We start from the raw sequence: 144,179 nt of genomic DNA on the forward strand, positions 1-144,179 counted from the left end.
TGAAGTGCAGAAAGTCTCACCTGCCGACTCAAGGCATCAGCAGTCAGATTAACAAAACCTGGATAATATTTGATTTCACAATCATAATCCTTCAGAAGATCCATCCAGCGTCTCTGTTGTATATTCAACTCTGCCTGAGTGAATAAATACTTCAAACTCTTGTGATCCGTAAATATCTCAAATTTCTCGCCATAAAGATAATGTCTCCAAATCTTGAGCGCAAATACAATAGCGGCTAACTCGAGATCATGCACTGGATAGTTAGTTTCATGCGTCTTCAACTGTCGAGAAGCATAGGCAATAACATGTCCATGCTGTGTCAGAACACATCCTAACCCCTGACCAGAGGCATCAGTATAGACAACATAACCTCCTGATCCAGAAGGTAGAGATAGCAAAGGTGCAGTAGTAAGACGTCTACGCAGCTGGTGAAACGACTCCTCACATTCCGAGGACCAAATGAAGGCAACATCTTTCCGTGTAAGCTGAGTTAAAGGCCTTGTCAACTGTGCAAAATTCTCGATGAACCGACGGTAATATCCCGCTAGACCCAAGAAACTACGAATCTCAGCAACCGTCGTCGGTCGAGACCAGTTCAGCACTGCCTCTATCTTACTAGGATCAACAGATATCCCTTCATTAGAAATCACATGACCGAGAAACACTACTCGATCAAGCCAGAATTCACACTTTCTCAATTTCGCATATAGCTGCTTATCTCGTAACGTCTGTAGAACAATCCTCAAATGTTGTGCATGTTCATCCTTGTCATGAGAATAAATAAGAATATCATCTATGAAGACGATGACAAATCTATCCAGATAATATCGAAATACCTGATTCATCAGATTCATAAAGACTGCAGGTGCATTCGTCAAACCGAATGGCATCACCAGAAATTCATAATGCCCGTATCTGGTCCTGAAAGCAGTCGTAGATATATCTGAGTCTCGTACCCGCATCTGGTGGTATCCAGATCTCAGATCTATCTTCGAGTAAACAGAAGTACCATGTAGTTGATCGAACAGATCATCAATCCACGGCAAAGGATACTTATTCTTGATGGTGACACGATTCAATTGCCTGTAATCAATACACAATCGCATCGATCCATCCTTCTTCTTGACAAATAAAACAGGTGCTCCCCACGGAGAAACACTCGGACGAATATATCCCTTATCAAGAAGATCCTGCAACTGCTGTTTCAATTCCCTCATCTCTGAAGGTGCCAGGCGATAAGGTGCTCGGGATATAGGCGTAGTTCCTGGTACTAGATCAATACCAAATTCAACCTCTCGAACCGGAAGAAAACCAGGAATCTCATCAGGGAATACGTCAGGAAACTCGCTGACAACCGGTAGCTGATCAATACCCGTATTACTCATGGACATATCAACTGCATAGATGAGGTAGCCCTCCCCACCTGACTCCAAGACATGACATGCCTTCAGAGCCAAAACAAGTGGAATTGGAGGTCGCACACCCTCACCATAAAAATACCAGCTATCACCCTCAATGGGATGAAACTGTACCAGACGCTGATAACAATCCACAGTAGCGTGATACAAAGTCAGCATATCTATTCCCAAAATACAATCAAAATCCGTCATCGCTAATATCATCAAATTAGCCGATAACACATTACCCTCAAATTCCAGAAGGCAACCCATCACTAGACGCTTAGTTACTACTTCCTGCTCTAACGGAGTAGATACAACTAAATCCATATCTAATGATACGTAAGGTAATCTATGTCTATTAACAAAGCGACTAGAAATAAAGGAATGCGATGCTCCAGTATCAATTAATATAAGTGCAGGAATACCACATAACAAGAATTTACCTGCCAACATGCGATCTCTTCCCTCAGTAGCCTGCTCCTGAGACAGAGCAAACACCTGCCCTTGAGTCTGGGGACGAAAACCAGAAAAACTCTGTGGTGCTGGCTGCTAACGTGGAAAAGTAGAAGCCTGAGATCCAACCTGGGATCCCGATCCACCAGCAGAACCCATGCGCTGAGGACAATCTCTCCGCAGATGTCCCTGCTGACCACAAATATAACAAGCCCCAGTAGCTCTCCGACATGAAGCTGCAGGATGCTTCCCACCACAGTGGCTACAAAACTCCTCCTTCTTCTTCTTCTTCTTCCCAAAGCGGAAAGTACCTCGTGAACCACGAGAACCAGACGAAGTAGTAGGAGTAGAAGAAGACGTAGGTACAGTGTAGTGACCCTTACCCGGATCACTTACTAAACAGAACTTATGCATGTAATTAACTTAATTAAACAGCTATCAGAATAAAACTGCGGAAACCATAAACAATATACAATCCCAAGTAAAGGAATCTGTAATTTATCCAATAATATACAACCAAATCGAATAGCTGTATAAACCCAAACAACGGTAATAAAACCTAGACGAAGCTCCAGCTGGCCAACCACTGACTAACCCCTCCTGGATCCACCCTCCTCGTCCAATCGCAAACCTGTCCCATGGAATAGGGTGTCCAGAAAATACAGAGTACAAGACGTGAGCATAAAACGCTCAGTACGAGAGTATGAGTATACATGCATGCAAAGTGAACTCCCTATAGACTCGAGGTCAAGGATCAGATAACAGAGGTAGACCGGGCCCTGGTATGTAGCACGCTATGCCGTCGCTTCAGGAGGTGGCTCCCATACCGAGATAACCGTGGATACGCCGGACCCAAATCGATGGAAGTCCATCCACTAACAAGATAGGGTACAACCCTACTAACAGACATCTCGAAAGAGATACAGCAAGATGCAAATGAATGCAGCATAATATCATGGCATATAAATCATGCAGTCACATAATACATGAATACTCAGTCAGGATATCTCGAACAGTACTTTCGTACCTCAAAACAAAGCAAGCTCTACCAACTCTAGGTCCACGCCTATAGTCTGCTCTACACTGCCAAATGATACTACTATCATTAAAGTGTTCTAAAAGCCTTAACTAAGCTATTGCATACTCCTAAATATTTATAGGAAGCAAAAGCTATACCTTCATCTGTCGTTAGCCCTTTGATGTCGATGCCTCCAGAACTTGGGCACAACTCCGCTACGACTACCGAACGCCTCGCCGACCTCCGGACCAAGCCTAAGAAGACTAGAACAGCTCCAAAAGGACTAGAATGGAAAGGAGAACTCGGAATTTGCAAATGAAAGTGAAGCCTCGGCCTTTTATTTATAGACAACGATCGGAACTTCCGATCCTTGATCGAAACGTCCGAACCTCGATCGGAACGTCCGATCCTGCAATCGGAGCTTCCGAAGATCCTGATCTGCCACGTGTCAAAATATCACTTGTTGATTTCGGATAGGGGTGATCGGAGCTTCCGGTCCTGTTCGAAGCTTCCGATCCTGATCGGAGCTTCTGAACTCACCTTCGGAGTTTCCGAACTTTACCCAAGTAATTATGATTAATTCCTTAATTACTGATTTTGGTTACGGGCTACTACATTCTCCCCCACTTAAGATATTTCGTCCTCGAAATCAGATCTTAAGTACCGAATGCAAATACAGAAATCAGAAACATTCTTTATTCAAATCAAATGTTTACAGAGTTTGCAACTGAATACAACTTAAAGAATGAAATCAAAATAACTCAGGATGGTCTTTACGCATCCTGTCCTCGAGCTCCCAAGTAGCTTCCTCAGTTCCTCGGCGCTGCCACTGAACTAAAACCAAAGGAATGACTTTGTTCCGTAAAACCTTATCCTTATAATCTAGGATACGAAGAGGTTTCTCAACATAAGTCAAATCCTTGTCTACCTGAACCTCAGACTGCTGCAGAATATGAGATTCATCCGCCACATACCATCGCAATAGAGATACGTGGAACACGTCGTGAATACTGGATAGATGCGGTGGCAAAGCTAGTCGATAAGCCAAATCGCCAATGCTCTCCAAGATCTCAAACGGGCCGATAAATCTTGGAGACAACTTGCCCTTAAGGCCAAATCTGAGAATCTTGCGAAAAGGTGACACTCTCAGAAACACTTTCTCCCCGACATCGAACTGCAATGGCCTACGCTTGATATTAGCATAGCTGGCCTGACGATCCTGTGCAGTCTTAATCCGTTTCTTGATTTGATCAACAATGTCTAACGCCTGCTGTATAAACTCCGGTCCCTCAGCCTGTCTCTCCCCCACTTCTTCCCAGAAGAGTGGAGTACGACAATGTCGCCCGTACAACGCCTCAAAAGGTGCCATCTCAATACTAGTATGATAGCTATTGTTGTAAGCGAACTCGATCAACGGCAAATGATCCTGCCAGGCTGAACCAAAATCCATGACGCACGCTCTAAGCATATCCTCTAAAGTAAGGATAGTGCGCTCTGACTGACCATCAGTCTCCGGATGATAGGCTGTACTCAAACTAAGAGTAGTACCCATCGCACGCTGAACACTCCCCTAGAATCTAGAAGTAAACCTGGGGTCCCGATCGCTGACAATGCTCACAGGCACTCCATGATGTCGGACGATCTCCTGAATGTACATCCGTTCCATGTGATCCACAGAGTACTCTCGGCTATAGGAAATGAAATGCGCTGACTTGGTGAGTCGGTCCACCACAACCCAGATAGCATCACAGTTCCTCGGGGATACCGGCAAATGGGTCACAAAGTCCATAGTGATAAACTCCCATTTCCATTCAGGAATAGGCAGACTGTGAAGCAATCCTCCAGGTCGTCGGTGCTCTGCCTTGACCTGTTGACACACCAAACATCTCGAAACAAACTGATAAACACTGTGTTTCATTCCCTTCCACCAGAAACGAGTACGTAGATCCTTGTACATCTTGTTGCTCCCAGGATGAATACTCAACTTAGTGCGATGCGCCTGAGACAAAATCTCCTCTCGCAGCTCTTCATCCTGCGGAATCACAAGCCTACCAGACAAACACAGAAAGCCATCTGACTGATAATGAAATCCAGACGAGCTACCCTTGTTAGCTAGACGAGCTAAACGCTGGGTCTTCGAATCAGACATCTGAGCATCTCGGATCCGCTAATACAAGGCTGGCTCAGATAATATCGCAAACATCTGGATACTCTGCATACCTTTCTTATGCTTGAAGGTATAACCTGAAGTACAACAGTCACTGATCGCACTAGACATCGAACAAGTCTGAAGTGCGGATAGTCGCACCTTGCGACTCAAAGCATCAGCGGTGAGATTAGCATCTCCCGGATGGTACTTAATCTCGCAATCATAGTCCTTAAGCAATTCCATCCAACGTCTCTGCCTCATGTTCAACTCCGCCTGAGTGAACAAATACTTGAGACTCTTATGGTCGGTGAAGATCTCAAATTTCTCGCCATACAGATAATGACGCCAGATCTTCAAAGCGAACATAATGGCTGCTAACTCCAAATCATGGACTGGGTAGTTGTCCTCGTGAAGCTTCAGCTGTCTAGAAGCGTATGCGATCACATGCCCATTCTGAGTCAGGACACAACCTAACCCCTGAAGAGAAGCATCCGTGTAAACTACATACCCTCCAGATCCTAACGGTAATGACAACACCGGCGCAGAAGTCAACCGCCATCGAATCTCACAGAAATTCTCCTCGCACTCGGAGGACCACTCAAAATCCACACCCTTGCAGGTAAGCTGCGTCAACGGTCGAGCTAACTGAGAGAAGTTCAGAATGAAGCGACGATAATACCCTGCTAGACCTAGAAAACTACGGATCTCAGCAACTGTCGTCGGACGCGACCAATTAAGTAGCGCTTCAATCTTGCTTGGATCAACAGAAATCCCATCCCTGGATATGATATGGCCAAGAAAGACCACTCTATCCATCCAGAACTCACACTTTCTCAGCTTGGCGTACATGTAGTGACCCTTACCCAGATCACCTACTAAACAGAACTTAGACATGCAATTAACTTAATTAAACAGATATCAGAATAAAACTGCGGAATCCAATAACATTATACAATCCCAAGTAAAGGAATCTGTAATTATCCAATAATATACAACCAAATCGAATAGCTGTATAAACCCAAACAACAGTAATAAAACCTAGACGAAGCTCCAGCTGGCCAACCACTGACTAGTCCCTCCTGGATCCACCCTCCTCGTCCAATCGCAAACCTGCCCCATGGAATAGGGTGTCCAGAAAATACAGAGTACGAGACGTGAGCATAAAACGCTCAGTGCGAGAGTATGAGTATACATGCATGCAAAGTGAACTCCCTATAGACTCGAGGTCAAGGATCAGATAACAGAGACAGACCGGGCCTGGTATGTAGCACGCTGTGCCGTCGCTTCAGGAGGTGGCTCCCATACCGAGATAACCGTGGAAACGCCGGACCCAAATCGATGGAAGTCCATCCACTAACAGGATAGGGTACAACCCTACTAACAGACATCTCGAAGGAGATACAGCAAGATGCAAATGAATGCAGCATAATATCATGGCATATAAATCATGCAGTCATATAATACATGCATACTCAGTCAGGATATCTCGAACAGTACTTTCGTACCTCAATACAGTGCAAGCTCTACCAACTCTAGGTCCACGCCTATAGTCTGCTCTACACTGCCAAATGATACTACTATCATTAAAGTGCTCTAAAAGCCTTAACTAAGCTATTGCATACGCCTAAATATTTATAGGGAGCAAAAGTTATACCTTCGTCCGTCGTTAGCCCTTTGATGTCGATGCCTCCAGAACTTGGGCACGACTCCGCTACGACTACCGAACGCCTCTCCGACCTCCGAACCAAGCCTAAGAAGACTAGAACAGCTCCAAAAGGACTAGAAAGGAAAGGAGAACTCGGAATTGGCAAATGAAAGTGAAGTCTCGGCCTTCTATTTATAGACAACGATCGGAACTTCCGATCCTTGATCGGAACGTCCGAACCTCGATCGGAACGTCCGATCCTGTCATCGGAGCTTCCGAAGATCTTGATCTTCCACGTGTCAAAATATCACTTGATGACTCCGGATAGGGGTGATCGGAGCTTTCGGTCCTGATCGGAGCTTCCGATCCAACCACACGTCATGCCTGACGTAATAACATCGGTGCCTCCGATCGTTCATCGGAGCTTCCGATCCTGTTCGAAGCTTCCGATCGTGCCTTCGGAGCTTCCGATCCGTCCGATGCCTAATTCAATTAATTAGCATTAATCCTTTAATTACTCAATTAGGGCACGGGCTACTACATTCTCCCCCACTTAAGATATTTCGTCCTCGAAATCAGATCTTAAGTACCGAATGCAAATACAGAAATCAGAAACATTCTTTATTCAAATCAAACGTTTACAGAGTTTGCAACTGAATACAACTTAAAGAATGAAATCAAAACAACTCAGGATGGTCTTTACGCATCCTGTCCTCAAGCTCCCAAGTGGCTTCCTCAGTGCCTCGGCGCTGCCACTGGACTAAAACCAAAGGAATGACTTTGTTCCGTAAAACCTTATCCTTATAATCTAGGATACGAAGAGGTTTCTCAACTTAAGTCAAATCCTTGTCTACCTGAACCTCAGACCGCTGCAGAATATGAGATTCATCCGCCACATACCGTCGCAACCGAGATACATGGAACACGTCGTGAATGCTGGATAGATGCGGTGGCAAAGCTAGTCGATAAGCCAAATCGCCAATGCTCTCTAAGATCTCAAACGGACCGATAAATCTGGGAGACAACTTGCCCTTAAGGCCAAATCTGAGAATCTTGCGGAAAGGTGACACTCTCAGAAACACTTTCTCCCCGACCTCGAACTGCAAAGGCCTAAGCTTAATATTAGAATAGCTGGCCTGACGATCCTGTGCAGTCTTAATCCGTTTCTTGATCTGATCAACAATGTCTATCGCCTGCTGGATAAACTCCGGTCCTTCAGCCTGTCTCTCCCCCACTTCTTCCAAGAAGAGTGGAGTACGACAACGTCGCCCATACAACGCCTCAAAAGGTGCCATCCCAATACTAGTATGATAGCTGTTGTTGTAAGCGAACTCGATCAACGGCAAATGATCCTGCCAGGCTGAACCAAAATCCATGACGCACGCTCTTAGCATATCCTCTAACGTACGGATAGTGCGCTCTGACTGACCATCAGTCTCTGGATGATAGGCTGTACTCAAACTGAGAGTAGTACCCATCGCACGCTGAACACTCCCCTAGAATCTAGAAGTAAACCTGGGGTCCCGATCGCTGACAATGCTCACAGGCACTCCATGAAGTCGGACGATCTCCTGAATGTACATCCGAGCCATGCGATCCACAGAGTACTCTCGGCTATAGGCAATGAAATGCGCTGACTTGGTGAGTCGGTCCACCACCACCCAGATAGCATCACAGTTCCTCGGGGATACCGGCAAATGGGTCACAAAATCCATAGTGATAAACTCCCATTTCCATTCAGGAATAGGCAGACTGTGAAGCAATCCTCCAGGTCGTCGGTGCTCTGCCTTGACCTGTTGACACACCAAACATCTCGAAACAAACTGATAAACACTGCGTTTCATTCCTTTCCACCAGAAACGAGTACGTAGATCCTTGTACATCTTGTTGCTCCCAGGATGAATACTCAACTTAGTGCGATGTGCCTGAGATAAAATCTCCTCTCGCAACTCTTCATCCTGTGGAATCACAAGCCTACCAGACAAACAGAGAAAGCCATCTGACTGATAATGAAATCCAGAAGAGCTACCCTCGTTAGCTAGACGAGCTAAACGCTGGGTCTTTGAATCAGACATCTGAGCATCTCGGATCCGCGAATACAAGGCTGGCTCAGATAATATCGCAAACATGTGGATACTCTGCTTACCTTTCTTATGCTTGAAGGTATAACCTGAAGTACAATAGTCACTGATCGCACTAGACATCGAACAAGTCTGAAGTGCGGATAATCGCACCTTGCGACTCAAAGCATCAGCGGTGAGATTAGCAGCTCCCGGATGGTACATAATCTCGCAATCATAGTCCTTAAGCAAGTCCATCCAACGTCTCTGTCTCATGTTCAATTCTGCCTGAGTGAACAAATACTTGAGACTCTTATGGTCGGTGAAGATCTCAAATTTCTCGCCATAAAGATAATGACGCCAGATCTTCAAAGCGAACACAATGGCTGCCAATTCCAAATCATGGACTGGGTAGTTGTCCTCGTGAAGCTTCAGCTGTCTAGAAGCGTATGCGATCACATGCCCATTCTGAGTCAGGACACAACCTAACCCCTGAAGAGAAGCATCCGTGTAAACTAAATACCCTCCAGATCCTGACGGTAATGCTAACACCGGCGCAGAAGTCAACCGCCATCGAAGCTCACGGAAATTCTCCTCACACTCGGAGGACCACTCAAAATCCACACCCTTGCGGGTAAGCTGCGTCAACGGTCGAGCTAACTGAGAGAAGTTCAGAATGAAGCGACGATAATACCCTGCTAGACCCAGAAAACTACGGATCTCAGCAACCGTCGTCGGACGCGACCAATTAAGTACCGCTTCAATCTTGCTTGGATCAACAGAAATCCCCTCCCTGGATATGATATGGCCAAGAAAGACCACTCTATCCATCCAGAACTCACACTTGCTCAGCTTGGCGTACAACTGCTCATCTCGAAGAGTCTGTAGTACCAACCGCAAGTGAGAAACATGCTCTTCCGTATTACGCGAATAAACCAGGATGTCGTCAATGAAGACCACGACAAACTTGTCCAAATACTCCCTGAAGACACGGTTCATCAGATCCATGAATATAGCCGGCGCATTAGTCAAACCAAATGGCATCACTAGGAACTCGTAATGCCCATAGCGAGTACGGAAAGCAGTCTTGGCTACGTCCTGATCACGGACTCTCAACTGATGATACCCAGATCTCAAGTCAATCTTGGAGTAAATTGATGTGCCCTGCAGCTGGTCAAAGAAGTCATCAACACGAGGCAACGGATACTTGTTCTTCACAGTCACTCGATTCAGCTGCCGATAGTCAATGCACAGCCGCATCGACCCATCCTTCTTCTTTACGAAGAGAACAGGATCTCCCCAAGGAGATATACTAGGACGAATGTACCCCTTGTCTAAAAGATCCTGTAGCTGTTTCTTTAACTCACGCATCTCTGACAAAGCCAGACGATACGGTGCTCTAGAAATAGGCGAAGTACCCGGCATCAACTCTATGCCAAACTCGACTTCCCTAGCAGGAGGAAAACCCGGAATCTCATCAGGAAATACATCTGGAAATTCATCCACAACCGGAATGCTCTCTATCCCAATACTCTCAGCGGACAAATCAACTGCATAGATAAGGTAACCTTCCCCGCCAGACTCTAGAGCTCGACAGGCTCTCAAAGCTGATACCAAAGGCATCGGGGGTCGCGCTCCCTCACCATAGAAAAACCAACTCTCACTCCCTTTCGGATGAAAGCGTACTAATCTCTGATAGCAGTCCACTGAAGCTCGATAGGTAGTCAGCACATCTATTCCCAGAATGCAATCAAAGTCGTCCATCGCCAGGACCATGAGATTCGCCAACAGAACGTTCCCTTCGAACTCTAAAGGGCAACCCATCACTAGACGCTTAGCCAAAGCAGATTGGCCCGTCGGAGTAGAAATAGACATCACTGCGTCTAGTGCAATGCATGGTAACTTATGCCTCTTAACAAAACGTGCAGAAATGAAGGAATGAGATGCACCAGTGTCAATAAGTACAAGAGCAGGTATACCATAAAGCATAAATGTACCTGCAATGACTTTCTCATTCTCCTCCACAGCCTGATCATGTCTTAGGGCAAACACCTGGCCAGAAGCTCGTGGCCTCAAATGAGAACTCCCAGCAGACTGTCCCTGTGACCTCTGCTGTACGGTAGCCTGAGAACCCGATCCTGTACCAGAACCAGAACCGCCTCCCCCAGACTGTGGACAATCCCTCCGGATATGACCAGTCTCTCCACAACGGAAACAAGCTCCAGAAGCTCTACGAAACTTGTCGGATGGATGGTTCTTCCCACAGTGATCACACTTCTCCTTCTTACTGTAACGGACAACACCTCCAGAACCAGAGGAAGAAGAAGATCCAGACTTCTTGAAAGTTTGGGCACGGGGACCCAAAGAACTAGCAGGCCTCGACTGAGGGAAAGACCTGTTCCGCCGAATGCTATCCTCTGCCTGGTGACAATGGCTCACCAAACCCTCGTAGGACATGTCGTCGCCAACCGCCACACGATCATGGATCTCAGGGTTAAGGCCCTGAAGGAACAGATTATACTTCATCTCTGAGCTATCAGCAATCTCGGGGCAATAGGATAGCAGATCAAAGAACCTCTGCTGATACTCATCGATAGACATGGTTCCCTGTCGCAGACTCAGTAGCTCGCCTGCCTTCGACTGTCGGAGTGCAGGAGGAAAATACCGCTTTTGGAAAGCTGTGCGAAACTCGGCCCAGGTGGCCACTCCTCTCGCCGCAACAAAAGGTGTAGAAGTAAACCTCCACCACCTGCGCGCACGCCCATCCAGAAGATAGCCAAGGGTCTCCACCTTCTGCTCATCGGTGCATTGGAAAGTCTGAAAAGTCGTCTCCATGCGGTCTAACCAGTTCTCCGCATCCTCCGGAGACTCACCTCCAACTAAGGGCTTAGGACCCATAGCTAAGAATCGACGCACAGTGAAACGCTCGTCGTCATGATGACGATGACGCCGTTCTCGACGAGGCTCCCGGTCGGCATCACCCCAACGCCCACCAACACTGCCATGAGAACTCTGGTCGTCACGATTTGACATCTACAAAAATACCTCAAGATGAGACTAAATCCCAAGAATTCTTTTGCATGCTCTGATACCATAAATGTAGTGACCCTTACCCAGATCACCTACTAAACAGAACTTAGGCATGCAATTAACTTAATTAAACAGATATCAGAATAAAACTGCGGAATCCAATAACATTATACAATCCCAAGTAAAGGAATCTGTAATTATCCAATAATATACAACCAAATCGAATAGCTGTATAAACCCAAACAACAGTAATAAAACCTAGACGAAGCTCCAGCTGGCCAACCACTGACTAGCCCCTCCTGGATCCACCCTCCTCGTCCAATCACAAACCTGCCCCATGGAATAGGGTGTCCAGAAAATACAGAGTACGAGACGTGAGCATAAAACGCTCAGTGCGAGAGTATGAGTATACATGCATGCAAAGTGAACTCCCTATAGACTCGAGGTCAAGGATCAGATAACAGAGACAGACCGGGCCCTGGTATGTAGCACGCTGTGCCATCGCTTCAGGAGGTGGCTCCCATACCGAGATAACCGTGGAAACGCCGGACCCAAATCGATGGAAGTCCATCCACTAACAGGATAGGGTACAACCCTACTAACAGACATCTCGAAGGAGATACAGCAAGATGCAAATGAATGCAGCATAATATCATGGCATATAAATCATGCAGTCATATAATACATGCATACTCAGTCAGGATATCTCGAACAGTACTTTCGTAACTCAATACAGTGCAAGCTCTACCAACTCTAGGTCCACGCCTATAGTCTGCTCTACACTGCCAAATGATACTACTATCATTAAAGTGCTCTAAAAGCCTTAACTAAGCTATTTCATACGCCTAAATATTTATAGGGAGCAAAAGCTATACCTTCGTCCGTCGTTAGCCCTTTGATGTCGATGCCTCCAGAACTTGGGCACGACTCTGCTACGACTACCGAACGCCTCTCCGACCTCCGGACCAAGCCTAAGAAGACTAGAACAGCTTCAAAAGGACTAGAAAGGAAAGGAGAACTCGGAATTGGCAAATGAAAGTGAAGTCTCGGCCTTCTATTTATAGACAACGATCGGAACTTCCGATCCTTGATCGGAACGTCCGAACCTCGATCGGAACGTCCGATCCTGTCATCGGAGCTTCCGAAGATCCTGATCTGCCACGTGTCAAAATATCACTTGATGACTCCGGATAGGGGTGATCGGAGCTTCCGGTCCTGATCGGAGCTTCCGATCCAACCACACGTCATGCCTGACATAATAACATCGGTGCCTCCGATCGTTCATCGGAGCTTCCGATCCTGTTCGGAGCTTCCGATCGTGCCTTCGGAGCTTCCGATCCGTCTGATGCCTAATTCAATTAATTAGCATTAATCCTTTAATTACTCAATTAGGGCACGGGCTACTACAGTACAACTGCTCATCTCGAAGAGTCTGTAGTACCAACCGCAAGTGAGAAACATGTTCTTCCGTATTACGTGAATACACCAAGATGTAGTCAATGAAGACCACGACAAACTTGTCTAAGTACTCCCTGAAGACACGGTTCATCAAATCCATGAATATAGCCGGCGCATTAGTCAAACCAAATGGCATCACTAGGAACTCGTAATGCCCATAGCGAGTACGGAATGCAGTCTTGGCTACGTCCTGATCACGGACTCTTAACTGATGATACCCAGATCTCAATTCAATCTTGGAGTAAACTTATGTGCCCTGCTGCTGGTCAAACAAGTCATCAATACGAGGCAACGGATACTTGTTCTTCACAGTGACTCGATTCAGCTGCCGATAGTCAATGCACAGCCGCATCGACCCATTCTTCTTCTTCACAAAGAGAACAGGAGCTCCCCAAGGAGATACACTAGGACGAATGTACCCCTTGTCCAAAAGATCATGTAGCTGATTCTTCAACTCACGCATCTCTGACGGAGCCAGACGATACGGTACTATAGAAATAGGCGAAGTACCCGGCATCAACTCTATGCCAAACTCGACTTCCCTAGTAGGAGGAAAACCCGGAATCTCATCAGGAAATACATCTGGAAATTCATCCACAACAGGAATGCTCTCTATCCCAATACTCTCAACGGACAAATCAACTTCGTAGATAAGGTAGCCTTCCCCGCCAGACTCTAGAGCTCGACAGGCTCTCAAAGCTGATACCAAAGGCATCGGGGGTCGCGCTCCCTCACCATAGAAAAACCAGCTCTCACTCCCCTCCGGATGAAAGCGTATTAATCTCTGATAGCAGTCCACTGAAGCTCGATAGGTAGTCAACATATCTATTCCCAGAATGCAATCAAATTCGTCCATCGCCAGGACCATGAGGTTTGCTAACAAAATGTTCCCTTCGAACTCTAAAGGGCAACCCATTACTAGACGCTTAGCCAAAGCAGATTGGCCCGTCGGAGTAGAAACAGTCATCACTACGTCTAGTACAATGCATGGTAACTTATGCCTCTTAACAAAACGTGCAGAAATGAAGGAATGAGATGCACCATGAAGGAATGAGATGTACCTGCGATGACTTTCTCATTCTCCTCCACAGCCTGATCATGTCTCAGGGCAAACACCTGGCCAGAAGCTCGTGGCCTCAAATGAGAACTCCCAGCAGACTGGCCCTGCGACCTCTGCTGTACGGTGGCCTGAGAACCCGATCCTGAACCAGATCCAGAATCGCCTCCCCCAGACAGTGGACAGTCCCTCCGGATATGACCAGTGTCTCCACAACGGAAAAAAGCTCCAGAAGCTCAATGGCACTTGTCGGATGGATGGTTCTTCCCACAGTGATCACACTTGTCCTTCTTACCATAACGGACAACACCTCCAGAACTAGAGGAAGAAGAAGATCCAGACTTCTTGAAAGTTTGGGCACGGGGACCCAAAGAACTAGCAGGCCTCCACTGAGGAAAAGACCTATTCCGCCGAATGTTGTCCTCCGCCTGGTGGCAACGGCTCACCAAACCCTCGTAGGACATGTCGTCGCCAACCGCCACACGGTCATGGATCTCAGGGTTAAGGCCCTGAAGGAACAGATTATACTTCATCTCTGAGCTATCAGCAATCTCGGGGAAATAGGATAGCAGATCAAAGAAACTCTGCTGATACTCATCGATTGACATGGCTCCTTGTCGCAGACTCAGTAGCTCGCCTGCCTTCGACTAACGGAGTGCAGGAGGAAAATACCATTTTTGGAAAGCTGTGCGGAACTCGGCCCAGGTGGCCACCCCTCTCGCCGCAACAAAAGGTGCAGAAGTAAACCTCCACCACCTGCGCGCACGCCCATCCAGAAGATAGCCAAGGGTCTCCACCTTCTGTTCCTCGGTGCATTGGAAAGTCTGAAAAGTCATCTCCATGCGGTCTAACTAGTTCTCTGCATCCTCTGGAGACTCACCTCCAATTAAGGGCTTAGGACCCATAGCTAAGAATCGACGCACAGTGAAACGCTCGTCGTCATGATGACGATGACGCCGTTCTCGACGAGGCTCCCGATCGGCATCACCCCAACGCCCACCAACACTGCCATGAGAACTCCGGTCGTCACGATTTGCCATCTACAAAAATACCTCATGATGAGACTAAATCCCAAGAATTCTTTTGCATGCTCTGATACCTTAAATGTAGTGACCCTTACCCGGATCACTTACTAAACAGAACTTATGCATGCAATTAACTTAATTAAACAAATATCAGAATAAAATTGCGGAAATCATAAACAATATACAATCCCAAGTAAAGGAATCTGTAATTTATCCAATAATATACAACCAAATCGAATAGCTGTATAAACCCAAACAACGGTAATACAACCTAGACGAAGCTCCAGCTGGCCAACCACTGACTAACCCCTCCTGGATCCACCCTCCTCGTCCAATCGCAAACTTGTCCCATGGAATAGGGTGTCCAGAAAATACAGAGTATGAGACGTGAGCATAAAACGCTCAGTACGAGAGTATGAGTATACATGCATGCAAAGTGAACTCCCTATAGACTCGAGGTCAAGGATCAGATAACAGAGACAGACCGGGCCCTGGTATGTAGCACGCTGTGCCGTCGCTTCAGGAGGTGGCTCCCATACCGAGATAACCGTGGATACGCCAGACCCAAATCGATGGAAGTCCATCCACTAACAGGATAGGGTACAACCCTACTAATAGACATCTTGAAAGAGATACAGCAAGATGCAAATGAATGCAGCATAATATCATGGCATATAAATCATGCAGTCACATAATACATGCATACTCAGTCAGGATATCTCGAACAGTACTTTCGTACCTCAAAACAGAGCAAGCTCTACCAACTCTAGGTCCACGCCTATAGTATTCTCTACACTGCCAAATGATACTACTATCATTAAAGTGCTCTAAAAGCCTTAACTAAGCTATTGCATACTCCTAAATATTTATAGGAAGCAAAAGCTATACCTTCGTCCGTCGTTAGCCCTTTGATGTCGATGCCTCCAAAACTTGGGCACAACTTCGCTACGACTACCGAACGCCTCGCCAACCTCCGGACCAAGCCTAAGAAGACTAGAACAGCTCCAAAAGGACTAGAATGGAAAGGAGAACTCGGAATTGTCAAATGAAAGTGAAGCCTCGGCCTTCTATTTATAGACAACGATCCGAACTTCCGATCCTTGATCGGAACGTCCGAACCTCGATCGGAACGTCCGATCCTGCCATCGGAGCTTCCGAAGATCCTGATCTGCCACGTGTCAAAATATCACTTGTTGATTTCGGATAGGGGTGATCGGAGCTTCCGGTCCTGTTCGGAGCTTCCGATCCTGATCGGAGCTTCCGAACTCACCTTCGGAACTTCCGAACTCTACCCAAGTAATTATGATTAATTCCTTAATTAATGATTTTGGTTACGGGCTACTACATACAGATGGCACAATAGATTGAGCTCGAGGCTCAACAAATCCACTAGGATGTGCTGGCATCATCAACTGTCCACGCCTGTTGCTGGTCTCCACAAGACGACAACGGTTCACTAAAGTCTCATAAGACACCGGGTCATCACAGACGACAACCTGCGCGTAGATATCTTTATTCAGGCCTTGCAGAAAGATATCATACTTCGACGCATCACTCGCATTAATATGAGGACTGAAAGGTAGCAGATCAAGAAATCGCTGCTGATACTGATCAATAGTCATTGATCCTTGCCTCAAAGTAAGCAACTCCATAGATCGTGCTTGGCGAACAGCCGGAGGAAAATACAATTTCTGAAACTCCCGACAGAAATCCCCCCCAGTCACCTGTCCTCTCTCAGTACGTGCCTGAGCAGCCTTGGCATCCCACCAAAAACGTGCTCGATCTTCTAGAACAAATTCTAGAACTTCCAATTTATGATCCTCAGTACAATCGAAAGCACGAAAAGTACTCTCGAGTTTAGACATCCAACTTCTAGCTTGTTCAGGATTCTCGCCTCCCACCAAGGGTTTCGGTCCTACTTGCATGAACTTATTGATAGAGTAGCGACGTCTACCCTCATGATGACGATGTTGATCATCATGATGGCGGTGATGACGATGATGATGACCACCTCCCTGACCAACACTACCGTGACTCTCGTCAGCCATATCCTGAAAATAATTGCACATTAAAATCCCAAATGCGCAAAAATTACTCAAGACTAAACTAAATCCCTAGTACTAACCCCAAAATCTATGCATGCTCTGATACCAAAAATGTAGTGACCCTGCATGGAATCACCTACTAACTGGCAACCAATAGCATGCATTAAACTTAATACAACAATATACTTAACAGAGTAAAAACGTGCGGAAACTTAACCATAAATTACATATCAACTTAGTAATATAATTCAGGCTTAAATCTGTAGTGATACAACCATATCGAAATTCTTAAAAGTAAACATTATACAGCTAATAAATCATGCTGTATAAAAACTTTCAAAGCTCCTGCTCCCTAGTCCTGCCTTGAACTACCAGTTCCGTCCATCCTGCGACCTGCCCCATGGAATAGGATGTCCAAGATAACAACTAGGACGTGAGCGCTACGCCCAGTACATAGACATGAGTAAACATATGTATATAATGCATGCAACATGATGACTGGTACAGGGTCATCTGAAAAGTCATGCTCAGAACCGGCGCCATATGAGTGCTGCCACCGCACGGATCAACCTCTGGGTACAACCACACTCGTCTAGTACACCAGAGTAGACAGACATAAATGCCCCCGCCGTCGCGGTACTCTCAGTGACAGACTATCGAGTATAGAGCTGAGCGGCTCTATAATCAGGTATAACAAGGAATAGGCTCAACGTGTATATGCACATGACATATGAGTATAGAAAACGGTAAATCATACATCATGCCATATAATAATGCCAAATAAATGCAACATATAAACATGTATACTCGCTGGCAATCTCAGTCAATGTGTACGTACCTCTAGGCTAGTTCAAGTAAAGTAGATCCTAGGTTCCAAGCCTATATTCAAAAGTTCACCGTATCACTACACAAGTTCTATAAGCCTTAACTAAGCTAATAAGTACTCCCAAAACTTAAATCGATTCCCGGACCATACCTTCGTCCGAAGTAAGCCCTTTGAAGATGCTAGTCCCGGATGACTATAACCACAACTTGGTTATTCCAGAACTTCGATTATAACCAATAGGGCCCTCAAGTGTATATCTCACACTATATAACTGAAGAAGGAAAATCGGGAATTCGTAATTGAAAATGAACTCTGAACGGCCCTATTTATATCCAAATTTCTCGGCCAGGATCGGAACTTCCGATTTCGGGATCGGAGCTTCCGATCCAGCTCATTGCGTGCATGTCTGCCACGCCAGGATTGGAACTTCCGATCTACGATCGGAGCTTCCGATCTGCTCTATGATCAACACTTGTCAAAACTCGCGACTGAGTCATCGATCATTTCTGGCAGCTGGGGATCGGAACTTCCGTTCCAGGATCGGATCTTCCGTTCCGATCGGAGCTTACTATCCAGGATCGGAGCTTACTATCTGGGATCGGAGCTTACTATCTGGGATCGGAGCTTACTATCCAGCCCAAAATTAAAAAGCCCAAATTTTACTTCTGAAGTCCAATAACACTCCGAAATTGGTTAAATACCAACCCTTAATCATGTTTAACATATTATTATCTTAAAATGGTATCTGGGTTACTACAATACTACTAAATATTTTTAAGAAGACAAACTTATACCTGCGTCCGTCGTCAGTCCGCTGATGACAACTGCCTCAAAACTAGGCCACAGCTCCGCTATGACGCCTGGATCGCTATGCCACTTCCAGATTCCCAATAGGACACCTAGAATTCCCTAGATCTAAGTTAGAAGACTAGTGAATTGAGAGAAGAGAGGAGTTTGGTGCGCTTGGAAATGAATCCCGGCTCCTCTATTTATAAACAACGTTCGGAGCCTCCGAACATGATCGGAGCATCCGATCCCGACATCGGAGCATCCGATCCCGACATCGGGGCGTCCGAAGTCCCATCAACACGTAAGCAATGACGTCACCTTGCTAAAATAAATGATGACGTAAGCCCTATCCATGATCGGACTATCTGCCGACGGATCGTCCGATCAATATCGGAGCCTCCGAACTCCACTGCGGAGCGTCCGATCGGCGCTGGCCCAATTTTCTTACTTTTTGATAATTAATCCCTTAATCACTTTAATTGGGTTGCGGGTCACTACACCGACTCAAACTCACTACAAGAATTCACAATAATAATCTTTTTATTAGGACATTGACTAGAAATATGACCCATACCTTGACATCTAAAGCATTTAATATCTCTAGAACGATTATTAGGAGTTTCAGATTTACCTTGCACTCCTTGCTTTGGTGTCTCTTGTTTGGTATCAATTTTTGGCTTGGACAATGATTTGACATCCTCTCGTTTTACAACGTTTGGACGCCAAGAAGTGGAAGAACTTTCAGCCGTAGGATTTTGACCCATGCCCCTCCTTTTGAGTTGTTGCTCCACTTTCATGGCAATTTACACCATTTTCTCAAAATCCATGCAATGTCGAAGCTCCACTTGATCTTGAATCTCCCTATTCAAGCCGCATAAGAAAAAGCCATAGTCGCTTCACAATCCTCCTCAATGTTAGCTCGAATCATGGTAACCTCCAACTATTTGAAATAATCTTCTACACTCTTCTAACCTTGCTTCAAATTCTGTAGCCACCTAAACATGTCACGATAGTAGTAATTTGGGACAAATCTCCTCCTCATAATTTTCTTCATCTCATCCCATGTCTCAATAGGTCTCTCTCGATTCCTCCTCCTAGAGATAACAAGTTGATCCCACCAAATAAGAGCATAATCCACAAACTCTACCACCGCCAACTTTACTTTTTTTGAATCATTGTAGTTGTGGCAATCAAACACAGAATCTACTCTCATCTCCCACTCTAAGTACGCTTCCGGATCAGATTTTCCATGAAACGAAGAAATCTTTATCTTAATCCCACTAATATTCCCATCTTTTGTACCCCATCAACGTATCTCCCTCTCATCGCTCCCCTTCTATTTCTTTCTCTTGACCTCGCCTATTCCTACCTCAATTTTTACCCAAACTCTCATCCTCCTCACCACCATCATCCTCTTCCTCAAAATTTTTATTTTATTCCTACTCCAACTTCCACTAACTTAGAGCCTATCTAACTTCTCATGTATTGGCCCCAATGCCACCATCATCATCCTAGTCAACTCATCCATTTGACCTTGAGAAAAGTTTTGGCTAGTATAACTCATTGTGCCTGCAAGAAAAGGTTAGTACTAAAATTTACTCACCCAAAATCTCACAAGTCACTCCAAGGAAAACACTCAAACACTCCTTTTTTAACTCAAATTTATGTAGGCTTTTGATTTGTGTAGAAGTGTATCAAAATCACAAGTTCAAAACTTGTAGACACTTGAAGATTGACCCTTAAAGATTGAACAAAAACAAGAAGAAGAAATTTATGGACACTTGAATTTTTGACTTGCACCCAAGGATGAACAAGAGCAAAAGAATTGGCCACAAGTTATCTTGCTTCTTCTATTTTTTTATGCTTTTTTTTTGTCCTTTCTATTTTTTGACCGATTTTTTTGTCTTTTTTTTTTTTTACTTTTTCAAATTTTTTTTGAGATAACTTGTAGCACAAGACACGAAAACTTGAACAAAAAGACTGACGCTGAAACGACTTGGAAATTTGAAAAAGAATAGATTCAGACGAAGAACGAATGATGAAAAACGAAGAACGCGAAGAACACGAAAAACAAATAGAGACAAAGATGTGAAAACGTACTTGTTTCAAACCTTTGCTCTTGATACCAACTGATATTAATTCTTATTGTATGAAAAGTAAACACGATTATATCGAATCGTACCCTCAATTCAATAACAATAGAAATCAATGAATTTTCCCGATCTTGAAACAAGTAATAGATTTTGGAAAATCCACCTCTAGTTTACAACAAAACTAGCAAAAGAAATTCATGAAATAAACAATTGATCTCAACGGAACCTTCAAAAAACATGTTCCTGACAATCCACAAAGAATAACAATCAACAAACGTCGCAAAGTTATGAACTATAATAAGTTTGATTTGAAATAAAGCTAGAAAGCCTTAAGCAAAATTCTAGAGAGAATTTTAGTTTAAATAATCAAAAATCTAAATTCTATTAAATAATGAATGTCTTTGTTGGATTTATAATACAACTACAAAATAATAAAAGATAACACAAAATAATGCAAAATATATCTAAAGATATCATTCAAAAGTTTCCTAGTATACTTAAAAGACTCAAAATAGGAAAAATAATGCCAAAACATCAAGAATATTGCACACACACAGACAGACCAAACTGTGTGTAAAAGTTGAAGGTGCGGGCGCGAGGACAGGTTGCGCGGGCGTGCGACTGGAAGGCTCGGGCGCGCTTGAAGTTCGCATAATATTCGTGATATGTCGACATTTTCCTATGTTTACTTGGATTAAATTGTCAGGATTAGGTGCGTTTTGATTGATTAAATTCATTTTATAGTTCCTAATCATTTTATGTGATTTGATGAAGGTAAAGAGAATAAATGGACCAAAGGATGCAAGAAAATCGCAAAAAAAGGAAGAATTTGGAGTAGGATATGAGCCGCAAGCATGAATTATGGAGCAGCAATGGTCAAAAATTACTTTTTAATGCTAGAAATATCCAAATCCGATCTCAACTGTTCAAAATGAAGATCAAAATGTTTTGATGTTTTTGTCCAAATTTGGGCTCGATCAGACGGATAGAACTTGAGATATGAATTTTTCAAGAAAATTGCGCGCTGGAAGGGAGGTATGCACGGACCCAGGCACGGGGTCCGTTCATGTCGCGAATTTTTAAAATTTGGGACATAACATTTCTCGCTAGATCGGTAAGTTTCAACCAATCGAGCGAGATGCGGATTTTGGGAAATATTATCTGAGAAGGAAACTTTCTTGGGAAGGGCTCTATACTTTAAATAACTCTTAGAACCCAATTTTTAATCAGTTTTGGGATGGCTGAAGAGAAAAGAATACATCTGGCGTCTAGGTTTTATCTTCCTTGTTCTTAGATTTAATTTTTTCTTCAATTCTTCTAAGTTTTAATTCTTGGTAGAGGAAGACAAACCCTTTGAAGTTTATTTTTCTCGTGAGATTTTGATTTTCATTGTTTGATTTTTATTTGAGTATCAAAAGTTGTTTGGAATCGATTGATATGCTTGTATGTTTAATTATTGTCTTGATCGCCCTTTGATTTTATCATACAATCTACTGCTAAATTAGAAATTAAATCCGTAATTGTTTGATCCATCTAATTTGTGAATCAACTATGATTAATATTTTTCGCTTGTGAATTTGTTAATTCGTAGGAACAACAATTGACTAGATTAAACACAAACGCTTGTGCTTGTGTTGTCTAGATTCATCATTCTCACTAGTTTGAATGCTACCATAGGTTTAAATCTTGATCGCTTGTATCTTGGTTGATTTATTGGTAAGGTTAATTTAGAACTCTTGTGTCTAATTAACTAAAATTAAGGTGAGATAGGAATTAAATTTCCAATGGGGAACATTCAATGAGAATTAATTATTTTTAGGGAATCGATGATCGAGTGAAAATATTCAAGGGTATAATCGACCGATACCAAGGCTTTTTTTAATTGATTAATTTGTTATAATTTTAATTCTTGCGTGCTAGTTGGTAAAATTTATTTAATTTGATTTTAATTATTAGTAGTTAATTCCAAAATCTGAAAATCCCCTTTTTATTTATTTTCAGTATTTTTAAGAACCCAATAAATTGCACCTTTCTCATGGGAATGATCCTTACTCTCGCTACTACATATTTATTTGTTTGAGTTGAGTTGGGTTAATTTGAGCGCGATACGACTAAGCGTTACCAAAATTTGGCGCCGTTGTCAGGGAAGGAGTTTAATTTATTTGTGTTTTTTGTTTTTATTTTATTCACCGTTTTTTAATCTTTTTTTGCAAAAATTCTTATGGTGTAATACTTCGAGATGTCAAAACAACAAGTATTCACAAGTTTTATCCAGCAACACGGAGAGCCATTCTACGCAGCATGGAAGAGATTCAAAGATTTAGAAACCATCTTCCGGTATCATGATTTTTCTATCTATTCTATCCTTACATTTTTTCTTGATGGTTTGGATGCACTGAAAAGAAGATGGGTAATTGATAGAGCTTTCACAACCGGTAGTCCACTATTTTGCCGAGATGATGATAGTATGAAACACCTGTTGGATGATATGACAGAATTTGACTATTATCGGTATTGGGGTCTTACACCACATGTATGGAGCCATCAATACCAACAAGATACTCAGTACCCGGATTTTACAGACAAACCATTCGAGCTTCAAAAGGAGGAGGGAAGTAGTTCTCGATTGATTTTACATCCGCTAGAGGAGATAATGAGCAAGTTTGTGGCATCGACTGAATCAGATATAGAAGATCTAATCAATTCTAGATGCCACCTTGTGGAGCAAATAGAGAATACAATAGATAATCCTCCATGTACACCAAGAACAGGAAGTGAAGCAAGATACTCAAGCAGTGACCAACCCAATTTGGTTCAATGATGATGACTCAGAGAACCAGGATTGGGAGTGCGAATCAAATCATGATGAAAATTTAGAGGTGTTTGAGTCTTTTCTTCTTATTGAACCTGAGTCGGAAGATATTTTGGAAGAAATAGGGTATGATGTAAATATGTTGCCACTCAAGTGTGAGGATGAAGGAACTAAAGATTCTATCGATTTGAGCTCATCGATAGTATTATCATACACAAATCCCCATGATCCTTCTTTTCCATTAGTACCAGTTTCAAAAGATTCTGGCTTTCGAGAGCCCACAGAGATGTTCTCTTCCCATGTTTACCAGCTGCTATGGAGTTTTGTTGAGGTGACGAGCTTAAAATGTATACATCTAGCCAAGTTTGAGGGCACATGGAACAAAGACCCATTTGTAGTGTCATATGACACTTTTTTTGGGCGTCAGCCGCTCTTTGAGGAGTGCTTCTGAGGGTCAAGCTGAAGACTGAAAATCAGGCGCTGCTTGGGAGGCAACCCAAGGGGAGTATTTTCTTCCATATCTTTTATTTTATTTTTTTCTTTTTTATTTTTCTTTAGTGTTATTTTTACTTACATTGGCGATAATGTAAGATTTTAAGTATGGGGGAGAGGACTTAGCCAGTCATTTGGAGATTGATAGCCGATGATGTTATGAAGTTGAAAAAATGAAATTTTTGTGAAATTTTTTTACTCTTGATTGGATATGAGAAATCGTAGGTTGAGTAGTGAATAATTTTTAAGCACACATGCTAGAACAGTGAAATGTAGCGATGCATTAGATGATGTTGGTGTCTGTTGGACCATTGCACGACAATAGGTGTTTGTGGAACTTGATAGTTTCTTGAATCTTGATGATTTTTTTGATATGGCATGTACAATCTTGGACTCACCTGTTTATTTTTATGAAATATTTTGTGAATATGAAATTAACTCCATCCGGGTTATGAGCAAGGAATTGAAATCCTAATCACCTTGTTCTTGACTAAGTATGCAGATTAAATGGGGTAAAAATTTTGAAAATAAAAATTCCATCTGGGCTTGGAAAGTGATTGAAATTCTATTCACTGCTCCATAGCTAAGTTTGCGGATTCAATGGGGTTGTATCTCCATCCGGGCTATAGACGAGGGGATTGAAATTCGAATCCTATCTTAGTTATAACTAAGTTTGCGGGTAATTATTGGGGCTTAAGAAAACTGGGTGAAAAATCCAAAGGTGCGTAATAATATCTCAAGAGAGTTGTATTGTGTTTAAGGATTGTTGCGAGGAGGGCCTTTGATGGTGATACTTACACTGAAGTGTCATAGGTCGATGAACAGTCATAAAACTATGTCTTTTGAAGTTGCATATAGCTGGAATAACATGAAACACACACACGTTCACACTTGACTGGAGGTGTATTGTGGAAAATCAAGAGTATTCGTAAGTTTGTTTTTGTATGTTGGAGCTATTCGGAGGCGATGATGTCATGATTCATCCTTGCTTATGTTTTTGTTATGTTTGCATATTGTTTTCGCATGACTTGCTCGAGGGCGAGCAAAGGTTTAAGTATTGGGGAGTTTGATATGTCGACATTTTCCTATGTTTACTTGGATTAAATTGTCAGGATTAGGTGCATTTTGTTGATTAAATTCATTTTATAGTTCCTAATATTTTTATGTGATTTGATGAAGGTAAAGAGAATAAATGGAGCAAAGGATGGAAGAAAATCACAGAAAAATGAAGAATTTGGAGTAGAAGAAGAGCCGCAAGAATGAATTATGAAGCAGCAATGATCGAAAATTACTTTTTAATGTTAGATATATCTAAATCCGATCTTTACCGTTCAAAATAAAGATCAAGATGTTTTGAAGCTTCTGTCCAAATTTCGGCTCGATCGGACGGCTATAACTCCAGAAATGAATTTTTCAAGAAAACTGCGCGCTGGAAAAGAGGTAAGCACGGACCCAGGCACGAGGTCCATGCATGTCGCGAATTTTTAAAATTTGGGACAGAACTTTTCTCGCTAGATAAGTTTCAACCAATCGAGCGAGACGCGGATTTCGGGAAATATTATTTGAGAAGGAAACTTTCTTGGGAATGACTCTACACTTTAAATAACTCTTAGAACCCGATTTTTAATCAGTTTTGGGACGACTGAAGAGAAAAGAATACATCTGGCGGCTAGGTTTTATCTTCCTTTTTCTTAGATTTAATTTCTTCTTCAATTCTTGTAAGTTTTAATTCTTGGTAGAGGAAGACAAACCCTTTGAAGTTTATATATCTCGTGAGATTTTGATTTTCATTGTTTGATTTTTATTTGAGTATCAAGAGTTGTATGGAATCGATTGATATGCTTGTATGTTTAATTATTGTCTTGATCGCCCTTTGATTTTATCATACAATCTACTGCTAAATTAGAAATCAAATACTTAATTGTTTGATCCATCTAATTCGTAAAGCAAATGTAGTAGCCCGTGCCCTAATTGAGTAATTAAAGGATTAATGCTAATTAATTGAATTAGGTATCGGACGGATCGGAAGCTCCAAAGGCACGATCGGAAGCTCCGAACAGGATCGGAAGGTCCGATGAGCGATCGGAGGCACCGATGTTATTACGTCAGGCATGACGTGTGGTTGGATCGGAAGCTCCGATCAGGACCATAAGCTCCGATCACCCCTATCCGGAGTCAACAAGTGATATTTTGACACGTGGCAGATCAGGATCTTCGGAAGCTCCGATGGCAGGATCGGACGTTCCGATCGAGGTTCGGACGTTCCGATCGTTGTCTATAAATAGAAGGCCGAGACTTCACTTTCATTTGCCAATTCCGAGCTCTCCTTTCCTTTCTAGTCCTTTTGGAGCTATTCTAGTCTTCTTAGGCTTGGTCCGGAGGTCGGAGAGGCATTCGGTAGTCGTAGCGGAGTCGTGCCCAAGTTCTGGAGGCATCGACATCAAAGGGCTAACGACGGACGAAGGTATAGCTTTGCTCCCTATAAATATTTAGGAGTATGCAATAGCTTAGTTAAGGCTTTTAGAGCACTTTAATGATAGTAGTATCATTTGGCAGTGTAGAGCAGACTATATGCGTGGACCTAGAGTTGGTAGAGCTTTCACTGTTTTGAGGTACGAAAGTACTGTTCGAGATATCCTAACTGAGTATGCATGTATTATGTGACTGCATGATTTATATGCCATGATATTATGCTGCATTCATTTGCATCTTGCTGTATCTCTTTCGAGATGTCTGTTAGTAGGGTTGTACCCTATTCTGTTAGTGGATGGACTTCCATCGATTTGGGTCCGGCGTATCCACGGTTATCTCGGTATGGGAGCCACCTCCTGAAGCGACGGCACATCGTGCTACATACCAGGGCCCGGTCTGTCTCTCTTATCTGATCCTTGACCTCGAGTCTATAGGAGTTCACTTTGCATGCATGTATACTCATACTCTCGCACTGAGCGTTTTATGCTCACGTCTTGTACTCTGTAATTTCTGGACACCCTATTCCATGGGGCAGGTTTGCGATTGGACGAGGAGGGTGGATCCAGGAGGGGCTAGTCAGTGGTTGGCCAGCTGGAGCTTCGCTTAGGTTTTATTACTGTTGTTTTGGGTTTATACAGCTATTCGATTTGGTTGTATTTTGGATAAATTTCAGATTCCTTTACTTGGGATTGTATAATGTTAATGGTTTCCGCAGTTTTATTCTGATATCTGTTTAATTAAGTTAATTGCATGCATAAGTTCTGTTTAGTAGGTGATCCGGGTAAGAGTCACTACATTTATGGTATCAGAGCATGCAAAAGAATTCTTGGGATTTAGTCTCATCTTGAGGTATTTTTGTAGATGTCAAATCGTGACGACCAGAGTTCTCATGGCAGTGTTGGTGGGCGTTGGGGTGATGCCGACCGGGAGCCTCGTCGGGAACGGCGTCATCGTCACCATGACGACGAGCGTTTCACTGTGCGTCGATTCTTAGCTATGGGTCCTAAGCCCTTAGTTGGAGGATAGTCTCCGGAGGATGCGGAGAACTGGTTAGACCGCATGGAGACGACTTTTCAGACTTTCCAATGGACCGAGGAGCAGAAGGTGGAGACCCTTGGCTATCTTATGGATGGGCATGCGCGCAGGTGGTGGAGGTTTACTTCTGCACCTTTTGTTGCGGCGAGAGGAGTGGCCACCTGGGCCGAGTTCCGCACAGCTTTCCAAAAGCGGTATTTTCCTCCTGCACTCCGACAGTCGAAGGCAGGCGAGCTACTGAGTCTGCGACAGGGAGCCATGTCTATTGATGAGTATCAGCAGAGGTTCTTTGATCTGCTATCCTATTGCCCCGAGATTGCTGATAGCTCAGAGATGAAGTATAATCTGTTCCTTCAGGGCCTTAACCCTGAGATCCATGACCGTGTGGCGGTTGGTGACGACATGTCCTACGAGGGTTTGGTGAGCCGTTGTCATCAGGCAGAGGACAGCATTCGGCGGAACAGGTCTTTCCCTCAGTCGAGGCCTGCTAGTTCTTTGGGTCCCCGTGCCCAAACTTTCAAGAAGTCTGGATCTTCTTCTTTCTCTGGTTCGGGAGGTGTTGTCCGTTACGGTAAGAAGGAGAAGTGTGATCACTGTGGGAAGAACCATCCATCCGACAAGTGCCGTAGAGCTTCTGGAGCTTGTTTCCGTTGTGGAGAGACTGGTCATATCCGGAGAGATTGTCCAATGTCTGGGGGAGGTGGTTCTGGTTCTGGTTCAGGATCGGGTTCTCAGGCCACCGTACAGCAGAGGTCGCAGGGACAGTCTGCTGGGAGTTCTCATTTGAGGCCACGAGCTTCTGGCCAGGTGTTTGCCCTGAGACATGATCAGGCTGTGGAGGAGAATGAGAAAGTCATCGCAGGTACATTTATGCTTTATGGTATACCTGCTCTTGTACTTATTGACACTGGTGCATCTCATTCCTTCGTTTCTGCACGTTTTGTTAAGAGGCATAAGTTACCATGCATTGCACTAGACGTAGTGATGTCTGTTTCTACTCCGACGGGCCATTCTGCTTTGGCTAAGCGTCTAGTGATGGGTTGCCCTTTAGAGTTCGAAGGGAACGTTCTGTTGGCGAATCTCATGGTCCTGGCGATGGACGACTTTGATTGCATTCTGGGAATAGATGTGTTGACTACCTATCGAGCTTCAGTGGACTGCTATCAGAGATTAGTACGCTTTCATCCGGAGGGGAGTGAGAGATGGTTTTTCTATGGTGAGGGAGCGCGACCCCCGATGCCTTTGGTATCAGCTTTGAGAGCCTGTCGAGCTCTAGAGTCTGGCGGGGAAGGCTACCTTATCTATGCAGTTGATTTGTCCGCTGAGAGTATTGGGATAGAGAGCATTCCTGTTGTGGATGAATTTCCAGATGTGTTTCCTGATGAGATTCCGGGTTTTCCTCCTGCTAGGGAAGTCGAGTTTGGCATAGAGTTGATGCCGAGTACTTCGCCTATTTCTAGAGCACCGTATCGTCTGGCTCCGTCAGAGATGCGTGAGTTGAAGAATCAGCTACAGGATCTTTTGGACAAGGGGTACATTCGTCCTAGTGTATCTCCTTGGGGAGCTCCTGTTCTCTTCGTGAAGAAGAAGGATGGGTCATTGCGGCTGTGCATTGACTATCGGCAGCTGAATCGAGTCACTGTGAAGAACAAGTATCCGTTGCCTCGTATTGATGACTTGTTTGACCAGCTGCAGGGCACATCAGTTTACTCCAAGATTGACTTGAGATCTGGGTATCATCAGTTGAGAGTCCGTGATCAGTACGTAGCCAAGACTGCATTCCGTACTCGCTATGGGAATTACGAGTTCCTAGTGATGCCATTTGGTTTGACTAATGCACCGGCTATATTCATGGATTTGATGAACCGTGTCTTCAGGGAGTACTTGGACAAGTTTGTCTTGGTCTTCATTGACGACATCTTGGTGTATTCACGTAATACGGAAGAGCATGTTTCTCACTTGCGGTTAGTACTGCAGACTCTTCGAGATGAGCAGTTGTACGCCAAGATGAACAAGTGTGAGTTCTGGATAGATAGAGTGGTCTTTCTTGGCCATATCATATCCAGGGAGGGGATTTCTGTTGATCCAAGCAAGATTGAAGCGGTACTTAATTGGTCGCGTCCGACGACAGTTGCTGAGATCCGTAGTTTTCTGGGTCTAGCAGGGTATTATCGTCGCTTCATTCTGAACTTTTCTCAGTTAGCTCGACCGTTGACGCAGCTTACCCGCAAGGGTGTGGATTTCGAGTGGTCCTCCGAGTGTGAGGAGAATTTCCGTGAGCTTCGACGGCGGTTGACTTCTGCGCCGATGTTGGCATTACCGTCAGGATCTGGAGGGTATGTAGTTTACACGGATGCTTCTCTTCAGGGGTTAGGTTGTGTCCTGACTCAGAATGGGCATGTGATCGCATACGCTTCTAGACAGCTGAAGCTTCACGAGGACAACTACCCAGTCCATGATTTGGAGTTAGCAGCCATTGTGTTTGCTTTGAAGATCTGGCGTCATTATCTGTATGGCGAGAAATTTGAGATCTTCACCGACCATAAGAGTCTCAAGTATTTGTTCACTCAGGCGGAGTTGAACATGAGGCAGAGACGTTGGATGGACTTGCTTAAGGACTATGATTGCGAGATTAAGTACCATCCGGGAGCTGCTAATCTCACCGCTGATGCTTTGAGTCGCAAGGTGCGATTATCCGCACTTCAGACTTGTTCGATGTCTAGTGCGATCAGTGACTGTTGTACTTCAGGTTATACCTTCAAGCATAAGAAAGGTATGCAGAGTATCCAGATGTTTGCGATATTATCTGAGCCAGCCTTGTACTCGCGGATCCGAGATACTCAATGTCTGATTCGAAGACCCAGCGTTTAGCTCGTCTAGCTAACGAGGGTAGCTCGTCTGGATTTCATTATCAGTCAGATGGCTTTCTGTGTTTGTCTGGTAGGCTTGTGATTCCTCAGGATGAAGAGTTGCGAGAGGAGATTTTGTCTCAGGCGCATCGCACTAAGTTGAGTATTCATCCTGGGAGCAACAAGATGTACAAGGACCTACGTACTCATTTCTGGTGGAAGGGAATGAAACGCAGTGTTTATCAGTTTGTTTCGAGATGTTTGGTGTGTCAACAGGTCAAGGCAGAGCACCGACGACCTGGAGGATTGCTTCACAGTCTGCCTATTCCTGAATGGAAATGGGAGTTTATCACAATGGACTTTGTGACCCATTTGCCGGTATCCCCGAGGAACTGTGATGCTATCTGGGTTGTGGTGGACCGACTCACCAAGTCAGCGCATTTCATTGCCTATAGCCGAGAGTACTCTGTGGATCGCATGGCACAGATGTACATTCAGGAGATCGTCCGACTTCATGGAGTGCCTGTGAGCATTGTCAGCGATCGGGACCCCAGGTTTACTTCTAGGTTCTGGGGGAGTGTTCAGCGTGCGATGGGTATGACTCTCAGTTTGAGTACATCCTATCATCCGGAGACTGATGGTCAGTCAGAGCGCACTATCCGTACGTTAGAGGATATGCTTAGAGCGTGCGTCATGGATTTTGGTTCAGCCTGGCAGGATCATTTGCCGTTGATCGAGTTCGCTTACAACAACAGCTATCATACTAGTATTGGGATGGCACCTTTTGAGGCGTTGTATGGGCGACGTTGTCGTACTCCACTCTTCTGGGAAGAAGTGGGGGAGAGACAGGCTGAAGGACCGGAGTTTATCCAGCAGGCAATAGACATTGTTGATCAGATCAAGAAACGGATTAAAACTGCACAGGATCGTCAGGCCAGTTATGCTAATATCAAGCGTAGGCCTTTGCAGTTCGAGGTCGGGGAGAAAGTGTTTCTGAGAGTGTCACCTTTCCGCAAGATTCTCAGATTTGGCCTTAAGGGCAAGTTGTCTCCCAGATTTATCGGTCCGTTTGAGATCTTGGAGAGTATTGGCGATTTGGCTTATCGACTAGCATTGCCACCGCATCTATCCAGCATTCACGACGTGTTCCACGTATCTCTGTTGCGACGGTATGTGGCGGATGAATCTCATATTCTGCAGCGGTCTGAGGTTCAGGTAGACAAGGATTTGACTTATGTTGAGAAACCTCTTCGTATCCTGGATTATAAGGATAAGGTTTTACGGAACAAAGTCATTCCTTTGGTTTTAGTTCAGTGGCAGCGCCGAGGCACTGAAGAAGCTACTTGGGAGCTTGAGGACAGGATGCGTAAAGACCATCCTGAGTTGTTTTGATTTCATTCTTTAAGTTGTATTCAGTTGCAAACTCTGTAAACGTTTGATTTGAATAAATAATGTTTCTGATTTTTGTATTTGCATTCGGTACTTAAGATCTGATTTCGAGGATGAAATATCTTAAGTGGGGGAGAATGTAGTAGCCCGTGCCCTAATTGAGTAATTAAAGGATTAATGCTAATTAATTGAATTAGGTATCGGACGGATCGGAAGCTCCGAAGGCACGATCGGAAGCTCCGAACAGGATCGGAAGCTCCGATGAGCGATCGGAGGCACCGATGTTATTACGTCAGGCATGACGTGTGGTTGGATCGGAAGCTCCGATCAGGACCGGAAGCTCCGATCACCCCTATCCGGAGTCAACAAGTGATATTTTGACACGTGGCAGATCAGGATCTTCGGAAGCTCCGATGGCAGGATCGGACGTTCCGATCGAGGTTCGGACGTTCCGATCAAGGATCGGAAGTTCCGATCGTTGTCTATAAATAGAAGGCCAAGACTTCACTTTCATTTTCCAATTCCGAGTTCTCCTTTCCTTTCTAGTCCTTTTGGAGCTGTTCTAGTCTTCTTAGGCTTGGTCCGGAGGTCGGAGAGGCGTTCGGTAGTCGTAGCGGAGTCGTGCCCAAGTTCTGGAGGCATCGACATCAAAGGGCTAACGACGGACGAAGGTATAGCTTTGCTCCCTATAAATATTTAGGAGTATGCAATAGCTTAGTTAAGGCTTTTAGAGCACTTTAATGATAGTAGTATCATTTGGCAGTGTAGAGAAGACTATAGGCGTGGACCTAGAGTTGGTAGAGCTTTCACTGTTTTGAGGTACGAAAGTACTATTCGAGATATCCTGACTGAGTATGCATGTATTATGTGACTGCATGATTTATATGCCATGATATTATGCTGCATTCATTTGCATCTTGCTGTATCTCTTTCGAGATGTCTGTTAGTAGGGTTGTACCCTATTCTGTTAGTGAATGGACTTCCATCGATTTGGGTCCGGCGTATCCACGGTTATCTCGGTATGGGAGCCACCTCCTGAAGCGACGGCACAGCGTGCTACATACCAGGGCCCGTTCTGTCTCTGTTATCTGATCCTTGACCTCGAGTCTATAGGAGTTCACTTTGCATGCATGTATACTCATACTCTCGCACTGAGCGTTTTATGCTCACGTCTCGTACTCTGTATTTTCTGGACACCCTATTCCATGGGGCAGGTTTGCGATTGGACGAGGAGGGTGGATCCAGGAGGGGCTAGTCAGTGGTTGGCCAGCTGGAGCTTCGCTTAGGTTTTATTACTGTTGTTTTGGGTTTATACAGCTATTCGATTTGGTTGTATATTTTTGGATAAATTACAGATTCCTTTACTTGGGATTGTATAATGTTAATGGTTTCTGCAGTTTTATTCTGTTATCTGTTTTATTAAGTTAATTGCATGCATAAGTTCTGTTTAGTAGGTGATCCGGGTAAGGGTCACTACAGCAAATATGATTAATATTTTCCGCTTGTGACTTTGTTAATTCGTAGGAACAACAATTGACTAGATTAAATACAACCGCGTGTGCTTGTGTTGTCTAGATTCATCAGTCTCACTAGTTTGAATGCTACCATAGGTTTAAATCTTGATCGCTTGTATCTTGGTTGATTTATTGGTAAGAGTTAATTTTGAACTCTTGTGTCTAATTATTTAAAATTAAGGTGAGATAGGAATTAAATTTTCAATGGTGAATATTCAATGAGAATTAATTATTTTTAGGAAATCGATGATCGAGTGAAAAACTTCAAGGATGTACTCGACCGATACCAAGACTTTTTTTAATTGATTAATTCGTTATAATTTTAATTCTTGCATGCTAGTTGGTAAAATTTATTTAATTTGCTTTTAATTATTAGTAGTTAATTCCAAAATCTCAAAATCCCCTTTTTATTTATTTTCAGTATTTTTAAGAACACAATAAATTGCACCTTCCTCGTGGGAATGATCCCTACTCTTGCTACTACATATTTATTTGTTTGAGTTGAATTGGGTTAATTTGGGTACAATATGACTAAGCGTTATCACTTCGTCAAAAATTCACTCGTCAACGCGAGTGCGGGTCTTGAAGGGCGCAGGCGCGCATGACTCTCTCAACACAAAGCGCGGGAGCGCGGATGTATAGGCGCGGGCGTGCCTGCGCTTTGAAACCAGCTTTGTGTTATTGAATTTTATTCAATATTTTCTTCACTTTCTTGATCTCTTTTGACCTCAATAAGATTATAACATCCCCCAAATTGATCTTCTAGCATTCAAATGCCTTTTTGATAATTCATCATCAATGAATGAAGTGCTTCCTTAAATTTCTTGCTCCGGCCCCTCGTAATTGGTTTCGTGGTATTTCCAACGGATCCTTAGCTTCCTTAGCAATGTGATAAACACGCGAGACATCCATGATCGCATCAATTCTCATCATAAAACATTCTTATCTTAAATCTTTTTATCGTTCATTAAACATACTTAAAAACATCTTAAAATCATCATGTCATCATGAAACTTGAAAATAACTTGAAAGATATCATGTCATGATCTCAAATCTCAAAAATCTTAAGACGAAACATTCACTCGTTGGAACCTTGATTTCCTACATGAAAAATCTTCAAAAGTTAAAAGGATTCGATCAAAAACACCACAAATTCAAAATCTTTAAACTATAAATACATACATAAAAAATACTTATATTCAAACAACTTTTCTAAAAAATCTTTACCATATTTCTCAAAAATCTTTAACCAAACATCAAGAACGATTCACGTTTCATAGTTCTATATCATACTCTTCAAAATATCTAAAAATCATTCAATATACATTACATCAACATCAACATACATATTTTTCATATCAAAATAAATATATTCTCGATTGGTGATTTTAAAAGCATTTAAAACTTGCTTTTGTTCTTAGTATGGAGTAATTGGTACCTTATGAACTCGATCTAGCCTTGCCACGAATGGATCTTTGAACAATTTCTTCTTTGAAAAATTTCTTCTTTGGCAGCTAGGGATGGTATTTCTCTTCTCTAGATGCCGCCAACTCCTAATTTAACAAGCTAATGGGTCGGACCAGCCCATTAGATAAAAATAATGAATTTTAAATCATTCTCCCTCAAATACTATAAAGCTTGGCTACCAAGCCCAACTTTAAATAATTTGCCCTAAAAACATATTTAACTTAAAACTTTAAATAACATACATCTTTTAAATCGAAAGCCGCATAATGGCTAATTATCTCTTTAAAATTCATAAACCTCGTTTGTAGCATAGTCTCGATTCCTTCGTCACTTGGTTTAAACCCATACCTGAAACACATTAAAAGCTAACTTGCGACCATTAAACATCATGAAAATTACATAACATCAAATTATTTAACACAATATTTAAACATATATTTTAACACCTAAAATCTCAACTTTGGAACATAAAATCTCACACAAAATAAATAACATGAAAAACCTATTAAACACAATCTTTTAAATCATGTATAAATAAAAAAAAATTATTTAATTTAAAAATAATATTTAAATCACGATTAAATTAAATAAATTAATTTAAATGTATTTAAAGTCTCTTTAATATTCGTTAGTGGATTTATGGATTTTCCTGGAGTTACAGAAAAATCTTAAATCCAAATGGAATAAACCAAACACAGAACTGCAAATTGATTTTTAGTTCTGATGTAAATGTTGAAAAAAACGAAAGTTTATATGGTTTGATTTCAGATTATATATGTCAAATTGAATCCACGAAAAATCCAAAACTTAATTAAATTAATAATTTTTATATTTTTATTTAGATTATATATTTTATGAGATAATATTTTTAGTTCATTCTTTTGGTTGGATCCCTACACTGGCTTGAGAACTCAGTGAAAGGCAAGTAATGGATCCAATAGTACAAAAAATCTTGTGAGACGGTCTTACAAATCAATTTTGTGAGACGGGTATCTTATTTGGGTCAAGAAAGAATTATTTTATGAGTAGGTATTATGTGAGACGGTCTCACGGATCTATATCCGTGAGACGGTCGACCCAACTCACATTTAAATATTCAAAAGTAATACTTTTGACATAAAAAATAATATTTTTCATGTGTCGGGTCAAATAGGATATTATTCTCAAAAAATTGACCCGTGAGATCATTTCATAAGAGTTTTTGTGTTACATTTTATGTCAATGTACTAATTTCTATTGTAAATATGAGAATGATTGATTCGTCTTCTGAATAAAGATTTGTGAGACCGTATCACAAGACAAATACTCATTCAATAGACTTAATTAAACTTCGTAAAGGTGACCATGTGTCGTTGAAGACTATAAAATTTCCTACCTCCCCTAAGCTCATTACGCTTAAAGGTTTTACAAAATCTAAATATTCGAACTGTTTTTCTAGAAAACCGAATCGAAGAAAAATATTTATATCATATTATACACTTTATAAACCGACAAAACAAAAATAAATTAGATAAATCTGAATCGACCGATAAACAAACCTAGTATTTAGCAAAAAAATTAGTAAGTTAGATATAAGCTAATTAAAATTTTTTTAATATATATATATGTAATAGGTTGCCATTGCAGCTGTTGCAAATATACAGCAAACTGCTGCTGGCAAAAGCAGACCCTGCAGAATTGTAGGGTCTGCAGTTTTGCAGCGGCGTGGAAGAGCTGCAGACTCTGCAGCTCTGCAGCACCGATGATGTAGTACCCGTCCCGAAATCACCTACTAACAGAGACTTAAGCATGCAATTAAAACATAAACAGTCAATAATCAGAGAGAACTGCGGAAAATTAAAACAAATACTAACCCCAAAGAATACAACAGGTAAATAACTACATCCCGAAATAATATGCAAACCAATCGAAAACCCAATACAAGAGAGTTAATCTTAACTCCACTGGCACCAACTGAGTCCACAGCTCCCTGATCAACAATTACAAACTGGTCCCCTAACCTGAGAAACCTGCAACTGTCCCGTCGAATGGGGTGTCCAATAAAATACACGGACGTGAGCTAACAACACTCAGTACAAATGTATAATTATACACATGCTATGAATGCATAATACAAGTGAAGTGTAGTAGCCCGTAACCAAAATCAGTAATTAAGGATTAATGCTAATTAATTGAATTGGGTATCGGACGGATCGGAAGCTCCGATCAGGACCGGAAGCTCCGATCACCCCTATCCGGAGTCTACAAGTGATATTTTGACACGTGGCATATCAGGATCTTCGAAAGCTCCGATGGCAGGATCGGACGTTCCGATCGAGGTTCGGACGTTCCGATCAAGGATCGGAAGTTCCGATCGTTGTCTATAAATAGAAGGCCGAGGCTTCACTTTCAATTGCCAATTCCGAGTTCTCCTTTCCATTCAAGTCCTTTTGGAGCTGTTCTAGTCTTCCTAGGCTTGACCCAGCGGTCGGCGAGGCGTTCGGTAGTCGTAGCGGAGTAGTGCCCAAGTTCTGGAGGCATCGACATCAAAGGGCTAACGACGGACGAAGGTATAGCTTTTGCTTCCTATAAATATTTAGGAGTATTCAATAGCTTAGTTAAGGCTTTTAGAGCACTTTAATGATAGTAGTATCATTTGGCAGTGTAGAGCAGACTATAGGCGTGGACCTAGAGTTGGTAGAGCTTGCACTGTATTGAGGTACGAAAGTACTGTTCGAGATATCCTGACTGAGTATGCATGTATTATGTGACTGCATGATTTATATGCCATGATATTATGCTTCATTCATTTGCATCTTGCTGTATCTCTTTCGAGATGTCTGTTAGTAGGGTTGTACCCTATCCTGTTAGTGGATGGACTTCCATCGATTTGGGTTCGGCGTATCCACGGTTATCTCGGTATGTGAGCCACCTCCTGAAGCGACGGCACAGCGTGCTACATACCAGGGCCCGGTCTGTCTCTGTTATCTGATCCTTGACCTCAAGTCTTTAGGGAGTTCACTTTGCATGCATGTATACTCATACTCTCGCACTGAGCGTTTTATGCTCACGTCTCGTACTCTGTATTTTCTGGACACCCTATTCCATGGGGCAGGTTTGCGATTGGACGAGGAGGGTGGATCCAGGAGGGGCTAGTCAGCGGTTGGCCAGCTGGAGCTTCGCTTAGGTTTTATTACTGTTGTTTTGGGTTTATACAGCTATTCGATTTGGTTGTATATTATTGGATAAATTACAGATTCCTTATTTGGGATTGTATAATGTTTATGGTTTCCGCAGTTTTATTCTGATATCTGTTTAATTAAGTTAATTGCATGCATAAGTTCTGTTTAGTAGGTGATCCGGGTAAGGGTCACTACATTTATGGTATCAGAGCATGCAAAAGAATTCTTGGGATTTAGTCTCATCTTGAGGTATTTTTGTAGATGTCAAATCGTGACGACCGGAGTTCTCATGGCAGTGTTGGTGGGCGTTGGGGTGATGCCGACCGGGAGCCTCGTCGAGAACGGCGTCATCGTCATCATGAAGACGAGCGTTTCACTGTGCGTCGATTCTTAGCTATGGGTCCTAAGCCCTTAGTTGGAGGTGAGTCTCCGGAGGATGCGGAGAACTGGTTAGACCGCATGGAGACGACTTTTCAGACTTTCCAATGCACCGTGGAGCAGAAGGTAGAGACCCTTGGCTATCTTCTAGATGGGCATGCGCGCAGGTGGTGGAGGTTTACTTCTGCACCTTTTGTTACGGCGAGAGGAGTGGCCACTTGGGCCGAGTTCCGCACAGCTTTCCAAAAGCGGTATTTTCCTCCTGCACTCCGTCAGTCGAAGGCAGGCGAGCTACTGAGTCTGCGACAGGGAGCCATGTCTATCGATGAGTATCAGCAGAGGTTCTTTGATCTTCTATCCTATTGCCCCGAGATTGCTGATAGCTCAGAGATGAAGTATAATCTGTTCCTTCAGGGCTTTAACCCTGAGATCCATGACCGTGTGGCGGTTGCCGACGACATGTCCTACGAGGGTTTGGTGAGCCGTTGTCACCAGGTGGAGGACAGTATTCGGTGGAACAGGTCTTTCCCTCAGTCGAGGCCTGCTAGTTCTTTGGGTCCCCGTGCCCAAACTTTCAAGAAGTCTGGATCTTCTTCTTCCTCTGGTTCTGGAGGTGTTGTTCGTTACGGTAAGAAGGACAAGTCTGATCACTGTGGGAAGAACCATCCATCCGACAAGTGCCGTAGAGATTCTGGAGCTTGTTTCCGTTGTGGAGAGACTGGTCATATCCGGAGGGATTGTCCACTGTCTGGGGGAGGCGGTTCTGGATCTGGTTCAGGATCGGGTTCTCAGGCCACCGTACAGCAGAGGTCGCAGGGACAGTCTGCTGGGAGTTCTCATTTGAGGCCACGAGCTTCTGGCCAAGTGTTTGCCCTGAGACATGATCAGGCTGTGGAGGAGAATGAGAAAGTCATCGCAGGTACATTTCTGCTTTTTGGTTTACCTACTCTTGTACTTATTGACACTGGTGCATCTCATTCCTTCATTTCTGCACGTTTTGTTAAGAGGCATAAGCTACCATGCATTGCACTAGACGTAGTGATGTCTATTTCTACTCCGACGGGCCAATCTGCTTTGGCTAAGCGTCTAGTGATGGGTTGCCCTTTAGAGTTCGAAGGGAACATTCTGTTAGCAAATCTCATGGTCCTGGCGATGGACGACTTTGATTGCATTCTGGGAATAGATGTGTTGACTACCTATCGAGCTTCAGTGGACTGCTATCAGAGATTAGTACGCTTTCATCCGGAGGGGAGTGAGAGCTGGTTTTTCTATGGTGAGGGAGCGCGACCCCCGATGCCTTTGGTATCAGCTTTGAGAGCCTGTCGAGCCCTAGAGTCTGGCGGGGAAGGTTACCTTATCTATGCAGTTGATTTGTCCGCTGAGAGTATTGGGATAGAAAGCATTCTGGTTGTGGATGAATTTCCAGATGTATTTCCTGATGAGATTCCGGGTTTTCCTCCTGCTAGGGAAGTCGAGTTTGGCATAGAGTTGATGCCAGGTACTTTGCCTATTTCTAGAGCACCGTATCGTCTGGCTCCGTCAGAGATGCGTGAGTTGAAGAATCAGCTACAGGATCTTTTGGACAAGGGGTACATTCATCCTAGTGTATCTCCTTGGGGAGCTCCTGTTCTCTTCGTGAAGAAGAAGGATGGGTCGATGCGGCTGTGCATTGAATATCGGCAGCTGAATCGAGTCACTGTGAAGAACAAGTATCCGTTGCCTCGTATTGATTACTTGTTCGATCAGCTGCAGGGCACGTCAGTTTACTCCAAGATTGACTTGAGATCTGGGTATCATCAGTTGAGAGTCCGTGATCAGGATGTAGCCAAGACTGCATTCCGTACTCGTTATGGGCATTACGAGTTCCTAGTGATGCCATTTGGTTTGACTAATGCGCCGGCTATATTCATGGATTTGATGAACCGTGTCTTCAGGGAGTACTTGGACAAGTTTGGCGTGATCTTCATTGACGAAATCTTGGTGTATTCACGTAATACAAAAGAGCATGTTTCTCACTTGCGGTTGGTACTACAGACTCTTCGAGATGAGCAGTTGTACGCCAAGCTGAGCAAGTGTGAGTTCTGGATGGATAGAGTGGTCTTTCTTGGCCATATCATATCCAGGGAGGGGATTTCTGTTGATCCAAGCAAGATTGAAGCGGTACTTAATTGGTCGCATCCGACGACAGTTGCTGAGATCCGTAGTTTTCTGGGTCTAGCAGGGTATTATCGTCGCTTCATTCTGAACTTCTCTCAATTAGCTTGACCGTTGACGCAGCTTACCTGCAAGGGTGTGGATTTCGAGTGGTCCTCCGAGTGCGAGGAGAATTTCCGTGAGCTTCGACGGCAGTTGACTTCTGCGCCGGTGTTGGCATTACCGTCAGGATCTGGAGGGTATGTAGTTTACACGGATGCTTCTCTTCAGGGGTTAGGCTATGTCCTGACTCAGAATGGGCATGTGATCGCATACGCTTCTAGACAGCTGAAGCTTCACGAGGACAACTATCCAGTCCATGATTTAGAGTTAGCAGCCATTGTGTTTGCTTTGAAGATCTGGCGTCATTATCTGTATGGCAAGAAATTTGAGATCTTCACCGACCATAAGAGTCTCAAGTATTTGTTCACTCAGGCGGAGTTGAACATGAGGCAGAGACGTTGGATGGACTTGCTTAAGGAGTATGATTGCGAGATTAAGTACCATCCGGGAGCTGCTAATCTCACCGCTGATGCTTTGAGTCGCAAGGTGCGATTATCCGCCCTTCAGACTTGTTCGATGTCTAGTGTGATCAGTGACTGTTGTACTTCAGGTTATACCTTCAAGCGTAAGAAAGGTATGCAGAGTATCCAGATGTTTGCGATATTATCTGAGCCAGCCTTGTATTCGCGGATCCGAGATGCTCTGATGTCTGATTTGAAGACCCAGCGTTTAGCTCATCTAGCTAACGAGGGTAGCTCGTCTGGATTTCATTATCAGTCAGATGGCTTTCTGTGTTTGCCTGGTAGGCTTGTGATTCCGCAGGATGAAGAGTTGCGAGAGGATATTTTGTCTCAGGCGCATCGCACTAAGTTGAGTATTCATCCTGGGAGCAACAAGATGTACAAGGATCTACGTACTCGTTTCTGGTGGAAGGGAATGAAACGCAGTGTTTATCAGTTTGTTTCGAGATGTTTGGTGTGTCAATAGGTCAAGGCGGAGCACCGACGACCTGGAGGATTGCTTCACAGTCTGCCTATTCCTGAATGGAAATGGGAGTTTATCACAATGGACTTTGTGACTCATTTGCCGGTATCCCCGAGGAACTGTGATGCTATCTAGGTTGTGGTGGACCGACTCACCAAGTCAGCGCATTTCATTGCCTATAGCCGAGAGTACTCTGTGGATCGCATGGCACGGATGTACATTCAGGAGATCGTCCGACTTCATGGAGTGCCTGTGAGAATTGTCAGTGATCGAGACCCCAGGTTTACTTCTAGATTCTGGGGGAGTGTTTAGCGTGCGATGGGCACTACTCTCAGTTTGAGTACAGCCTATCATCCGGAGACTGATGGTCAGTCAGAGCGAACTATCCGTACGTTAGAGGATATGCTTAGAGCGTGTGTCATGGATTTTTGTTCAGCCTGGCAGGATCATTTGCCGTTGATCGAGTTCGCTTACAATAATAGCTATCACACTAGTATTGGGATGGCACCTTTTGAGGCGTTGTATGGTCGACGTTGTCGTACTCCACTTTTCTGGGAAGAAGTGGGGGAGAGACAGGCTGAGGGACCGGAGTTTATCCAGCAGGCGATAGATATTGTTGATCAAATCAAGAAACGGATTAAGACTGCACAGGATCGTCAGGCCAGCTATGCTAATATCAAGCGTAGGCCCTTGCAGTTCGAGGTCGGGGAGAAAGTGTTTCTGAGAGTGTCATCTTTCCGCAAGATTCTCAGATTTGGCCTTAAGGGCAAGTTGTCTCCCAGATTTATCGGTCCGTTTGAGATCTTGGAGAGCATTGGCGATTTGGCTTATCGACTAGCTTTTCCACCGCATCTGTCCAGTATTCACGACGTGTTACACGTATCTCTGTTGCGACGGTATGTGGCGGATGAATCTCATATTCTGCAGCGGTCTGAGGTTCAGGTAGACAAGGATTTGACTTATGTTGAGAAACCTCTTCGTATCTTGGATTATAAGGATAAGGTTTTACGGAACAAAGTCATTCCTTTGGTTTTAGTTCAGTGGCAGCGCCGAGGCACTGAGGAAGCTACTTGGGAGCTCGAGGACAGGATGCGTAAAGACCATCCTGAGTTGTTTTGATTTCATTCTTTAAAGTTGTATTCAGTTGCAAACTCTGTAAACGTTTGATTTGAATAAATAATGTTTTTGATTTTTGTATTTGCATTCGGTACTTAAGATCTGATTTCGAGGACGAAATATCTTAAGTGGGGGAGAATGTAGTAGCCCGTAACCAAAATCAGTAATTAAGGATTAATGCTAAATAATTGAATTGGGTATCGGACGGATCGGAAGCTCCGAAGGCACGATCGGAAGCTCCGAATAGGATCGGAAGCTCCGAACAGGATCGGAAGCTCCGATGAGCGATCGGAGGCACCGATGTTATTACTTCAGGCATGATGTGTGGTTGGATCGGAAGCTCCGATCAGGACCGAAAGCTCCGATCACCCCTATCCGGAGTCTACAAGTGATATTTTGACACGTGGCAGATCAGGATCTTCGGAAGCTCCGATGGCAGGATCGGACGTTCCGATCGAGGTTCGGACGTTCCGATCAAGGATCGGAAGTTCCGATCGTTGTCTATAAATAGAAGGCCGAGGCTTCACTTTCAATTGCCAATTCCAAGTTCTCCTTTCCATTCTAGTCCTTTTGGAGCTGTTCTAGTCTTCCTAGGCTTGACCCGGCAGTCGACGAGGCGTTCGGTAGTCGTAGCGGAGTAGTGCCCAAGTTCTGGAGGCATCGACATCAAAGGGCTAACGACGGACGAAGGTATAGCTTTTGCTTCCTATAAATATTTAGGAGTATGCAATAGCTTAGTTAAGGCTTTTAGAGCACTTTAATGATAGTAGTATCATTTGGCAGTGTAGAGCAGACTATAGGCGTGGACCTAGAGTTGGTAGAGCTTGCACTGTATTGAGGTACTAAAGTACTGTTCGAGATATCCTGACTGAGTATGCATGTATTATGTGACTGCATGATTTATATGCCATGATATTATGCTGCATTCATTTGCATCTTGCTGTATCTCTTTCGAGATGTATATTAGTAGGGTTGTACCCTATCCTGTTAGTGGATGGACTTCCATCGATTTGGGTCCGGCGTATCCACGGTTATCTCGGTATGGGAGCCACCTCCTGAAGCGACGGCACAGCGTGCTACATACCAGGGCCCGGTCTGTCTCTGTTATCTGATCCTTGACCTCGAGTCTTTAGGGAGTTCACTTTGCATGCATGTATACTCATACTCTCGCACTGAGCGTTTTATGCTCACGTCTCGTACTCTGTATTTTCTGGACACCCTATTCCATGGGGCAAGTTTGCGATTGGACGAGGAGGGTGGATCCAGGAGGGGCTAGTCAGCGGTTGGCCAGCTGGAGCATCGCTTAGGTTTTATTACTGTTGTTTTGGGTTTATACATCTATTCGATTTGGTTGTATATTATTGGATAAATTACAGATTCCTTTACTTGGGATTGTATAATGTTTATGGTTTCCGCAGTTTTATTCTGATATCTGTTTAATTAAGTTAATTGCATGCATAAGTTCTGTTTAGTAGGTGATCCGGGTAAGGGTCACTACATGAAGGGTAATGGTAACCTATCATCGATAGAATACCGCTCAGTCAAAGATGCCATGGTATGTAGGATGTTGGGCCGTCGCATCAGGAGGCACTCCCATACCATAAACAAGGGACATAACCAAATTCAAAACAATGACATCCATCCACAAAATATAATGGGGCTGAGCGACCCCTCTACAGGTTATAACAATGGCAAAATGATCAACATGATTATGCATGCAACATAATATTCTTGACATAATCAATGCACATATCAGTAATGCCACATAAAACATGCAAACATAGAATATGCATACTCAACCAGGGTATCTCGGATAGTACGTCCGAACCTCAAATAATGCAACTCAAGCAACCTAGCCACCTGAGTACTCGAGTCCAAGCCTATAAGAATATAATCACTATATCACTTATCGCTTACTAAAAGCCTTAACTAGACTAATAGCTACTTGTAGAAGCTAATTAGAATTTATTTATATACCTTCATCCATCGTTAGACCTTTGATGGTGATGGCCTCAAAGCCTAGGCGCACTCTGCTACGATCTCGGTAGCGCCTCTCTATCGTCCGACCTCCGAAACGATGCCTAAAATGGCCGAAAAGCCCATTAGAAACACCTAGGGACGAGAGAGAGAGAAGAGAAAATAAGCAAGTGAAATGAGGTCTCGACATCTGATAATTTCATTTTATGCATTTAATTTATTTATGATTTTAATTGAGTTCTGATGTGTTTTGAGCATATTTATGTGTTTTGGATGTTGTTTGTGTGAGTGTATATTATTCGTAAATTGTTGAAGAAAATAATAAAATGAAAAAGAATTTGACAAAAGAAGCAGAGCATGAAATAACTGAGGAAAGATTGATGGAGCAACTGCGCTTGGAATGGAGGAAGTTTGCGCATAATTATAGAGTTTTGAGAAGGGACAGAGCATATGCGCTTAGGAAGATGAGCAGTTGTGCCAAAAGATAGAGACTGAAGAACAAGAAGCGTAGCTGCGGGTTGAAGTAGGTGCATCAGCGCTACAAGCTAAGCAAATCTACGCTACAAGGAAAGCAACTCTGTGCATGAAGAAGAAACAAAAGCGCAACTGCGGAGAAAGACAAGCGCGCATGTGTTGTTGCTGGGATTGAGAAGTGAAGACTTGCACATCTACGCATGATTCCTCGCAAATCTGCGCATCTGTGCAGATTAGGAAAAAAAATCAGAGTTTGAAAATCTGAAAACTCTAGATTCTGGGCTTGATCGTGGGCTTTTGTATACATATAAAACGGAATTTTCTGAAGATCAGCCGCATATCACACACACAAAAATTGAGAGAATTTGAACGGGAATTTTGGGAAGAAGAAATCTGCCAAATGTAAAGAAAAACTAGAACAGAGTTGAAGATTGCGTCGTCCGAACACGGCATCGCATAATCGGCTTTGTTATCTTCCTTTGAACTTTTTATTTATTAAATTGATGTCTAGATTTTTGAACATGGCTTGGTTTTATTTAAATTTGATCATGAACTAAATTTTTATTAGTCTAGAGGGACGATGGAACCTGGTGTAGACTCTTTTACAACTTTTTAATGTTATTTGATTGAATTCTCCTAGATTAATTGTTTTTTCTAGCTTTGATTGTCTATTCAATTAATTGATCACTAATTGAATTGTTATATTTATTTGAAATCATTGCTCGGGAGAGGGGATTTTGAATAAGACCATTAGAAATTACATCTTTAAGTGTTTATATAGCTCGAGAGAGTATATAACATTAACGGATCCTTAGGAAGAACATCGTTTTACACATATCACTAAGACTAGATTTTTAATAGGGATATTGGAATTGAATCTTAGTTGATACACATTATTTGTTGCTCGGAAGAGGAAAATAATATAATTAAGTGTTCTTGGATATTAATTGAATAGAATTCATGAAAATACGTTAATTAGAAGTTTTTGTTGTCGAAACTAGGTGAAATCAAAACCTCTACACCATTTTCTCTTATTGGTACTTTTCCAAGTGTGTGCGAGTTTTGCTAAAATTATTTGGATTTATTTTAAGTTGAAAACAAAAAAATTTCTTATTTAATTTTCAAGATAAAGTTTAGACTATTCTAATTACAAGTACTTAATAATTATCAATACTACTTCTCATGGGAACGATACTCTACTCACACTTTATTAAAACTTGACACCGTGCACTTGCGTGCACAAAAATACGCAACAAGTTGTTGGCACCGTTGCCAGGGAGTAATTGTTAATTTTATTTTATTTATGTTACCATTTAGTCTACATTTTAATTTAGTGTTTTTCTTATTCTTATTTTTAGTTACTAATTGAATTTTAATTCTTTTTTACTTGCAGTGTATGCGACGATCTCAAAGCGCTAATTCTTTACTGTTTGATCCGGAGATCGAACGCACTACAAGAGCTTTGAGAAGGTTGAGGCGAGAAGAATTAAATATGATGGCTGAAGAAAATGAACAACAGGCTCCCTTGGTGCCAATTAGAGATAACTTCCGGCCAACTTTCCAGGCTCACTACTCTGGAATCTCTCGAGAAACTATCAATGCAAACAACTTTGAGCTTAAGCCGACATTGATCAATATTGTTCAACAGAATCAATTTAATGGGAGCGCTACTTCTGATCCCCACCTACATCTTAGAACTTTCTTAGAAATTACTGACACGGTAAAAATGAATGGTGTTCCTGAAGATATTATTCGCTTACGTTTGTTTCTATTCTCTCTCAAGTACCAGGCGAGGAGTTGGCTACAATCACTGACGATGGGAAGCATTACTACATGGGAGGACATGGCAGTCAATTTTCTTGCGAAATATTTTCCATCTGCTAAGTCTACCCAGTTGAAGATCGAGATCAGCACTTTCTGGCAGATGGATTATGAGCAATTATATGAAGCATGGGAAAGGTATAAATATTTGTTGAGACTTTGTACTAACCAAAATTTTGCTGATTGGGATCAAATCGAGATTTTCTACATTGGATTGAGCACTCCTACGAGGATGTCAGTGGATTCTGTAGCCAAAGGAACCATTTTTTCTAAAGATTCAATTCAAGCCTATGATATGCTAGAAAATATGACCATCAATAGTTTTCAATGGCCGTCTAAATGTATGAGAGTCAAGAAAGCTGTATATGCAGTGGATCCTCTCACCTCTATATCTTCTCAGTTATCTTCTTTGACTACACAAGTGGCTGCATTGAACAAGGTGAGTGTCGCAGATTCAGCAGGTATGTCAGTAGCCATCGAGGAGTCTCATCTTCCTGAAGAAGCTCAATACATCAATCCAAGAGGTTATGGATGCTATTGAGGTAATCCTGTCTCTAATACTTATCACCCTGGCTTGCGTAATCATGAGAACTTTTTTTATGCCAACAATAAAAATGTGTTGAATCCTCCCTCGGGGTTCAATACAAACAAGGGTGAGGGGAAACCTTCTTTGGAAGATGAGGTGAGCACTTTTGTCACTGAATCTGGTAAGCGGATGGATAGAACTTAGAATAGGCTTGATAGTATGGAAACACACATGTGTAATATGGGTGCCACGATGAAATCAATGGAGACTCAAATTGGCCAGCTAGAAAATGCGTTTAAGGACCAGAATAGAGGCCAGTTTCCCAGCAATACATAGGTTAACCCGAAAGAGCAGTGCAAGGATATCACTTTAAGGAGTGGAAAAGAATTAGGGTCCAAAGGAGGATAAGAAGAGAGTAAAAAGCCAACGGAAGCTGAAAATTCTAAGGTTGAAGAGATAATTGTTGAGGAAAACAAGAGTAATATTGAGGAAAAGACAATGTTTAAACCTACTCTCCCATACCTGCAGAAGTTTAAGAAGAAGGTTTTGTATGAGTAATTCTTCAAGTTTCTAGAGCTTTTCAAGAAAATACACATCAATATTCCTTTTGTTGATGCCTTGGAGAAGATGCCAAATTATGCCAAGTTTTTCAAAGATGTGATGTCCGAGAAGAGAAGGTTACAAGAGAATAAGGTGTGAATTTGACTGAAGAGTGCAGCGTTATTCTACAGAATAATTTGCCACAAAATCTTAAGGATCCAGGGAGTTTTACTATTCCTTGTTTTATTGGTGGTGCTAAGGTAAATAGGGTTTTATGTGATCTAGGAGCAAGTATTAATCTAATGCCTTTTTTTGTTTACAGGAGCTTGGAGCTTAGAGATGTAAGGCCGACCACACCGCCTTCAAGAACCGTATTGGGATGTCTCCCTATCGGTTGGTATTTGGAAAAGCGTGTCATTTGCCATTGGAGATTGAGCATAAATCACATTGGGCTGTGAAAAATTAAATGTGGACCCTGAAGTGTTCGGAGAGTTGCGGAAATTGCAGTTGAATGAGTTAGAAGATTTCCGCAATGAAGCGTATGAAAATTCCAAAATATAAAAAACCAAAAAAAGAAGTGGCATGATAAACAAATATTGCAAAGGGAATTTGAATCAGGCCAGCAAGTTTTGTTGCTTAACTCTCATTTGAAACTGTTTCCAGGTAAGCTGAAGTCGCGATGGTCCGGGCCATTTATAGTAGAGACTGTGTATCCGCATGGTGCCATTGAGCTGCAATGTACAGATGGACGAAAATTCAAGGTGAATGGGCAGAGGGTCAATCATTATTTTGGAAACAAAGTACGACATGCTGAGGGCACTCTGCTCGATGACCCCAAATAAAAACCGGTGAAAGTCGAGCTGGTGACTATAAACCAAGCGCTTCTTGGGAGACAACCCATGTTTATTGCCTTAATTTAGTTTATTTGTGTTTTTTTTTTATTTTTTTAATATTATTTTGCAATTCTAGTCGTAAATTAAATTTTTTTGATTTTTTTTCCGATTTTTGGTACGAGTTCAAACGCATTAAGATGGACTAAGCGCAGTTGATCGTTTCCTCGTGCGCAACCGCGCAAAAAGGCAGAGCTTTAGAGATTAAATCGCGCATCTGCGCCTCCTCCAACGCACGTCTGCGCAAAATTCCAGAGAACTGAAGAAAGTATCATCTGCGCACATCATCTTGCGCGGTTGCTCGGTTCCATTAGCGCATCTGCGCTTGACACAATGCGCCTCTGCGCAACAACATTAGCACATCTGCGCCTCTCAAAAGCGCATCTGCGCTAAGTTCAAATCTATGAACTAAAAGACACGGTCATCTCTCAAATTCTCATTCTTTATCTTGGGTATATCTCACTCTCTCTCGCGGCGATTTCACTCTAAAAATCTCTCAACCAAAGTCGGTCGATTGTGCAAAATTTTAAGACCCTCTCATCATCTCCAGTCCGTGACTACCCCAATATCTCCCCATTCGAAAATTTCAACAAAGGGGATTTAGGGTTCCTGCGGGCTCTCTTTCTTTTTGGACGACAAAAGCTGGAAAATTTTTCTTAAAAATTTGAGGCATGTACAAACTCCAGAACGAGGTACATAGCTTGTTCACTTTGTCGTGTTGAGATTATTGCTGAAGGTGTAAGTAGAAAACTATCAAAATAGTGTCTACCAAGTGTTTGTTGAATTGTCTGGGGTTTAATTTGACTTGAATTGTTGTGTTGGGCGTTTGGGGATTTTAATAATTTGATTGAGGTGATTGAGTGGAGTTGATTATTTATTCAAAATGCCTCCAATGACCAAAGGCAAGGGTTCGGCTTCTTTGTCGTCCTCGGTGCATTACGTTAAAAGGCGTTTTTGTGACGCCACGACAGTCGAGAACTACTCTAAATTGATTGAAAAAAGCATACATAAGGAGCGGGACATGAACATCAACCAGTATAACGCTCCCACACTAGTTGAAGCTTGAAGGAATGGATGAGAGGACTTTGTGAAACGACCGCAAGATGTAGTCATGTCCATCGTTCGTGAGTTCTTTTATTTATTTTTGTTAAGCAATCTTAAATAAACCAACAATGAACCTTTGAAGCCTTGACAATTTTATAATTTGTGTATTTGAAGTTTTATAATAATATTTTCATCTATAATATATCATTGCTAAAATTAAACTTACAGCATCCTCTCCGTGGATCGATCTCGTACTCACGAGTATATTACTTGCAGACAACCTAAACATGCATGAATTACAATTTAATGTGTAGCAAGTTTTTGGCGCCGTTGACGGGGAGGTATAAATTAAGTTTAATTTTTGTTATTTTTTATTTATGTAAATAGTATGTTGCTTTTAATTGTATGATTGTTTGGAGTCGTAAACAAAGTGGTTGACTTGTTCGAGTATCTGAAAATATTTTAAACATGGAGGATAATTCTAATAATCAAGATGATAATAATAATAATAATAATAATAATAATCAAGAACATGAAGAACTAAGAACACTTAGGCACCATATGAATCCAATAAGAACTAGTACACCATCTTGTTTAGTTTTTTCTCCTGATGCATCTAATTTCAATTTTAAACCTCAAATCATTCAACTTTTACCAATTTTTCATGGCCTAGATTATGAAAATCCATATTTGCATTTAAGGGAATTTGAGGAGGTTTTCAACACTTATAATGATCAAAATTTTAGCATGGATATTGTTTGATTAAAGCTTTTCCCTTTTTCCTTAAAAGATAAAGCTAAAACATGGTTGCAAAATTTGAGATCAAGTTCAATAAGATAATGTGAAGAAATTCAACAACAATTTCTTAAAAAGTTTTTTTCTTCCCATAGAACAAACTCTTTTAAAGGACAAATTACAACTTTTTCTCAAAAACAAGGGGAAATATTTTATCAATGTTGGGATAGATATAAAGAGTTACTTAATACATACCCACATCATTGTTTTGAAATATGGAGGATAATTTCTCACTTTTATGAAGTTTTAATACATAAAGATAGGCAAATGATAGAATTCATGTGTAATAGAACTTTTGAAGATAAAAACCCAAATGAAGCTATGTAATATTTGGAGTCATTAGCAGAAAATGATCAAAATTGGGATAATATAGGCTTAATTGAACCACCAAGTAAATCTATAATTCGACAAATGAGGTGGGTATTTATCATCTTAAAGATGATACAGATATTCGAGGTAAACTTGCATCTTTAGCAAAAAAAATCGAGTCATTAGAAATGAAAAAGAGTGATCAGTTAAAAAGTGTTCAAGAAATTGTTTGTCATATATGTCATACACATTATCATCTCACAAAAAAATTGTCCAACTTTGCCTTCATTTAAAGAATGTCTCCATGAACAAGCCAATTATGTTAACAATTTTAAAAACCCAACATTAGATCCTTTTTCACAAACATATAATCCTGGTTGGAGAAATCATCCTAATTTTAGTTGGAGGAACGATAATAATGCACAACCTTCACAACAACATTTTCAAAATAACCAAAATCATCAAGGTTATGCTCCTTATATCCCACCTCCAAGAAAACATTTTGAAGATGAAATTCATGCATACATTGAAAAGTAAGAGTCTATCAATATTCAAAACACTCAATCTATGAATGATTTGAAAGAAACTCTTGCAAAATTTGCATCTGCACTTAATATTCATGAAAAAGGAAAATTTTCATCTCAACCACAAACTAATCCTAAAAATCAAAATCAAGATAAGTTTGATCAAGTAAAATCTGTTATTACTCTTAGAAGTGGAAAAATAGTTAATGATCCATATAGTGATGAAAACAAAGATCATTTAAACTCAAAGATTAAGGATGGAAATCTTGATACTTTTGAGAAAAATGATACTTTGAGTCCTAAGATTAAAAAATTTGATGATAAATTATCTGAAATAATATGTGAGTCAAATAAACATGTTCCTTTTCCTCATGCATTAGTTAATAATAAAAAAAAAAAAAATTTATTATGATATTTATGAAGTTTTTAAACAAGTAAAAATAAATATTCCATTATTAGATGATATTAAACAAGTACCTTCTTATGCAAAGTTTTTAAAAGATTTATGTACTGTGAAAAGACAATTGCATGTAAAGAAAAAAGCATTCTTAACTGAACAAGTAAGTTCTATTATTCAAAATAATTCTACTTTGAAATATAAAGATCCTGGTTGTCCATGTATTATTGGAAAAAATAAAATTAAAAAAGCGTTGTCAGATTTGGGAGAAAGTGTGAATTTACTTGCTTATTCAGTTTATGAAAAACTTAAGTTGGGAGATTTAAAACCTACATCTGTCACTCTTTTACTAGCCAATAAGTCAATCAAAATACCTAGAGGTATCGTATAAGATGTGTTAGTTCAAGTCGATAAATTCATATATCCTGTGGATTTTATTGTCTTAGATACACAACCAATAGAAGTGCATAATGAAATTCCAGTAATATTGGGACGTCCATTTCTAGCAACTTCAAATGCTTTAATTAATTGTCGAAATGGAATAATGAAATTGTCTTTTGGAAATATGACTTTAGAACTTAATGTGTTCAATTTATGTAAACAACCAAGTTTTAATGAAGATGGAGATGATAATGCAATAGAAACAATTGTGGAAGAAAATATACACCAAGAAAACTTAAATCAACAATCTGAAGTTTGTTTAGTGGAAAGTTTTAATTCAAAAAATGTTTTTAAATCAAAGTTATTTGAAGAAATTAATGAACTTGAAGAAGTAAAAAAAGATGATAATCCAAAACTTGAATTAAAACCTTTGCCAAAAGAACTAAAATATGCTTTTCTTGGTGAAAATCAAACATATCCTATTGTAATATCTTCTATCCTCTTACCAAAACAAGAAGAAGATTTAATAGCATTACTTAAAAAACACAAAAATACAATTGGATGGACTTTGCAAAATATAAAAGGTATAAATCCTTTAATCCGCACACATAGAATTCACTTGGAAGAAAATGCTAAAACATATCAACAACCTCAAAGAAGATTAAATCCGCACATGAAAGAAGTTGTTAAAAGTGAAGTGTTAAAACTATTAGATGCAGAAATTATTTATCCAATCTCGAATAGTAAATGGGTAAGTCCAACACAAGTAGTACCAAAAAAATCAGGCATCACTGTTATAAAAAATGAAAAGGGAAAATTATTACAAGCTAGGATTCCATCTAGTTGGCGTATGTGCATTGATTATAAAAAATTAAATGATGTAACTAGAAAAGATCACTTTATGTTACCATTTTTAGATCAAATTTTAGAGAAAGTGGCAGGTAATTCTTATTATTGTCTTCTTGATGGGTATTCGAGGTATTATCAAATACCAATATCATTAGAAGATCAAGAAAAAACTACTCGCACTTGTCCTTTTAGAACTTTTTCATTTAAAAGAATGCCATTTGGTTTATGTAATGCTCCGGCTACTTTTCAAAGATGCATGCTAAGTATTTTTAGTGACATGATTGATGAATTTGTGGAAGTTTTTATGGATGATATAACTGTTTTTGGAAACTTATTTGAAAACTATCTTAAAAATTTGGAAGAATTTTTAAAAAGATGTGAAGAAAAAAATCTTGTTTTAAATTGGGAAAAATGTGACTACATGGTTAAATCCAGAATTGTGTTATGGCATGTCATATCTGAAAAAGGAATTGAAGTTGATAAAGCTAAGGTTGATGTTATTGCTAATTTACCATCACCAAACACGATCAAAGAAATTCGATCATTGTTGGGTCATGCGGGATTTTATAGAAAATTCATAAAAAATTTTAGCATAATATTGAAACCAATTTCAAATCTTTTAACAAAAGATGCACAATTTGAATGTATTCAACAATGTGAAACTGCTTTTAAAAAGATAATTAATCTTTTAACTACATCACCTATTTTACAACCTCCTGATTGGTCTTTATCATTTGAATTATTGTGTGATGCAAGTGATTATGCTGTAGGAGACGTGTTAGGACAAAGAAAAGAAGGTAAACCTTATGTGATCTACAATGAAAGTAGAACCTTAAATAGTGCCCAAATCAATTATTCAACAACTGAAAAAGAATTACTTTCACTAGTGTTTGCATTAGATAAATTTCGATCCTATTTAATTGGTTCTACTACTATTGTTTATACTGATCATTCCGCCATAAAATATTTATCAAATAAACAAGATGTTAAGCCGAGATTAATACGATGAATTTTGTTGTTACAAGAATTTGATCTTGTAATAAAAGATAAAAAAAGGAAAAAAATGTTGTAGTTGATCATTTATCAAGAATAATTTCTGAATTATCTCAAAATGAAATACCAATAAATGAAAATTTTCCGAATGATCAACTATTTTATGCTACTACTATGCCTTGGTTTGCTAATATTGTAAATTTTCTTGTGACAAATAAAATGCCTTCTCATTGGAGTTCACAAGATAAAAATAAATTCTTGGAAGAGGTCAAAAAAATTTATTGGGATGATCCTTATTTGTTTAAGTATTGTTGAAACGCCTACTACTAATAAATGCGGAAATATTTTTTTTTTTAATAATACTACTATACATACATGCCCATACATATACGTATATAAAAATAACATAATTTTTCTTAAATAACCTGAAAAAATTATTAAATAAATAAATCCTTAAAAATGTTTCATGCATCAATTTAAAATAATAAACAATGCTGTTGAAAAATCTCATATGCGAAAACAATAATAAAATAAAACATGTTTCAAAACTCAACATAATAAACTAAATAGCTGCGACGGTCACGGGGTCCACTGCTCTGTGAGCTCATAAGTCCTCACCACCGGTAGGAGCTACATAAACGTCATCATGCTCACCTGCACCATATAAGCGTAGTGAGCCTAGGGGCTCAACATGTCTAATCCTTTATAACAAGGTTAAAAATAATGCATCACATAATTACTAATACATATACATGTACATGAGCATGCATGGAAATATTTTCATCACATAATAAAACTGCTAAATCATAAACTGAATCATAACCATAATCATAAACATATTATTTCTTCATCATATATAACATAATTGAGCAATGCTTTTGAAACCTGAAGATGGTCCTATCCATAAGTGTGACGCTCATGTGTCGACTGATCAGTCTCCTGAACCAACGTACGATGGCGGTGATAAATCACCTCCTATGATAGTAAACTACCGAATCATATGGTGGATAACCACCCCTATGGTTGTAAAACTACCGAATCATATGGTGCAAAACCACCCCTATGTCACACATACTTCAATTTCCACCAAAATATTTTATTGCTCATCATTTACATAATTATATACATAAGAAATTTCATGAATGCATGCACTGAAAATATGTCCGTAATATATATTTAATTAATTTTTCATAATATACTTAAAATAAACTTCATGCATAAAAATAATTAAATATATATTCCGGACTTATTTATTTTTCATGGGTTGGTCCAGACTGCTGGTCACTCATCTAGGCCCATTAAACTTAAATAAAACCCAATAATCATATTTTTAGCCCAAATAACTTAATTAAACTTAACTGGGCCCAAATAAAATATTTAAGTCCATTAACTTAATTAAACACAATAAAATTCTAGACTGGCCCAAAATTCACTGACTGGCCCAAAAATATTCATGGGCTTCCAAGCCCATAAAAATTATTAGGCTAACTTAAATAAATTATTTAAGGCCCAAATAAATAACTAATTATTAAAGCCCAAAATACACTTAAACTATTAAATACTTAAAAATTAAAATACTCGAGCTCGGCCCACCTAACCCGGACCCGGACCACCTGACCCGACCCTGCTACTACCCAGACCCGACCCGGACCACCCAGCCCAAGCCCAGCCCAAAATAAAACCCAAAAGTTCAAAACTTAACCCAAACATATTTTTGCTCACAACCAACTTTGTGCAGCTGTACTAATTCCTTTCGTTCTCTCTGATCAGACAATATTTGACCATGAAACCACTTCTAGAACTTAGCCAACATCAAGACGTTTTCATCAAGCTAAAAATCTGCCCAAACGCTGGTTCGAGGAAGGAGAAAAAATCCTTGCAACATGCTGTTCTCCAAGCTCGCGTCCAGCACTGAGCGGCTGCCGTAAATCCAATCGTTCTCCCTACTCCGGCCATATTTTTCCGTGAAACCACTTCTCAATAATAGCCAACATCTAGGGGGTTCAAACCCTTCAGACCTCACCCCAAACCATGGCCTGAGGAGGTAGACCGAAGCCTTCTCCCTCAGAACCCAAATATGAATGATCTGGTGCACCAGAGAAGAAGTGCTTCATTTCAGACCCTTCCAGCCCCAAACCGACCACACCACTCAACCATAAGGACCCTCACACATGCACCCAGACGTTGGACATCAGCTTGGACCATCCCATGCATAAAAAAATGTGAGCATGAATCATGAAAGCAACCAAATTTGTGGACTGTTCATGCCATGAACGAAAATTCAGTACATAATCCATATATAACCTTAAAAAAATGATGATTACAAACATAAAAACGAAATACATAGCTTATATGGTGTTGAAAGGAGAGAATTCAACATGCCTTGCTAATTATTATCGAATAATATCGCGTATACGGCTCCGGGACGACGAGACGGCGAAGATCTCCACAAAAATCCTGAAGGGCACGGCTAAGGGGCTGAAGAATATGATGATAAATCTGATGAATGATGTGGGGGAGGCGGCTAGGGGATTAACATGAGTTTGGAGTTTTAGGTTTAGTGAAAAAAATAGATTTTTAGATTGATAATATGTTAATTAGGAGATAATTGAATAATATATATAAATAATACTTAATAAAACTCAATATAGAATTACCATGTTGATAAAATACTTAAATCCCGAAATTAATAAATATGCTAATTTTAAAAATTAATAAAAGTCAATAAAGGGACTAATTTTGGCTAAAAATCAACCCTTAAATAAATATATAATTAAATACTAAAATTTTCTTGACCAAAATATCATAAAATATTATTTTTAAGGCTCATAAAATCTCATAAAATATTTTTGGCTCAAAAGTTGATACCTCGTCCGTCCTCGGTCCCGTCTACGCGATCAAATAACTTATTTAATCAAAAATCTAAAAATACAATAATTGCGGGTTAAATGCTAAAATAAATTTAAATCACGCATATAATTCACATAATAACACATAAATGTCATTTAACACAAATATAAATTTTAAATAATTATTTTCCCTAATTATGCATGCGAATTTACGTATAAAAATTTCCGGGTGTTACAATTCTCCCCCCTTAAATTGAATTTCGTCCTCGAAATTCGACTGATCAAAATCTAATAACGGAGTCTCTCAAAAATCCATTTTACTAAATCCACGATTACCTATCTAGTTCCCAAGTTTCAGTATCCTAAACGTCATGCTTCTGCTGCGCACTCTGATAAACAAAATATTTTATCCTTCCTAGGTGTCCTCTTTATCTCCATCAAACCTACATTTATAAACTTCCGCTGCTGAAACACCTCGTAAAGAGAATCATTAAAATTTACTTACATTCCACTGTAAACAAAATCTGACATTTTATACAAATCTTAGTACTATAATGAAAGTACACTCACATACTTACCTCAACTTATACGTAAAACTCAAATATTAACTCTACTATTCATCTTCCTAAACACCACAATCGCACTATGCCAAAACTTGACTGATTTCATATGCTTATACACTCTACTCATCAATCCCCCAACATTCGTGAGCCGCACTTTTGTTCCCAAATTTATTTATTAAAACATAGGATTACAATATCAACTCCAATAAATTCAACTTGTAAAGCTTATCCACACACTAGCCTTCTATAACAAGTTAAACATCTTTGAGTTGAACATCTGCCATCCTCGCAATTTTCTTCAACTTATCCATTTATCACTACGCTTCCAACTATTGAACACTTGAAAGTCTTAAATCTCGAGTGCTATAAATCCATGAAACCCAAAAAGTGAATTTAGTGTCAAACGTCATGTACAACATAAATTCTCCTAACGTCAGGAATATGCTTAAAATATATGAATTCTAATTTTGTGGTTAGTTTAGGCTTAAGGCACTCAGATTCTCCTATTGGAGGATTGAAATTCCCCTAACAGTATGTACATGTCATCGTCTCTAAATAGCGTAATCATATAACATTTAGTAGTTAATTCCATATCATTTCCTAGTTGCCTCTACTTACAGTCCATGGAATCTAAACTCCTCAAAATCAAAATACTAAGTCAATTACCTAATAAACTGAATAATTCTAACGTAAAACGAAAATATCGAGATAACAGTTATAATATCAAGTCATTAAGCTGACTCGTGATTATTCCAAGTGCTTCAAATACCCATACGTGTGTCGGACCAACAACCCAAATTCTCAAACGACTCAACTCTTAACAAAATAACTCACTCCAAATATATATATATATCGTCAACTCTTAGGCCATATCTAAAACTTATATTATACTTGACATCTAAACCAAAATTTATAACAAGTGTTATGCCACACCTGACCAATTTCACGAGCCTATAAAAATTTAGGCCTTCATCATTCAGTCATCACAATATTTATAAGTCAGGCTGACAAGTTCCCAAATCTATTTATTTAAACGTAGTGACTTGAACGTCAAACCCAATAAAGCTTACATGGTAACACCAACCATGCGAACCCTTAAGTATTATCAAATATTATCAAATTCTTTATCAAACTAACTCCACAATTATTCTTATTCTCAAAGATTCAAGAACCTAATACAAAACATACTTATCATCAATTTATACCTCATATAATTAATAGTACAAACATAAAACCACAAACCACCAACTATAATCTTATGGTACAAGTGTTATCTCCAAGAAAATCATGACTTCTTCGTTAAATGAAAAACCTTAATAGTTAAATGAATGACAATATGATATCTGTGAACCCGACTAACCTAATTTGATACAAGCGGACTTAATTCCCAAAAATATATACTAGCCTATATAAAGTAACATTTTAAATTAACCAAAGAAGAAAATGATACAACTCTCGATTAATCGATCTTGCGAGGAATCCTACTCTTGCCTCAAGCAATAATTCTATTGCAATCACATTAACTTAATACCTCTTATCGGAATTTACCTTTATTGTTCTGTCTTTCGCTCTTCATAAAAATTTCCTAGATAGGGTCCGCTACCTCTTACCATCACAAACCCAATAATTTACCAATGAAATCATTCTAACTTAAAATCAATAAGTTACAACAAAAATTCAAATGACAACCCATATATCATAAATATCAAAATTAGTTTCAACAAAATAAAATCGAATTCCCAAATTCAAAATTCCTTGTGGTCAATCAGTCGTATAACATGTCTTGGGGCGTACTGCATCACCACATATTCTTCATTTAAATCGCAATGCATAACTAAGTATTTTAAAACTTTGCTAACATAAAGTCTTAAGTCATAACATATGCTCCTGATAAATCATAATAAAACATTTAAAACTTACAGACCGGTAGTAGGATTTTTGAGCTTCACGTGGCAGATGGACACCCTCCAAGGACCGTGCTTTGATACCAATTGAAATGCCTACTACTAATAAATGCGGAAATTTTTTTTTTATTTTTTATAATACTACTATACATACATGCCCATACATATATGTATATAAAAATAACATACTTTTTCTTAAATAACCTGAAAAAAATATTAAATAAATAAATCCTTAAAAATGTTTCATGCATCAATTTAAAATAATAAACAATGCTGTTGAAAAATCTGATATGCGAAAACAATAATAAAATAAAACATTTTTCAAAACTCAATATAATAAACTAAATAGCTGCGACGGTCACGGGGTCCACTGCTCCGTGAGCTCATAAGTCCTCACCACCGGTAGGAGCTACATAAACGTCATCATGCTCACCTGCACCATATAAGCGTAGTGAGCCTAGGGGCTCAACATGTCTAATCCTTTATAACAAGGATAAAAATAATGCATTACATAATTACTAATACATATACATGTACATGAGCATGCATGAAAATATTTTCATCACATAATAAAAATGCCTAATCATAACCATAATCATAAACATATTATTTCTTCATCATATATAACATAATTGAGCAATGCTTTTGAAACCTGAAGATGGTCCTATCCATAAGTGTTACGCTCATGTGTCGATTGATCAGTCTCCTGAACCAACGTACGATGGCGGTGATAAATCACCTCCTATGGTAGTAAACTACTGAATCATATGGTGAATAACCACCCCTATGGTAGTAAAACTAGCGAATCATATGGTGGAAAACCACCCCTATGTCACACATACTTCAATTTCCACCAAAATATTTTATTGCTCATCATTTACATAATTATATATATAAGAAATTTCATGAATGCATGCACTGAAAATATGTCTGTAATATATATTTAATTAATTTTTCATAATATACTTAAAATAGACTTCATGCATAAAAATAATTAAATATATATTCCGGACTTATTTATTTTTCATGGGTTGGTCCAGACTGCTGGTCACTCATCTAGGCCCATTAAACTTAAATAAAACCCAATAATCATATTTTTAGCCCAAATAACTTAATTAAACTTAACTGGGCCCAAATAAAATATTTAAGCCCATTAACTTAATTAAACACAATAAAATTCTAGACTGGCCCAAAATCCATTGACTGACCCAAAAATATTCATGGGCTCCCAAGCCCATAAAAATTATTAGGCTAACTTAAATAAATTATTTAAGGTCAAAATAATTTTCTAACTAATTATTAAAGCCCAAAATACACTTAAACTATTAAATACTTAAAAATTAAAATACTCGAGGCCGGCCAACCTAACCCGGACCCGGACCACCTGACCCGACCCTGATATTACCCAGACCCGACCCGGACCACCCAGCCCAAGCCCAGCCCAAAATAAAACCCAAAAGTTCAAAACTTAACCCAAACATATTTTTGCTCACAACCAACTCTGTGCAGCTGTACTAATTCCTTTCGTTCTCTCTGATCAGACAATATTTGACAATGAAACCACTTCTAGAACTTAGCCAACATCAAGACATTTCCATCAAGCTAAAAATCTGCCCAAACGGTGGTTCGAGGAAGGAGAACAAAGCCTTGCAACATGCTGTTCTCCAAGCTCGCGTAAAGCCCTGAGCGGCTGCCGTAAATCCGATCGTTCTCCCTACGCCGGCCATATTGTTTCGTGAAACCACTTCTCAATCCTAGTTAACATCTAGGGGGTTCAAACCCTTCAGACCTCTCCCCAAACCATGGACTGAGGAGGTAGACCGAAGCCTTCTCCCTAAGAACCCAAATATGCGCGATCTGGTGCACCAGAGAAGAAGTGCTTCGTTTCAGACCCTTCCAGCCCCAAACCGACCACACCACTCGACCATAAGGACCATCACACATGCACCCAAACGTTGGACATCAGCTTGGACCATCCCATGCATAAAAAAACGTGAGCATTAATCATGAAAGAAACCAAATTTGTGGACTGTTCATGCCATGAACGAATATTCTGTAAATAATCCATATATAACCTTAAAAAAATGATGATTACAAACATAAAAACGAAATATATAGCTTATATGGTGTTGAAAGGAGAGAATTCAACATGCCTTGCTAATTATTATCGAATAATATCGCGTATACGGCTCCGGGACGACGAGACGGCGAAGAACTCCACAAAAATCCTGAAGGGCACGGCTAAGGGGCTGAAGAAGATGATGATAAATCTGATGAATGATGTGGGGGAGGCGGCTAGGGGATTAACATGAGTTTGGAGTTTTAGGTTTAGTGAAAAAAATAGATTTTTAGATTGATAATATGTTAGTTAGGAGATAATTTCATAATATATATAAATAATACTTAATAAAACTCAATAAAAAATTACCATGTTGTTAAAATACTTAAATCCCGAAATTAATAAATATGCTAATTTTAAAAATTAATAAAAGTCAATAAAGGGACTAATTTTGGCTAAAAATCAACCCTTAAATAAATATATAATTAAATACTAAAATTTTATTGACCAAAATATCATAAAATATTATTTTTAAGGCTCATAAAATCTCATAAAATATTTTTGGCTCAAAAGTTGATACCTCGTTCGTCCTCGGTCCCGTCTACGCGATCAAATAACTTATTTATCAAAAATCTAAAAATACAATAATTGCGGGTTAAATGCTAAAATAAATTTAAATCATGCATATAATTCACATAATAACACATAAATGTCATTTAACCCAAATATAAATTTTAAATAATTATTTTCCCTAATTATGCATGCGAATTTACGTATAAAAATTTTCGGGTGTTACAATTGTCCTGATCAAATTTTTCGACGATGCATACCCGACAATGAGGTAAGTAGTGTCATTAAATTTTATCATTCTGAGGCATGTGGAGGTCATTTTTCGTCAAATAAAACAGATGCGAAAATCTTTCAATGTGGATTTTATTGGCCTTCTTTATTCAAAGATACACATTCATTTTGCAAATCTTGTGAAAATTGTCAGAAAATGGGTTCAGTTTCAAAACGAAACATGATGCCTTTAAATCCAATCATGATTATTGAAATATTTGACAGTTAGGGAATAGATTTTATGGGTTCATTTTCATTATCTTTTGGATTTACTTATATTTTAGTGGATGTCGATTATGTTTCAAAATGGATTGAAGCAATTGCATGTAGAACTAATGATCATAAAGTTGTGATAACATTTTTGAAAGAAAATATTTTTAGTCGATTTGGAATACCAAGAGCTATAATCAGTCATGGGGGAAGTCATTTTATAAATAAATCATTTTCTTCATTGTTAAGAAAATATGGTATTACACATAAAGTTTTTACTCCATGTCACCCTCAAACGAATGGTCTGGTTGAACTTGCAAATAAAGAAATAAAACAAATTTTGGAAAAAAATGGTCAATCCAAATCGAAAAGATTGGTCTTTAAGATTAAGTGATGCATTATGGGCATCTAAAACTTCATTTAAAACATCATTGGGGATGTCAACATATAGATTAGTTTTTGGTAAGCATTTTCATCTACCTATTGAAATTGAACATAAAGTTTTTTGGGCAATTAAAATGCTAATTTAGATGATGCATCTAAATTAAGAAAATTGCAATTAAATGAACTAGAAGAATTAAGAAATGATGCATATGAAAATGCAAAGATTTATAAAGTTAAAACAAAATCCTTTTATGATAAAAATATTATGAGGAAATCTTTTTAAATCGGACAAAAAGTTTTACTTTATAATTTTCGCTTGCATTTGTTTCCAGGAAAACTTAGATCACGATGGTCTGGACCATTTATTGTTAAATTTGTCTATCCTCATGGTGCTGTTGATGTTGAAAATTCTAAAAATAATAATGTGTTTAAAGTTAATGGGCAAAGGCTTAAACCATTTTTAGAAAATTAAATTCTTAATGATGAGTTTATGCCTTTATATGATCCAAATTAATTATTACTTATATTTTCATTTTATTTTTGCAGAATTGAGTTTACTTCCCGGTTAAGTGGCGGATAACGGTACTCTGTGACTTCTTTTAGTCGGTTTTACTTCAATTTCTCAAAATAGTTGAAAAAAAAAATTTCTTTATTTTCATAATGGATGAAGCAATCAAAGAACATGGTAAATATTTTCCATTTGTTTCTAAAAAAGTTCTGAGAATGATTTATGAAGGCAGATGTAAAAGATTGAGAATGCTTATGCAAAAAAGAATTCCGGAGGATATTTGTCTTATAATTGAAGCCAAAGTTCTATTGGGTGGTGAAGTTCCAAAATTCTTACTTGTTCGAAATATGTCTTGACTAGGAAAAAACACCTATGCAAATAAAATAAGGGCCAAGAGGTTAGATGTTTGTCATAAATGTGCCAGATGGACTTGTGATAGACGATGCAGATATTTGGGATATGTTTCCACAAATAGAGAAGATAAAATTGATTTCATTAAGAATGAGCTGAGTAAAGAGTCGTTAGATGATATCTCATTGACTCTTGAGACACATTCTAGTGGAGATGTGCAAGGTCAACTTCTCCATTTATGGAAACTATTCCAAGCACAGCGTCATGGTAATGGTCTTGAAAATCTGACTAAAAAAGACCCTATTTGCCCATTTATGAGAAAATTGGATGGTAAGCCAACCCTCAACTCATAATAAGATGTTGAAGTCATCACTGATTCAACATGTCGCGAAATGGGTTGTGTTTGTTCCTCATCTTCAATAAATTCCAAGTGATATCTCTTTCATCATTTACTCTTATTTTAAAAAAGTAATGTCTTATTCAGGTTTGGGGGAGGGTTTATCTTTTAAAAATAAAAAAGAAATATTAATAATATTAATTTTCTTTTTCAATGGCAGAGTAAGAAGTCAAAAACTCCTGAGACGCATTAGTTTTTATTTATCGTATTATCACAATATATTAGATTTTAATATTTCGTATATATTTAAATTACAAACTACTAAGAAAATGAAGTTCTTTTGTATATATATGTTTGTTTACACTTCTTTTTATCAATTTAATAGAAAATATATAATCGATAAGATATAAGTTATAAATAACTATATATTTGTGTGTTTTCAAATAACATATTTTTTAAAACTTTTATGAGTATATAGTTAAAGTGATATTGATTGAATGAATAATAACATGTATAATTGAAGGAATTAATTTATAAAAGTGCAATATATACTCACATAAATTTTGTGAGTGAGAGGTGAGAATTGAGAAAACAACTTATAAGCTTTTATTGGTTATTAATGGTTGATTACTAGATTAAACCCATTTAAAAAAAATTGTACAAATAAAAATTGGCTGCAAAGTTGTTTGAAGTTTGATTGTAATGATGTAGAATATTAATATCTCTACTATAATTATCAATTTAATAGATTTACCTCATAAAAAAATAAACAAATAAATGAACTTTGAAAAAAATGAAATGTTACATTTTCAAAGTTTATTGGAGGTATTTGGTTATGTAAAAACAATTTTGCAGCCAAGTAAAAAAAAAATAGAAAGAAAGAAAAAAAATTCAAAAACAAAAACAAAATGGGTTTATTCTTTGTAAATTATCCTATCTTATTTTCAATATTAGATTATTTGATTGTCTGCTTTACATATTAGCCATTTTCAATGAGTGTATAATTTTCTTCCAACTCCATGAGTGAAAAACAGCTATATATGAAATATCATAACCCGAGAGAATATGGAGTTAAGACTTTTCTCGCAACTAACATTTACTATTTCCGCAACTAACATTTAATTTCCACAACTAACATAAAAAATCATATATTTTATTTAGACAATAGCGTGGCTCTGCCGGTTGTTCTAAATAATATATTGTGATTTGATCTAACATTTAATTTTATGTCAATTTATATTTATGCATTTATATATATATTATGGGTACCATGTATTAAATATTTGTTAATCTGATATTAATATAGTGGAAACTATATTATAAGATATACTTGTTTAAATATTTAATTTTTTTTTATGTTTATATTTATGCATCTATATATATATTATGGGTACCATGTATTAAATATCGGTTAATATGATATTAATATAGTGGAAACTATATTATATGATATACTTGTTTAAATATTTAATTGTTCTTTTATGTTTATTCTTATTTTAGTTTCTTTTATTTATTTTTGTTAAGAAATCTTAAATAATCCAACAATGAACCTTTGAAGCCTTGACAATTTTATAATTTGTGTATTTGAAGTTTTATAATAATATTTACATCTATAATATATCATTGCTAAAATTAAACTTACAACATCCTCTCCGTGGATCGATCTCGTACTCACGAGTATATTACTTGCAAACAACCTACACATGGGTGAATTACAATTTAAGTTGTAGCAGGTGACACTTTCAGAAACACGTGGTCACCAACAACGAACACAAGATCTCGTCGTCGTGTGTCAGCATAACTCGCGAATCTGAGTCACAATATCTGCAATCTGCTGCACTTGAAAGAGTGGGTGCCCGGTGAGCCAACTTGTGGCTAAGGGCTTTGATGACTCTTTGTATAAACAATCTTTTGTTTAATATAATTTACACTTTTATTAATGGCAATGACTTTATCTTTCTTCATATTGTTATATTGTGATATACTATTGTTGTTTTGATAAAGACCTTGAATATACTATAGTGTATGTAAGATGTGGTAGTACATGGGGATGTCTATCATGAAACACATCTTATAGTCACTGTATATTCTAAATGGTTCCTAGTCGATTGAGCCGTCCGTTAATAAGGATAAGGATCGCTCGAGATTGAGACTAGCATTTGCGATGCCGAGTACCACGTTTCATTGGTATGGAACATAGAGATGTTCAAAGCATGCAAATGGATATTCATACGATGAATGATCGAACTACCCTATCCGGACTTTCCAAGTGGTTATCACTTATCGAGTGGATAAAGTCCGCGGTTTTGGTTGTACACCATTAGTCCTTACTACTTGAAACATCATTGAGACTCTATATGCTAGTACTGTGCTTTGACTCGTTTACCGACTCTATTGGGGTCATCAGGTGTCGGGATTGGGTACAGTTACAACACATATAGGAGTCGATGCTTTGTTGTCAAGGATTCACCACATACTTGCGAGGGTGGATATCCTATGCAATCTGAGGAGATATTAGTGTGACGAATCTCTGGCCAGAGTACATGATGTGTTTTAAGAAATGGTTTCTTAGTAGCACATGCGATGTCACTATTTGATCTTCAAGATGCATTGCATAGTTATCGAATCTCGAACGACTCTCGATTTACCAATGGTTGTTGATTCGATCGGGATATATAGATGAAGGGACCGTACTGTACGCTAACCAAAATCTATTGATTCTTGTAGGCACTATCAGTGATACCTAGGGAATCATGGGGCGATGTTGCTAGGCGCTCTTACCATGATTCGATGGGCAAGTCGGAAATTGTTGTTCCGAGTCACAAGGAGTTGTGAGCCCACGGCTAGCTGTATCCCTGAACCATTGAGGGTCACACAGAGTAATGAATTTTTAATTCCCGTTGAGATAGTTAAATTTAAAGAGTAAAATTTAATGAACAAAGAAGTGGGACTTCTTATTTAAGAGTAGAGGAGTAAGATTTCCTAAAATGACATAGGGATGGGCATTTTTGGAAATCACTGAATTCGGATTCAGAAAAATTTATCTTGACTTTAAAAGATGCAGAAATTGTTTCTGTGCACATTGGTGAAATTGGTTTATCAATCTGAGTCACGATGAATTTTATATTAATTTTTGAAATTAGTTTGTCAGGCTTGAACTTATTGAAAGAGTGGGTGCCCAGTGAGCCAACTTGTGGCTATGGGCTTTGATGACTCTTTGTACAAACGATCTTTTGTTTAATGTAATTTACACTTTTATTAATGGCAATGACTTTATCTTTCTTCATATTGTTATATTATGATATACTATTGTTGTTTTGATAAAGACCTTGAATATACTATAGTGTATGTAAGATGTGGTAGAACATGGGGATGTCTATCATGAAATACATCTTATAGTCACTGTATATTCTAAACTGTTCCTAGTCGATTGAGCCGTCCGATAATAAGGATAAGGATCGCTCGAGTTTGAGACTAGCTTTGCGATGCGGAGTACCACGTTTCATTGGTAGGGAACATGGAGATGTTCGAAGCATGCAAATGGATATTCATAGGATGAATAATCGAACTACCCTATCCGGACTTTCCAAGTGGTTATCACTTATCGAGTGGATAAAGTCCGCGGTTTTGGTTGTACACCATTAGTCCTTACTACTTGAAACATCATGGAGACTCTATATGCTAGTACTGTGCTTTGACTCCTTTACCGACTCTATGGGGGTCATCAGGTGTCGGGATTGGGTACAGTTACAACACATATAGGAGTCGATGCATTGTTGTCAAGGATTCACAACATACTTGCGAGTGTGGATATCCTATGCGATCTGATGAGATATTAGTGTGACGAATCTCTGGCCAGAGTACTTGCTTTCTTAGTAGCACATGCGATGTCACTAATTTGATCTTCAAGATGTATTGCATAGTTATCGAATCTTGAGCGACTCTCGATATACCAATGGTTGTTGATTCGATCGGGATATATGGATGAAGGGACCGTACTGTACGCTAACCAAAATCTACTGGTTCTTGTAGGCACTATCAGTGATACCTAGGGAATCATGGGGCGATGTTGCTAGGCGCTTTACCATGATTCGTTGGGCAAGTCGGAAATCGTTGTTCCGAGTCACAAGGAATTGTGAGCCCACGGCTAGCTGTATCCCTGAACCATTGAGGGTCACACAGTGTAATGGAGTTTTAATCCCCGTTGAGATAGTTAAATTTAAAGAGTTAAATTTAATGAATAAAGAAGTTGGACTTCTTAAATAAGAGTAAGGGAGTAGGATTTCCTAAAATGACATAGGGATGTACATTTTTGGAAACCACTGAATTCGGATTCAGGAAAATTTATCTTGACTTTAAAATGTGCAGAAATGGTTTCTGTGCACATTGGTAAAATCGGTTTATCAATCGGAGTCACGATGAATTTTATATTAATTTCTGAACATGCGGGCTTTGCTTGTCGAGCCTCAACTTATGACTAATGGGCCCTAAGGTGTTAGTGGCCTGCATTATAAATAAGTTATTGCAGTACAGAAATTACACACAGTTGGTCATAATTTTAAGAGACAGTTTTCGGAAAAAACCCCTAGCTCTCTCTAGAAATTCGGCCGCCCCTCCCTCTCTTTGTCAGAGATTTTCCGGTCTGTGATTTTGAATTGCAGACAGGATTAGCGAATCAAATTCGTTATTCTCTTCGCAGAAAACTTCTGATAGATTTTCTAGTGCAATCTATCAGAGGGATTAAACCTCCATTCGTGGACCTGATTGAAGGAAAGCTTGTTCATCAGTTCCAGGGAGATACAAGAAGCGCAGAGAAATATGTGTGGTGTCCAATAATCTCGCTTCGAGATTGAAGGTAAAATTTAATAATAGTTATTTAATTTTACACACACAAATAATTTAATCGTATGGTTGATACCCACACAATGGAATTGTTCCATACTAAATATTTTAAACTTCCGCTGCACCGGGTATCAATCGTGATTGATCTGAACGCCAGTTACCCAACAGTGGTATCAAAGCCAGGTTGCTCAGATCAAACGATTAAATTAATCGATTGTACAAAAATTTTTGCGTCTTGGTTTTTTAAAACAAAATAAATATTTTAAATAAAAAAAAAAAATTTTTTTCGGGCAAAACCTGGGCAGCGATTGGATCGCTGCCCGGCGCCGCCCAAAGGGGGCGCACAGCGCCGCCCATGGGCGGCGCTCAGCGCCGCCAGGGCAGCGATTGTCGCTGCCCCGGCCCGCGCCCACGGGTGCGGGCCGGCCCGGGAGTGTCCCGGGCGGCCCGCGGGAAAAATTATTTTTTTATTTAAATTAATTTTAATGTGTTAAAATTTTATTTTTGGTCCGGTCAAAAATTGTTTTTGATTGGTTCACGAGGCATCGGATCGAATTGTTCGAGTCCGAAAATTTTAAAATTGATTTTTGGATAAATTTGAATTTTTGGAAAATTTTAATATTTTATCCTTAAATTGAATTTTGAAATCAATTATTTTTGGTACAATTGATGATAAGATTTGATCTTATGTATATATTAAGTAAAATATGATTTTATCTATAAAATTAGATTCTGTAGATAAAATATGATTTTATTTAATAAAAGGTAAAATATGATTTTATATGTAAAATATGATTTTATATATAAAATATGATTTTATCCTGTTTAAATTTAAATTGCCATATGCATGATATCCAATAAATTAATTTTGAATTAAATGTTATTGGATAAGGATGATCGATTGCCATGACCAATTTTGTAGGTGTATGTTAGAAATTTACATTTGTTTTATTGTTGTTGGTTTTATTAATGGGCCTGGTTTATGGCCCAATATGAATGTCATATGTAATAAAAGTGGGCTTGGTTTATGGCCCGTTCCCACCCCTAAAATGTATCCCCTACTTGTCATTGCTATTTATTGTAAATACATTAGATTTAGTGGGAGATCAAGATTTGAAGATGGTGGGCCCAGCAGGCAATAAAGACGAAGAAATGTAAATTGGAAGCTAATGTAATAGGATTACATTGCATACTGCATATTACCTAGGATTGGACTAAGACTCGTGATTGGCAACCATGAGTCAATTAGAAATGGAATCGATCATCCTATATATAATATATGATATTATGATTGTATGCATGTTTTAGACATAATTGTATGAATCCGGCAAGCATACAATAAATTGAAAAATGATGAGACAAATTTTCATAATTAAAAATCCCTCATTTTAAATATGATTTAAAATTGATATCAAGATAAATAAAGGAAATTTGAATTTGTTTAAATGTTCCTACCTTCCATCAACGGTCAATGTATGTGATGCTACCCGCGGATACGGTCCGGCTCATATTATTGGGGGGGCCCGTCCGTCGGAAAGCTGTACATTGGATCGACACATGTTGTAAGTTGGGTGGAACTCCCATGGGATCGGCTCATATTATTGGGGGATCCACATGGCGACCGTCCATCACAACTTAATATTGATGGGTCATCTTGACATGTCACTATAAACGGCGTCATATTATTGGGCCCTTATTGGACATGAGGTAAATACATGGGGGTTGCTTTGGAAGCAATTGGGCTCTACCTTTTGAGAATTATGGTTGGCTGATATTATTCGGGACCATAAGTTTGTCAATTGGACTCCATGTTCTCACTAAGGAAAAAGTTTCCCGTTTTCACTAGAGGGTAGTGAAATCGTTAAAATAGTGGGAGTAAGATTCATAAAATTAAATTCGCCTATTTTATGTCTTAGTAAATTGCTTAAACAATCATTGATATATGTCTGTTTTTCTTTTCAGTATTTCATACAATGAATTCGCGTAATCCATTATTCTCGATCCTCGAACAAAACAAGTTGACTGGCGCAAACTATACGGAATGGTTCCGGAAGTTGAAGATTGTCTTGACTTCGGAGAAGATGCTCTACGTGTTAGAGAAATCACCTCCGAAGGAAGCACCAGCTGACGTAAGTCCGGAGGAATTGGCCAAACTTGATGCATGGTGGGACCATGACATCAAGACCAAATGCTATATGCAAGCCTCGATGTCTGATGAACTCCAGAGGCGATTTGAGGACACCGTGAATGCTGCTGACATTCATGCTCAACTCAAGGAACTTTTTGGGGCTCAATCGAGGGCTGAAAGGTTCGCTACTGTTAAGGAGCTAATGACGTGTTGCATGCGTGAAGGGACTTCGGTCCGTGATCATGGGGTACGAGTGATTTGGCTCATACAGAAGTTAGCAACTCTTGATTTGGTGTTGGAGCATGAACTCAACGTGGATTTACTGCTTCTGTCTCTTCCTTCTTCGTTTGACGGATTTGTGGTAAATTTTAATATGAACAAGATAGAGGCCACCCTTGAAGAGATGGTCAATATGCTTGTGACATATGAATCCACACTAAAGAAGGATAAACCATCTTTCTTGGTGGGCTCCTCATCTTCTGCTAAGAAGGGGCCAAGTACGAAGGGTAACGTTCTGCCCCACCCAAGAAAGTCGAACCCGAGAAGAAGCACAAGACAAAGGCTTCAAACAATGGAAAATCCAAGGATGTTTGCCATTACTGCAAGAAGCCCGGTCATTGGAAGCGCAACTGCAAGGAATATCTAGAGCAGTTGGGAACTGCAAAGGGTATGTTCTATATTGAAATAAACATTTCACTTAATACTACTTCTTGGGTATTGGATACCGGATGTGGATCTCACATTTGCAATGATTTGCAGGTGATGACAAGAAGTCGCAGGCTTAGAATGGGTGAGACCCAGCTGAGGCTCGGGAATGGTTCCAGAGTTGAAGCTACAGCCATTGGAGATGTTTGTTTAATTTTGCAGAACGGTTTTAAGTTATTTTTAAGAGATGTTTTATTTGTTCCGGATTTAATTAAAAACATTATTTCTGTTTCTATGCTAGATAGAGATGGTTATTCTTGCAATTTTGTGAATGGGATTTGCAATATTTACAAGAATGAATGTTTGATTGGAAATGGACAACTTGAAAACGATCTATACAACTTAAAACTAAAAGACGTTCCAATAAATTATGTTGATAAACCGGCGACAACAAACAAAAGGAAAATCGATAGTCAAAACCCGGCAAACCTTTGGCACGCTAGACTAGGTCATATTTCCTCAAGGAGGATGAACAAGCTAGTGGGAGAGGGCATGTTTGATATGTCTGATATTAACTCTCTACCTACTTGTGAATCCTGCCTAAAAGGGAAAATGACTAAATCTCCTTTTAAGGGGAAACCTGAGCGTAGTCAAAATCTGTTGGATTTGATCCATACAGATGTTTGTGGTCCATTTAGAGTTGGGACTCAACATGGCCACACCTACTTCATTACCTTTACTGATGATTATTCAAGGTATGGGTATTTATATTTAATGAAATATAAGTATGAAGCATTTGAAAAGTTCAAAGAATTCAAGGCTGAAGTAGAAAATAAGCTAGGTAAAAGTATTAAAGCACTTCGATCGGATCGAGGTGGAGAATACTTAAGTACCAATTTTTTGGACTATCTAAAAGAGAATGGGATTCTCTCTCAGTGGACTCCTCCTATGACACCACAGCTTAATGGTGTATCGGAGCATCGTAATCGAACTTTGTTGGACATGGTTCGATCCATGATGAGCTTCACTGAGCTTCCACCTTCGTTTTGGGGCTATGCGCTTGAAACGGCGGTATTGTTGTTGAACAACGTCCACACTAAAGCAGTGGACAAAACACCATACGAGTTATGGAATGGCAAAGCTCCTAAGTATTCGTACTTAAGGATTTGGGGATGTCCTGCTTACGTGAAGCAGACAGTGGGAGATAAGTTGGATAGTCGATCCAGCTTATGTTATTTTGTAGGGTATCCGAAGAATTCAATCGGATATTATTTCTATTATCCTGCTGAAACAAAGGTGTTTGTTTCTAGGAATGCCACCTTCTTGGAGAAGGAGTTCTTATTGGATAAGAAAGGCGAGATGATGGAACTCGAAGAAGTTCGAGAAGAACCCGAAATACAAAATAACGATCCTACGCCTCAGGAACCATTACTGGACACGCCTGAACCTAGAAGATCCGAGAGGACTTCTAGACCTCCTGTTCGATATGGTCTTCTTCTTGAAGGGGATCAAGATGAACCCGACATTGGATGTGATCCAAGAAACTTCAAGGAAGCAATTTCTGATGCGGATTCAAATTTATGGCTTGAAGCTATGCAGTCTGAATTGGATTCAATGCATACAAACCAAGTTTGGTCTTTAGTAGATCCTCGTGATGGAATTGTTCCAATAGGGTGTAAATGGATCTACAAGAGAAAGCTTGGGCCTGATGGTAAGGTATTGACCTACAAGGCGCGATTGGTGGCGAAAGGTTACACTCAAAGACAAGGAGTTGACTATGATGAAACCTTTTCACCAGTTGCAATGTTCAAGTCCATAAGAATCCTTATTGCCATAGCTGCATGGTATGACTATGAGATATGGCAAATGGATGTGAAGACTGCTTTTCTTAATGGAGACATTAAGGAAGAAATCTATATGAAGCAGCCGAAGGGGTTCACATCCATGGGAAGCGAGCATAAGGTATGCAAGCTTTAGAGATCAATTTATGGTCTAAAACAAGCATCAAGAAGTTGGAACCAGAAATTTGATGAAACAATAAAAGATTTTGGTTTCATCAAGAACCCGGAGGAACCGTGCGTGTACAAGAAAGTAGTTAAGGATGCTGTGACATTCTTAGTACTTTATGTTGATGACATCCTACTCATTGGGAATGATGTAGGGATGTTGCAGTCAACAAAGATATGGTTATCAGGTAGATTCTCGATGAAGGATTTGGGTGAGGCATCCTACATTCTTGGGATACAGATCTATAGAGATAGATCTAAGAGAATGATAGGACTCACTCAATCAACCTACATCGACACCATATTGAAATGGTTTTCAATGGATGGGTCCAAGAGAGGACATCTACCCATGTGTCATGGAGTTTCTTTATCCAAGTCTATGTGTCCCAAGACTGATGCAGAGATAGAGAATATGACACATGTACCATATGCGTCAGCTATAGGTAGTATCATGTATGGGATGATATCTACCAGACCGGATGTAGCATTTTCTCTGAGTGTCACGAGCAGATATCAGGCTAATCCTGGTCAAATGCATTGGAAAGCCGTGAAGGACATTCTTAAGTACTTACGAAGGATTAAGAATATGTTCATGGTATATGGAGGACGAGATCTGAAATTGGAAGGCTATACCGACTCTAGCTTCCAAAGTGACGTGGATGACTCGAAGTCAACCTCTGGATTTGTGTTCATGCTCAATGGCGGTGCTGTCTCTTGGAAGAGTTCCAAGCAGGACACCACAGCGGATTCCACCACTGAGGCTGAATACATTGCAGCATCAGCTGCTGCTAAAGAGGCCGTTTGGATGAGGAAGTTCGTCCAAGAGTTGGGCGTCATTCCTGAATTTGTTGGTCCAGTCCCGGTGTACTGTGACAACACGGGTGCCGTTGCTCAAGCAAAGGAACCAAGGTCTCATCAAAGATCCAAACACGTACTGAGGAAATACCACATCATTCGGGAGATTGTGGAAAGAGGAGACATCACTGTCGAACGAGTGGCCTCTGCAGACAATATCGCTGATCCGCTTACTAAGCCCTTGCCAGGACCATTGTTTGACAAACATCGCGAAGCAATGGGTCTACGTAGTATGACTAGTTGGCTATAGGGCAAGTGGGAGATTGAAAGAGTGGGTGCCCAGTGAGCCAACTTGTGGCTATGGGCTTTGATGACTCTTTGTACAAACGATCTTTTGTTTAATGTAATTTACACTTTTATTAATGACAATGACTTTATCTTTCTTCATATTGTTATATTATGATATACTATTGTTGTTTTGATAAAGACCTTGAATATACTATAGTGTATGTAAGATGTGGTAGAACATGGGGATGTCTATCATGAAATACATCTTATAGTCACTGTATATTCTAAACTGTTCCTAGTCGATTGAGCCGTCCGATAATAAGGATAAGGATCGCTCGAGTTTGAGACTAGCTTTGCGATGCGGAGTACCACGTTTCATTGGTAGGGAACATGGAGATGTTCGAAGCATGCAAATGGATATTCATAGGATGAATAATCGAACTACCCTATCCGGACTTTCCAAGTGGTTATCACTTATCGAGTGGATAAAGTCCGCGGTTTTGGTTGTACACCATTAGTCCTTACTACTTGAAACATCATGGAGACTCTATATGCTAGTACTGTGCTTTGACTCCTTTACCGACTCTATGGGGGTCATCAGGTGTCGGGATTGGGTACAGTTACAACACATATAGGAGTCGATGCATTGTTGTCAAGGATTCACAACATACTTGCGAGTGTGGATATCCTATGCGATCTGATGAGATATTAGTGTGACGAATCTCTGGCCAGAGTACTTGCTTTCTTAGTAGCACATGCGATGTCACTAATTTGATCTTCAAGATGTATTGCATAGTTATCGAATCTTGAGCGACTCTCGATATACCAATGGTTGTTGATTCGATCGGGATATATGGATGAAGGGACCGTACTGTACGCTAACCAAAATCTACTGGTTCTTGTAGGCACTATCAGTGATACCTAGGGAATCATGGGGCGATGTTGCTAGGCGCTTTACCATGATTCGTTGGGCAAGTCGGAAATCGTTGTTCCGAGTCACAAGGAGTTGTGAGCCCACGGCTAGCTGTATCCCTGAACCATTGAGGGTCACACAGTGTAATGGAGTTTTAATCCCCGTTGAGATAGTTAAATTTAAAGAGTTAAATTTAATGAATAAAGAAGTTGGACTTCTTAAATAAGAGTAAGGGAGTAGGATTTCCTAAAATGACATAGGGATGTACATTTTTGGAAACCACTGAATTCGGATTCAGGAAAATTTATCTTGACTTTAAAATGTGCAGAAATGGTTTCTGTGCACATTGGTAAAATCGGTTTATCAATCGGAGCACGATGAATTTTATATTAATTTCTGAACATGCGGGCTTTGCTTGTCGGGCCTCAACTTATGACTAATGGGCCCTAAGGTGTTAGTGGCCTGCATTATAAATAAGTTATTGCAGTACATAAATTACACACACTTGGTCATAATTTTGAGAGACAGTTTTGGGAAAAAACCCCTAGCTCTCTCTAGAAATTCGGCCGCCCCTCCCTCTCTCTGTCAGAGATTTTCCGGTCTGTGATTTTGAATTGCAGACAGGATTAGCGAATCAAATTCGTTATTCTCTTCGCAGAAAACTTCTGATAGATTTTCTAGTGCAATCTATCAGAGGGATTAAACCTCCATTCGTGGACCTGATTGAAGGAAAGCTTGTTCATCAGTTCCAGGGAGATACAAGAAACGCAGAGAAATCTGTGTGGTGTCCAATAATCTCGCTTCGAGATTGAAGGTAAAATTTAATAATAGTTATTTAATTTTACACACACAAATAATTTAATCGTATGGTTGATACCCACACTATGGAATTGTTCCATACTAAATATTTTAAACTTCCGCTGCACCGGGTATCAATCGTGATTGATCTGAACGCGAGTTACCCAACACTTATGACTAATGGGCCCTAAGCTGTTAGCAGCCCACATTATAAATAAGTTATTGCAGTACAGAAATTATACAACAGAGGTCACAAAATTTTTTTGAAAAACCCTAGCTGTTTTTACACAGTGGCCGCCGCCCCCTCCCTCTCTCTGTCGAAAATTCCAGCCTGTGAATTTTGAATTTGCAGTCTGGTTTAACGGATCAAATTTGTTAATTCTCTTTGTAGAAACTTCTGATAAATTTTCTAGTGCAATCTATCAGCGGGATTAAATCTCTGTTCGTGGACCTGATTGAAGAACAGTTCGTCCATCAGTTCCAAGGATATACAACAAGAGCAGAGTAATCTGTTGGTGTCCATAATCTCGATTCGAGATTGGAGGTAAAAATTTATAATTGTTATTTAATTTTTACACACACAATTTAATCGTAAAGTTTTGATACCCATTATGGAATCGTTCCATATAAAAATTTTAAACTTCCGCTGCACTGGGTATCAATTCTGATTGATCTGATCGCCGTTCTCCATCAGTGGTATCAGAGCCAGGTTGCTCAGATCAAGCGATTAAATTAATCGATTGTACAAAAAATTTTAAGCCTCGGTTTTTGAAACAAAATAATTTTTTTAAAAAATAAAAATTTTTTTTCGGGCAAAACACGGGCAGCGATTGGATCGATGCCTGGGGGGCAGCGAGGGTCGCCGCCCCAGGCAGCGCACGGCGCTGCCCAGGGCAGCGAAGGGGCAGCTACGGGCTGCCTGGCCCGAGTCCCTTTTGGTGTGCGGGCAGCCCAGGAGTGTCACGGGCGGCCCGGGAAAAATTTAATTTTTAATTTAAATTAAAATTTTAATATGTTAAAATTCTATTTTTGGTCCGATCAAAAATTGTTTTTGATTGGTCCACGAGGCGTCGGATCGAATTGTTCGAGTCCGAAAATTTTAAAATTGATTTTTGGATAAATTTGAATTTTTTGAAAATTTATAGATTTTATCCGTTAAATCAGATTTTATGAAATTAATTATTTTTGGTACAATTGATGATAAGATATGATCTTATGTAAATATTGAGTAAAATATGATTTTATGTATAAAATTGGATTTTATATGTAAAATATGATTTTATTTGATAAAAAGATAAAATATGATTTTGTATGTAAAATAAGATTTTATATATGGAATATGATTTTATCCTTTTAAATTTAATTGTCATTGCATGTTATCCAATAAATTAATTTTGAATTAAATGTTATTGGATAAGGATGATCGATTGCCATGACCAATTTCGTAGGTGTATGTTAGAAATTTACATTTGTTTTTATTGTTGTTGGATTTATTAATGGGCCTGGTTTATGGCCCAATATGAATTGTCATATGTAATAAAAGTGGGCCTGGTTTATGGCCCGTTCCCACTCCTTAAAATGTATCCCCTACTTGTCATGTTTATTTATTGTAAATACATTAGACTTAGTGGGAGATGAAGATTTGAAGACGGAGGTGGGCCCAGCAGACAATAAAGATTGAAGAAATGTAAATTGGAAGCTCAATGTAATAGGATTGCATTGCATACCTGCATATTACCTAGGATTGGACTTAGACTCGTGATTGGCAACCACGGATCAATTAGAAATGGAATCTATCATCCTATATAATATATGATATTATAGTTGTATGCATGTTTTAGACTAAATTGTATGAATCCCGCAAGCATACAAATTTTAAATGATGAGACAAATTTTCAAAATTAAAATCCCTCATTTTAAATATGATTTAAAATTGATATCAAGATAAATAAAGGAAATTTAAATGTTGTTTAAATGTTCCTACCTTCCATCAACGATCAATGTATGAGATGCTACCCGCGGATACGGTCCGGCTCATATTATTGGGGGGCCCGTTCGTCGGAAAGCTGTACATTGGATCGACACATGTTGTAAGTTGGGTGGAACTCCCATGGGATCGGCTCATATTATTGGGGGATCCACATGGCAACCATCCATCACAACTTAATATTGATGGGTCATCTTGACATGTCACAATAAACGGCGTCATATTATTGGGCCCTTATTGGACATGAGGTAAAAACGTGGAGGTTGCTTTGGAAGCAATTGGGCTCTACCTTTTGAAAATTATGGTTGGCTGATATTATTCGGGACCATAGTTTTTCAATTGGACTCCATGTTCCCACTAAGGAAAATAGTTTCCCGTTTTCACTAGAGGGTAGTGAAATCGTTAAAATAGTGGGAGTGAGATTCATAAAATAAATATTGCCATATTTTATGTCTTAGTAAATTAATTAAACAATCATCGATAATTTTCTGTTTCATCTCAGTATATCATTATTATGAATCTTCGTAATCCACATGTTTCAATTCTCTAACAAAACAAACTTACTGGCGCAAACAATACAGAATGATTCCATAATTTAAGATTGTCCTAAGTTCGGAAAAGATTTTCTAAGTGTTAGAAAAGGCTTCTCCGAAAACAGCCCCGGCTGATGTAACTGCCGAAAGGTTGGCCGAACTAGAGAAATGGTTGGACCATGATCTCAAGGCAAAATGTTACATGCAAAATTGGACAAGTCTAAACAAGTTTGCCATCACTGCAAGAAACCCGGTCATTGGAAACGTAACTGCAAGGAATACCTCGAGCAGTTGCGAACTGCAAAGGGTATGTCTTACATTGAAATAAATGTTTTTCTTAATACTACTTCTTGGGTATTGGATACCAGATGTAGATCTCATATTTGCAATGAGTTGCAAATGATGACAAGAAGTAGCAAACTTAGAATGGGTGAAACCCAGCTGAGGCTCGAAAATGGTTCTAGAGTTGAAGCTAAAGCTGTGGGAGATGTTTATTTAATTTTGCAGAACGATTTTAAGTTACTTTTGAGAGATGTTTTATTTGTTCCAGATTTGATTAAAAACATTATTTCTGTTTCTATGCTTGATAGAGATGGTTATTCTTGTAATTTTGTGAATGGGATTTGCAATATTTACAAGAATGAATGTTTGATTGGAAATGGACAACTTGAAAACGATCTATATAACTTAAAATTAAAAGACGTTCTAATAAATTATGTTGATAAACCGGTAACAAAAAACAAAAGGAAAATCGATAGTCATTGCACCTGGTATAACTCAACTCAGAGTCTCTGATAATACCATCAGCTCATACCAACCTCCCAAGGTTGAACATACTGATCCTAGAACTAAATCCCAACGGATTCTCAATAGTCAAATCGCTCCCTTGCCGAACGCATCAGTCTCAGCACTGAACGATCTAATTCGTCGATTCCCTAGTCAATCCTGGGAAATACTTGTGCTCGAAGTAACTTGCCAACCGACGCACATCCGAATATCGATTATTGCTAACGCGCAATATTCTTGACAAAACAATCCGCATAGATGTGACTCAATGACTCGAAATAAAAATTTCGATCCGTCACCAATATGCTCGACTGGGACATTCCACAGTGCACAGACAAAAGAAACGCTTCCTATTCCATCTCGAAACTCGACAGTCATTGCACCTGGTATAACTCAACTCAGAGTCTCTGATAATACCATCAGCTCATACCAACCTCCCAAGGTTAAACATACTGATCCTGGAACTAAATCCCAACGGATTCTCAATAGTCAAATCGCTCCCTTGCCGAACGCATCAGTCTCAGCACTGAACGATCTAATTCGTCGATTCCCTAGTCAATCCTGGGAAATACTTGTGCTCGAAGTAACTTGCCAACCGACGCACATCCGAATATCGATTATTGCTAACGCGCAATATTCTTGACAAAAAAATCCGCATAGATGTGACTCACTGACTCGAAATAAAAATTTCGATCCGTCACGATCTTGCGAAATCTTCTATCCCAAAGGCAAAGCTCGTTGGCTACTAAGTCGATCCTTGACTATCTCTGTCATTTTAGAGACATCGTTCATCACACACTAGAAGAATAGTGACACATCCTGCTAGATCTCGAGGATCATATCCTAGCTAATGTCACACAGATCAAACAACTGATGTTTCCTTGCTAATGGCCATTAGCATTTCCAACTACTCGTCGGATCCAACCACAACGGTACACATAGATGCCCTCACTTAACCGAAATGTCCAGTCAACAATCTTCACTATTGTTGTTCAATGGAAAACTCTCACATGAAACAACAACATGATCCTTTCATGACCTATTGCTATTACTAAGCAATTGATTGGATCAATATCAGCTTCCTTCTTAACAAGAATGCACTATACTGGAAACTACCAACTCCCTTTCTTGTCTCCACTGTCAAGTTAGCACCTAACTTGATCATACAAGTCCACTTGCAATCGTTCCCGATTACAGCAATCCCCGAAGATTCATCTCTGGCGATCATTGAGACTAAATAACTCAAATCTCCGATTTCTCTGAGATGGTATTCAGTACTCATCCCATAAGCATTACTCGACAAAATACTATCCCAAGTATTTCTTAATTGCTACATCCTGATCAACCCTGATTGGCTCAACCAATCGAATTCGTCGATCTACTTAAGCTCGCACTTATCAGATCAGACCACCACTGATCATCCAACCTACATGGCTCGGTCAATAACCATGACTTAGCTGCCACAAGGAACCATTTCCAAACGGTGTCAGATCACAGTACATAAGTAGTTTACTTGGCACAAGTCCTGCGCCTTTTCAGCACTACTAACCGCTGCTTCGTATTCTAAACTTAAGCATCCTAAATCTGACAGAGTTAGCCAATAACCACTAGTAGTCACTAGCACAGGTCCCGTTCCACCTTAGCACTACTAATCGTTGTCTTGTTCACCCAAGGCAAACATCAAGATAAACTAAGCCCATTTCCATCCCATGGAAATCCTACGCTCAATTTCTGAAAATATAAAACAGTACTTAGTGCAATCACCGGACTCACTATCCTTACCTCGTTCATTCAGGATGAACATCGCGATTCGTCAAGTCCAAAGTTATACCTAAGGAATTCCAAAGATTCCCAACATTCCCGGACATGCTCCTGATTATATCCCACGCTAAGATTGTGCAACAAATTAAGACTGAGGTAGCTTACCACGATAACCCCCCTGGACAATCACCAAGGTTTCACGGTCATAGGCCATGCTTCCCCACATCTTAAATAGTCATATACAATCCTTAGCGTCTGATACAACCTCATTACTGATGAAAGACTAACATTGCTGGAAATACTCACCTCCGAGTCAATGTCTCAGATAGTCTTCACTCTCCCCTCCTGAATAAGTCTCATATCAGGAGAGTCCAATCATATTTCTAATATGATACTAGTCAGATGATATCCCCAATCATCATGGTGTAGTCCTCGTATTCGAGTCCAAGTCTCGTAACAACATCCCATCCAATATCTTTGATAACTCCTATTACAAGGAAATTCTAATCACAACTCTGATGACAACCCCTAGTCATCGCTGGTAGAAATCCGTCCACCTACTAGATCCACACGTCTAGCAGTAATCCAAAGGTCAAAACCTATCTGCTCAGAGTACACACTCGTCAAGGAATTCCCTCCAAGACTGGTTCTCATAGTAGAATACTCACCCTAAATCTTTTGCACACCAGACGATATTGAGCCATCGATATCAAACCTGATATCTAATCCAAGGTTGTAGTAGCCCGTAACCAAAATCAGTAATTAAAGGATTAATCATAATTACTTGGGTAGACTTCGGAAGCTCCGAAGGTGGATCGGAAGCTCCGATGGTATTACGTCAGGCATGATGTGTGGTTGGATCGGAAGCTCCGATCAGGATCGGAAGCTCCGATCACCCCTATCCGAAGTCAACAAATGATATTTTGACACGTGGCAGATCAGGATCTTCGGAAGCTCCGATGGCAGGATCGGACGTTCCGATCAAGGTTCGGACGTTCCGATCGAGGATCGGAAGCTCCGATCGTTGTCTATAAATAGAAGGCCGAAAATTCATTTTCAATTGCCAATTCCGGATTTCCTCTCTACTCTAGTTGTAGTAGCCCGTAACCAAAATCAGTAATTAAGGAATTAATCATAATTACTTGGGTTGAGTTCGGAAGCTCCGAAGGTGAGTTCGGAAGCTTCGATCAGGATCGGAAGCTCCGAACAGGATCGGAAGCTCCGATCGATATTACGTCAGGCATGACGAGTGGCAAGATCGGAAGCTCCGATCAGGACCGGAAGCTCCGATCACCCCTATCCGGAGTCAACAAGTGATATTTTGACACGTGGTAGATCAGGATCTTCGGAAGCTCCGATGGCAGGATCGGACGTTCCGATCGAGGTTCGGACGTTCCGATCAAGGATCGGAAGTTCCGATCGTTGTCTATAAATAGAAGGCCGAGACTTCACTTTCATTTGCCAATTACGAGTTCTCCTTTCCTTTCTAGTCCTTTTGGAGATGTTTTAGTCTTCTTAGGCTTGGTTCGGAGGTCGGCGAGGCGTTCGGTAGTCGTAGCGGAGTTGTGCCCAAGTTCTGGGGGCATCGACATCAAAGGGCTAACGACGGACGAAGGTATAGCTTTTGCTTCCTATAAATATTTAGGAGTATGCAATAGTTTAGTTAAGGCTTTTGGAGCACTTTAATGATAGTAGTATCATTTGACAGTATAGAGCAGACTATAGGCGTGGACCTAGAGTTGGTAGAGCTTGCTCTGTTTTGAGGTACGAAAGTACTGTTCGAGATATCCTTACTGAGTATGCATGTATTATGTGACTGCATGATTTATATGCCATGATATTATGCTGCATTCATTTGCATCTTGCTGTATCTCTTTCTAGATGTCTATTAGTAGGATTGTACCCTATCCTGTTAGTGGATGGACTTCCATCGATTTGGGTCCAGCGTATCAACGGTTATCTCGGTATGGGAGCCACCTCCTGAAGCGACGGCACAGCGTGCTACATACCAGGGCCCGGTCTGTCTCTGTTATCTGATCCTTGACCTCGAGTCTATAGGGAGTTCACTTTTCATGCATGTATACTCATACTCTCGCACTGAGCGTTTTATGCTCACGTCTCGTACTCTATATTTTCTGGACACCCTATCCCATGGGGCAGGTTTGCGATTGGACGAGGAGGGTGGATCCAGGAGGGGCTAGTCAGTGGTTGTCCAGCTGGAGCTTCGTCTAGGTTTTATTACTGTTGTTTGGGTTTATACAGCTATTTGATTTGGTTGTATATTATTGGATTAATTACAGATTCCTTTATTTGGGATTGTATATTTTGTTTATGGATTCCGCAGTTTTATTCTGATATCTGTTTAATTAAGTTAATTGCATGCATAAGTTCTGTTTAGTAGGTGATCCGGGTAAGGGTCACTACATTTATGGTATCAGAGCATGCAAAAGAATTCTTGGGATTTAGTCTCATCTTGAGGTATTTTTGTAGATGTCAAATCGTGACGACCGGAGTTCTCATGGCAGTGTTGGTGGGAGTTGGGGTGATGCCGACCGGGAGCCTCATCGAGAACGGCGTCATCGTCACCATGACGACGAGCGTTTCACTGTGCGTCGATTCTTAGCTATGGGTCCTAAGCCCTTAGTTGGAGGTGAGTCTCCGGAGGATGCGGAGAACTGGTTAGACCGCATGGAGACGACTTTTCAGACTTTCCAATGCACTGAGGAGCAGAAAGTGGAGACCCTTGGCTATCTTCTAGATGGGCGTGCGCGCAGGTGGTGGAGGTTTACTTCTGTACCTTTTGTTGCGGCGAGAGGAGTGGCCACCTGGGCCGAGTTCCGCACAGCTTTCCCAAAGCGGTATTTTCCTCCTGAACTCCGTCAGTCGAAGGCAGGCGAGCTACTGAGCCTGCGACAGGGAGCCATGTCTATCGATGAGTATCAGCAGAGGTTATTTGATCTGCTATCCTATTGCCCCGAGATTGCTGATAGCTCAGAGATGAAGTATAATCTGTTCCTTCAGGGCCTTAACCCTGAGATCCATGACCGTGTGGCGGTTGGCGACGACATGTCCTACGAGGGTTTGGTGAGCCGTTGTCACCAGGCGGAGGACAGCATTCGGCGGAACAAGTCTTTCTCTCAGTCGAGACCTGCTAGTTCTTTGGGTCCCCGTGCCCAAACTTTCAAGAAGTCTGGATCTTCTTCTTCCTCTGGTTCTGGAGGTGTTGTCCGTTACGGTAAGAAGGACAAGTGTGATCACTGTGGGAAGAACCTTCCATCCGACAAGTGCCGTAGAGCTTCTGGAGCTTGTTTCCGTTGTGGAGAGACTGGTCATATCCGGAGGGATTGTCCACTGTCTGGGGGAGGCGGTTCTGGTTCTGGTTCAGGATCGGGTTCTCAGGCCACCGTACAGCAGAGGTCGCAGGGACAGTCTGCTGGGAGTTATCATTTGAGGCCACGAGCTTCTGGCCAGGTGTTTGCCCTGAGACATGATCAGGCTGTGGAGGAGAATGAGAAAGTCATCGCAGGTACATTTCTGCTTTATGGTATACCTGCTCTTGTACTTATTGACACTGGTGCATCTCATTCCTTCATTTCTGCACGTTTTGTTAAGAGGCATAAATTACCATGCATTGCACTAGACGTAGTGATGTCTGTTTCTACTCCGACATGCCAATCTGCTTTGGCTAAGCGTCTAGTGATGGGTTGCCCTTTAGAGTTCGAAGGGAACATTCTGTTAGCGAATCTCATGGTCCTGGCGATGGACGACTTTGATTGCATTCTGGGAATAGATATGTTTACTACCTATCGAGCTTCAGTGGACTGCTATAAGAGATTAGTACGCTTTCATCCGGAAGGGAGTGAGAGTTGGTTTTTCTATGGTGAGGGAGCGCGACCCCCGATGCCTTTGGTATCAGCTTTGAGAGCCTGTCGAGCTCTAGAGTCTGGCGGGGAAGGCTACCTTATCTATGCAGTTGATTTGTCCGCTGAGAGTATTGGGATAGAGAGCATTCCTGTTGTGGATGAATTTTCAGATGTATTTCCTGATGAGATTCCGGGTTTTCCTCCTGCTAGGGAAGTCGAGTTTGGCATAGAGTTGATGCCGGGTACTTCTCCTATTTCTAGAGCACCGTATCGTCTGGCTCCGTCAGAGATGCGTGAGTTGAAGAATCAGTTACAGGATCTTTTGGACAAGGGGTACATTCGTCCTAGTGTATCTCCTTGGGGAGCTCCTGTTCTCTTCGTGAAGAAGAAGGATGGGTCGATGCGGCTGTGCATTGACTATCGGCAGCTGAATCGAGTCACTGTGAAGAACAAGTATCCGTTGCCTCGTATTGATGACTTGTTTGACCAGCTGCAGGGCACGCCAGTTTACTCCAAGATTGACTTGAGATCTGGGTATCATCAGTTGAGAGTCCGTGATCAGGACGTAGCCAAGACTGCATTTCGTACTCGCTATGGGCATTACGAGTTCCTAGTGATGCCATTTGGTTTGACTAATGCGCCGGCTATATTCATGGATTTGATGAACCGTGTCTTCAGGGAGTACTTGGACAAGTTTGTCGTGGTCTTCATTGACGACATCTTGGTGTATTCACGTAATACGGAAGAGCATGTTTCTCACTTGCGGGTAGTACTACAGACTCTTCGAGATGAGCGGTTGTACGCCAAGCTGAGCAAGTGTGAGTTTTGGATGGATAGAGTGGTTTTTCTTGGCCATATCATATCCAGGGAAGGGATTTCTGTTGATCCAAGCAAGATTGAAGCGGTACTTAATTGGTCGCGTCCGACGACAGTTGCTGAGATCCGTAGTTTTCTGGGTCTAGCAGGGTATTATCGTCGCTTCATTCTGAACTTCTCTCAGTTAGCTCGACCGTTGACGCAGCTTACCCGCAAGGGTGTGGATTTCGAGTGGTCCTCTGAGTGTGAGAAGAATTTCTGTGAGCTTCGACGGCGGTTGACTTCTGCGCCGGTGTTGGCATTATCGTCAGGATCTGGAGGGTATGTGGTATACACGGATGCTTCTCTTCAGGGGTTAGGTTGTGTCCTGACTCAGAATGGGCATGTGATCGCATACTCTTCGAGACAGCTGAAGCTTCACGAGGACAACTACCCAGTCCATGATTTGGAGTTAGCAGCCATTGTGTTCGCTTTGAAGATCTGGCGTCATTATCTGTATGGCGAGAAATTTGAGATCTTCACCGACCATAAGAGTCTCAAGTATTTGTTCACTCAGGCGGAGTTGAACATGAGGCAGAGACGTTGGATGGACTTGCTTAAGGACTATGATTGCAAGATTAAGTACCATCCGGGAGCTGCTAATCTCACCGCTGATGCTTTGAGTCGCAAGGTGCGACTATCCGCACTTCAGACTTGTTCGATGTCTAGTGCGATCAGTGACTGTTGTACTTCAGGTTATACCTTCAAGCATAAGAAAGGTATGCAGAGTATCCAGATGTTTGCGATATTATCTGAGCCAGCCTTGTATTCGCGGATCCGAGATGCTCAGATGTCTGATTCGAAGACCCAGCATTTAGCTCATCTAGCTAACGAGGGTAGCTCGTCTGGATTTCATTATCAGTCAGATGGCTTTCTGTGTTTGTCTTGTAGGCTTGTGATTCCGCAGGATGAAGAGTTGCGAGAGGAGATTTTGTCTCAGGCGCATCGCACTAAGTTGAGTATTCATCCTGGGAGCAACAAGATGTACAAGGATCAACGTACTCGTTTCTGGTGGAAGGGAATGAAACGCAGTGTTTATCAGTTTGTTTCGAGATGTTTGGTGTGTCAACAGGTCAAGGCAGAGCACCGACGACCTGGAGGATTGCTTCACAGTCTGCCTATTCCTGAATGGAAATGGTAGTTTATCACAATGGACTTTGTGACCCAATTGCCGGTATCCCTGAGGAACTGTGATGCTATCTGGGTTGTGGTGGACCGACTCACCAAGTCAGCGCATTTCATTGCCTATAGCCGAGAGTACTCTGTGGATCGCATGGCACGGATGTACATTCAGGAGATCGTCCGACTTCATGGAGTGCCTGTGAGCATTGTCAGCGATCGGGACCCCAGGTTTACTTCTAGATTCTGGGGGAGTGTTCAGCGTGCGATGGGTACTACTCTCAGTTTGAGTACTGCCTATCATCCGGAGACTGATGGTCAGTCAGAGCGCACTATCCATACGTTAGAGGATATGCTTAGAGCATGCGTCATGGATTTTGGTTCAGCCTGGCAGGATCATTTGTCGTTGATCGAGTTCGCTTACAACAATAGCTATCATATTAGTATTGAGATGGCACCTTTTGAGGCGTTGTATGGGCGACGTTGTCGTACTCCACTCTTCTGGGAAGAAGTATGGGAGAGACAGGCTGAGGGGCCGGAGTTTATCCAGCAGGCGATAGATATTGTTGACCAAATCAAGAAACGGATTAAGACTGCACAGGATCGTTAGGCCAGCTATGCTAATGTCAAGCGTAGGCCTTTGCAGTTCGAGGTCGGGGAGAAAGTGTTTCTGAGAGTGTCACCTTTCCGCAAGATTCTAAGATTTGGCCTTAAGGGCAAGTTGTCTCCCAGATTTATCGGTCCGTTTGAGATCTTGGAGAGCATTGGCGATTTGGCTTATCGACTAGCTTTGCCACCGCATCTATCCAGTATTCACGACGTGTTCCATGTATCTCTGTTGCAACGGTATGTGGCGGATGAATCTCATATTCTGCAGCGGTCTGAGGTTCAGGTAGACAAGGATTTGACTTATGTTGAGAAACCTCTTCGTATCCTGGATTATAAGGATAAGGTTTTACGGAACAAAGTCATTCCTTTGGTTTTAGTTTAGTGGCAGCGCCGAGGCACTGAGGAAGCTACTTGGGAGCTTGAGGAAAGGATGCGTAAAGACCATCCTTAGTTGTTTTGATTTCATTATTTAAGTTGTATTCAGTTGCAACCCTGTAAATGTTTGATTTGAAAAAAGAATGTTTCTGATTTCTGTATTTTGCATTCGGTACTTAAGATCTGATTTCGAGGACAAAATATCTTAAGTGGGGGAGAATGTAGTAGCCCGTAACCAAAATCAGTAATTAAGGAATTAATCATAATTACTTGGGTAGAGTTCGGAAGCTCCGAAGGTGAGTTCGGAAGCTCCGATCAGGATCGGAAGCTCCGAACAGGATCGGAAGCTCCGATCGATATTACGTCAGGCATGACGAGTGGCAAGATCGGAAGCTCCGATTAGGACCGGAAGCTCCGATCACCCCTATCCGGAGTCAACAAGTGATATTTTGACACGTGGCAGATCAGGATCTTCGGAAGCTCCGATGGCAGGATCGGACGTTCCAATCGAGGTTCGGACGTTCCGATCAAGGATCGGAAGTTCCGATCGTTGTCTATAAATAGAAGGCCGAGACTTCACTTTCATTTGCCAATTCCGAGTTCTCCTTTCCTTTCTAGTCCTTCTGGAGCTGTTTTAGTCTTCTTAGGCTTGGTCCGGAGGTCGGCGAGGCGTTCGGTAGTCGTAGCGGAGTTGTGCCCAAGTTCTGGGGGCATCGACATCAAAGGGTTAACGACGGACGAAGGTATAGCTTTTGCTTCCTATAAATATTTAGGAGTATGCAATAGTTTAGTTAAGGCTTTTAGAGCACTTTAATGATAGTAGTATCATTTGACAGTGTAGAGCAGACTATAGGCGTGGACCTAGAGTTGGTAGAGCTTGCTCTGTTTTGAGGTACGAAAGTACTGTTCGAGATATCCTGACTGAGTATGCATGTATTATGTGACTGCATGATTTATATGCCATGATATTATGCTGCATTCATTTGCATCTTGCTGTATCTCTTTCGAGATGTCTATTAGTAGGATTGTACCCTATCCTGTTAGTGGATGGACTTCCATTGATTTGGGTCCGGCGTATCCACGGTTATCTCGGTATTGGAGCCACCTCCTGAAGCAACGGCACAGCGTGCTACATACCAGGGCCCGGTCTGTCTCTGTTATCTGATCCTTGACCTCGAGTCTATAGGGAGTTCACTTTGCATGCATGTATACTCATACTCTCGCACTGAGCGTTTTATGCTCACGTCTCGTACTCTATATTTTCTGGACACCCTATCCCATGGGGCAGGTTTGTGATTGGACGAGGAGGGTGGATCCAGGAGGGGCTAGTCAGTGGTTGGCCAGCTGGAGCTTCGTCTAGGTTTTATTACTGTTGTTTGGGTTTATACAGCTATTCGATTTGGTTGTATATTATTGGATTAATTACAGATTCCTTTATTTGGGATTGTATATTTTGTTTATGGATTCCGCAGTTTTATTCTGATATCTGTTTAATTAAGTTAATTTCATGCATAAGTTCTGTTTAGTAGGTGATCCGGGTAAGGGTCACTACACTAGTCGTATTCGAGTTGTTCTAGCCTTCCTAGGCTTGCCCCGGGAGTCATCGAGGCGTTCGATAGTCGTAGCGGAGTTGTGCCCAAGTTCTGGAGGCATCGACATCAAAGGGCTAACGACGGACGAAGGTATTGATTTTGCTTCCTATAAATATTTAGGAGTATGCAATAGCTTAGTTAAGGCTTTTAGAGCACTATAATGATAGTAGTATCATTTGGCAGTGTAGAGCAAACTATAGGCGTGGACCTAGAGTTGGTAGAGCTTGCACTGTTTTGAGGTACGAAAATACTGTTCGAGATATCCTAACTGAGTATGCATGTATTATGTGACTGCATGGTTTATATGTCATTGATTTATGCTGCATTCATTTGCATACTGAGCTATCTCCATCGAGATGTCTGTTAGTAGGGTTTTTCCCTAGCCTGTTAGTGGTTGGACATCCATCGATTTGGGTCCGGCATATCCACTTGTATTTCGGTATGGGAGCCACCTCCTGAAGCGACGGCACAACATGCTACATACCAGGGCCCGGTCTGTCTCTGTTATCTGATCCTTGACCTCGAGTTTATAGGGAGTTCACTTTGCATGCATGTATACTCATACTCTCGTACTGAGCGTTTTATGCTCACGTCTCGTACTCTGTGTTTTTGGACACCCTATTCCATGGGGCAGGTTTGCGTTTGGACGAGGCTGGGGGATCCAAGAAAGGCTAGGTAGTGGTTGGCCAGCTAGAGCTCCGTCTAGGTTTTATTTCTGTTGTTTTGGGTTGATACAGCTATTCGATTTGGTTGTAAAATATTCGGATAAATTACAGATTCCTTTCCTTGGGATTGTATTTATTTATGGTTTCCACAAGTTTATTCTGATATCTGTTTTATTAAGTTAATTGCATGCCTAAGTTCTGTTTAGTAGGTGATCCGGGTAAGGGTCACTACATTTATTTGGTTTGACTAATGTGCCGGCTATATTCATGGATCTGATATACCGTGTTTTCAGGGAGTATTTAGGCAAGTTTGTCGTGGTCTTCATTGACGACATCTTGGTGTATTCGCGTAATATGGAAGAGCATATTTCTCACTTGCGGTTAGTACTACAGACTCTTCGGGATGAGCTGTTGTACGCCAAGCTGAGCAAGTGTGAGTTCTGGATGGATCGAGTGGTCTTTCTTGGCCATATCATATCCAGGGAAGGGATTTCTGTTGATCCAAGCAAGATTGAAGCGGTACTTAATTGGTCGCGTCCGACGACAGTTGCTGAGATCCGTAGTTTTCTGGGTCTAGCAGGGTATTATCGTCGCTTCATTCTGAACTTCTCTCAACTAGCTCGACCTTTGATGCAGCTTACCCGCAAGGGTGTGGATTTTGAGTGGTCCTCCGAGTGTGAGGAGAACTTCTGTGAGCTTCGAAGGCGGTTGACTTCTGCGCCGGTGTTGGCATTACCGTCAGGATCTGGAGGGTATGTGGTATACACTGATGCTTCTCTTCAGGGGTTAGGTTGTGTCCTGACTCAGAATGGGCATGTGATCGCATACGCTTCTAGACAGCTGAAGCTTCCCGAGGATAACTACCCAGTCCATGATTTGGAATTAGCAGCCATTGTGTTTGCTTTGAAGATCTGGCATCATTATCTGTATGGCGAGAAATTTGAGATCTTCACCGACCATAAGAGTTTCAAGTATTTGTTCACTCAGGCGGAGTTTAACATGAGGCAGAGACGTTGGATGGACTTGCTTAAGGACTATGATTGCGAGATTAAGTACCATCCGGGAGCTGCTAATCTCACCACTGATGCCTTGAGTCGCAAGGTGTGACTATCCGCACTCCAGACTTGTTCGATGTCTAGTGCGATCAGTGATTGTTGTACTTCGGGATATACCTTCAAGCATAAGAAAGGTATGCAGAGTATCCAGATGTTTGCGATACTATCTGAGCCAGCTTTGTATTCGCGGATTCAAGATGCTCAGATGTCTGATTCTAAGACCCAGCGTTTAGCTCGTCTAGCTAACGAGGGTAGCTCATCTGGATTTCACTATCAGTCAGATGGCTTTCTGTGTTTGTCTGGTAGGCTTGTGATTCCGCAGGATGAAGAGTTGCGAGAGGAGATCTTGTCTCAGGCACATCGCACTAAGTTGAGTATTCATCCTGGGAGCAACAAGATGTACAAGGATCTACGTACTCGTTTCTGGTGGAAGGAATGAAACACAGTGTTTATCAGTTTGTTTCGAGATGTTTGGTGTGTCAACAGGTCAAGGCAGAGCACCGACGACCTGGAGGATTGCTTCATAGTCTGCCTATTCCTGAATGGAAATGAGAGTTTATCACAATGGAATTTGTGACCCATTTGCCGGTATCCCCGAGGAACTATGATGCTATCTGGGTTGTGGTGGACCGACTCACCAAGTCAGCGCATTTCATTGCCTATAGCCGAGAGTACAATGTGGATCGTATGGCTCGATTGTACATTCAGGAGATCGTTCGACTTCATGGAGTGCCTGTGAGCATTGTCAGCGATCGGGACCCCATGTTTACTTCTAGATTCTGGGGGAGTGTTCAGCGTGCGATGGGTACTACTCTCAGTTTGAGTACTGCCTATCATCCGGAGACTGATGGCCATTCGGAGCGCACTATCCGTACTTTGGAAGATATGCTTAGAGCGTGCGTTATGGATTTTGGTTCAGCCTGGCAGGATCATTTGCCATTGATCGAGTTCGCGTACAACAACAGCTATCATACTAGTATTGGGATGACACCTTTTGAGGCGTTGTACGGACGACGTTGTCGTACTCAACTCTTCTGGGAAGAAGTGGGGGAGAGACAGGCTGAGGGATTAAGACTGCACAGGATCGTCACGCCAGCTATGCTAATATCAAGCGTAGGCCTTTGCAGTTCGATGTTGGGGAGAAAGTGTTTCTGAGAGTGTCACCTACCCGCAAGATTCTCTGATTTGGCCTTAAGGGCAAGTTATCTCCCAGGTTTATCGGTCCGTTTGAGATCTTGGAGAGCATTGGTGATTTGGCTTATCGACTAGCTTTGCCACCGCATCTATCCAGTATTCACGACGTGTTTCACGTATCTCTGTTGCAACGGTATGTGGCGGATGAATCTCATATTCTGCAGCGGTCTGAGGTTCAGGTGAACAAGGATTTGACTTATGTTGAGAAACCTATTCGTATCCTGGATTATAAGGATAAGGTTTTGCGGAACAAAGTCATTCCTCTGGTTTTAGTTCAGTGGCAGCGCCGAGGTACTGAGAAAGCTACTTGGGAGCTTGAGGACAGGATGCGTGAAGACCTCCTGAGTTGTTTTGATTTCATTCTTAAGTTGTATTCAGTTGCAAACTCTGTAAACGTTTGATTTGAATAAAGAATGTTTCTGATTTTTGTATTTCATTCAGTACTTAAGATCTGATTCCGAGGACAAAATATCTTAAGTGGGGGAGAATGTAGTAGCCCATAACCAAAATCAGTAATTAAAGGATTAATCATAATTACTTGGGTAGAGTTCGGAAGCTCCGAAGGTGAGTTCGGAAGCTCCGAACAGGATCGGAAGCTCCGAAGGTGGATCGAAAGCTCCGATGGTATTACGTCAGGCATGACGTGTGGTTGGATCGGAAGCTCCGATCAGGATCGGAAGCTCTGATCACCCCTATCCAAAGTCAACAAGTGATATTTTGACACGTGGCAGATCAGGATCTTCGAAAGCTCCAATGGCAGGATCGGATGTTCCGATCAAGGTTCGGACGTTCCGATCGAGGATCGGAAGCTTCGATCGTTGTCTATAAATAGAAGGCCGAGAATTCATTTTCAATTGCCAATTCCGGATTTCCTCTCTAGTCTAGTCGTATTCGAGTTGTTCTAGACTTCCTAGGCTTGCCCCGGGAGTCATCGAGACGTTCGATAGTCATAGCGGAGTTGTGCCCAAGTTCTGGAGGCATTGACATCAAAGGGCTAACGACGGACGAAGGTATATCTTTTGCTTCCTATAAATATTTAGGAGTATGCAATAGCTTAGTTAAGGCTTTTAGAGCACTATAATGATAGTAGTATCATTTGGCAGTGTAGAGCAGACTATAGGCGTGGACCTAGAGTTGGTAGAGCTTGCACTGTTTTGAGGTACGAAAGTACTGTTCGAGATATCCTGACTGAGTATTCATGTATTATGTGACTGCATGGTTTATATGGCATTGATTTATGCTGCATTCATTTGCATACTGAGCTATGTCCTTCGAGATGTCTGTTAGTAGGGTTTTTCCCTATCCTGTTAGTGGTTGGACTTCCATCGATTTGGGTCCGGCATATCCACTTGTATTTCGGTATGGGAGCCACCTCCTGAAGCGACGGCACAGCGTGTTACATACTAGGGCCCGGTCTGTCTCTGTTATCTGATCCTTGACCTCGAGTTTATAGGGAGTTCACTTTGCATGCATGCATACTCATACTCTCGTACTGAGCGTTTTATGCTCACGTCTCGTACTCTGTGTTTCTGGACACCCTATTCCATGGGGCAAGTTTGCGTTTGGACGAGGCTGGGGGATCCAAGAGAGGCTAGGCAGTGGTTGGCAAGCTGGAGCTTCGTCTAGGTTTTATTTCTGTTGTTTTGGGCTGATACATCTATTCGATTTGGTTGTATAATATTCGGATAAATTACATATTCCTTTCCTTTGGATTGTATTTATTTATGGTTTCCGCAAGTTTATTCTGATATTTGTTTTATTAAGTTAATTGCATGCCTAAGTTCTGTTTAGTAGGTGATCCGGGTAAGGGTCACTACAAAGGTCATACCCAGTTGTGACTGCTACCGAATCCCTAGACTGAGTAGCCATCCCACCGCCAATCCTGAAGCACGAAGGCTCCTAGATAACCTCTGAAGTACAAGGACTCCCAGAGTAACACTGGCATAGGATCGCGCCCCATCACGTCTAGTCATGGTCATAGTCCACAACTCTCGGCATATACTGGACCTGGTATCCCGATGAAAACCCATCATCACAAGCCTCAACCTAACAAAGGTCAGTCAGCCTACTGTTCTAAGAAAACAACCTAGAACAAAGTTCAAATGTTCTAAACCGAACAATACCCTTAATGCCTCTAGATGAGTCCACTCATCGCTGGCACTAACTTAGCCCACCGACTAACTAGGTCAATCCTAGGAAAACTCCTAGACTAACCGCAAGTCAAACAGTCACAGTTGGACTACTCAAATCTCATGAGATGCAATAGTTGAACACTAATCAACTAAAACAATGCCAATCCTAGCAAAATTACTCGCAATCATTCACGAATTGCTGGATAAATAAAACATGTATCATTGCTTCCATTTATGTACAATTTCTCAATTACAATCCCATGTAATACATACAGTATTCAAAATACAATGAAATGTACAATCGAACTTGAAATCATATAACCAAAGTATGATGATTCTTTAAAACTGAAATATTGTTTCCAACTACAACGATACAGTATTTAAATCATCGTACACGTCTTCGTTTTTTGAGCATGAAGCTTCTAATCGGCACATGCATCGATACAAGCATACTCCCGACCAAGACTCTCTACATGTCCTCCTACGAAGAACTCCGGAGAAATGGCTCGTGATAGCTAACCAGCTATGCTCTGCGTCAATACATGTCGGTCGACCCCTCCTGCTCACGATCTACCATCAGCATTCTTCTTGTATTCATATCATGCTTCTGAACATGAAGTTTCCCGTGTGCCTACCGAACGCATCGATATCAGCATACCGGCAAAACCAAGTACTGCATGAGGTTAAAGACCTTACGCTCGAAACCTGTCATGCATTAGGCACTCGAGGCATTCCCTGGTAAAGGTCTATCTGACAATCTCTCCAACTACTAGTGGAGAATCTTCAGAGTAGTGTCATCATGGTAATGACTGTACAGATGCAAGCATCAAGTAAGTCCCCACCAATCCTCTTCCACTGCCTCTGGCATCCGGTACTCGATCCAAAACTAGGATCCACATGAGTAGAAGTCTTGAAAACTCGGACACGATCCATCACTCCTGTCCTCACTTGCTGGAATCCCATAAGACAAATCTTTAGAAATCCTGCCGATGATGATAGTCTTCGGGCAAACTAATTGCCGCATCATCACCTCTTCCAAGGTCTCATCAATCCTATAAGGATAACCCAAAGTCTCATTACTATATCTCAAGTCTCTTGCATGCATATGCTCTGATACCAATAAATGTAGCGACCCTACCCGGATCCGCTACCTAATCAGAGTTAAGATCATAATTAAACATGCATTAAATAAATTGCTGCGGAAGACTTAAGTAAAAACAGACCGGCAGAATACAACCGATTAAATAAATTCGATTTATACAACCAAATCGAATAAATAGCCTAAAGGCAAAACCTACAGCTAATCATGCTGTCTTCACTGGTCACTGGCTACTCCAAGCTCCGGGTGCTCAATCCTGCACCTACACCTGCCCCGTCGAATGGGGTGTCCAAATATACTGAAAAGACTGGACGTGAGCTCTAAGCTCAATACGAAAGCACTGGGTAAAACATACAAATATTATGCATGCAAATGATAGGGTATCCATATCTGGGATAACTGTATATAACTGCTCAGTAATGGCGCCTAGGACATGAGTGGTACAACCCGAGGAGCAAACCCTATGTACACTGCTCATTCCTATAGGACGTGGACTGTGTCCCCAGATGCTAATCACCCATGACCCGTCGGTCACTGGGCACTAGCATCACCCGTCCAGACATGGCTGAGCGGCCCTAGATGGCTTATCTCACAAGATGGACAGGCACAATATGATATGCACATGCTGCATAAGTATTTGACATACAAATGCAACATATAAGCCTGCAAAACCCGCTGGCTATCTCAGTCTGTATTTACGTACCTTTCTACAGGCATTTCCTAGCAGTCCCGCTCTAGGTTCCAAGCCTATATTAGCTCTACAATGCAAATACCCATGCATCAATAATTAAGCCCTAAAAGTCTTAATTAAGCTATTGCATACTCCTAGATCATTTAAGTAGACCATAGCTATACCTGCGTCCGTCGTCAGCCCGCTGATGACAATTGCCTCAAAACTTAGGCACATCTTCGCCTCGACATCGGGATCGCTATGCCACTTTCGGATTACCAATAGGATTCCTAGATCTCCCTAGATCTGAGTTAGAAGGCCTAGGAATTGAGAGAGGAAAAGGAGAGTTGCGAGTTGAAAATGAAATTTCGGACCTCTATTTATAGGCGAAGTTCGGGCCGTCCAAACTCGACTTCGGATCCTCCGAACTGGTTCGGATCCCCCGTTCCTGGCTTCGGAGCCTCTGTTCCTGTTCGGAGCCTCCGATCCTGACTTCGGAGCCTCCGATCCTGACTTCGGATCCTCCGAAGTCCCATCAATGATGTCACCCATGACGCATTATCTTCGGAGCCTCCGATCCGAGTTCGGATCCTCCGAACCCGTTCGGATCCTCCGAACCCGTTCGGATCCTCCAATCTTTGGTTCGGATCCTCCGATCCAGTTCGGATCCTCCTAACCCGGTTCGGAGCCTCCGAACCATCCGAACCCTCGGAACCTTCCCGACCATTTCCGAGTGTCCTGAATCCATTTCTGGACTCCGTTATCCCATTTGGAATTTCCTTAATTATTTTTTACTTAATCTAAACATGATTACACGATTAATTATTCATTAATCGTTAATTCTGGATACGGGTCACTACATCTATACTCCGTGACCACATGCCGAACACTCCCAATTCTATTCTGCACGGATAAACTGCGACAGAGCAAAAAAATCTGAAATTCTTTCTGACCAACTTCTTAACATCGGGTCCAATCAGGAATTCATTCTTTACGGAGCACGGTAGCAGATTTCTGCAATCGGTCTATTAAAGCTCAGGTGGCTTCAAATTTTCAGAATGATCAATAGCTTCAGAAAGGTATTCGTCGAAAAATAATCTTCTTTTCATTCTGACAATTAACTGTACCATAGACATTCGGTTCCTTCTCTCTATCAGCTATCAAAAGTGGACAGACTAGCAATTACGAAATCATACTTTGAACCTCATTCTTCATATATTCCTATAAATGTCGATTCCTCAATCCTCTAAATATCTTTCGGTCGTCTGAAAGAATACTGAATAACTACAAAGTGTCAATCTCAAGATACTCTGTCTCAATCAAAATCTCTGGCACAACAAAACAATTACTCACAACTGAGGTATCGTCATTGTCCTAAAACTCAGACTGTGCCCAGTCCTGACTCATCTTCATTAAATTCTCCAATCCGAATCTGTTTTCTACGTTATCTCCATCTTTAAAATCAATTCTGGCTCAGTTCGGATAAAGGAATTCTGACAAACTTCCTATCTGTTTAAGACTCTAAATCAGAAGTGCAACACTCATCGGTCAGCGAAGTCAAGGATAGTAGATAAAATAAGAACTGATCCATCGGCTCAAAGAGAATAATGGTAGTAGATAAAATAATAATAGATCATTCTGTTCAAACTTCAGTTGCTGCACTGTTCTACTTCAGATCATACTGGAATTCACCATCAGATTCTACATCATATCCAATCTGTTCCTCAATCTCAAAATCAGTTCGATTGCGACATTCATACTCTGAATTCTCAGTTCAGAAAAGACCTCGAAAATTTCACTGGATATAAGGATGCCCGATCTAACAAGCAATAAGATCACTGTCAATTCGATATCACGAATAGGATGTTGAGTCTCGACTGCTCCATCTGCTACCATGACTGAGCTAACACAGATTTCTTCTGAATAAGAATACCACTAGAATCTGGATAAGAAAATGTAATGCACTGAAGATCATCAGTACAAAGGAAATAAGAAATACTGGAGCTCGGGTCGATCTCTTCTTCATGTCAAACAACTGATCTCATAAGATTCGGTTCAGGTATAAGAGCATTCTCTGGAGTTAGATGAGAAATCGGCTCCACGACGATAAGAATCTCTCGAAAATCTGCTATAGAACTCAAAATCTTCAATTCTCAGATACAGATGCCGGTTTGGCTTCAATCAAAACAGCTTCGATCTTGCAAAATCACAGAACTTCCAGCTCTAGAATTAATATGATCGAGGAAAGGACATCTCGATACAAGCACTATTCAGACTTCAATAGCATGAGATGCAACGTCTAGGCACTCAATTCTGTAAAACCATTCTCCCATATTCTGTATGATCAGTACTATTCTTCGAAAAGAACCAAAAAGATCGATAAGAATTTCTACTTCCATCTAAATACCTCTTATAGATTCAGTTCGAATGATCTACAATACTGTAGACGAGTTTCACTTCAAATGGTATGACTATACTCCCAAGCAGTCATACCTCGATCCAAATCCAGTCTTCAATACTTCTTTCTATCAAACTCTCAGCTGATGATGTCTGATCTCAATTCATTGCTGAATCTAACCTCATGACTCAGAGGTAATCCAAAAATCTCACCTGGATAATAAAAACAACTCTCTAACCACTGGTTTATCCACCAATTCAGGCTAGATTCTAGAACATCAGCTGTGAACAAGAGAATTCCTCCGCGAAATTCTAAAATTAGAAGGTCATTCGGCAGATCAACTAACAACGAATTCTGGAATCGAGAATCCTTACCGGAGGATTTCCGTTCGTCTGTTGACTCGGATCTGAATCTGTCAACTTCCTGATACAATCTACAGTAGTCCTGTACTGGATAAAGCAGCTAACAGACAATCAAATCAAAATCTGATAACTAAAGTATGATACTGCTCGGTTACAATCAAATCAAAATCTCAATCAATCAAAATCTGAAATACAATACTGTTCGGTTCCAACTCATCCCATCAATTGAAAGAATGGAGACTATTGCTAATCAAAATTCAACAAACCGAGATGCATCAATAAATATCAATAAGAAGAAAGATAAGGTGCGTAACCGATTATATCAGAATAAGAATAGAAACCATACTCTACTGTTTCTTGTGGTCATCATCGGCAAAATCTGAGTCTGATCCTCAATAAGAGTACATCTAGAATCTGTTTCCTCGAAGATTGATTCATCATGTGATTAAGTTCTCATAGATTCTGTTATTGCGGCCGAAAGGAGCAACTTAAACGGCTAGTATCTTTGTCGGAGTTAAAGACACAAGGAAAATCCCTTCGGAGATCTTTCGATAATATCATGATGATGAACTCTGGCATAGTGTCCGACTGATGACCGACCTGACAGCGTCTTCTGATCTCAAGGCACTGCTCACTGATTTCATAAACTGTTTTCTCTTTGATTAAAGATGATCTCTAAGTCCCTCTAACTCTGATCAAACGGTGAAAAGTGATCTGTCGAAGAAATTTTGATGAAAGTGGTTTCTAAAAAGTGATCAAACCTTGATTCCCTAATGCTCTCTTCTTCAAATTCTACCAACTTTTATCGATCCTCTAAGTTGGTACCACACTAACCGAATTTTCCGGTCGTCTGTGTAGTTCAGAGAATCACTCAAGTGATCGATCCCTTCTATTCAACTCCCGCATCCAACAACATTCTCGATACTCTTCAAAATCGGTAACCTAAACAACTAAAACTTCCTCGGTATAATTCCCATCGATGTCAGAGTGACATCTAACAGTGCAGTAGTGGTATGATCTAGATCAGTCGAAGGAGTTACTGCTGGTTTTCGTCTGCTAAAATTCTTCAGGGGACAATTCGGATATTTAGTATGAAAAGGATACCAAATCTTAATCTCAAAATTCGGTGTTCCACATCTCTGTTCGAAAAGTTTGTTCAACTGCAAATTACTGAATTTTCGGATCTCAATCGAATTCTAATTCTCATCGCGAACAATCTCTGATTTGCTAGCTCAAGTAGATGGTGGAACTCGGGTCCGAAATTAAAATACAGTTCATATTTCAAGTAATTCATGCTTTAAATATTAAATCACATAATCATGTAATTCCAAGTAACCCATAAATAATAAAGAATGCTTTCAATCAAATCAAGTAATTGTGATCCGAAAATTAAATCACAACTCATGTAATTCAATTAATTCAAGAGTCAATAAATCATGCTCGCAAGTATTTAAATTATCATTTAAATAAATCAATCACATGCGAGAATTCAATTCATGCGGACTCGATCTACCCCACTCACTCTAATTCAATTCCAAGAATCTTAGGGCTCTGATACCACTTAATGTGAGGACCCGGATTCTGATCTCTCGAACATAAATAAATCATGTAAATCAAAAGAAATAAAAATAATCAATAAGACATTTAGCGACGCACATCTTACATTCGGCGATGCAAAACCACGTCGCGAAAAGTAGGTTTTTTTTTTTGAAGTGACGCGCGGGCGCGCATGACGTCCTGTCCGGGCCTCTGAGACAGTGCAAGACGCGCGGGTGCACCTTTCGGGCTGCGCGGGCGCGCATGGCCTGCTGTTTCTGCACCAAAAATGACTCCAAAAGTGTAATGTCATACCCATAAGGACTCTAAATGATCCAACTAATATTTTTCCAACAACGAGGTATTCAAATACATAAAAATGTAGAACAAGCGTCGATTCTAAGTTCTACAATTCAAAATGGAATACACGGGAGTTCGAATACAAGGTATGACTTCTAAAACCAAGTCCTCACTCTATCATTTCCCACTCGATCTAGTCATGCAGCTCTTGACTCGATCCTGCCCCACCTGCCGTCAAGTACACATACAAACAAAACGACAGTCGGATAATCCGGTGAGAATATAATTCCCAGTAAAAGAGACAAATCAAGTAATTCCAAATAATATATCAATTCATGTTATATAAAACAACGAGTCAATCAATTCAGAAAGGAATATCAGCACTCAACTCGAAATGCATTAAAATACAATGCATGACTTCAAAACTCGGGATTATCTAATCGGATAATCGAATATCATTCGGTACTCGGTTGGGATCCCGGGGTTGAGTTTTTGCAAACAACTCATCGACACACCCATTGGGGGTGTATGCCGCTCAACTCAAACCCCTAGACTTCAGAGCAACTATAAGAAGTATTCTGGCAATTGGAAAAACTCGAAATCCAAAGTCACTTCAATATAGCTCCCTAAATCGTCTAAGTTCAAAACGAATCGAATCTTCGGCTCAAGATGTATGCAAGTGAAAATAAACTCATTCAAGTTAAAAACAAATAATTCAAATAGCATACAAGTATGTGATTTCTTTTGGGCACTCGAATTAATTCAAATTCGAGTTAATCATCCTATTCATTCAATCGTGGTCTTTTTACCTTTTCAAGTTCGTCGGGGATTCAAATCTGAAAATAACAACAAACTCAATCAAAATCGAATCAAATCAAAACAAGCCATACAAGAAGTTCAATACTATACTGTTCTTCAATTCTCGAATCGATTCAACTTCCAAGTTCAATCCAAACCCGAATCATTCAACTCAAATATGAAAATGTGAAATACGGATTCGATATAAATCTTCTAACTCAAACAAACCCGTAAATCAAACCGAATAATAATACCGATAATCCAAAACTCGATTTTGACGGCATAACGACTATAAACGGTCAAACCAAAAATCATCAACATCGTGAAACCATTCCAAACAACTCATATCATCTTCCAATCCATCAAAACTCAACAAATCCAACCAAAATCATAAGACCCATTTTCGAAATTAACCTCAAAAAATCATATAAAATCCAAAATTCGTTTTTTTTTCGAACCGACTTCGAATACACGATCTATACTAGCTCAAGCACAACATTCTCGAAGATTATCAAATTCTAACAACCCAACAAAATTCAAAGTTCGTGTATCGTAACAAAACTTACGTTAGAATGAAGCCCTCGTTGCGGTGATCGTGAATCTCAACTCGAATCTTAAATCTTACGGTCGGATCGTGCGAATCGGACAGAGCAAAAGCTTGAGAAACCTTCCATGGCTTCTCTCGGCTTCTAGGCGAGATGGGGGGAGGAGGAAAGTGAGGGGAGAGAGAGAGAGATGCAACAATAATAATAATAACCCCATGCTTTGACTAAGTCCAACACTCTACTATTGCAATTCGGTCCCTGAAACTTCAAACTCAATCGATTTAATACCGGCTCAATTAATTCCCTTCAATTCTAATAATAATAAATTCCACTAATCCAAAAATAATTAATTTCAGGGCCTTACAATATCAATCGATTTCTGAATATTTTGATCCACTTTCTGTGCTTCTTTGATTCGTATAAAAAATTCTGGCTCAGCTTCCATAGCACAAACTCAGATAGGCTGCATATCTGTCTCAAATACTAATCCAGAAATACAACAATCTTCCACCTAGTGAGATACACCTATCGTAGACAAGGACAAAGAACATACCTTTCTACTTAAGGCATCTGCAGCTGCAGCTGCATTGGATTTCCCTGGATAGTATTTAATCTCGCAATCGAAATCTTTAAGTAAATCGAGTCATCTACGATGTCTCATATTCAATTCTGGCTGCGAAAATAGATATTTAAAGCTTTTATGATCAGAAAAGATTTCAAACTTCTCACCATAAATATAATGTCTCCATATCTTCAATGCAAAGATAATAGCGGCAAGCTCCAAATCATGGATAGGATATCGAGTCTCGTGTGGCTTTAACTGTCTCGAAGCATAAGAAATAACATGACCTCGCTGCATAAGCACACAACCCAGACCCCTGTGAGAAACATCACGATATACAACAAAATCACCCGTACCTGAAGGAATCGTCAAGACAGGTGCACTTGTAAGCCTCTTTTTCAGCTCTAAGAAACTAGCTTCACAAGCTTCAGTCCATACATACGGCTTATTTTTCTGAGTCAATTGCGGAATAGGCTTGGCAATATTTAATGTCAGGTACACAACCAATATCCAAAGCTCCTTATAGAATGACACCTATTGAAATGAAGGAGTTGAAGGATCAATAGGAAGATTTGTTAGCCAAGGGGTACATTAGACCGAGTGTTTCACCTTGGGGCGCTCCGGTACTATTTGTACGAAAAAAAGATGGTTCCATGCGCTTATGTATCGATTATCGTCAATTGAACAAGGTAACCATCAAGAATAAATATCAACTGCCTAGAATAGATGATTTGTTTGACTAATTACAGGGTTCAACTATCTATTCTAAGATTGATTTGCGATCCGGATATCATAAACTTAGAGTATGAGATGAAGATATTCCTAAAACTGCTTTCAGAACAAGGTATGGACATTATGAATTCATCGTCATGCCTTTTGGTTTAACCAATGCTCCGGCAGTATTTATGGGATTGATGAATCAGATATTTCAGAAATATTTGGATGACTTTGTCATTATTTTTATCAATGATATCTTGATTTATTCCAAGACTGTGGATGATCACGCTGAACATCTCAGAATTATTTTACAGACTTTGAGAAATGAGAAATTATATGCCAAGTTATCGAAATGTGAATTTTGGTTGCAGAAAGTTGTGTTTCTTGGGCATATTATTTCAGGTGATGGGATTTCAGTGGATCCAAGTAAGGTCGAGGCTGTTCTGAATTGACCTAGACCTACATCAGTGCCAGAAATACGAAGTTTTATGGGCTTGACAGGTTATTATAGACGCTTTATCAGATATTTCTCCAGCATTGCGAAGCCTATTACGCAATTTACTCAGAAAAATAAGCCGTATGTTGTTGGAAAACGGTGTTCAGATCAATTAGAATTGATACCCGGTGCAGCGGAAGTTTAAAAAATTATTTTTATTAATATGGAACGATTCCATATCTGGGTATCAAAACTTTTACGATTAAATTCATACAAGTAAAACAAATAATCACAATTAATGTTTTACCTTAAATCTCGAAACGAGATTATGGACTCCAACAGAATTTAATCTACTCTTCTTGTAAATCCCGGGAACTGATGGCGTCACGATCAATCACCGGAATAAGGTCCACGAACAGAAAACAGAAACCCTATGATTGACTGCACTAGAAATCAATCAGAAGTTTTTCGTAGAGAATAAACAGATATGATCTGTTAATTCAGATTGTAATTTTTCATAAAAATCACAAGCCGAATTTTCTCCGAAGGGACAGAGGAATTTTCGAAAATCCTCTTAAAATAATTATGCAGTGTTCGAAAATTTGAAGACTGAATTATCTATAATTTTCGAACCCACTACATGTATTTATAGATGATTTCTAGACTAGGTTAAGTTATAATTGTGTTAGGACTCTAACTCCTTAAAGCCCACAATCCATAACTTAAGCCCAACAAGCCAAGCTCGTTGTTCTAAAAATTAATATAAAATTCATCGTGACTCCGATTGATAAACTGATTTTACCAATGTGCACAGAAACCATTTTTGCATCTTTTAGAGTCGAGATAATTTTTCTGAATCCGAATTCTGTGATTTCCAAAAATGCCCATCCCTATGTCATTTTAGGAAATTCCAATCCCTTTAGTTAAGAAGTCCAACTTCTCTTTCATTAAATTTAACTCTTTAAATTTAACTATCTCTACGGGGTTTTAGTAATCCATTACTTGTGTAACCCTCAATGGTTCAGGAATACAGCTAGCCGTGGGCTCACAACTCCTGACTCGAAACAACAATTTCCGACTTACCCATCGAATCATGGTAAGAGCTCCTAGCAACAACGCCCCATGATTCCCTAGGTATTACTGATAGTGCCTGCAAGAACCAGTAGATTTTGGTTAGCGTACAGTACGGTCCCTTCATCCATATATCCCGATCGAATCAACAACCATTGGTATATCGAGAGTTGTTCGAGATTCGATAACTATGCATTACATCTTGGAGATCAAATAGTGACATCGCATGTGTTACTAGGATAACCAATTAACCTAAAACACATCATGTACTCTGGCCAGATATTCGTCACACTAATATCTCCTCAGATCGCATAGGATATCCACACTCGCAAGTATGTGGTGAATCCTTGAAAACAAAGCATCGACTCCTATATGTGTCGTAACTGTACCCAATCCCGACACCTGATGACCCCAATAGAGTCGGTAAACGAGTCAAAGCACAGTACTAGCATATAGAGTCTCAATGATGTTTCAAGTAATAAGGACTAATGGTGTACAACCAAAACCGCGGACTTTATCCACTCGATAAGTGATAACCACTTGGAAAGTCCGAATAGGGTAGTTCGATCATTCATCATATGAATATCCATTTGCAAGCTTTGAACATCTCTATATTCCATACCAATGAAATGTGGTACTCGGCATCGCAAATGCTAGTCTCAATCTCGAGCGATCCTTATCCTTATTTGCGGATGGCTCAATTGACTAGGAACAGTTTAGAATATACAGTGACTATAAGATGTGTTTCATGACAGCCATCCCCATGTGCTACCACATCTTACATACACTATAGTATATTCAAGGTCTTTATCAAAACAACAATAGTATATCATAATATAACAATATGAATAAAGATAAAGTCAATGCAATTATAAAAGTGTAAATTATATTAAACATTGTTTTACATAGAGTCATCAAAGCCCTTAGCCACAAGTTGGCTAACCGGGCACCCACTCTTTCAATCTCCCACTTGCCCTAAAGCCAACTAGTCATACTACGTAATCCCATTGCTTCGCGATGTTTGTCAAACAATGGTCCTGGCAAGGGCTTAGTAAGCGGATCATCGATATTGTCTACAGAGGCCACTCTCTCGACACTGATGCCTCCTCTTTCCACAATCTCCCGGATGATGTGGTATTTCCTCAGTACGTGTTTGGACTTCTGATGAGACCTTGGCTCCTTTGCCTGAGCAATGGCACCCATGTTGTCACAGTACACCGGGACTGGACCAACAGCTTCAGGAATTACACCCAACTCTTGGATGAATTTCCTTATCCAAACCGCCTCTTTAGCAGCAGCTGATGCTGCAATGTATTCTGCCTCAGTGGTGGAATCCGCTGTGGTGTCTTGCTTGGAACTCTTCCAAGAGACAGCACCGCCATTGAGCACGAATACAAATCCAGAGGTTGATTTCGAGTCATCCACGTCACATTGGAAGCTAGAGTCGGTGTAGCCCTCCAACTTCAATTCTCTTCCTCCATAAACCATGAATATATTCTTAGTCCTTCCCAAGTACTTAAGAATATCCTTCACGACTTTCCAATGCATTTGACCGGGATTGGCTTGATATCTGCTCGTGACGCTCAGAGCATAGGCCACATCCGGTATGGTAGATATCATCCCATACATGATACTACCAATGGCTGACGCATATGGTATGTGTGTCATCTTCTCTATCTCTTCATCAGTTTTAGGACACATAGACTTGGATAGAGAAACTCCATGACACATAGGTAGATGTCCTCTCTTGGACCCATCCATTGAAAACCTTTTCAATATGGTGTCGATGTAGGTTGATTGAGTAAGTCCTATCATTCTCTTAGATCTATCTCTATAGATCTGTATCCCTAGAATATAGGAGGCCTCACCCGAATCCTTCATCGAGAATCTACCTGATAACCATATCTTTGTTGACTGCAACATCCCTACGTCATTCCCCATGAGTAGGATGTCATCAACATAAAGTACTAAGAATGTTACCGCATCCTTAACTACTTTCTTGTACACGCATGGTTCCTCCGGGTTCTTGATGAAACCAAAATCCTTTATTGTTTCATCAAATTTCTGGTTCCAACTTCTTGATGCTTGTTTGAGACCATAGATTGATCTCTGAAGCTTGCATACCTTATGCTCGCTTCCCATGGATATATCCCTCAGGCTGCGTCATATAGATCTCTTCCTTAATGTTTCCATTAGGAAATGCAGTCTTTACATCCATTTTCCATATCTCATAGTCATACCATGATGCTATGGCAATAAGGATTCTTATGGACTTGAACATTGCGACTGGTGAAAAGGTTTCATCATAGTCAACTCCTTGTCTTTGAGTATAACCTTTTGCCACCAATCGTGCCTTGTAGGTCAATACCTTTCCATCAGGCCCAAGCTTTCTCTTGTAGATCCATTTGCACCCAATTAGAACAATTCCATCGGGAGGATCTACTAAAGACCAAACTTGGTTAGAATGCATCGAGTCTATTTCCGATTGCATAGCTTCAAGCCATAAATTTGAATCCGCATCAGAAATTGCTTCCTTGAAGTTTCTTGGATCACATCCAATATCGGGTTCACTTTGATCCCCTTCAAGAAGAAGACCATATCTAATAGGAGGTCTAGAAGTCCTTTCGGATCTTCTAGCAATAGGCGTGTCTTGTGATGATTCTTGAGGTGTAGGATCGCTATTTTGTATCTCGGGTTCTTCTCGAATTTCTTTGAGTTCCATCATCTTGCCTTTCTTATCCAATAAGAACTCCTTCTCCAAGAAGGTGGCATTTCTTGAAACAAACACTTTTGTTTCAGCAGGATGATAGAAATAATATCCGATTGAATTCTTCGGATACCCTACAAAATAACATAAAGTGGATCGACTATCCAATTTATCTCCCACTGTCTGCTTCACGTAAGCAGGACATCCCCAAATCCTCAAGTACGAATACTTAGGAGCTTTGCCATTCCATAACTCGTATGGTGTTTTATTTACTGCTTTAGTGTGGACGTTGTTTAACAACAATAGCGCCGTTTCAAGTGCGTAGCCCCAAAACGAAGGTGGGAGCTCAGTGAAGCTCATCATGGATCGAACCATGTCCAACAAAGTTCGATTGCGACGCTCCGAAACACCATTAAGCTGAGGTTTCATAGGAGGAGTCCACTGAGAGAGAATCCCATTCTCTTTTAGATAGTCCAAAAACTCGTTACTTAAGTATTCTCCACCTCGATCCGATCGAAGTGCCTTAATACTTTTACCTAGTTTGTTTTCTACTTCAGCCTTGAATTCTTTGAACCTTTCAAATGCTTCAGACTTATATTTCATTAAATATAAATACCCGTACCTAGAATGATCATCAGTAAAGGTAATGAAGTAGGAGTTGCCACATTTAGTACCAATCCTAAATGGACCGCAAACATCTGTATGGATCAAATCCAACAGATTTTGACTACGCTCAGGTTTCCCTTTGAAAGGAGATTTAGTCATTTTTCCCTTTAGGCAGGACTCACAAGTAGGTAGAGAGTTAATATCAGACATATCAAACATGCCCTCTCCCACTAGCTTGTTCATCCTCCTTGAGGAAATATGACCTAGCCTAGCATGCCAAAGGTTTGCCGGGTTTTGACTATCGTCCTTCCTTTTAATTGTTGTTACCGGTTTATCAACATAATTAATTGGAACGTCTTTTAATTTTAAGCTTTATAGATCATTTTCAAGTTGTCCATTTCCAATCAAACATTCATTCTTGTAAATATTGCAAATCTCATTTACAAAATTGCAAGAAAAACCATCTCTATCAAGCATAGAAATAAATATAATGTTTTTGACCAAATTCGGAACATATAAAACATCTCTCAAAAATAACTTAAAATTGTTCTGCAAAATTAAATAAATGTCTCCTATAGCTTTGGCTTCGACTCTAGAACCATTCCCGAGCCTTAGCTGGGTCTCACCCATCCTTAGCTTACGACTTCTTGTCATTACCTGCAAATCATTGCAAATATGAGATCCACATCCGGTATCCAATACCCAAGAAGAAGTATTAAGCGAAACATTTATTTCAATGTAAAACATACCCTTTGCAGTTCGCAACTGTTCGAGGTATTCCTTGCAGTTACGTTTTCAATGACCAGGTTTCTTGCAGTAATGGCAAACGTTTTCATCTTTTATCTCAATTGAAGCCTTGGCCTTTCCTTTCTTATTTGGTACAATCTTCTTGGGCGGGGCAGAACGTTTCTTACCCTTTCCACTTGGTCCTTTCTTAGAGTTAGAAGAGGAGCCAACCAAGAGTACCGGTTTATCCTTCTTTAGTGTGGTTTCATAAGTCACAAGCATATTGACCATCTCTTCAAGGGTGGCCTCTATCTTGTTCATATTGAAGTTCATCACAAAGCCGTCAAACGACGAAGGAAGTGAAAGAAGCAACAAGTCCACATTTAGTTCATGCTCTAATGTCAGTTCGAGTTTTACCAACTTTTCAATGAGCCCAATCATGTGTACCCCATGTTCACGGACCGAAGTCCCATCTCGCATGCGGCATGTCATGAGCTCTTTGACAGTCGCAAATTTCTCGGCCCTTGACTGAGCTCCAAAAAGTTCCTTGAGTGCGCTGTGAATGTCAGCAGCATTCACCACATCCTCAAATCGCCTCTGGAGTTCATCAGACATTTATGCTAGCATATAACTCTTTGCCTTGACATCATAGTCCCACCAATCGTCAAGCTTTTTCAACTCTTCCGAACTAGTGTTAGTCGGGGCTTCCTTCGGAGGACGCTTCTCTAACACATAGAAAGCCTTCTCCGAATTTAGAATGATTTTTAACTTACGGAACCATTCCGTATAGTTAGCGCCGGTCAACTTGTTTTGATCGAGAATTGAGAGTAGTGGATTACGCGAATTCATAGTAATGAAATACTGAAAAGGAAACAGACAATAATCAGTGATTTGTTCAATTAATTTACTAAGACATAAAATATGGCGAATTTCATTTTATGAATTACACTCCCACTATTTTGACGATTTCACTACCCTCTAGTGAAAACGAGAAACATTTTCTTTAGTGGGAACATGGAGTCCAATTGACAAACTATGGTCCCGAATAATATCAGCCAACCATAATTTTCAAAAGGTAGAGCCCAATTGCTTCCAAAGCAACCTCCATGTTTTTACCTCATGTCCAATAAGGGCCCAATAATATGACGCTGTTTATTGTGACATGTCAAGATGACCCATCAATATTAAGTTGTGATGGACGGTCGCCATGTAGATCCCCAGTAATATGAGCCAATCCCATGGGACTTCCACCCAACTTACAACATGTGTCGATCCAATGTACAGCTTTCCGACGAACGGGCCCCCCCAATAATATGAGGCGGACCATATCCGCTGGTAGCATCACATACATTGATCGTTGATGGAAGGTAGGAATATTTAAACAATATTTAAAATTCCCTTTTGTTTATCTTGATATCAATTTTAAATCATATTTAAAATGAGGGATTTTATTTAGAAAATTTGTCTCATCATGCAATTTATGTATACTTGCGGGATTCATACAATTTATGTCTAAACATGCATACATCAATAATATCATATATTATTTAAGAATGATCGATCCCATTTACTAATCGACCCGTGGTTGCCAATCACGAGTCTAAGTCCAATCCTAGGTGATATGCAAGTATGCAATGCAATCCTATTACATTGAGCTTCCAATTTACATTTCTTCGGTCTTCATTGTCTGCTGGGCCCACCATTTCTTCAAATCTTTGTCTCCCACTAAATCTAATTAATTTACAATAAATTTTGATGACAAATATGAGATACATTTTTAGGGATGGGAACGGGCCATAAACCAGGCCCACTTTTATTACATATGACAATCATATTGGGCTATAAACCAAGACCATTAATAAAATCCAACAACAATAAGACAAATGTAAATTATCTAACATACACCTAAAACATTGGTCATGGCAATCGATCATCCTTTAATCCAATAATTAATTCAATAATTAAAATAATTGGATAAACATGCAATGACATCATAATTAAAAGATAAAATCATATTTTATCTTATCCATCCATAAGATCATATCTTATCATCAATTGTATCAAAATAATTAATTTTATAAAATTTAATTTAACGGATAAAATTTATAAATTTTCCAAAAACAAAATTTAATCAAAAACAATTTTCGATCGGATCAAACACTCGAATTTCAAAAATTCAAAATTTTTAAAAAATTAAAATTTTAATTTTCCGGGCAGCCCGTGCCCCGACCGGGGCTCGGGCTGGGCAGCGACGATCGCTGCCGCGGCGCACATCGCTGCCCGTGTTTTGCCCGTCAAAAATTTAATTTTAAAAATTTGTTTTGTTTCAAAAACCGAGGCTTAAAAATTTTGTACAATCGATTAATTTAATCGTTTGATCTGAGCAACCTGGCTCTGATACCACTGTTGGAAAACGGTGTTCAGATCAATTAGAATTGATACCCGGTGCAGCGAAAGTTTAAAAATTTATTTTTATTAATATGAAACGATTCCATATCTGGGTATCAAAACTTTTATGATTAAATTCATACAAGTAAAACAAATAATCACAATTAATGTTTTACCTTAAATCTCGAAACGAGATTATGGACTCCAACAGAATTTAATCTGCTCTTCTTGTAAATCCCGGGAACTGATGGCGTCACGATCAATCACCGGAATAAGGTCCACGAACAGAAAACATAAACCCTCTGATTGACTGCACTAGAAATCAATCAGATGTTTTTCATAGAGAATAAACAGATATGATCTGTTAATTCAGATTGTAATTTTTCATAAAAATCACAAGCCGAATTTTCTCCGAAGGGACAGAGGAATTTTCGAAAATCCTCTTAAAATAATTATGCAGTGTTCGAAAATTTGAAGACTGAATTATCTGTAATTTTCGAACCCACTACATGTATTTATAGATAATTTCTAGACTAGGTTAAGTTATAATTGTGTTAGGACTCTAACTCCTTAAAGCCCACAATCCATAACTTAAGCCCAACAAGCCAAGCCCGTTGTTCTAAAAATTAATATAAAATTCATCGTGACTCCGATTGATAAACTGATTTTACCAATGTGCACAGAAACCATTTCTGCATCTTTTAGAGTCGAGATAATTTTTCTGAATCCGAATTCAGTGATTTCCAAAAATGTCCATCCCTATGTCATTTTAGGAAATTTCACTCCCTTTAGTTAAGAAGTCCAACTTCTCTTTCATTAAATTTAACTCTTTAAATTTAACTATCTCTACGGGGTTTTAGTAATCCATTACTTGTGTAACCCTCAATGGTTCAGGAATACAGCTAGCCGTGGGCTCACAACTCCTTGTGACTCGGAACAACAATTTTCGACTTACCCATCGAATCATGGTAAGAGCGCCTAGCAACATCGTCCCATGATTCCCTAGGTATTAGTGATAGTGCCTGCAAGAACCAGTAGATTTTGGTTAGCGTACAGTACGGTCCCTTCATCCATATATCCCGATCGAATCAACAACCATTGGTATATTGAGATTTGTTCGAGATTCGATAACTATGCATTACATCTTGGAGATCAAATAGTGAAATCGCATGTGTTACTAGGATAACCAATTAACCTAAAACACTTCATGTACTCTGACCAGAGATTCGTCACACTAATATCTCCTCAGATCGCATAGGATATCCACACTCGCAAGTATGTGGTGAATCCTTGACAACAAAGCATCGACTCCTATATGTGTCGTAACTGTACCCAATCCCGACACCTGATGACCCCAATAGAGTCGGTAAACGAGTCAAAGCACAGTACTAGCATATAGAGTCTCAATGATGTTTCAAGTAATAAGGACTAATGGTGTACAACCAAAACCGCGAACTTTATCCACTCGATAAGTGATAACCACTTGGAAAGTCCGAATAGGGTAGTTCGATCATTCATCATATGAATATCCATTTGCATGCTTTGAACATCTCTATGTTCCATACCAATGAAACGTGGTACTCGGCATCGCAAATGCTAGTCTCAATCTCGAGCGATCGTTATCCTTATTTGCGGACGGCTCAATTGACTAGGAACAGTTTAGAATATACAGTGACTATAAGATGTGTTTCATGACAGCCATCCCCATGTGCTACCACATCTTACATACACTATAGTATATTCAAGGTCTTTATCAAAACAACAATAGTATATCATAATATAACAATATGAAGAAAGATAAAGTCAATGCCATTATAAAAGTGTAAATTATATTAAACAAAAGATTGTTTTAAATAGATTCATCAAAGCCCTTAGCCACAAGTTGGCTAACCGGGCACCCACTCTTTCATATGTCTGGACTGAAGCATGTGAAATGAGTTTCTTGGAGTTGAAGAAAAGGCTTACAAGTGCACCTGTCTTGACGATTCCATCAGGTACAGGTGATTTTGTTGTATATTGTGATGCTTCTCACCAGGGTCTGGGTTGTGTGCTTATGCAGAGAGGGCATGTTATTGCTTATGCTTCGAGATAGTTGAAGCCACATGAGACTCGATATCCTATCCATTATTTGGAGCTTGCCGCTATTGTCTTTGCATTAAAGATATGGCGACATTATCTTTATGGTGAGAAGTTTGACATCTTTTCTGATCACAAAAGTTTGAAATATATGTTTTCGCAATCAGAATTGAATATGAGACAGCGTAGATGGCTTGATTTATTGTAAGATTTCGATTGCGAGATCAAATATTATCCAGGAAAGTCTAATGAAGCTGCAGACGCCTTAAGTAGAAAGGTATGTTCTTTATTATTGTCTACGATAGGTGTATCTCAAATGGTGGAAGATTGTTGTATTTTTGGATTAGTATTTGAAACAGATATGCGACCTATTCGTGTTTGTGCTATAAAAGCTTTGCCAGAACTGTTATTGAGAATCAAAGAATCACAGAAAGAAGATCGGAATATTCAGAATTCTATTGCTATGGTCAGATCTGGACATCAATCTGAATATCAGGTCAGTGCTGATGATGTATTATATGTGAATAACATACTTGTGGTTCCAGATGTTTCAGATTTGAAACAACAAATTTTGAAAGAGGCTCATAATAGTCGATTCAGTATTCACCTTGGTGGCAGAAAAATGTATAATGATTTGAAAATGCAGTATTGGTGGAAACAGATGAAGTCAGATGTGATTGAATTTGTAGTCAGATGTTTGAATTGCCAACAGGTAAAAGCTGAAAGAAAGAGGCCAGGTGGTCTATTACAGAGTCTATCAGTTCCAGAATGGAAATGAGATCATATTTCCATGGATTTCGTTACACAGCTACCACGTTCATCCAGAGGTTGCGATGCCATTTGGGTGATTATTGATCACTTGACGAAATCAGCATGTTTTATTTCGTACAGAATGACGTACAGACATGATCAGATGGCAGAAATCTACGTCAGAGAAGTGGTAAGATTACATGGTGTGCCTAAATCTATTGTTTTAGATCGAGACCCTAGATTTACATCACACTTTTGGCACAGTTTGCAACAAGCTCTTGGTACTCAATTGCACCTGAGTACAGCGTATCATCCTCAAACAGACGGACAGTCAGAACGGACTATCCAGACACTTGAGGATATGTTAAGAGCTGTAGTACTAGATTTTGGTACTAGTTGGCAAGATTCTTTACCACTTGCAGAATTCTCATATAATAACAGCTATCAGACGAGCATTGAAATGACTCCTTTTGAAGCACTCTACAGAAAGAAATGCAGATCACCGTTATACTGGGATGATATCTCAGATGTTCCTGATGTTGGGCCTGATATGATCCGAGAAATGACAGAGAAAGTGAAGCTTATACAGAAACGAATGAAACAGCTCAAGACAGACAAGAAAAATATGCAAATATCAGACGACGAACTCTATCATTTGATCAGGGAGACAGATTTTTCTTGAAGATTTCCCCGTTTAGAGGTATAGTCAGATTTGGCAAGAGAGGAAATTTATCTCCGCGTTTTATTGGTCCATACGAGATCATCGAGAAGATAGGCGATCTTGCTTATCGACTCGCTCTTCCTCCATCTTTGTCTGGTATTCATGACGTATTTCATGTCTCTATGCTGCGGAAGTATCAGCCTGATCCTTCCCATATTCTCCTTCCTGATGAAGCTGAACTTGACGAGACTCTCAGTTATTTTGAGCAACCTATTCATATTCTTGATCGCAAAGACAAACAGCTCAGAAACAAGACAATTCAGCTAGTCAAAGTTCAGTGGAGTCGACATGGCATCGAAGAAGCGACTTGGGAGACTGAGTCAGACATGGGACAGAGATTTCCAGAGTTATTTCATTGATGTGAGTTCTTATTCTGCTTTATGTTATTCATTCTCTTATGTGTATACAGATTGTCTATACAGCTTGCTTATGATTTCGAGGACGAACTCATGTCTTAGTGGGGGAGAAATGTAAGGCCCGAGATTATTTAATTTTAATCCGAGAATATTTAATTTGGGAATATTTAGAGTTTAGAATTAAATTCTAATATTCTTAAATTTAAAAGGATTGAAATTAAATTAAATCGCTTTTTTGGGGACTGAATTGCAAATAGCAGAAAGTTCAGGGACTAAACTACAAATAGGCTTATATTTATCTATTTCTTCACTTATTCCTAGAATTTTCACGTTAAAACCATCAGAATACAAAGGAAAGAACAGAGGAAACGTTCCAACCCTCAAGAACTCCATTTTCGTTCCGTAAAAGCTTCGATAACTTGCGTTTCGGTTGTCAGAAATTCGAAAGAAATATATATCTGCGATAACAGCTCCTAGACCTTCGATTTGGTACAAGTTTCATTCACTTTTCTCAGATTTTATTTTTATGTGAAAGATGGAAAATTATGATTTTACGATATATGCGTATATCAGCTGTACCGATCGTGTATTCGCAGACGGTTCGGAAAAAGACTATCGTTCGGATTTTATATGATTTTAGCAAGCTAAATTTGAACCCTACCTTATCTGAATATGATGCTTTTTGATGGGATTGAGTTGATATAATGAGTTGTTGGGATTAATATCTTGTTTTGGATATTGTTTGGATTGCCGGTTTGTAGCTGTTACGCCGTCGATTCGCAAAATGTCAAGACTTTGATATTTTTAATTCAAAGAAGCATGGTTTGAGTTGCATCTGATCTTGTTAGCTCTTTGAAATGTTATTTCTCAGCTTTCAATCGAAGATTTACGAATCGAGAGTGCCGAGTCGCAACGAGAAGAAGTTGAAGCAAGGTTTGCTAGCATTGTATTTGAGTTTGAGTTGAGAACATGAGCAACCGTTTGATATGATTTATCATTGATGTCTTTGCAGACTTGAAGTACTTTCAGACGTGTTATTGAAAGGTATAAATGACAGCTAATTTAGATGGGATAGAACACTCGAAATAGCTATCGTTTCGAGTATTTCCTTGTTAATCACATACTTAATTGTTTATATGTTTTATGTGATTAGATGTTTTACTTGCTTTTCTTGCTTTTCTTGCTTATGTGATTAGTTGTTCAAGATGTTTTATAGCCTTTAATGCATACAGTATATGTTGCATTCATCTTGAACTCCAGCCTAATAAGCACAGAGGGTTCAAAGCCTATAGTGCATATGACGTTTGGCGGATTGTAGTTGAGTGGCATGGATTGCAGCCTTCGCTTTTAGAGACAGAAGACTCTCTATAATTGCACCAAAGTCAGAGGATTAAAATACTTTATGCCACCTCGATTGGAAGTGTCTGTGGTTTGATAGTTATTTTATTCCTCGGGATCCCAAAGAACCAAGCCTTTGATAGCAGTTTTGATAGCCTATTCTTGAAACATGCATTGCATGTATTTTATAGCATTAGGTGAGATGCTATCTTTATTGCATGTTATGTTGTTTATACTGGGATTTTATTCTCACCGGAGTTATCCAGCTATTTCTTTGTTTTGTATGTGTGCATGGCAATAGGTGGGGCAGGAGCTAGTCAGAAAAGACAAGGATAGCTCAAGATAGAAGCATAGCAAGTAAGGACACGGGTTTTAGTAGCAAGACATGTATTTTGAGTTGTTAAACCATGCGAGAAATAATACAAGAACTTTGTATATTGTGGTTTGAATACATGGTAGTTTATGTATCTTATGTTTAGAAGCTTGTAAGATATTATGAGATAGCATGTATCTTATTTGGTAGCATGTATAAATGTTTATGTTTGATTTTCCATGCTTTGACAGCAGAAGTTTGACAGCAGAATTCTCTGCATTTCGAGCTCGCTCGATCGGTTAAAGTTTACCGATCGAGCGAGGTCATTAAATGACTTGGCAGAGGGAGCGAGTTTTGTTCTCGCTCGATCGGTACAATTTTACCGATCTAGTGAGGCCTCGAATTTGGAAACAGAGCTTCAAGTTTGAGCTTGCTCGATCGGGCAACTTATGCCGATCGAGCGAGACAGTGTAATTTAAAAAAAAAATAAAAATTTTTTAGCTCTTGTTTCTTTAATTATTTTAAGTACTTGTTTAATTGTTAATTATAATAAATTGCCATAAGAGAAGATTAGCAACCCGGGTCCCCACAACAAGAATGTTAGGCCCGGGATTATTTAATTTTAATCCGAGAATATTTAATTTGAGAATATTTAGAGTTTAGAATTAAATTCTAATATTCTTAAATTGAAAGGGATTGAAATTGAATTAAATCGCTTTTCCGGGGACTGAATTGCAAATAGCAAAAAGTTCAAGGACTAAACTACAAATAGGCTTATATTTATCTATTTCTTCACTTATTCCTAGCATTTGCACGTGAAAACCATCAGAATACAAAGGAAATAACAGAGGAAACGTTCCAACCCTCAAGAACTCCATTTTCGTTCCGTAAAAGCTTCGATAACTTGCGTTTCGGTTGTCAGAAATTCAAAAGAAATATATATCTGCGATCACAGCTCCTAGACCTTCGATATGGTACAAGTTTCATTCACTTTTCTCAGATTTTATTTTTATGTGAAAGATGGAAAATTATGATTTTACGATATATGCGTATATCAGCTGTACCGATCGTGTATTCGCAGACGGTTCGGAAAAAGACTATCGTTCGGATTTTATATGATTTTAGCAAGCTAAATTTGAACCCTACCTTATCTGAATATGATGTTTTTGATGGGATTGAGTTGATATAATGAGTTGTTGGGATTGATATCTTGTTTTGGATATTGTTTGGATAGCCGATTTGTAGCCGTTACGCCGTCGATTCGCAAAATGTCAAGACTTTGATATTTTTTATTCAAAGAAGCATGGTTTGAATTGCATCTGACCTTGTTAGCTCTTTGACATGTTATTTCTCAGCTTTCAATCGAAGATTTACGAATCGAGAGTGCCGAGTCGCAACGAGAAGAAGTTGAAGCAAGGTTTGCTAGAATTGTATTTGAGTTTGAGTTGAGAACTTGAGCAACCGTTTGATATGCTTTATCATTGATGTATTTGCAGACTTGAAGTACTTTCAGACGTGTTATTGAAAGGTATAAATGACAGCTAACCCAGATGGGATAGAACACTAGAATTAGCTATCGTTTCGAGTATTCCCTTGTTAATCACATACTTAATTGTTTATATGTTTTATGTGATTAGATGTTTTACTTGCTTTGCTTGCTTATGTGATTAGTTGTTCAAGATGTTTTATAGCCTTTAATGCATACAGTATATGTTGCATTCATCTTGAACTCCAGCCAAATAAGCACAGAGGGTTCAAAGCCTAGAGTGCATATGACGTTTGGCGGATTGTAGTTGAGTGGCATGGATTGCAGCCTTCGCTTTCAGAGCCAGAAGACTCTCTATAATTGCACCAAAGTCAGAGGATTAAAATACTTGATGCCACCTCGATTGGGAGTGTCGGTGGTTTGATAGTTATTTTATTCCTCGGGATCCCAAAGAACCAAGCCTTTGATAGCAGTTTTGATAGCCTATTCTTCAAACATGCATTGCATGTATTTTATAGCATTAGGTGAGATGCTATCTTTATTGCATGTTATGTTGTTTATACTGGGATTTTATTCTCACCGGAGTTGTCCGGCTATTGCTTTGTTTTTTATGTGTGCATGACAATAGGTGGGGCAGTAGCTAGTCAGAAAAGACAAGGATAGCTCAAGATAGAAGCATAGCAAGTGAGGACACGGGTTTTAGTAGCAAGACATGTATTTTGAGTTGTTAAACCATGCAAGAAATAATACAAGAACTTTGTATATTGTGGTTTGAATACATGGTAGTTTATGTATCTTATGTTTAGAAGCTTGTAAGATATTATGAGATAGCATGTATCTTATTTGGTAGCATGTATAAATGTTTATGTTTGATTTTCCATGCTTTGACAGCAGAAGTTTGACAGCAGAATTCTCTGCATTTCGAGCTCGCTCGATCGGTTAAAGTCTACCGATCGAGCGAGGCCATTAACTGGCTTGGCAGAGGGAGCGAGTTTTGTTCTCGCTCGATCGGTAGAATTTTACCGATCGAGCGAGGCCTCGAATTTGGAAACAGAGCTTCAAGTTTGAGCTCGCTCGATCGGCCAACTTATGCCGATCGAGCGAGACAGTGTAATTTAAAAAAAAAAAAAAATTTAGCTCTTGTTTCTTTAATTCTTTTAAGTACTTGTTTAATTGTTAATTATAATAAATTGACCTAAGATAAGATTAGCAACCCGGGTCCCCACAACAGGAATGTAAGGCCCGGGATTATTTAATTTTAATCCGAGAATATTTAATTTGGGAATATTTAGAGTTTAGAATTAAATTCTAATATTCTTAAATTAAAAAGGATTGAAATTGAATTAAATCGCTTTTTTGGGGACTGAATTGCAAATAGCAGAAAGTTCAGGGACTAATCTACAAATAGGATTATATTTATCTATTTCTTCACTTATTCCTAGCATTTGCACGTGAAAACCATCAGAATACAAAGGAAAGAACAGAGGAAACATTCCAACCCTCAAGAACTCCATTTTCGTTCCGTAAAAACTTCGATAACATGCGTTCCGGTTGTCAGAAATTCGAAAGAAATATATATCTGCGATCACAGCTCCGAGACCTTTGGTACAATTTTCATTCACTTTTCTCAGATTTTGTTTTTATGTGAAAGATGGAAAATTATGATTTTACGATATATGCGTATATCAGATGTACCGATCGTGTATTCGCAGACGGTTCGGAAAAAGACTATCGTTCGGATTTTATATGATTTTAGCAAGCTAAATTTGAACCCTACCTTATCTGAATATGATGCTTTTTGATGGGATTGAGTTGATATAATGAGTTGTTGGGATTGATATCTTGTTTTGGATATTGTTTGGATTGCCGGTTTGTAGCTGTTACGCTGTCGATTCGCAAAATGTCAAGACTTTGATATTTTTGATTCAAAGAAGCATGGTTTGAGTTGCATCTTATCTTGTTAGCTCTTTGAAATGTTATTTCTCAGCTTTCAATCGAAGATTTACGAATCGAGAGTGCCGAGTCGCAACGAGAAGAAGTTGAAGCAAGGTTTGCTAGCATTGTATTTGAGTTTGAGTTGAGAACATGAGCAACCGTTTGATATGATTTATCATTGATGTCTTTGCAGACTTGAAGTACTTTCAGACGTGTTATTGAAAGGTATAAATGACAGCTAATTTAGATGGGATAGAACACTCGAAATAGCTATCGTTTCGAGTATTTCCTTGTTAATCACATACGTAATTGTTTATATGTTTTATGTGATTAGATGTTTTACTTGCTTTTCTTGCTTTTCTTGCTTATGTGATTAGTTGTTCAAGATGTTTTATAGCCTTTAATGCATACAGTATATGTTGCATTCATCTTGAACTCCAGCCTAATAAGCACAGAGGGTTCAAAGCCTATAGTGCATATGACGTTTGGCGGATTGTAGTTGAGTGGCATGGATTGCAGCCTTCGCTTTTAGAGACAGAAGACTCTCTATAATTGCACCAAAGTCAGAGGATTAAAATACTTGATGCCACCTCGATTGGAAGTGTCTGTGGTTTGATAGTTATTTTATTCCTCGGGATCCCAAAGAACCAAGCCTTTGATAGCAGTTTTGATAGCCTATTCTTGAAACATGCATTGCATGTATTTTATAGCATTAGGTGAGATGCTATCTTTATTGCATGTTATGTTGTTTATACTGGGATTTTATTCTCACCGGAGTTATCCAGCTATTGCTTTGTTTTGTATGTGTGCATGGCAATAGGTGGGGCAGGAGCTAGTCAGAAAAGACAAGGATAGCTCAAGATAGAAGCATAGCAAGTAAGGACACGGGTTTTAGTAGCAAGACATGTATTTTGAGTTGTTAAACCATGCGAGAAATAATACAAGAACTTTGTATATTGTGGTTTGAATACATGGTAGTTTATGTATCTTATGTTTAGAAGCTTGTAAGAAATTATGAGATAGCATGTATCTTATTTGGTAGCATGTATAAATGTTTATGTTTGATTTTCCATGCTTTGACAGCAGAAGTTTGACAGCAGAATTCTCTGCATTTCGAGCTCGCTCGATCGGTTAAAGTTTACCGATCGAGCGAGGTCATTAAATGACTTGGCAGAGGGAGCGAGTTTTGTTCTCGCTCGATCGGTACAATTTTACCGATCTAGTGAGGCCTCGAATTTGGAAACAGAGCTTCAAGTTTGAGCTTGCTCGATCGGGCAACTTATGCCGATCGAGCGAGACAGTGTAATTTAAAAAAAAAATAAAAAAATTTTTGCTCTTGTTTCTTTAATTATTTTAAGTACTTGTTTAATTGTTAATTATAATAAATTGCCATAAGAGAAGATTAGCAACCCGGGTCCCCACAGCAGGAATGTTAGGCCCGAGATTATTTAATTTTAATCCGAGAATATTTAATTTGAGAATATTTAGAGTTTAGAATTAAATTCTAATATTCTTAAATTGAAAGGGATTGAAATTGAATTAAATCGCTTTTCCGGGGACTGAATTGCAAATAGCAAAAAGTTCAAGGACTAAACTACAAATAAGCTTATATTTATCTATTTCTTCACTTATTCCTTGCATTTGCACGTGAAAACCATCAGAATACAAAGGAAATAACAGAGGAAACGTTCCAACCCTCAAGAACTCCATTTTCGTTCCGTAAAAGCTTCGATAACTTGCGTTTCGGTTGTCAGAAATTCAAAAGAAATATATATCTGCGATCACAGCTCCTAGACCTTCGATTTGGTACAAGTTTCATTCACTTTTCTCAGATTTTATTTTTATGTGAAAGATGGAAAATTATGATTTTACGATATATGCGTATATCAGCTGTACCGATCGTGTATTCGCAGACGGTTCGGAAAAAGACTATCGTTCGGATTTTATATGATTTTAGCAAGCTAAATTTGAACCCTAACTTATCTGAATATGATGTTTTTGATGGGATTGAGTTGATATAATGAGTTGTTGGGATTGATATCTTGTTTTGGATATTGTTTGGATAGCCGATTTGTAGCCGTTACGCCGTCGATTCGCAAAATGTCAAGACTTTGATATTTTTTATTCAAAGAAGCATGGTTTGAGTTGCATCTGATCTTGTTAGCTCTTTGACATGTTATTTCTCAGCTTTCAATCGAAGATTTACGAATCGAGAGTGCCGAGTCGCAACGAGAAGAAGTTGAAGCAAGGTTTGCTAGCATTGTATTTGAGTTTGAGTTGAGAACTTGAGCAACCGTTTGATATGCTTTATCATTGATGTATTTGCAGACTTGAAGTACTTTCAGACGTGTTATTGAAAGGTATAAATGACAGCTAATCCAGATGGGATAGAACACTCGAATTAGCTATCGTTTCGAGTATTCCCTTGTTAATCACATACTTAATTGTTTATATGTTTTATGTGATTAGATGTTTTACTTGCTTTGCTTGCTTATGTGATTAGTTGTTCAAGATGTTTTATAGCCTTTAATGCATACAGTATATGTTGCATTCATCTTGAACTCCAGCCTAATAAGCACAGAGGGTTCAAAGCCTAGAGTGCATATGACGTTTGGCGGATTGTAGTTGAGTGGCATGGATTGCAGCCTTCGCTTTCAGAGCCAGAAGACTCTCTATAATTGCACCAAAGTCAGAGGATTAAAATACTTGATGCCACCTTGATTGGGAGTGTCGGTGGTTTGATAGTTATTTTATTCCTCGGGATCCCAAAGAACCAAGCCTTTGATAGCAGTTTTGATAGCCTATTCTTCAAACATGCATTGCATGTATTTTATAGCATTAGGTGAGATGCTATCTTTATTGCATGTTATGTTGTTTATACTGGGATTTTATTCTCACCGGAGTTATCCGGCTATTGCTTTGTTTTTTATGTGTGCATGGCAATAGGTGGGGCAGGAGCTAGTCAGAAAAGACAAGGATAGCTCAAGATAGAAGCATAGCAAGTGAGGACACGGGTTTTAGTAGCAAGACATGTATTTTGAGTTGTTAAACCATGCAAGAAATAATACAAGAACTTTGTATATTGTGGTTTGAATACATGGTAGTTTATGTATCTTATGTTTAGAAGCTTGTAAGATATTATGAGATAGCATGTATCTTATTTGGTAGCATGTATAAATGTTTATGTTTGATTTTCCATGCTTTGACAGCAGAAGTTTGACAGCAGAATTCTCTGCATTTCGAGCTCGCTCGATCGGTTAAAGTTTACCGATCGAGCGAGGCCATTAACTGGCTTGGCAGAGGGAGCGAGTTTTGTTCTCGCTCGATCGGTAGAATTTTACCGATCGAGCGAGGCCTCGAATTTGGAAACAGAGCTTCAAGTTTGAGCTCGCTCGATCGGCCAACTTATGCCGATCGAGCGAGACAGTGTAATTTTTTAAAAAAAAAAATTTAGCACTTGTTTCTTTAATTCTTTTAAGTACTTGTTTAATTGTTAATTATAATAAATTGACCTAAGATAAGATTAGCAACCCGGGTCCCCACAACAGGAATGTAAGACCCGGGATTATTTAATTTTAATCCGAGAATATTTAATTTGGGAATATTTAGAGTTTAGAATTAAATTCTAATATTCTTAAATTAAAAAGGATTGAAATTGAATTAAATCGCTTTTTTGGGGACTGAATTGCAAATAGCAAAAAGTTCAGGGACTAAACTACAAATAGGCTTATATTTATCTATTTCTTCACTTATTCCTAGCATTTGCACGTGAAAACCATCAGAATACAAAGGAAAGAACAGAGGAAACATTCCAACCCTCAAGAACTCCATTTTCGTTCCGTAAAAGCTTCGATAACATGCGTTCCGGTTGTCAGAAATTCGAAAGAAATATATATCTGCGATCACAGCTCCGAGACCTTCGATTTGGTACAATTTTCATTCACTTTTCTCAGATTTTGTTTTTATGTGAAAGATGGAAAATTATGATTTTACGATATATGCGTATATCAGATGTACCGATCGTGTATTCGCAGACGGTTCGGAAAAAGACTATCGTTCGGATTTTATATGATTTTAGCAAGCTAAATTCGAACCCTACCTTATCTGAATATGATGTTTTTGATGGGATTGAGTTGATATAATGAGTTGTTGGGATTGATATCTTGTTTTGGATATTGTTTGGATTGCCGGTTTGTAGCCGTTACGCCGTCGATTCTCAAAATGTCAAGACTTTGATATTTTTGATTCAAAGAAGCATGGTTTGAGTTGCATCTGATCTTGTTAGCTCTTTGACATGTTATTTCTCATCTTTCAATCGAAGATTTACGAATCGATAGTGCCGAGTCGCAACGAGAAGAAGTTGAAGCAAGGTTTGCTAGCATTGTATTTGAGTTTGAGTTGAGAACTTGAGCAACCGTTTGATATGATTTATCATTGATGTCTTTGCAGACTTGAAGTACTTTCAGACGTGTTATTGAAAGGTATAAATGACAGCTAATCCAGATGGGATAGAACACTCGAATTAGCTATCGTTTCGAGTATTCCCTTGTTAATCACATACTTAATTGTTTATATGTTTTATGTGATTAGATGTTTTACTTGCTTTGCTTGCTTATGTGATTAGTTGTTCAAGATGTTTTATAGCCTTTAATGCATACAGTATATGTTGCATTCATCTTGAACTCCAGCCTAATAAGCACAGAGGGTTCAAAGCCTAGAGTGCATATGACGTTTGGCGGATTGTAGTTGAGTGGCATGGATTGCAGCCTTCGCTTTCAGAGCCAGAAGACTCTCTATAATTCCACCAAAGTCAAAGGATTAAAATACTTGATGCCATCTCGATTGGGAGTGTCGGTGGTTTGATAGTTATTTTATTCCTCGGGATCCCAAAGAACCAAGCCTTTGATAACAGTTTTGATAGCCTATTCTTCAAACATGCATTGCATGTATTTTATAGCATTAGGTGAGATGCTATCTTTATTGCATGTTATGTTGTTTATATTGGGATTTTATTCTCACCGGAGTTATCCGGCTATTGCTTTGTTTTGTATGTGTGCATGGCAATAGGTGGGGCAGGAGCTAGTCAGAAAAGACAAGGATAGCTCAAGATAGAAGCATAGCAAGTGAGGACACGGGTTTTAGTATAAAGACATGTATTTTGAGTTGTTAAACCATGCGAGAAATAATACAAGAACTTTGTATATTGTGGTTTGAATACATGGTAGTTTATGTATCTTATGTTTAGAAGCTTGTAAGATATTATGAGATAGCATGTACTTATTTGGTAGCATGTATAAATGTTTATGTTTGATTTTCCATGCTTTGACAACAAAAGTTTGACAGCAGAATTCTCTGCATTTCGAGCTCGCTCGATCGGTTAAAGTTTACCGATCGAGCGAGGCCATTAACTGGCTTGGCAGATGGAGCGAGTTTTGTTCTCGCTCGATCGGTAGAATTTTACCGATCGAGCGAGGCCTCGAATTTGGAAACAGAGCTTCAAGTTTGAGCTCGCTCGATCGGCCAACATATGCCGATCGAGCGAGACAGTGTAATTTTAAAAAAAAAATAAAAATTAGCTCTTGTTTCTTTAATTATTTTAAGTACTTGTTTAATTGTTAATTACAATAAATTTCCCTAAGATAAGATTAGCAACCCGGGTCCCCACAATAGGTGGTATCAGAGCATAAGTTTCCGGAATGAGATAGAAGTTGATGAGCGGGGTAGATTGAGTCTGTTTGATTGTTTGATATTGTATGAGATTACAAGTTGTATCTGATTATGTGCATTATATGCTAGCATGCTTTATATTGCAATAATTATGTGATTGCATGATTATGTGTTTTTATTGCTACTGCATGCTATATATGCAATTATGTTCCAGAATATCCTCAGTCAGAACCTGAATTCTCATGAGAACGCATGAGAATGCTTATCAGAGAAAGATGGAATAAATTGCTGCATATTATATCTTTTATGCACTAATCTGTTTGACAATCAGATATGCCTCCCCATAAAGAACCAGCTACTAGACATCCATTGACTGTTCCCCAAGCTGAACCAGCACCAGTTCCACCGGCAGTGGTTGAACCTCAGAATGCACAGGGTAGTACATCTATTGACCCTATGGATCCTACTGCTACTCCAATGGAAACTTTGTTGAAGCGATTTCAGTCTTTCAAACCCACAAAATTGAAAGGAAGAGAAAATTCAGTTGATTGTAAAAACTGGCTTGAAGATATAGAACAACTGTTTGAATCACTCGACTATACTGATGATCGTCGTATTCGATTGGTGATACATCAACTTCACGATGTTTCTAAAAGTTGGTGGACTACAACCAAATGGGCATTGGAACAACGAGGTACGATTATCACCTGAACTGTAGTTAAAACTGAGTTCTATCAACGTTTCTTTCCAGTCTCCTACAGGAAGGATAAGGGTGCTGAATTTGCCAATCTAAGGCAAGACAACTTGAATATTGAGGAATATGTGGCCAAATTTTCAAGTCTTTTGAAGTTTGCACCACATATAGCAGCTACTGATGAAGCAATGGCAGATCAGTTTATCAATGGACTTAATCCCGATGTGTTTACCTTAGTGAACAGTGGACGACCCAATACTTTTGCTGATGCATTGAACAAAGCTAAGGGAGCAGAAGCCGGTATTTTGCGACAAAGAGGAGTACCATTTATTACACAGCCATCTCCCTAGCTTTTATCAGCTTTCATTTCACAGAATCCGCCACAGTTTCAGCAACCATCTCCCAGATTTGAGGGAGGAAGCAGTGGCAGAAAGGATTCTCGATTCAGGCCAAAGGGAAAGCAATTCAAGAGGGCAGACAGTAGTTCTTCCAGTTCTAGTGGACAGAGACAGTTTAGGGCAGGTCAGAGAACTGGTGAATCAGGAGTCTTTTGCAGTAAGTGTGGTGGAAGACATTCGAGTGAACAGTGCAGAGGTGTGTCCGATAATTGCAATATTTGTCGTCAACCAGGTCATTATTCCAAGGTATGTCCTCAACGAGCTATTGGTGAAAGTTCTTCCCGACCCACACCTCAGGCAGAAAGGCAATCAGTGCATTCATTTCAGCCTCAGCAACCTCAACAACAAACCAGAGGAGGAGGAAGCCAGACTGTGACTCAACCTCCTAGACAACAGGCTCGAGTTTTTGCACTTACTGAGGAACAGGCTCAGGCGGCACCGGATGATGTCATAGAAGGTAACTATTTTCTTTCTGGTTATCCTGCCTCTGTTTTCATAGATACAGGTGCATCACATACATTCATCTCTGAACAATTTGTTATGATGCATTCTTTATCTTCTGAGCCATTGCCTACTGTTGTTTTTATTTTTTTACCTTTGGGTGAAGGTATTATATCTGTTCGAATGATTCGAGATTGTTCATTGCAATATGACGGGAATGTGATTGATCTAGATTGTATAGTACTTGTATTATCAGATTTTGATTGTATTGTCGGTATAGAAATGTTAACCAAGTATAGGGCAACGGTGGATTGTTTCCAGAAAGTAGTCCGTTTTAGACCAGAAATGGCATCAGAATGGAAATTCTACGGTAAGGGTTCTCGAGCCAAGATCCCTTTGATATCTGTGCTATCTATGACCCATTTATTGCAGAGAGGTGCAGAAGGATTTCTGATTTATGCTATTGATGTATTGAAATCCAGTCCAGCAGTAACAGATATTCCAGTTGTAAAAGAATTTGTTGATGTATTTCCTGATGAAATTCCTGGTTTACCTCTAGTCCGAGAGATAGATTTCAGCATTGATTTAATGCCAGGTACACAACCAATATCCAAAGCTCCTTACAGAATGTCACCTATTGAATTGAAGGAGTTGAAGGATCAATTGGAAGATTTGTTAGCCAAGGGGTACATTAGACCAAGTGTTTCACCTTGGGGCGCTCCGGTACTATTTGTACGAAAGAAAGATGGTTCCATGCGCTTATGTATCGATTATCGTCAATTGAACAAGGTAACCATCAAGAATAAATATCCACTGCCTAGAATAGATGATTTGTTTGACCAATTACAGGGTTCAGCTATCTATTCTAAAATTGATTTGCGATCCGGATATCATCAACTGAGAGTACGAGATGAAGATATTCCTAAAACTGCTTTTAGAACAAGGTATGGACATTATGAATTCATCGTCATGCCTTTTGGTTTAACCAATGCTCCGACAGTATTTATGGGATTGATGAATGGAAAAATCTTTGATAAATCTGCGGTAATATCCTGCTAAGACCATAAAACTCCGTATTTCTGGTACTGATGTAGGTCTAGGCCAATTTAATACAGCCTCTACCTTGGTTAGATCCACTGAAATGCCATCACCTGAAATGATATGCCCAAGAAACACAATTTTCTGCAACCAAAACTCACATTTTGATAACTTGGCATATAATTTCTCATTTCTCATAGTTTTTAAGATGATTCTGAGATGTTCAGCATGATCGTGCACATTCTTGGAATATATCAAGATATCATCGATAAAAATAATGACAAAGTCATCCAAGTATTTTTGAAATACTCTATTCATCAATCCCATAAATACTACAGGAGCTTTGGTTAAACCAAAAGGCATGACAATAAATTCACAATGTACATACCTTGTTCTGAAAGCAGTTTTAGGGATATCTTCATCTCGTACCATTAGCTGATGATATCCGAATCATAAATCAATCTTAGAATAGATAGCTGAACCGTGTAACTGATCAAACAAATCATCTATTCTAGGCAGTGGATATTTATTCTTTATGGTTACCTTGTTCAGTTGACGATAATCGATACACAACCGCATAGACCCATATTTTTTTCGTACAAAAAATACCAGAGTGTTGTGAAAAATTCCTCGCAAGCGTACGAGTATCAAGTTTTAATATAGTGAATAATTCAGATATCGATCACACAGGGAGTAAAATGAAAATCTTAGTGCTTGTAATTAAAATAGTCTAAACTTTATCAAGAAAATCAATAATCAAGAATTTTGCAATAAAATAAATAATCAATGAAATTGTAATAGCACGCACACAACTTTTAGATTAAACTCAATCAGAAAAAAATGGTCTAGAGGTATAGATTTCACCTGGTTTCAACAACAGTCAATCCTAATTAATTAATCTTCATGAATTCCAATCAATTAATAACCAAGAACACTTACGTTTATTATTTCCCTCTCCCGAGCAACAAATAATGTTTATCAACTACAATTCAATTACAATATCCCTATTAAGAATTTATCGCAGTGATCTATCACAAAACAATGTTCTCTTTAAAAGCTCTGTTAAAGTTATAAGCTCTCCCGAGTCAGATAAACAATTAACAGTATAATTTCTAATGTCCTATTCAAAATCTCCTCTCCCGAGTGCCAGATTTCAAATAAATATAACAAATCAATTATTGATCAGATAATTGAAAAGACAATCAATTCTAGAAAAAAACAATTAATCTAGAAGAAACTCAATTCAATAAAATCAAGAATGCATGACAGTGTCTACACCAGGTTCCATCCGACCTCTAGACTCTAAAAAATTAGTTCATAATAAAATTCTGAAAACAATAAATCATAAATCCAAACATGTTCAGAATTAAGTAAATAAAAGATAAAAAAAAAAATCCGTCATCGACGCCGTATCCGGACTATCAAACTCCGTCTTTTTTCTTCAGTTAAGCTCTAGAAATCCTTCAAGAAAAATCTCTCGATCATACCCTCTGATTTCTGTGTTATGAGTGGCGGCTTCCTTAATAATCAGATGAAAAATTCCCTTTTATAGTATCTCCAAAAAGCCCAATCAAAAGCCCATAAAAAATATAAAGCTTTCCTTCCGATAAAAATTTCCAAACGCTGACTTTGCGACAAACGGCCGCTCCACAATCCATGCGCCCGCGTATAGCCTTCTGATCTCAAGTTTCTCACGCCAAAACAATTCTTGCGCGATAGCTCTCTTTGAGCGCTAATGACAAGCGCTGATCTTTTTCAAATCAAGGCCCAATAACAAAAGCCCAATTACACTTCCTTGTCTGATCGTTGTTGTCTTTTCTTCTCTTCTTTCTTATTTTCTTTTATTCTTTTAATTCCTCATTTTTCTTCTTCAATTTCATCTTTTTCACATAAAATCAATAATTCTCTGTAACCACAAAAACACTAAAATAACCACATAAATCTGCTCGAAACAAATAATTAATAATTAAGATCATATATAAATTAAGTGTATAAAATACACTTATCAAATACCCCCAAACATAGACTTTTGCTAGTCCCGAGCAAAACTATTAAATTCCAAAAAACTCATTCTATCAAACCAACAAGAATAGCCAAGAAATAATATGGAGCAATGGCATCAACAATGATTTCAAAAATATCAAATCCAATCATATCACACCCAACTAACACTTGAAAGTTTCAATCATAACAAAATAACCGCATAAACTCACAATCTCCGCAACTCACGTTTCAAAACACTCTTATCCAAGTTCAATTTAAACATTCATAGATCATGAGGACTTTTTAAGGTAGCTAGGATCAAAAATAGGATATTAATCAAAAAACACTCACAATTAGGTTAATGAAACGAATAAACATGTTTGCGTGTTTAGATCAAAATTCATAATCATTAAAAGCATCAATCAACAGTCCATAGGCTACATTCTCGCAACTCTTCTCCACCAGTATATTGGGCAACTGAGACTCGGTCAATAGGACTTAATCAGCTTATAATGTAAGGCCTGGCTCATTGCTACAAATGAATGAAAAGAATTCAAAATAAGGAGTAATTTCACAATTTCACATTCTTTCTTCTTCAATTCACTTCATTTTTTTCAACTTTCTTCATTCTTCTTTTTCACAACTTTTTATTCACACTTTTTTTCTTTCTCTTCTACTACCTCTTTTCATTTTTTTCTTTTCAATTCACCACCACACCATTCCATTTTTCACAAATATCAACTAGGAGCATATAACAATTTAACATTCAACTTACTCTCTTAAAGGTAGGAAAGAGTGTATAGGCTATTCAGGTAGTCAATGTAGTACCTTGAAATAATCACGAATGGGGGTATAATCACACGTTTACACGCATGCCATTCGATTTTCAGATAAAGCTCAAACAAGGTACTAGGGATAAAATAAATAATTAGGTAGCTTGAAAGGCTCAAACGCATTCAGAAAAATCGCCTAAATCATTCATAATCTCAGTTTTTGCCCGTATTTCACCTCGAAGAGTGTTTGAGCTGGTTCTAGACAAGTCTCAATCCACAATTAAATCATACAAATTTCAATTAGTGCAGAAAAAATAATCATCAGCAGTTAAAGATGATTTTCAACAAATTTCAGATTTCTCGTACCTCAATGTACTTATATAAGTGTAGGCTCAAATAGGCATCTAAAGATAATATTATTTCAATGAAAATTAGGCCCAAAAATTTCAAACAATGCCTCAATCATATCTATGTCTGTATGTCTCAAAAATCAGATTCAATAATTAATCACAGAGTATATAGGAAATTGTTCATCTAATTGGTTCCATTTTTTCAAAAATGTCTGTCAAATAGGTAGACAATCATGGATTTCAGTTATAGCACAAAAAATATTTTTCATCAGCCATGCATCCATATATTTCTCAACTTCTTTTAAACCCAACTCAAATCAAACAAAAATTTTATCTAATAATGCACACAATAAAACTCAACTACTCAATCAACCAACCAACTAATTAAAACTCAACCAACCAGCAAAATCAAACAAAAAATGATTCATCCCCCCAAACTTAATGTAATCATTGTCCCTAATGATTAAAAACAATAAAAAGAACAAGGGACTCATACCTTCGACACCGAGCATCAGGACTCGACGTCATCATCATCATCTCCATGGAAAGAAGGTGCAGCAGCAGCAGTATCATCAGAAGACCACTGCGGAGGAGGTGGATAAGGCACAACAGTGGGAGGATAATTCTGGGCGAGAGCGGCAGTGAAGTCATGCATATATGTCATATGTGCTCGCATCATCTTCCACTGCTTCTTCATCTGAGTAAGCACGGCCGTAGAATCATCACGAGTAGAATACTCAGTGGCTGGATGCGTCGGTAGTGACATAGGTCCTTCCAAATGGGAAGGTGCTGGCTCAAAGTGTGGTAGTGGCTCAGAGGCATGCGGTGGTTCAGCTGCCTGTTCAGAAGTACTGGCTACTTTCTTCTTCTTGTCCCGTCTCAGTGCACCAGTAATTCTTATAGGACCACGAATTGGAAGAATCTGATCCGTATCATCCCACACAACACCAGCTAATCGGCAAAGTTGAGTAATCAAAGAGGAGTGGGGTAAACTGATAGTCGAGGAACCCCTAACTGCAGCAATAATAGACTCCTGAATCACCCTCCCAGCATCAACAGATTTTCCAGTGACAATGCAGTACACAAGACCAGCTCTAACCTTAGTCACATCGGATGTATGCCTAGATGGCAACATTCTGGCAGCCACAAACTCATGCCAATTATTCGCTTCTCTTCTAAGAAAGATGGATGGAAATGTAACAGCTTCATCCTTTGCATTCCTCCTCCATTCCGCCCCATCATGACACAAAGTCTGAATTACAAGATTATCTGGATATGACTCATTCTTCAATACCTCATACTCATCATCTGAAATGTCCAAATCCGGCATTTCATAGAGACTGTTAATTGTACTCTTATCAAACGACACTAATTTCCCTCGAACACGAACTTTCAGATTCACGTCTTTGACCATCAAATTTGCATAAAACTCATGAATCAATGATATAACAGCATCTGGTGGACTCCTAACAAATGTCTCCCAACCTCTTATCTTAGCTTCAATTAACGCCGGAGCATTACATTCTCTCAAGCTCATTCCCCTTTCTTTGTGCATCCCTCTCTCCATTACATCAAAACAATACTCCTCTGCTGTGGCATTCCAAAATCTGTGTCTATCATATGAACCAACAGAGGACGAAGAAATTGCACCCTTTCCTTTGGTTTTCGGTGGCATTGTAACTCAATAATTCAACTCAAATCAAATGCCTCAAACAATGCACTAAACTCCAAACATTCAAATACAACCCAAGCAATTCAACAAACACTTGGTAGGCATGAAGAAAATGATATAGAAATTCACTGCATCAAATGTTCTTTCCACCACAATTCAAACAACCCAACATCCTCAAATCACAAACTTTAACACTGCTCAAATGTAATATAGAAAAATTCAGCATTTGTACCGTTCAAGAAGAAAATTTTTCAAACCCTCCAAATTTCCTCTGCTCCTATTTCAGTGCGATCGTGGATGGAGCAAAAGCAAAGTCTGAGAATCCCAGATTTACGATGGCCTTGTAATAAAGATCAAAATCCCACAAATGGTGATAGCGCTTAGATACGAGCAATGTGAGATTTAGAATGTGCGATTTAGAATGGACACGAGCAGACTGGAGTGGCTTTTTAATGTCTGAATCAATTAATTCGTGTCCCCTTAAGTAGCGCAATAGCGCTTTGATATTCGCTGCTCACGTGCGCGATAGCGCAAGATTTCTTCTTCTCTTTATGCGCGATAGCGCTTAATGTCTGCGCCCTTACGTTGCGCGATAACGCTCGATTCTTGCGCGGTTGTAGAGGGCGATAGCGCTTCAGTGTGCGCATTTAATTATGCGTAGATGAGAGGCGGGCGCGGCGGATTCACAAGCGAGCGCGCATAAGCGTCTACCCAGACTTTTAAAATCCGTAAAAAATTCAACACATTTATAAAATCAGGTCTCCATAATTCCCAACAATAATTTCAAAAACAAAAACATAAATTAATCTAATGAACAAGAATAAAAATTAAAGCATAAATTAAAAATAATAAAAAATTAAAAATAAAAATAAAATAAAACAAAAATTTTGGGTTGCCTCCCAAAAAGCGCTTGGTTTAGAGTCGTCAGCTCGACTTTCACCGGTGTTAATTCTTCCCTTTCTCTTTAACGCGCCAAATAAATTCCATGAACCGCCTTTTAAATTTCACTCTCTTTTTCGTGGCCTTCTTTGGTGGTAAATTTGGCGCTTTCTCCTTCGATGAATCGACCGCAAAATCAGATCTTTTACAGTTCTCCAACTTCATAACCGGTTCAATTGAGCATAAGTCTTCGATGGATGGATTAGATGTCTTCATGAATAAGTTGAAAATCACTCTCTCTCCTTCCACACCCATTGACAACACACCCTTCTTCACTTCTATCTTGGCATCAGCAGTGGCCAAGAAAGGTCTCCCCAATATCAGGGGAATGTTTGCATCCTCCTCCATATCTAACACAACAAAATCCGCTGTAAAAATAAATTTATCTACTTTTACCAAAACATCTTCAATGAGTCCAAGCGGATATATGATAGATCGATCAGCCAACTGCAACGCGATCATTGTGGGCTTTACCTCACCAAGTCCTAAGCTCCTGAACAAAGACAAAGGCATTAAATTAATGCTAGCTCCTAAATCGCAAAGTGTAGTGCAAGAAATGTTAAAACTCCCTGGATCCTTAAGCTTATGGCATCTTCTTTTGAAGCACGTCACTGCACTCTTCCGTTAAATTCACCACCTTGTTCTCTAGCAGCTTCTTCTTCTTGGACATCATCTCCTTGATGAACTTTGCATAATTTGGCATTTTCTCCAAAGCTTCAGCAAAGGGGATGTTGATGTGAATTTTCTTGAAAATCTCCAAAAATTTGGAGAACTGCTCATCCAACACCTTCTTCTTGAACCTCTGCGGATAGGGGAGTGGAGGCTTGTACATCGGTTTTGGCTCCAGTTCAGGCTCCTTCTTCTCGACTTCCTTCTCTTCAACTACAGCTTTTTCAGGCATCTTGCTCTCAGGTTGGCACTCTTCTCTATCTATTTGCTTCCCACTCCTCAACGTGATAGCACTGCACTGTTCCTTGGGATTTACCTCAGTATTGCTAGGAAATTGTCCTCTGTTATTATCCTTCAGTGCGTTCGCCAACTGCCCTATGCTCGTTTCCATGGATTGCAACACCGCACCCATGTTTGCCATGTGCGTCTCCAAACTGTCAAGACGAGACCCAGTCCTCGCCATCCTCTTACCTGACTCCTGCACAAAAGTACTAACCACATCCTCCAAAAACAACTTACCATCACCCTTATTAGTATTGTTAGCATAAGAAAAATCTTCATGATTTCGAAAGCTAGGATGGTAAGTATTAGGGACAGGATTACCTCTGAAAGCTCCATAACCTCTTTGATTGATGTACTGGGCTTGTTCATGATAGTGAGATTCATCCATAGCACTCCGCACACCTGCTGGTTCTGCAACACTCACTTTATTCAATGCAGCTACCTGTGTAGTCAGTGCCGATAATTGAGCAGTGATGGACGTGAGAGGATCCACTGCATACACTCCAGCTTGCTTTTTGACTCCCATACGCTCAGATGGCCATTGAAAGCTATTGACCGTCATCTGCTCTAACATATCATAAGCCTGAACATGATCCTTCGCAAATATAGTACTTCCAGCAGCAGAATCGACATTCATCCTTGTAGGCGCATTCAGTCCGTTGTAAAACCACTCGATCTGTTCCCAATCTGCAAAATTGTGGTTCGGACAACGTCTTAATAATTCTTTATACCTTTCCCACGCCTCGTATAACTGTTCAATGTCCATCTGCCGGAAGTTGCTGATCTCGATCTTTAGTTGGGTGGTTTTGGCAGGTGGAAAATATTTTGCAAGAAATTTTTCTGCCATCCCCTCCCAAGTAGTGATGCTTCCAAGCGGCAGTGATTGCAACCAACTTCTGGCTTGATCCCTGAGAGAAAACGGAAACAAGAGTAAGAGAATAATATCTTCAGGAACCCCGTTAAATTTTACCGTATCAGTAATTTCTAAGAAGGTCCTGAGATGCAGATGAGGATCAGCTGTGGCACTCCCATTAAATTGGTTCGATTGAACCATGTTGATCAATGCAGGCTTCAGCTCAAAATTGTTTTCATTAATAGTTCCTCGAGCGATTCCAGAATAGTGAGCCTGGATCGTCGGTCTGAAGTGATCTCTAATTGGCACTAGGGGAGCTTGATTTACTTCTTGTTCAGTCATTCTTTCAATTTCTTCTCTTCTAGCTCGTCTTAAAGCACGTGTAGTGCGCTCGATCTCCGGATCAAACAGTAGAGAATTAGCACTTTGAGATCGTCGCATAAACTGCAATTAAAAGATAAGAAGAAATTAATTAGTAACTAAAAAAAAAAAAAACTCTAAATTAAAATCTAGACTAATTGGTAACAAGACTAAAAAATAATCAAAATTTACTCCCCGGCAACGGTGCCAAAAACTTGTTGTGAAAAATTTCTCGCAAGAGAACGAGTGTCAAGTTTTAATATAGTGAATAATTCAGATATCGATCCCACAGGGAGTAAAATGAAAATCTTAGTGCTTGTAATTAAAATAGTCCAAACTTTATCTACAAAATCAATAATCAAGAATTTTGCAATAAAATAAATAATCAATGAAATTGTAATAGCACGCACACAACTTTTAGATTAAACTCAATCAGAGAAAAATGGTCTAGAGGTATAGATTTCACCTGGTTTCAACAACAGTCAATCCTAATTAATTAATCTTCATGAATTCCAATCAATTAATAACCAAGAACACTTACGTTTATTATTTCCCTCTCCCGATCAACAAATAATGTTTATCAACTACAATTCTATTCCAATATCCCTATTAAGAATTTATCGCATTGATCTATCGAAAAACAATGTTCTCTTTAAAATCTCTGTTAAAGTTATAAGCTCTCCTGAGTCAGATAAACAATTAACAGTGTAATTTCTAATGTCCTATTCAAAATCTCCTCTCCCGAGTGCCAGATTTCAAATAAATATAACAAATCAATTATTGATCAGATAATTGAAAAGACAATCAATTCTAGAAAAAACAATTAATCTAGAAGAAACTCAATTCAATAAAATCAAGAATGCATGACAGTGTCTACACTGAAAGAGTGGGTGCCCAGTGAGCCAACTTGTGGCTATGGGCTTTGATGACTCTTTGTAAAAAACAATCTTTTGTTTAATATATTTTACACTTTTATTAATGGCAATGACTTTATCTTTCTTCATATTGTTATATTGTGATATACTATTGTTGTTTTGATAAAGACTTTGAATATACTATAGTGTATGTAAGATGTGGTAGAACATGGGGATGTCTATCATGAAATACATCTTATAGTCACTGTATATTCTAAACTATTCCTAGTCGATTGAGCCGTCCGATAATAAGGATAAGGATCGCTCGAGTTTGAGACTAGCATTTGCGATGCGGAGTACCACGTTTCATTGGTAGGGAACATGGAGATGTTCGAAGCATGCAAATGGATATTCATAGGATGAATAATCGAACTACCCTATCCGGACTTTCCAAGTGGTTATCACTTATCGAGTGGATAAAGTCCGCGGTTTTGGTTGTACACCATTAGTCCTTACTACTTGAAACATCATGGAGACTCTATATGCTAGTACTGTGCTTTGACTCGTTTACCGACTCTATGGGGGTCATCAGGTGTCGGGATTGGGTACAGTTACAACACATATAGGAGTCGATGCATTGTTGTCAAGGATTCACCACATACTTGCGAGTGTGGATATCCTATGCGATCTGAGGAGATATTAGTGTGACGAATCTCTGGCCAGAATACTTGATGTGATTTAAGAAATGGTTTCTTAGTAGCACATGCGATGTCACTAATTTGATCTTCAAGATGTATTGCATAGTTATCGAATCTTGAGCGACTCTCGATATACCAATGGTTGTTGATTCGATCGGGATATATGGATGAAGGGACCGTACTGTACGCTAACCAAAATCTACTGGTTCTTGTAGGCACTATCAGTGATACCTAGGGAATCATGGGGCGATGTTGCTAGGCGCTTTACCATGATTCGTTGGGCAAGTCGGAAATCGTTGTTCCGAGTCACAAGGAGTTGTGAGCCCACGGCTAGCTGTATCCCTGAACCATTGAGGGTCACACAGTGTAATGGAGTTTTAATCCCCGTTGAGATAGTTAAATTTAATGAGTTAAATTTAATGAATAAAGAAGTTGGACTTCTTAAATAAGAGTAAGGGAGTAGGATTTTCTAAAATGACATAGAGATGGACATTTTTTGGAAATCACTGAATTCGGATTCAGGAAAATTTATCTTGACTTTAAAATGTGCAGAAATAGTTTCTGTGCACATTGGTGAAATCGGTTCATCAATCGGAGTCACGATGAATTTTATATTAATTTCTGAACATGCGGGCTTTGCTTGTCGGGCCTCAACTTATGACTAATGGGCCCTAAGGTGTTAGTGGCCTGCATTATAAATAAGTTATTGCAGTACAGAAATTACACACAACTGGTCATAATTTGAGAGACAGAAAATCGAAAACCCTAGCTCTCTCTCAAAAGAAATTCGGCCGCCCCCCTCCCTTCTCTGCGTGAGAAATTCCGGTCTGTGATTTTGAATTGCAGTCTGGAATAGCGAATCAAATTCGTTTATTCTCTTCGTAGAAAACTTCTGATAGATTTTCTAGTGCAATCTATCAGAGGGATTAAACCTCCATTCGTGGACCTGATTGAAGGACAGAATATTCATCAGTTCCAGGGAGAGACAACAAGAGCAGATTAAATCTGTTGGTGTCCAGAATCTCGATTCGAGATTAAAGGTAAAAATTACATAACAGTTATTTAATTTTTACACACACAAATAATTTAATCGTAAAAGGATTGATACCCACACTATGAAATTGTTCCATACAAAATTTTAAACTTCCGCTGCACCGGGTATCAATACCGATTGATCTGAGAGCCGCGTTTTCCAACAGTGGTATCAGAGCCAGGTTGCTCAGATCAAACGATTAAATTAATCGATTGTACAAAAATTTTTGAGTCTTGGTTTTTTAAAACAAAATAAATATTTTAAATAAAAATTTTTTTTTTTTTCGGGCAAAACCCGGGCAGCGATTGGATCGCTGCCCGGTGGGGCAGCGACGGTCGCTGCCCCGGGCGGCGCCAGGCGCCGCCAGGGCAGCGATTGTCGCTGCCCTAAGGGGGCAGCCGGGCTGCCCCGGCCCGCGCCCACGGGTGCGGGCCGGCCTGGGAGTGTCCTGGGCGGCCCGCGGGAAAAATTATTTTTTTATTTAAATTAATTTTAATGTGTTAAAATTTTATTTTTGGTCCGGTCAAAAATTGTTTTTGATTGGTTCACGAGGCATCAGATCGAATTGTTCGAGTCCGAAAATTTTAAAATTGATTTTTGGATAAATTTGAATTTTTTTTGAAAAATTTTAATATTTTATCTTTAAATTGAATTTTGAAATCAATTATTTTTGGTGCAATTGATGATAAGATTTGATCTTATGAATACATTAAGTAAAATATGATTTTATCTATAAAATTGGATTCTGTAGATAAAATATGATTTTATTTAATAAAAGGTAAAATATGATTTTATATGTAAAATATGATTTTATATATAAAATATGATTTTATCCTGTTTAAATTTAAATTGCCATATGCATGATATCCAATAAATTAATTTTGAATTAAATATTATTGGATAAGGATGATCGATTGCCATGACCAATTTTGTAGGTGTATGTTAGGAATTTACATTTGTTTTTATTGTTGTTGGTTTTATTAATGGGCCTGGTTTATGGCCCAGTATGAATGTCATATGTAATAAAAGTGGGCTTGGTTTATGGCCCGTTCCCACCCCTAAAAATGTATCCCCTACTTGTCATTGTTATTTATTGTAAATACATTAGATTTAGTGGGAGATCAAGATTTGAAGATGGAGTGGGCCCAGCAGACAATAAAGACTGAAGAAATGTAAATTGGAAGCAAATGTAATAGGATTGCATTGCATACTGCATATTACCTAGGATTGGACTAAGACCCGTGATTGGCAACCACGGGTCAATTAGAAATGGAATCGATCATCCTATATAATATATGATATTATGATTGTATGCATGTTTTAGACATAATTGTATGAATCCGGCAAGCATACAATAAATTGAAAAATGATGAGACAAATTTTCATAATTAAAAATCCCTCATTTTAAATATGATTTAAAATTGATATCAAGATAAATAAAGGAAATTTAAATTTGTTTAAATGTTCCTACCTTCCATCAACGGTCAATGTATGTGATGCTACCCGCGGATACGGTCCGGCTCATATTATTGGGGGGGCCCGTCCGTCGGAAAGCTGTACATTGGATCGACACATGTTGTAAGTTGGGTGGAACTCCCATGGGATCGGCTCATATTATTGGGGGATCCACATGGCGACCGTCCATCACAACTTAATATTTATGGGTCATCTTGACATATCACTATAAACGGCGTCATATTATTGGGCCCTTATTGGACATGAGGTAAACACATGGGGGTTGCTTTGGAAGCAATTGGGCTCTACCTTTTGAGAATTATGGTTGGCTGATATTATTCGGGACCATAAGTTTGTCAATTGGACTCCATGTTCTCACTAAGGAAAAAGTTTCCCGTTTTCACTTGAGGGTAGTGAAATCGTTAAAATAGTGGGAGTGAGATTCATAAAATTAAATTCGCCTATTTTATGTCTTAGTAAATTGCTTAAACAATCATTGATATATGTCTGTTTTTCTTTTAAGTATTTCATACAATGAATTCGCGTAATCCATTATTCTCGATCCTCGAACAAAACAAGTTGACTGGCGCAAACTATACGGAATGGTTCCGGAAGTTGAAGATTGTCTTGATTTCGGAGAAGATGCTCTACGTGTTAGAGAAATCACCTCCGAAGGAAGCACCAGCTGACGTAAGTCCGGAGGAATTGGCCAAACTTGATGCATGGTGGGACCATGACATCAAGACCAAATGCTATATGCAAGCCTCGATGTCTGATGAACTCCAGAGGCGATTTGAGGACACCGTGAATGCTGCTGACATTCACGCTCAACTCAAGGAACTTTTTGGGGCTCAATCGAGGGCTGAAAGGTTCGCTACTGTTAAGGAGCTAATGACGTGTCGCATGCGTGAAGGGACTTCGGTCCGTGATCATGGGGTACGAGTGATTTGGCTCATACAGAAGTTAGCAACTCTTGATTTGGTGTTGGAGCATGAACTCAACGTGGATTTACTGCTTCTGTCTCTTCCTTCTTCGTTTGACGGATTTGTGGTAAATTTTAATATGAACAAGATAGAGGCCACCCTTGAAGAGATGGTCAATATGCTTGTGACATATGAATCCACACTAAAGAAGGATAAACCAGCTTTCTTGGTGGGCTCCTCATCTTCTGCTAAGAAGGGGCCAAGTACGAAGGGTAAGAAACGTTCTGCCCCATCCAAGAAAGTCGAACCCGAGAAGAAGCACAAGACAAAGGCTTCAAACAATGGAAAATCCAAGGATGTTTGCCATTACTGCAAGAAGCCCGGTCATTGGAAGCGCAACTGCAAGGAATATCTAGAGCAGTTGGGAACTGCAAAGGGTATGTTCTATATTGAAATAAACATTTCACTTAATACTACTTCTTGGGTATTGGATACCGGATGTGGATCTCACATTTGCAATGATTTGCAGGTGATGACAAGAAGTCGCAGGCTTAGAATGGGTGAGACCCAGCTGAGGCTCGGGAATGGTTCCAGAGTTGAAGCTACAGCCATTGGAGATGTTTGTTTAATTTTGCAGAACGGTTTTAAGTTATTTTTAAGAGATGTTTTATTTGTTCCGGAATAATTAAAAACATTATTTCTGTTTCTATGCTAGATAGAGATGGTTATTCTTGCAATTTTGTGAATGGGATTTGCAATATTTACAAGAATGAATGTTTGATTGGAAATGGACAACTTGAAAACGATCTATACAACTTAAAACTAAAAGACGTTCCAATAAATTATGTTGATAAACCGGCGACAACAAACAAAAGGAAAATCGATAGTCAAAACCCGGCAAACCTTTGGCACGCTAGACTAGGTCATATTTCCTCAAGGAGGATGAACAAGCTAGTGGGAGAGGGCATGTTTGATATGTCTGATATTAACTCTCTACCTACTTGTGAATCCTGCCTAAAAGGAAAAATTACTAAATTTCCTTTTAAGGGAAACCTGAGCGTAGTCAAAATCTGTTGGATTTGATCCATACAGATGTTTGTGGTCCATTTAGAGTTGGGACTCAACATGGCCACACCTACTTCATTACCTTTACTGATGATTATTCAAGGTATGGGTATTTATATTTAATGAAATATAATTCTGAAACATTTGAAAAGTTCAAAGAATTCAAGGCTGAAGTAGAAAACAAGCTAGGTAAAAGTATTAAAGCACTTCGATCGGATCGAGGTGGAGAATACTTAAGTACCGAGTTTTTGGACTATCTAAAAGAGAATGGGATTCTCTCTCAGTGGACTCCTCCTATGACACCACAGCTTAATGGTGTATCGGAGCGTCGTAATCGAACTTTGTTGGACATGGTTCGATCCATGATGAGCTTCACTGAGATTCCACCTTCGTTTTGGGGATATGCGCTTGAAACGGCGGTATTGTTGTTGAACAACGTCCACACTAAAGCAGTGGACAAAACACCATACGAGTTATGGAATGGCAAAGCTCCTAAGTATTCGTACTTGAGGATTTGGGGATGTCCTGCTTACATGAAGCAGACAGTGGGAGATAAGTTGGATAGTCGATCCAGCTTATGTTATTTTGTAGGGTATCCGAAGAATTCAATTGGATATTATTTCTATTATCCTGCTGAAACAAAGGTGTTTGTTTCAAGGAATGCCACCTTCTTGGAGAAGGAGTTCTTATTGGATAAGAAAGGCGAGATGATGGAACTCGAAGAAGTTCGAGAAGAACCCGAAATACAAAATAACGA

General features: G+C 39.8%; 1 long non-coding RNA gene and 1 pseudogene across 1 annotated transcript; both read left to right on the forward strand.

Moving 5' to 3' along the window:
• The first annotated feature begins 46,859 nt into the window (after nucleotides 1-46,859).
• Nucleotides 46,860-117,176, forward strand: LOC140859819 (uncharacterized; annotated as a pseudogene).
• A 6,285-nt stretch (nucleotides 117,177-123,461) lies between these two features.
• On the forward strand, nucleotides 123,462-124,414 carry LOC140863133 (uncharacterized). The gene is made up of 3 exons (XR_012143854.1): nucleotides 123,462-123,524; nucleotides 123,604-123,635; nucleotides 124,222-124,414. It is a non-coding gene; the product is annotated as an uncharacterized lncRNA (long non-coding RNA).
• The last annotated feature ends 19,765 nt before the right edge of the window (nucleotides 124,415-144,179 follow it).

Source organism: Henckelia pumila, chromosome 1 (assembly GCF_033568475.1).
Source record: "Henckelia pumila isolate YLH828 chromosome 1, ASM3356847v2, whole genome shotgun sequence".
Taxonomy (NCBI): domain Eukaryota; kingdom Viridiplantae; phylum Streptophyta; class Magnoliopsida; order Lamiales; family Gesneriaceae; genus Henckelia; species Henckelia pumila.